The sequence below is a fragment of the Pantherophis guttatus genome, chromosome 5 (genome assembly GCF_059756535.1).
Source record: "Pantherophis guttatus breed Tessera chromosome 5, ASM5975653v1, whole genome shotgun sequence".
In the NCBI taxonomy this organism is placed as follows: domain Eukaryota; kingdom Metazoa; phylum Chordata; class Lepidosauria; order Squamata; family Colubridae; genus Pantherophis; species Pantherophis guttatus.
Genome location: NC_142067.1, coordinates 16,464,093 through 16,608,271, shown reverse-complemented (window position 1 = coordinate 16,608,271; position 144,179 = coordinate 16,464,093). Strand labels below are relative to the sequence as shown.

Below are 144,179 nucleotides of genomic sequence, written 5' to 3'. Positions count from 1 at the left end.
GGTTGTGAAATCAAAATAAAATACTTTCTTTTGGGAACCAAGGATCTCACCAGGTTCTCACACCTGGCCAGAGGAAAGAGGAGTGGTGTCACCAAATCACCAGACAGCGCCTTGATTGGACCATGTGACTGATTGATTGGGGTTGAGGGAAAAACTTACTTTTAATTAGGTGAAAACCACTGGGCCTCTTGGAGTCGGTTTTCATCAGATCTGTGCCAATATGATATTTCCCATAAAGCTATTTTTTGAGGAATCTACCTGCCTTGGAATTTTGCTTGATATGGAACTTGGAACCCTGCCACTTTTCCTGCACTGAGTAATTTCTAATAGTGCATTTATCTTATACATAAGATTTATAACAGAATAACCCCTTTCTCAAGCAGGAAACCCCATACCATGTCAGATAATTGGTTGTCCAATTTCTTCTTAAAAACTTCCAGTGTTGGAGCACCCACAACTTCTGGAGGCAAGTCATTCTATTGATTAATTGTTCTCACTGTCAGGAAATTTCTCCTTATTTCTATGTTGGATCGCTCCTTGATTCGTTTCCATCCATTGCTTCTTGTCCTGCCTTCAAATATTTTGGAAAATAGGTTGACCCCTCTTCTTTGTGGCAGCCCCTTAGATATTGGAACACTGCTGTCAATCTATTTTTTTTTAAAGAAAAACTAATTGATATTTTGCTATGTTACTGTAACTGGGTATCTTCCTGTCATATTTTCAATATTTTTAAGTTATATGTATTAAACATTTTCATATAATAATAACAAACCAAAAGGAAAAAAAGAACCAGAAAAGAAAAAGAAAACCAAAGAAACATGTAAATTAATTCCAACTTGCTTTTCAACAGATAATTACATTCTTATTGTCTCTCCTCCCTTTTCATTTCGTCCTTATCTTTCTTAGTTTTCACATCCATAAATCATCAACTCATTTTTTATTTATTTTTTTTGCAAAAAAAAAAAGTCCTTGTAAGGCTTTCAGTCTTTCAAAAAAGTTTATATTGCTTGTTTGTCAAACATGTCTGCAAAATTTGACATTTTCACAATCCACCCTTCTACTGTGGGAATTTCCTTATTTGTTCCGGCATTGTGCATACAGTAATCTTGTTGCAATTTTCATTGTTTTTGAATTTATCCAATTGAGAAAGCGGCTACATTTTTGGGACCGCTTGGTTTACCTAGAAAAGAATGAGGTAACAAGGAGTTGCTGCCAGAAAATAATGACAGGAGTTTGAACCTGCCTCTCCCAATCCGAAAAAAGATTCAAATGGCCCCCATCCATTCAGGAATTTAGGAAGCCACAAAAATCATGCTGCTATGCAGTGGTGGGTTTCGAATAATTTCACCACCGGTTTGCTGAAAATGCGAGTGCATGCACACGGCTTCTGCGCATGCGTGCGTACATGGCTTCCGCCATGCAGCAAGGCTCAACCTTTTGTGGCCTGCTCCCCATCTCTGCTCTCTGGGGCAGCAGCTGCTTCTCTACGCACCAGGTCTTCAGTGTCTTCTGGAAGAGTGTTAGAGTGGAGGCCATTCTAATCTCTGGGGGATAATGTTCCAGAGGGAGGGAGCTTGAGTGGCGTAGGAGGCTAATGCCTCCTACTAAGGCAGCATTTAACATCCAGCTGCCTGCAATTACTGCGAGTTCAATTCTCACCAGGCTCAAGGTTTACTCAGCCTTCCATCCTTTCTAAGGTGGGTAAAATGAGGACCCGGTTTGTGGGGGCAATAAACTGACTTTGTATAAAATATACAAAAGTATGAAGGCTATTGCTTAATGCATTGTAAGCCACCCTGAGTCTCCGGAGAAAGGCAGCATATAAAAATAAATATAAATAAATATAAATAAATAAATAAATCACGGAGAAGGCCCTTCTTCTGGCTCCCACCAGGTGTATCTCCCTAGGGAAATATGGAATAATACTGAATATTAATTATTGAATAATATGTATAGGGAGAAAAAAACAGTTCTACAAGAAAGAACGTAGTTAAAATCAGTTACAACAGGTTTAAGGTTGAAAGAAGCAGAATTAATGCAGAGGAAAAATTTATGGAGATTTTTTTAAAAAAAATGTTTTTTGAAGTGGTTCTAAAGAGCCAAAGAAGGAGCCTTCAGCAGTGTAAACTGAAGTAAATGAAAGGGATGAAAATATTGAGGATGGAATGAAATGGAGGGAATGAGTGAATTGAACAGAAAGTATAGAATGTGTTAATGCGATAAATTTATTTTTATTTTTTATTTTACTTCAGATTTATATACCGCCCTTCTCCCTAGGGACTCAGGGCGGTGTACAGCCAAGTAAAAACACATAAATACATAATACATAATACATAGATTAAGAACAGATTAAAAGGAAATATCTCAATTTGGCCCAAAATTTAAAAAGACAAACGAATTTAAATATTAGTGTACAAGGAAAAGTAGTTAAAAAGAAGCCCAAAAAAGTCTGTGAGAATATTAAAAAATAATAAGGCCTGCTGTAATGTCTCTTCTTTAGAAGGGACAGATACTGGAGCCGAAGCTCAAATACTTTGGCCGACAAATGAGAAGGGAGGACTCATTGGAAAAGACCCTGATGTTAGGAAAGATGGAAGGCAAAATGAGAAAGGGATGGCAGAGGATAAGATGGTTAGATAGTGTCATCAATGCAATAAGCATGTATTTGGCAAACTCCAGGAGACAGGGGAGGTCAGGGGAGCACGGTGTGCTATTGTCCATGGGGTCACGAAAAGTCGGACACAATTTAGCAACCGAATGACGACAATAATGGCTTGGAAAACAATTCTGCAGAAAACAGTGATTCCAGTTCTGTATAGGTTGTGCCCCTGGAGTTGGAGTTTTGGATCTGAAATATCTGAGGGGCTGCTTCATGTTTTCATCCAGTACATAGATATGTAGTATTAACTCAGGGGAAAACATAAAGCTGTTTCCCTCTAGAACACAATGCGGCGCTTTCAAAGCAGCATTAATGGCAAGGTCATGAGTGGTACTTTTTGCTCCATCGATTCAGACATTGTGTGACCCATGGGAGGTCACTGCTGATGTGTTTAGAGCACAATTAAGTCAAGGTTAGACAAGCAGGCTTCATTTAATACAAGACTGAGGTGCCAAAAATCTTATTCTGGTTCCCTAAAACTATCAAAAGCTTAGAAGCAGTGGTGAAATCCATTTTTTTTTTTACTACTGGTTCTGTGGGCATGGCTTGGTGGGGGTGGTGTGGCTTGGTGGGCGTGGCTTGGTGGGCATGGCAGGGGAAGGGTACTGCAAAATCTTCATTCCCACCCCACTCCAGGGGAAGGATATTGCAAAATCTCCATTCCCACCCCACTCTGGCGCCAGCCAGAGGTGGTGTTTGCCAGTTCTTCGAACTACTCAAAATTTCCACTACTGGTTCTCCAGAACCTGTCAGAACCTGCTGGATTTCACCCCTGCTTAGAAGGTTTTCTAAGACTCCAGTCTGGCTGACCATTCTGGAAGCTGAAAACCAATGTGCCATTAAGCCAGCCTCATAAGCAACGCAGCAATGTGTTCACATATTGACCTCTGCAGCTTAGCATTTAATATAAACCCAGCCAATTGTGCTTTGTTGAATAAGTGATGACTAAACAAATAATGGCCTTGTGCAATATATTAACTTAAGTACTTCATTGCTGGTTAAGTTGCCTTTGTTGTCCCAGAAGGCTAATCAGGCAGTTCTGTTGCAGAACCTGAATTTTCCTGGCTGGGAAGAGAAGATCTGCTCCATCACATGAAAATAAGAATTTGTTTATAGTCCCTGAAAGGTTAGAATAAACAGAATAATAACAGAGTTGGAAGGGACCTTGGAGGTCATCTAGTCCAACCCCTTGCTCAAGCCTATACTATTTGGATTGGATTGATCACATATGGCATGGCACTTTCTCTTTTCTCCTTGCATTGAGGTTCCACTGAAAATATGGAAATATCTACCATTAGCTATTCATCGGACCATTGGCGTATTCAAAATATTTTCCCTCACCTGTAATGACAGTGAATTTTGGTAATTAGCTATGCCCTCAACAAGAGTTAGGACTGCATGTGGAGGGGACCTTGGTGTTCTCTGAGCTTGGTTGTTTTCTTGAAGATGTTTCATTACCCAAACTAGGTAACAACCAAGCTCAGCAAGCACCAAGGACCCCCCATTTCAGCATATTGCTATGATATGAAGACGTAATGATACAGCAAAGATAGCGTTATGCTAGGGATCTCTAATGAGGAACTGTTCCTATTCAAATTAAAAGGTGCAAATTATCAAGTGATTGGCAAATCTGATCTATGATTATAGTGATATAATCCATTCAGTCATGTCTGGCTCTCAGCAGTTCTGTGGGCCTCATCTCTCCACTTCTTCCAATCTTGCACTACTTCTTTGAGTTGTTCTATGCTCTGGTTGGTGTCAGCTTTGATAGTGTCCAGCCACTTATTCTTTGACAGCCTGGTTTCCTTCTACCACTAACTCTTCCAAACATAATTGATTTCTCCAGTGAATTCTCCGATATGACATGGCCAACATAAGTGAGATGCAGTTCTGAATTTTTTTTCTTTTAGTGACATGTTTTGTGTTATCTGCTCCAGTACTTGCTTGTTAATCACCTTTGCTGTTCAAGAATATATGATGTAGTAGTAGTAGTAGTAGTAGTAGTTGTAGTAGTAGTTTACTTTATTGCCATTGCACCTCGTATAATGAAATTAAATGCCATCCTCATTGTACATTATAACTATAAAAATAAAACACAAACACACATCCTTCACATTCTATACAATTGAATTGAAAACCCCTGATATTGCATTAATATTGCACTATACAGTAGAATTCGGTAAGGTTACTGCCCTGGGATAGAAGCTGCTTTTCAGCCTTGTTTTTATTATCCTGTACCAGATGGTAGTAGTTCAGATAAAGGGTGCCCAGGATGAGATGGATCTTTAAGAATGTTTGTTTGTTTGTTTGTTTGTTTGTTTGTTTGTTTGTTTATTTGTTTATTTATTTATTTATTTATTTGATTTATATGCCGCCCTTCTCCGGAGACTCAGGGTGGCTTACAATGCATTAAGCAATAGCCTTCATACTTTTGTATATACCTCCTTAGTAGGGCTTTTGGCCCCCCCATCTAGTGTTCTTTTTTATACAAAGTCAGCTTATTGCCCCCACAATCCGGGTCCTCATTTTACCTACCTCGGAAGGATGGAAGGCTGAGTCAACCTTGAGCCTGGTGAGATTTGAACTCGCAGTAATTGCAGGCAGCTGGTAGCTGTGCTACTTAACAGCAGTTTAGTCCGCTGCACCACCAAGGCTCTTTTGAACTTTCTTAAGGCAGCAAGAGCTATAAAGCTGCTCCAAAGAGGGGAGAGGGCAACCAATGATCCTCTGGGCAATGACGTTGACCCTCTGGAGTGCTGTCCTATCTGCCACTGTGCAATTGGCAAGCCATATATGGGAGCCTTCTCCAGCACCACAGCTCAAACGAGTCAATTTTCTTCCTGTCTTGCTTTTTTAAGGCCAATTTTTTCACAACTGTAGGTAGCTATCGGGAACACGATAGAGAGGAGTAACCTATATTTGGTTGCCCGGCTGAGGTCCTTGCTTTTTCATATTTGGCTCTTGTTCATCATTGCTGTGCAACCCAGTACAATCTGACATTTTTATATGATTTGATTTGATTTTTTAATTTTTTTAAATTTATATCATCCCATTTAGGGTACAAGAGCTCAGGATTATTATACTTAATAATCCTTTCCTGTTGTTTTCCCATAACAACAGCCTTTTGAGATAGCTTGGGTTGAGAGACAAGGAATGGATCTTGACAGACTCTGAACACTAGACCCTAACTAACAAAATGAAGTTCAATGTAGAGAAAAGTAAAGTCTTACACTTAGGCAAGAAAAACCAAAAGTACACATATAGGTTGGGTGAAACCAGGCTTAATAGCAGTACCAGTGAGTGGGATCTTGGATTCTTAGTAGACAACCAATTAAATATGAGCCAAAGAAGCCAATGAAATCCTAAATTGCATTAACAGAGGGATTCAATCAAGAACAAGTGTGGTACCACTCTATAAATCCTTAGTAAGACCACACCTAGAATACTGCATCCAGTTTTGGTCACCACATTATAAAAGAGATGTTGAGACTCTAGAAACAGTGCAGAGAAGAGCAACAAAGATCATTAGGGGACTGGAGGCTAAAACATATGAGAAGAATGGGCACGGCTAATCTAGTGAAGAGAAGGACCAGGGGAGACATGATAGCATTTTTCCAACACTTGAGGGGCTATCACAGAAAGGAGGGGGGGTCAACCTATTTTCCAAAGCATTTTCCAAAGCCAGACAGGGAATAATGGATGGAAACTGATCAAGGAGAGATTCAACCTGGAAATAAAGAGAAATTTTCTGACAGTGAGAACAATTAACCAATGGAACAGAAGTTGCCTTCGGAAGTTGTGGGAGCTTCATCACTTGGAAGCTTTCAAGAAGAGACTGGACTGCCATCTGTCAGAAATGGTGTAGGGTCTCCTGCTTGGGCTGGACTAGCTGACCTACAAGGTCCCTTCCAACTCTGTTATTCTATTATTCTGACTAGCCCTTCATTCCTTTTGTTAAGTATTAGGCTCTTGGATTTTTCTGTGGTTGCTATAGATGGATTAGATAATCCAGATCTTGTGGGCCATCTTTCAAACAAGAAAAGCCAAACTTTGCATTCTGTATGCTTTTTTTTTTTTTTTTTTGCACATGTAGATACTTACGCCAGAGTCAAAATGACATCCCTTCTTCAAAGATTTTACTGGTAGAGAATAATAATAATAAAAATAATGTTGCGATAACGTTAGCAAATGGTTAGCAAATTGGACACAAGTAGACTATTTTTGGCTTCACTGTTCATGACGTAGACAGAAGGCAAGGCCTTATTATCAAGCTGAGAAGCACATACGTCTGGTGACATACGAACATGCAAACATGCAGAATTTTTACACCTGCCAAAAGAAAATCAGAACTGTGCCTTTCAAGCTTTTACAATGTTTTCTGTCTCTGGCAGCCCAAATTAAATAATGTACACTGTTCCTAAAGTCAGGCTGACATTAACCATGTTTTTGTATGCAAAACAAGCTCATAAATGAAACAGGAGCCAGATGGAAAAATCTACTGCTAGTTGGGATATAAATGTGAAATATCCTCCCTTTAAAGAGGAAAATGGGTTACTTTAGATCATGGGAACACACATGTTTTTATTTTTGTTACTTTTGCTCCCCATAACTGATGACACATTTCACTGTACACAACCCGTTTTTAAATACATCCCTGAAAGATTTCCCTCCACTTAACAAATGAAGTTTCCCCCCCAATAAAGATTTTTCAGTTTCCAAGAAAATGAAAGATGCTTCCTAAATTGTAGAAAAGCTAAAGTGTAAGCAAAGATTGTTATTTATTTTCCCTTCTGTGAGAATTTACAATAATAGCAGTTTTGAAGGAGAAGCATCAAGAAACAACATAGAGAAAGAAATGATTTTCAAATAATGAAGTAAAAGCTATTGCTGGTATACCCAAAGGTGCTTTTTCAGGAGGCAACTGGACTTTCTTGTTTTTTTTCCTTTTGAAGACGTCTCTCTTCTCATCCAAGAAGCTTCTTCAGCTCTGACAGGATAGTGGGGAATGGAAGGATTTATATTCCTTGAAAACAGCTGGTAATCTGCATCCTTTTAGCAGGTCATTGAAGTACTTGGAGGTTTATCTGTGTCCTCAGGGTCACCTGAGTGGTGCTCCTGATTTCTGTAGTCTGCAATTTTTCCTCTGGAAATCCATTCCTACTCCCACACCATTCAACAGGTGCTCATCCCAAATTGTATAGCTAAAAGTCTGTAGAGATTCTCAACGTCATGGTTGCCCCAAAGGTGCTTTTTCAGGAGGCAACTGGATTTTGTTTTTTCTTTTGAAGATGTTCCACTTCTCATCCAAGAAGCTTCTTTGGCTCTGATTGGATGATGGGGAATGGGAGGATTTATAAATCTTCCCTGCAGACAGCTGGTAATCTGCATCCTTTTAACGGGTCATTGAAGAATGCAGATTACCAGTTATCGGCAAGGAATATAAATCTTTCCATTACCCACTATCCTGTCAGAGCTGAAGAAGCTTCTTGGATAAGAAGCGAAATGTCTTCAAAAGAAAAAACAAGAAAGTCCAGTTTCCTGAAAAAGCACCTTTGGGACAACCATGACTTGGATGACTGAGAATCTCTGCAGACCTATTGCTGGTGCAATGCAGGAGTAGCAGCCTTTCTTTCCTTTTATTGTAATGTTATAAATCTTAATGTGTTATTTTAATGCAAATTTTGACGCAATAATATTTCTATAATATGATTATAAATTAAAAGTATAGCTTTCCCCTCTCCAGTTGTATCCAACTCTAGAAGGTGATGTCATCTCCATTTTTTAGCTGAGGGAGCCAGCATTGTCCAAAGAATCTTTGGTGGTCAAGGCATATGAAACACTGTTACCTTTCCACCAAAGTGGTACCTATTTATCTACTTGCATTTATGTGCTTTTGAACTGGAAGGTGGGCAGGATGTCAACCCTGGCCTCCTGCGTGACACTGGGGCAAGTAACAGGCGCTCACCCCATAGTTTGGTGCTCGGATCTCGAACCTGGGCTGTCAGTTTTCCAGCTGACGAGCTCAGCAACTTTAACCGCTATGAACATTCTATTATTTAGCTTAAACTATTGAAAATATGAGAGAAGTAAAAATTCTATCAGTATTAATAGTATTCAATGTTAATATTGAAAGCAGAACATTATGACCATGGCATATCATATCAAAGTAGTATTTATGTGATAATAGCTTCAGTTTGAAATGAATTACTTCAGTATTAAGATCCCCACTGTATTATTATGTTGTCCGTGGGTGTACAGTATGTGATAAAAGGGAATAAAAGACAGACAAACCAAATTTCAATAGCAGACTTTCTGAGTCAGTCATCCCATTTAGAAACTTGTGACTCTGTTGTTGATCTTCCAAAAAGGATCCCATGAGCCAATGAATTATCTTGCAAAATAGCTGCCACGGAAGGTGTAACCAAATACAAATATTTGTTCACCAGAAGGCATTCTTACAAAAATGGATATCAAAGGCTGGTGTTTTGCTTTGCAGGATGTCTACTTTCCTTTTAATTATCCTTAATTGTAAATAAAATGCATAAATAGGTTCTATGGTGCAGGTAGGTTGTGATATGCCAAAAGATGTATCTTTAAGAATCATGATATACCGGTATTATTATTATTTGTCTAAGAGAATTTCTTAGGCACTACAACTTTAAAGCAAATCCTATCTTTCCAAGAAAAGTGATCATGTGTCTTTTTTACAGATTGTGGCCTGATTAGTACCTTGGTCAGCGATCACTGGGAAATTCCAAGGTATAGATTAGACTAGAAATGTAAAATAAATATTTGCAAAAAGGAAATGACAACTTCTGTGTGGTTGCAAAAGAAAGAGAGAAAGAGAGACAGAGAGAGAGAGAGAGAGAGAGAGAGAGAGAGGGAGGGAGGGAGGGAGGAAGGAAGGAAGGAAGGAAGGAAGGAAGGAAGGAAGGAAGGAAGGAAGGAAGGAAGAAAGAAAGAAAGAAAGAAAGAAAGAAAGAAAGAAAGAAAGAAAGAAAGAAAGAAAGAAAGGGATGTGTCTATCTAGTAGCCAGAGCTGAGCTAGACACAAGGTGGGCAGGGATTTTTAATTAAAATTACATAATTTAATTAATTAGCACAAGTCAATTTAAATACATACATGTGTATCTTGACTTCTCCCTTTATGAATTCAGTGGGAAGGGTAAATCAAAAAAAGATAGAGTTAAGGATGAAGGGGTTTTGAATTAAAGTGGATTGAAAACAAAAATGAGTGAACTGTGCGATAGGAACGTTTGATGGTGAATCAATCATATAAAAATATTGAATGGATATATGAAGGAAGAGTGAATGAATGGAGAAGTGAAGAAGGTCAAGAAAAGATGACTATTATAATTAAAGAAAAGACTTGTTTCTACTTGGAAACCACTGTTGGACATTTTGCTACAAACAGAAGAAATTAAAATTTAATTTTGGGATTTGACCATTAGCATTGTTTATAAAGCTACTATGCATTATTGCTGATTTTAGAGGAAGATCTATCTATACCTGTACCAAAAAAGGTTGGAAATTATTATTTTTCCTCCTTTCCTTCTTTTTTCTTCTTTTCATTTCACAAAACGCTTCTGACTTGACTTATTTTTCTTTTTTTAAAAAAAAACACCTTCCTTTTCCATATCTTTTTTTTTGTTCTTTTTCTATTTTATCTTTTATTGAACCTTAATGAAAAAATTGAATCTAGGAAGAAGGCAAGAAAATTTATTTGTTTATTTATTTTTAAATTTGTATACCGCCCTTCTCCCTGAGGACTCATCATGATTAAATTTGAGGAGCTCCTCAAAAAGAGACAGATAATTAATGTAAACACATGAAGATGTATATAGACATCCTCAAAGCAAGGTAGAAAATCCTAAGGGAAAGGGAGTGAGGTTTGCTTTCTTTTTATATACTATAAGTCAGGGGTGTCAAATTCAAGGCCCGGGGGCCGGATCTGGCCCAGGGCTGCTTTGCTCTGGCCCATGCAGGTGCCTTAGAAACAGTGAAGGACTGGCCCGTGGTGCCTCTGCCAGCGAAAACAGAGCTCAGGAGGGCTGCACATGGCCCTCCCGAGCTCCATTTTTACTGGCAGAGGGTTGCAGGAGGCCATCATAGCAGAAAATGGAGCTTGGGAGCCCATTTTCTCTGGCAGAGCACTCAGGCACCACAGGTGCCCCAACACGAATGACATCGAGCTGGCCAAGCCCAATCCTTGAAGTCAAACACAACCCTGATGCGGCCCTCAATGAAATCGAGTTTGACACCCCTGCAATAACAGAGTTGGGGGACCTTGAAGGGACCTTGGAGGTCTTCTAGTCCAATCCCCTGCCTAGACAGGAAACTCTACACCGCTTCAGAAATATGGTTATCCAATATCTTAGTCTTCAATTTATAGTATAGGTAGTCTTCAACTTACAACCATAATTGAGCCCAATCTTTTCATTGCTAAGCAAGGTGTTGAGGTTTGCCACATTTTAGTGTGGAGAAGGGAAAAGGACCTTCTCCACACTAGACCCATTTTTGTTCTTGATGGCATTCTCCATCAGTGCCTCCTGAGGAAAGCCAAACACTCAACTGAAGAAATACATGGAATCACAGGTTATGTTTAATTTGGCCCTGAGGTGGAAGCCTTCGGTTGCCAGAGTCCATAGTTCAAGGAACAGATGAGAATCAGCAGAGGATGTTGGGTTTGTGTGTGTTCCAAAATGGGTTGACTTTGATAACATTGTAGTTACATCTAGAATTTATTTCTAGCTCTTGGCCAAAAAAACATCCATCGCGCTGTTGCCATGGTTAATCAATTCATGTTTTTTCCCTGTTTTCTTTCCTGTTTTGTGGCTTTCTGCTGCTTTGCAGAGCATATATTTGCGAGGATAAGCAAAGGTGGTTTTTCTGAGCAAATAAGAGAGGTGAAGACCCTAAAATAAACTAATTAGATCTGCAAATGAAGTGTGACGTACACAGTTGAATCTCCCTTAATCTCGGGACTGATTTGCCAGGTGATTTTTTTTTTCCAAATGAGGACAGATCCAAACAAAAACAAAATAAAAGCAGTTTCTTTTAACCAGGTCATTTTTTCTGAGGTAAAGCTAAATCTCCCATTTGATCATTTTTATAATTGTGATAACAAAGAAGCTAATACTTTAAATAAAAAGAGGCTTAGTTTTGTGGTATAACTAAATCTCCTGTTTGATCATTTTTATAATTGTGATAAAAAAGAAACTAATACTTTAAATAAAAAGAGCCTTACAGTATTTATATGCACCCATCACAATCCTTAAACATATGATTTAATCTAGATGAGAAACATCTGTATTTATATTTCTAGATATAGCTATCTCTATGATTGCATTAGCATTACAGTATCATTTATAACCATAAAATTTCATTAATAAAATAAAGAAAAAAAATCAGTAATGTCAGTGTCCTTTGGTATAATGGCCATTTTGCCATAAAGAAGTTGCCACTGGTATTATGAAAAATTTGATTTATTCTGTGCCTTTAACCCAAGATGTCTCCTTTTGGAGAACTTGAGATGTTCTAGTAATAAACCAAAAACCAAAAAAAAAAGAAAAAAGAAAGAAAGAAAGAAAGAAAGAAAGAAAGAAAGAAAGAAAGAAAGAAAGACATTTAAAGATGATCTGAACTGGAATATAAAAGAAATAATGCTGTAATTTATATTTCAATTTTCTCTCGTTTGTAAGGTAAGAGCATATTCAAAAATGCTTCTGCAAAGGGTGATTTATCATATATCATACACAGTCATAGATAAACCAAGACTATTAGGTGCCAAAATGCACTGAAAAAAATCAGGTTTGGGGTATCTGTGGACGGGCTTATCCACAAGTATATACTATAATACTTTTTAAAAGTCCCCATATTTCCCATATATACTTGCAGATAAGCCCATATCTGGAAAAATTGGCCCCCAAATTTTTAACCAAAACACAACAAAGAATTTTGTGTATCTGTCTGTCAGCTTATCTGTAGGTGGAGTATTTTGATTAAAACTTCAAAAGTCGGCTTTTCCAGAAATGGGCTTATATGCAAGCATATATGATTAAGTGTGATGGAATGTAATACCATGGATTCCCAGGAGGGAGGGGGTGCATTCCAGAGGAATAGGAGACAACTCAGTCCAGATACTTTGTGTGAGAGAAAGAGGGTGAAGACAGCCCCTCCTTAACAGTTGCTTGGTCTGACCAGATTCTGTCTATAGAGGTGGAAGCAATAAAGAACTCATCTTGGAAGAATCTTCATGTGTCATTCTTGGTTTTTATTAGGCCTGACATAATCTGAAATGGTATAGGTTCTCCTGCTTGAGCAGGGAGCTGGACTAGAAGATCTCCAAGGTCTCTTCTCTTCTCTTCTCTTCTCTTCTCTTCTCTTCTCTTCTCTTCTCTTCTCTTCTCTTCTCTTCTCTTCTCTTCTCTTCTCTTCTCTTCTCTTCTCTCCTCTCCTCTCCTCTCCTCTCCTCTCCTCTCCTCTCCTCCTCTCCTCTCCTCTCCTCCCTTCCCTTCCCTTCCCTTCCATTCTATTCTATTCTATTCCCGTACAGTTTGAAGGGAACATTTTGCCTACTGATTTCAACCCTTTCCCTCCAGGAGGAATTCCAAGTAATGCATTCCCCCTAAGTGGCTATCCAGTCTCCACTGGTTCAGTGTATGTGTCCAATGAATGGGGGCAGGCCACATCTTTCAGTGATTGGTTTCACTGTCAAACTGCTTTTACTGTTGGAAGGTTGTTGAATGAACTATTAGAAATAGGCGGTACTTCAGATTGGGAAAAAATGGTTTGGAAAGCACCTGGGTTCACAGGTGCTTTGAACCTGTGTCTGTCAGCAACTCTTTTAAGAAGCTCTCTCTTAAGAAAGCACATACAGGTGTAACATACAGTATACATAATAATAATAATAATAATAATAATAATAATAATAATAATAATAATAATAATAATAATAATAATAATAATAATAATAATAATAATAATAATAATAATAATAATTTTATTTCTATACCGCCCTTCTCCCGAAGGACTCAGGGCGGTGTACAGCCTATTTAAAAACACAAGACAAAACAGCAATTAAAATTTAAAATGATTAAATAAATTTGGCTCAATTAAAACCCCAGAAATTTAAAATACCCCAATTTAAAACTATTATGTTGATAGGCCGGCCTGGCGGAACAACAGGGTCTTCAGTGCGCAGCGAAACACGCGGAGGTCAGAGATCTTACGTATTTCCGGGGGCAGTTCATTCCACAGGGCTGGGGCTACCACAGAGAAGGCCCTCCCCCTAGGTGTCACCAGCCGACATAACTTGGCCGATGGCACCCTGAAGAGACCCTCTCTGTGGGAGCGGACTGGTCGGTGGGAGACTATTGGTGGCAGAAGACTAGTCCCTCCCAATTGCCATTTCAGTTTCAGACCTAAAGTCCTAAATAGCCCTTGTTCTTTCTGTTATGAAATTTCTTTCATTGTAATTCAAACCAATGATTTCTTATCTGTTTTTTTTTTTGGAATAGATGAGTGACACTAAACAATTCTGATCCATCTCCTGCATGACAGCCCTGAAGATTCTTGAAGACAGATACCATGTCCTCCAGCAATTTTCTCTTTTTCAGGCATAACATCCCCAATGTTTCCAATGGTTCCTCTCTTTTTTAGTTCTTCCAAGCTTGTTTTAATTATGACTAGTCTCCTTTGGACATGAATTCTTGAATTTTTCAAGGCTTGAATTCTTCAATGCCCTTCTTAAAATTGGACCTGAATACAATTTTAGGTTTAAGTAGAATAGAGAAGAATGATAATGTCTCTCCTGAGTTTATACTATACTTCAGATGATGCATCTTAAGCTTAAATTTGATTCTCTTATAGCTATAACACAGGTTGGTTCATGTGATCCCAGATTCATCTTGCATGTATAGCTGCTTAGTACAAGCCTCTGCCATCTAATTCATTACGAAAAACTTTGCATTTGCCACTAAATTAATCTCGTTAGATTCTGTCCATTTCCACTTGTGAGTATCCTCCCAAATCCTGATAATGTCCTCTGTGGAGTGTTTGCTATAAATTTAATACTCTTATTTTCTAATGCCTTAATTACTTCCTGTTTGGATTAGTGCAATCTGCTCCACATGGGACTGCCCTTGAAGGACGTCTGGGAGCTGCAACTGGTCCAGAATGCAGTGCCAGACACAGTTTTGAATGGTCTGTAATTAAGTCACGTAACAACACTGTTGCATGAACCGCTCTGGCTTACAATTACTGTCCAGATGCAAGTCAAGGCACTGGTTGTTTATTTTATTCATTAAATTTATATGCTGACTGTTTCACTGTTCCAAGTGACTCTTAGTGACTGACAATAACATAAAAGTATAAATATTAAAGGCATTAAAATTAAGGTTAATCATAATTAAGAAATCATAATTAAGAAAAAATAATTAATAATAATCAACTAAACTAACCAACTAAGAGTATAGAACAAAGGGGTTCCACTCAATCAACCCCCTGTATTCTGTATTGTATCTGTATTGTGTTCTGTAGACACCTCTGCAACAACCGTATCAATCTTATCTATTGCCCCTCTTGTAACCCATCTCTCTCTCCAATATCATCAAATTCATTCCTTTGGCTTGATGGCAATGATACTCATAACTTACTGTGTGATTCTCTTCCCTAGCTATTGCTATTGCTTCTGTTTCTTTTCAAGAAACTGCATCCTTAAAATTGCTATATTCCAGTGAGGGAACTCCCCTCGCTAGATCTTTGTATAATTTTAATTGTATTTTGCTTTCTTGTTCTAAAAAGTTCAAGTTCAACTTCTTTAGTTCCCCATACTCTGAACATTAGGATATAAAACCAAATGCCAGGAGCATTATGAGCCAATGTTTTTCTGATAACCTGATTCAGCTGAGTTACTTCAACTGAAGCAATTTTCCCATCTCCTTTACATTGCACAAACCTTTATCTGAGATGGTTACTTCAGGTTTTCTTCTCAACCCTCAGTTGTTTCAGTTGAAAGTCCTTCTGACCAAAGTCATCCTACTTTGGCTAAATACATTTTTACTGGTCCTTGTGAGTTGCAACAGCACTCTATAATCTAGATAACTGAAACCTACAGTCCCAGAAACCAAATCTCTCTGTTCCACACCATTCACTTGCTGGATTCTTCTTCCCCTTTGAAGACCTCTTCCATAGGTGAGAAAGCTGAAGTTCACCTGAGCCTCCAAGGCAGGGGTGTAAAATGGGTGGCCCGCAGACCGGATGTGTTATACAAAGACCATGCCCACCCCAGCTCTGAGAATGGGGAAAACCTCACGTGACGGCAATGTGATGTGGTAAGTTTGACACCCGTGCTCCAAGGTTTTGAGCTTCCTTCCTAGATTGTTGAAGCCCATGGTGATACAATTGGAGCTGTATTATCATTTGTCCTCATATAAATGAAGAGGAAGGGATCATTCTTGGTGGCCTTGAAAAGCCATGGACATTGTTCTGTCATATACCGTGTTTCCCCGAAAATAAGACCCTGTCTTATATTTTTTTGAACCCCAAAATAAGCGCTTGGCTTATTTTCAGGGAGGTCTTATTATTTTGGGGCACGTGGAGCAAGACAGGAATCCTCTTGCCATCTTACCTGATTTCCAGCTCTGTCTCCCTAACCCTAACCAGAGGAAATGGCGGGGACCAGCTGCGCATGTGTTTAAATATTTTCTGGCTTATTTTCAGGGGAGGTTTATTTTCGGGGAAACACGGTCCTTGATCATGTATCATGACTGATGACACACCTGACAAGTTAAAGAAAAAAAATTGTTTTGCTTCCTTGTAGTATAGATTCAAAAACAGACCTCTTCTTTTTGTTCCTCTGATCTTCAGTTTACATCACACTTCTATTTTACATGTTTTTCCCTCTCTTTTTCTTTCTCTGCTCTTTCCTCAAGATTTTGAAATCTCTTTCTTATTTCTAGTGATGCATACAGCACCTTGCTTAATGAGTGCCTTGTTTAGGAACCATTCAAAGTTATGACAGTGTTGAAAAAAGAACTTTATGACCAGTCCTCACACTTATAACCATCACAGCATCTCCACAATCACTACCAGTGGGCATTTATGATTATTGTACTGCCTCATGGTCATGTGATTGCAGGTCATTGACAACAATGAGTGGTTTTGTCAGAGTGCAGACAGTGTGATGATGTGAGACAACCAGGAGCAAATACAGTAAACAGAGATTTGTATTTAAATAGTGGTTTTATCTACAAAGAATATATACATACCAGCGGTGGGTTGTTCCCGGATGGGTCCAGTTCTATAGAACTGGTAGTATAACTGATGGGAGGCTCTGCCCACCTGCCCCGACATCATCATGGGTGATCTGCGCATGTGCTGAAGCTTCTGCACCAGAGGTGGGTTTTGGCAGGTTCTGACCAGTTCTGGAGAACCGGTAGTAAAAATTTTGACTGGCCCCACCCCCATCTATTCTCTGCCTCCCAAGTCCCAGCTGATCGGGAGGAAATGTGAATTTTGTAGTAACCTTCCCCTGGATTGGGGAGGGAATGAAGATTTTACAGTATCCTTCCCCTGGAGTGCGGTGGGAATGGAGATTATAGAGTATCCTTCCCCTGCCACACCCACCAAGCCATGTCCACCAAGCCATGCTATGCCCACCAAGCCACACCCACAGAACCGGTAATAAAAAATTTTGAAACCCACCACTGTTCTGCGTATGCGCAGAAGCGCATGCGTGCGCTCCCATTGTGAACCGGTAGGTAAAGATAAGTAGAACCCACCCTGATACATACACATTATTTAGTCAGATCTCAAACAAACAGCAATCAGCTATTACAGCACGGAAGCACACACGGAGAGAGAGATACGCCCCAACCTGGTCTCTTCTTTTTACAGGCTCTTAAAGTGATATCAGCCCAATAATCTTGCATCACTTGCAGAGAACCAGTTGTTAAATTACTTGAAGCCCACCACTGGCTCCAGGGATAGACCGTGAGAGCCAAGAACCCACCAAGGTCACTGATGCAGGTGTCCGCCAAAGAAGTGAACTGTTCTCAAAACAAACAGATGATTCACAATTGGACACTGTGAACATCCATGGGCAGGGAGAAGGCAAAGCTACTGTTTCACCATGCAAGCATCGCATGGGAAAAACCAGAGCTGGTTTTGATTCTTCAGTACCAAAATGGTGTATCCAATAAAGTTTTGCTTTTGGGATTACAAAATACATGAGAGTGCCTCCTTTTTTTGGATTTACTAGTCGGACCATTGACAGAAATTAGTAATAGTGTTGCTGGCCCCAATTGTGGTTGTTAAGTAAGGACTACCTACACTACCTTGCTTGCTACCATGTACTCTTGTTCCCTGTCTTGGCTCTTTTTTCTTTGACTTTCTTTGTCATGGATGATTCTTCTATCAGCTTCTTTTTTCATTGTTTGATTTGGAAAACTGTTATCCTCTTGAAAGAGCTGAAGTATACCACTCGGTGTTCTGATACTTTTACTTTTTCTTCAAGGACCACTATAAGGGTGTACTTGCTAGAGTTGCCAAGTTTTTTGGCAGGAACACACACATGTTGTAAGCATTGCAAGTCACAGCTGCAGAATCCTTTCAATTCTTTGTTACTTCAGGCACCGCCAGGAAAAATCTTTCTGTCCCCTGTTCAGTTTCTCGAGTTAGCGAAGTACAAACTCAGAACTTGCAGTGGATATTTATTAGACACCACCATATTTCCCTTACAGGAAAAAAAAATGGCTGCAATAGAAATGAATTAAATTGCAAATTGCTCATTGCAAATTGAGAATAACATTACAAATAGCTAAATACTGCTCATGCGCCATCATCATTCCCATTGCTTTCCCTGGGACAGATGCTGTTAGATTAGATTCACAACTGAAAGAAGAGCGTCGAGAAAATAGTCAAATTTGGGACTTTTTCTTTAAGGACATTAACAAGGTTGAGGATCTCAGTTTAAAAAGAAAGGACTACAAGTCTTTGATACTTCCAGAGAAGAAAAAGATTTTACTCCATGAAGATAAGCTGGAAGGAGTGACTAAAATTTAATAAGTTAACTGGAATCAGGGTGCATTTTTCTCTGCTTGATATGTGCAACTGAAATAAAGCTTTCCAACTCTACTTTTTTGAGATGATGGAGCAGCAGTGAAGGAATTACTTGCAAAGAGTTTGAGTAAGTTTTTTGAGCTAAAGCAGGTCAAGAAACTGATACTACAGAGATTCCAGGAATGTTATGTTTTTGATAGTCCTTAAATTACGACGGGAATTGGGACTAGAATTTCAGTCATAAATTGTAATAGACATAAGTTGAGGAAGATACATGACTGGACCCAATTTTACAACTATCTTTACAGTGGTTGTTCAGTGAATCATGTGGTTGTAAGTCTGAATCACGTGGTTGTTAAGCAAATTATGCTTAATTTTAATTCTTTTACAGAATTGACTAGATTCAAATTATTTTTGGACACTGCCTTGACAATTCTACAATCCTGGAAAAAGTGGAAGGAAAGAGAAGAGGACAACTAGTAAGAAGGTGAATGGACTTGATTTCAGCTGCAGATGACGCACTTTTGGAAAAACTGAACGATTAAATTGGGGATAGATCATCCTGGAGAAGATTTATGTACACAATCACTAAGAGTCAACACTAAGTTGATGGCGCTGTGGTGGCGCAGTGCAGGTTAATTCTGCCAACTGCCAGAAGTTCTATCCTGACCAGCTCAAGGTTGACTCAGCCTTCCATCCTTCTGAGATAAAATGAGGACCCAAAGTTGTTGGGGGCAATAGGCTGACTCTGTAAACTGCTTAGAGAGGGCTGTAAAGCACTGTGAAGTGGTATATAAGTCTAAGTGCTATTGTTATGCTATAGCACATAATCAGTCAATTAATCAATGAAATTTCCAAGACAACACATCGAAAATAAGAAGGTTAATAATAAGGCCATGAGACTTGCAACAAAGAAGAGGAAAAACATTATTGTTAAACCTTATCCAATATCTACTTCTTCTGGTTATTAGTTTGCTTAAAGAAATGAGAGAGAGGAAGTGTATTTGAATATGTTCGCCACCTTGGGTTATTTATATATATAAAAATAAAGACAGGAAATAAATAAATAAATAAATAAATAAATAAATAAATAAATAAATAAATAAATAAATAAATAAATAAATACTGATTTCAATTCCTAAATATATATTTATCTGAGGAATTCATCATACTTGCCTAAAAAGATTTAGCAAACTTCACAGAATGGTTTGAGTGCTAAGGATTTTTTTTTTAAATGAAATACTTATCTCAAATCTTTGTGAAATTTGAACCCATCTTTCCACCAGAAGATCATTATGATGTAAATTTGGGGCCTTTAAGCCTCGTAAAGATTCCAGGAACCTAGTAAGTCTCACCCACTCAGTCAACAAAGAGATATTGTTCGTGCCCATTACAGCTGTGCACAGTGGTGGAATTCAATTTTTTTTACTACCGGTTCTGTGGGCGTGGCTTGGTGGGTGTGGCAGGGGAAGGATACTGTAAAATCTCCATTCCCTCCCCACTCCAGGGGACAGTTACTGCAAAATCCCCATTCCCTCCCCACTCCAGGGGAAGGTTACTGCAAAATCCCCATTTCCTCCTGATCAGCTGGGACTCGGGAGGCAGAGAATAGATGGGGGCAGGGCCAGTCAGAGGTGGCATTTACTGGTTCTCCAAACTACTCAAAATTTCCACTACCGGTTCTCTAGAACTGTTCAGAACCTACAGAATACCACCTCTGGCTGTGCAGGCCAAAATAGGTTGGTGGGAGTAGCATGCAGGATATAGCTCCTAACTTGGTCCTCGTTCCCCACTTGTTTGCGGAGAAGAAGCTCAGCTTCTTGTCCAATGCATACATATCTCTGAGATTTGAGTCTCCAGAACTGTGAGGAGGCCAACTTCCCAACATTCTGCTATGATTATTATCAAACAAAGTCATCTTTTCCCCTGTTTGCTTTTCTGCTGCAAGTTGTTTGACCTGTTTGTCTGTTTCAGGGCAACTCTGCAGTTAAAAATTCTGCGATGCTCTTTTTCTATGCCAGCAAAAAGCCTCTTCTGGGAGATGTCTGGATTTTGCTCCGAAAGAGAAGAGGTCATGATCACCTTTTTGTCAGATAAACCATGCCTCTTTAGGATGCACAAGGAGCACAACCACTGATACACACCGATAGCATTGTTGATTTCATTAAGTGTAAAAATCTATATAAAACTGGGGAGGGGAGGAAGTTCTCTTCAATTCCTTTGTCATCAGGGCCAATCCTACCATTAAGCCAACTCTACTAGATTCATAGAGTATCTTTATGTTATGAATTCATTCTGTGTGCATATAGGGGGGAGAGAGAATAGTTCATTATCTCTTAATAATTAACTTGCTCAGTAAACTTTGTTGGAGAAATAGCCATAGGAGTAATACCTTTTAAGATGGACTAGCAAGCATCTATTACATGGATATACTGTTTGAAAAGCTACCAAGATCACCTCAAGAAGACCCAATATCTTATCGGGAGAGAGGACCCTTTAGGGCAGGGATGTCAAACTGGATTTCTTCAAGGGCTGGATCAGCATTATAGTTCTCCTGTGTGGGTTGGCCGGGGGGGGGGCAGTGTGGGGGAGATGGGATGGACCCTGTCAGCAGAGTGCTGGCAGGTTACTGCAGGAGGCCATTCAGGCCGAAAACGGGGCATGGGGGCCCCAGCAGAGTTCTGCAGGGGCCCATCCCGGCTGAAAATGGGGCATGGGGGGCCATGTGCAGCCCCCCCATGCCCTGTTTTGGCCATGGATTGGTCCTTTGCTATTTCCAGGCCAGCACTGCGGGCCAGATTTAAGCAACGGATCTGGCCTGCGGGCCTTGAGTTTGACACCACTGCTTTAGGGTTTGCTGAAGTGAGAGAAGCTAATACTTCCCTTGTGCCCACTTCTACTCACCACTCCCTGGTAGCAGATTATCATTCAACCCACAAACAGTTACCCAATAATTTTCAGAACAGTATCAGAATACAGAATAATAGAGTTGGAAGGGACCTTGGGGGTTTTCTAGTCCAACCCCTTGCTTGATCAGGAGACCATATATCATTTCAGTCAAATGGTTGTCCAATCTCTTCTTAAAAGCCTCCAATGAGTATGACATCTTCTGAAGGCAAGCTGTTCCACTGGTTAATTGTTCTCACAGTTAGGAAGTTTCTCCTTAGTTCTAGGTTGCTTCTCTCCTTGATTAGTTTCCATCCATTGTTTCTTGTCTTGCCTTCTGGAGCTTTGAAGAATAGGTTGATCCCCTCTTCTTTGTGGAAGCCCTTTAGATGTTAGAACACTGCTATCATGTCACCCCTAGTCCTTCTTTTCTCTTTACTAGCCATACCCAATTCCTGCAACCATTCTTCATATGTTTTAGTCTCAAGGTCCTTCAGCATCTTAGTTGCCCTTCTCTGCAACTATCATGTTGAAACACAGTGTGATATCCACAATGGAGGTGAGGTGGGGTTGAGAGATGAGGAGGGTAAATAAAACCTTGGCCCTGGTTCAGATCTCAGTTTGACTGTCAGCGCTGCAACGCTGGCATAGAGAGAGAGAGATAAGCTCTGAACTTTTGCCTGCTAAATCCCTTTGAAGTCGGGTTGTCATGGAAATGAAGAGGGGGGGGGAGAAGGGAGAGGGGCCGGATGTCAGCGCTGCAATGCTGGCATAGAGAGAGAGAGATAAGTTCTGAACTTTTGCCTGCTAAATCCCTTTGAAATCAGGTTGTCGTGGAAATGAAGAGGGGGGGAACATTCCTGGGAAATGACGAGACAAGAAGTCTGAAGAATGACTTGGAAGATAGCCAATGGGAAGCAGAGATTTGGGGATCAGAAAGGGAGGGATTGGGGGGCAAAAGGTCAGTCTTGTCTGCATCGAGTCATGATCCGGTGGCTGTGCTCAATTAAAGAAAAGATTTCCTTAAAGATTGGCAGGTTGGAAATTCATTTATTTTGAGATAGCATCGAAGTCTGACATTGACACTTAAAGTAGTTACTCCTTTTCATCTGCTAATAGTCTTCCTATCTCTGTTACTTTTGGGAGGAATGCCTAAGGGTAATCCAGAGACATAAAGATATATTTTAGGTGGGAAATTGCAGTCCTGCAGTCAATTCTTATCCAAGGAAAGAGTAAAATAGGCTTGCAATCTACCGTGTTTTTCCAAAAATAAGACCGGGTCTTATATTAATTTTTACTCCAAAAGACGCATTAGGGCTTATTTTCTGGTTAGATCTTATTTTGGGGGGAAATACGGTACTAAATGCATCCATCTGGCTGACAATCTTAACTGGGGCTTATTTTGGGGGTAGGGCTTATATTATGAGCATCCTGAAAGATTATGCTAGGACTTATTTTCTGGTTGGGTCTTATTTTGGGGGAAACAGGGTACAGATGCAAAAATTATATCAAACATTTTTTTCCAGGCATTTAGAAATTGTATTTGAGGCCTTGGACCTCCAGCTGCTGGCTGCACTCTAGCAACAGCGATTATATGCATTATTGACCATCGCATTTGGGATTCATTATTTTAGACCCTTGTTTATACAGTGCATGTTTTCTGTAGCTGGATTGGAACATCAGAGCTGCAAGCAATTCTACATTTGCAAAAGTTTTTACAAGCTCTGCTGCTTGTGTTTTTATAAAGATGGTGCTCTGGATTGAAGTTGAAGTACATATGCAAATGTACATCATATGCTCCATCTTTGAATCTTCCCCCTCCTCCCATACCTGTTAGTGTTTAATTTGCCAGCTTTCTTGCACAGGATTATGGTGATCAAACCATTTTTAATTATTCTTCTTTTTCACTGCCGATATTACCGTATTTTTGGGAGTATAAGAAGCTCCGGACTATAAGATGCACCTACCTTTTTTGGGGAGGAAAACAAGAAAAAAAAATCTGCCTCTGCCTCCCAGCAATTTGTCTCCTTGCAGCAAACAGCAAACAGCCTGCTTTAGTTTCATTTTCATTTTCAGCACAGCCTGATTAGCAGAAGAAAAAAAATCTGCCTCCAAGCAATTTGTCTCCTTGCAGCAAACAGCGGAGGCCCATGCGGCAATAGGCAATGGCAATCCCTGCAGCCTGAAACAGCTGAGGGTCGGGAGGCCGATCCAACTGACAATCAACTCCTTGTGCTAATCAGGCTGTGCTGAAGGTGAAACGGGCTGTTTGCTGTTTGCTGCAAGGAGGTAAATTGCTGGGAGGTAAAGGGTGGGGGCCGGCGGGGCTACATTTGGTGTATAAAACACACCCAAATTTTCACCCTCTCTAAGGGGGGAGGAAGTGCATTTTATACTCCGAAAAATACAGTAACGTGTTTTTCTAATCAGGTTATGCACCACAGGGCTTGAATTTCTTCTGGTAACCCATGTGATGTTTCATTGTTATTTTTAATCGATTTTCAGAATGTGAGGTAGAAATCAATTTCCATTTGCTTTGAACAATTTTCCTTGTTTTTCTCTGTTATTTCTAAAGGAAGAAGTAGTTCAAGAAGACAAACTCATCATTACTGTGGGTACTATTTATTATCTCACCAACAAGGCTAATAGCCAATGGTCTCCATGACATCCATGAATTGGTCCAGCCCTTATTTTGAAGCCAGCCAAGTTGGTAGCAAATACGACCATCACCTGGTCGTAAATTCTAAGGCAAATTCCACAAAGCATGGTTAAAAAAATCCCTTTTGTCTACCCTGATTTTTCCAGAATTCAATTTCATTGTCATGACTGCTACGTGCTATGCCTAATTTGCCTTCAATCAATGAACAGCAAAGTATTTTTAATCCCATTCTTAGTGCCCCCCCCTCTCAAAATGAACCTTGCTCAACTCAGGTGAGTGATTCATGTTTCTGAAAGAAGCGGAATGTCTATGGAGATTCTCAATCATCCAATGGTCATGGTTGTCCCGCCCAAAAGCGCTTTTCCAAAAGGCAACTGGACTTTCTTGATTTTTTCCTTGAATTGAAGATGCTTCTTGGATGAGAAGCGAAACGTTTTCAAGGGGGAAAAAAAAATAAAAAACCAAGAAAACCCAGTTGCCTTTTGGAAAATGTTGTGGCCCGTCAGCGGCCTGTACGGATTGTAGCTGATTCTGACAGCGAGGATTCTGGTGTGGTGCTGCACCAGCAGCCTGTGCAGCTGGCACCCGAGTCGGACAGTGAGGAGGCTGGAGAAGATGTGGTGCCAGAGGCAGGGATTCAGCCAGGGCCTTCAGAACCTCCAGAAGCTCCTTTAAGTGAAGAGGACGAAGAGGAGGAGCCTCTTCTCGATGCACGGGCACGCAGAGCTGCCAAAAGGCAGGAGTGGCTCCTCAGGAGGAGGTCTCCCCGAGAGTAAGGCTTGGGGCTAATTGGCCACTCCCTTAGCCTATTTAAGGAAGAACACCGACTGAAGCAAGTTGTAGGGAACAACTTTAGTTCACTCTACTTCGCGTCTGGATTCTCTGCACATTGCTTCTGGGCTTTCTGCCAACCTTCGTGTAGATTGTGATTACTTTATCTTTGATTTCTTGTAGGCTGTTAAGAAAGCTTATTAACAGCCTTCATTTTGAAAAAGACTGAGTTACTTTAGTAAATTAAGTTTTGTACAAACTTTGTCTGTGCTGTGTTCTTTGGGATCCGTAGCTGGGGCAGAACAGAAAAGCACCTTTGAGATGATAGAAACAGAAATTCCTCTTTTGCTATTCCTTGCTATCCATTAGGCCAGTGTTGGCGAACCTTTTCAGCATCGAGTGCAGAAACAGGAGCGCGTGTGTGTGCCACAGAACCGGAAGAGCAGCCGCCCAGTGCACTGCGCGTGCCAGGAAGATGGTCTTCCTTTTTCTGGCACGTGCATGCGCACCGGGTGGCTGCTCTTCTGGTTTCTGGCACCCATGTGCCCATGAAGACCAACTGGCCAGTGTGCATGCATGCGCCAGAAACCAGAAAGCAACTGCCCAATGCGCATGGAAGATGATCTTCTGGTTTCTGGTGCATGCATGCGCACCGGCCACCTGATGTTCTGGTTTCTGGTGTGCATGCATGCGCAAAGTCCAGCTTTCCGGCATGCATGTGCACACTGGAAACTGGAAGATCATCTGCAAATTGAGCGCCGTGCGGCTGCTCTTCCAGTTTCCAACACTCCCGTGCACATGAAGACCAGCTGGCCAGTGTGCCGGAAGTTGGAAGAGCAACGGGCAACGGCTCATGTTCCCCGAGAGATGGCTCTGTGTGCCACTTCTGGCATGTATGCCATAGGTTCGCCATCACAGCATTAGGCATTGACAACCATTAATTTCCCTTAGATCTAGAAAAATTCTTAATAACCTTTTAGCACAATCTTTTTTTTTGGACCACGTCAGGGGTGAAATGCTCCCAGTTCGGACCGGATCGCCCGATCCAGTAGCTATGGCGGCGGGTGATTCGGAGAACCAGTAGCAAAAATCCCTGTGCGCCCGTTCCCATGCCCAGCTGAGCCGCACGATCATCAGAGGCTGGCATCAGAGAGGGTCTCCTCAGGGTGCCATTGGCCAAACTATGTCGGCTGGCGACACCCAGGGGGAGGGCCTTCTCTTTGGGAGCCTCTGCCCTGTGGAATGAACTCCCCCCAGAAATTCGCAAAATCTCTGATCTCCGTGTATTTCGCTGTGCCCTCAAAACCATATTGTTCCGCCAGGCTGGGCTATCAGTGTAATGATTTTAATTGGTTTTAAATTGGGTTTTTAAATTCGGGGTTTTATAAATTAGGCCTATTATTTAATAATTTTAATTATTTTTAAATACTGTCTGTCTTTGTGTTTTTAATTAGGCTGTACACCGCCCTGAGTCCTTCGGGAGAAGGGCGGTATAGAAATAAAATTAATAAAATAATAAATAATAAATAAATGTTAGTTTACTTTTAAAAGCATTTTTTCTACAACCTCTTCCGACGAAAAAATGCTTTTAAAAGTAAAAAAAAAAAAGCCTATGATGATCGTCCGGCTCAGCTGGGATCGTCAGAGGCTTTTCAAAGCATTTTTTTCTGCAACCTCTTGGCCGAAGAGGTGGTAAAAAAAAATGCTTTGAAAAGTCTCAGCTGAGTTGCCTGATCATCAGAGAGGCATTTTTAAAAAAGCCTCTCTGACGATCCCAGCTGAGTTGCCTGATCGGCAGAGGCTTTTCAAAGCATTAGAAAAAATGCTTTGAAAAGTTAAAAAAAAAAAAAAAGTTGGCCATGCCCACCCAGTCACATTACCCCCCCCCACCAAGCCACGCCCACAGAACCGGTAGTAACAAATTTTACATTTCACCCCTGGACCACGTGTTTTCTGGAACTAAATCCTCTGAACCGGAACCCATTTTGACACAGTGTTCCAGAGGAAATAGGCTGGATTTGTGTCCAGATCATGCACAGCACCCTTTATACTGCTTCTGTTTCAAAGGATTGATTTCTGTGAATTCATTGACGCTGAAATGGCACACTGTGGAGGAAACCAGGGCAGTCTGGAACATTTGTCATCATTAATTATACTTCTGATTTGTCCAAATTTATAATTTTTCATGGTGGATTACACAATCTTTGAAAAGCATCGCAATTGTTAAAAACATTTCTGAAAGCACCACAAAATCAATAGTAAAACAATTAGGACAATAGTAAAATAATTAGGACAAAACATCTCATTGGAATCACGGAATATACGAAATTGTGAAACATCTTTTAAATCATGTAATCCATCCCCTGTTCTGTGCAGGAATCCATTAGACTATCCACTTGTTGGAAGAAATGTCCATCTGGGTTCAGTTCCAAGTGAGGAGAAAGACACTGAAAACATGGAGACTGCTTGAAAAGATGGTTTAATGGTGGACAGGACCACATGGTTTTGAGGTCCTGGGCAAAAAAGGCACATGGGTGAGAAAGAGAGAGAGAGAGAGAGAGAGAGAGAGAGAGAGAGAGAGAGAGAGAGAGAGAGAGAGAGAGAGAGAGAGAGATATTTATACCCTCTGTTGGGCTTTGAATTTGAGCTTGTATTCTGATTGGTTGTCAGACTCCCATAGGGCCATGCAGGGATAACTTTGTAGGTTGTCTTTTGAATCCCAAATTTGGTTGAGCCTTGCTGGGTGATGCAATGTGTCATGTGGTGAGTTCTCTTGATAGATGGGTAGAGGGCTAATCCTTCCTTTATTGGATTTTGGGTGAAGGTATTTGTTTATGAATAGACCTAGCTATCTCTTTATCTCTTTATCTCTTAAGGGCTGACATTTGCTGTGGGGAGGGTGGGGGCTATTAAGAGTGAGTCTGCTTCCTACCTTAAAAAAACATGTTTCTCCATTTCTCATCCATTCTGCCTTTTTAATATTTAAGAATATTATTCTGCCTTTTTAATATTTAAGAATATTTCATTTTTCTAGAAGAGGGGTGGGTGCTAACTTCCTACACACTGAAACAGTGATAATTCTACCTCTTAATCTTGAGAGCCCAGAACTGCTTTAATACATACTTAATTAACACATAGAATATGAGAAAAATCATTTTCATATTATCTTTTCTAAAACATATCTTTGTTATATTTTTTTATTATTATTATTTTAAATGTATGTCTTCTCACTTTATAGAGTGGGCACCTCAAATCAGGCTGACTGCAAAAGAATCAAAATCACTGAGAAAATATTTTAACTTTAACCTGGGCAACCAGTTATGCCTACCCGGAAATCTCCAAGTATTTGGTGAGTTTGCTATCTTTATGTTCCTTTTGGTTTTATTGTGTTCTGTAACTGTTTCTACTATTGCTGGGTTTTTAGGTTGCACCTTGGATGTTTTCATGGCATTATTTATTCTATATGAGTCACTAAGAGTATTTTTTAAATTGTTTGAAATATGTGAAATAAATAAATAGTCATTGCCGTGAAAAAAATAGCCTTCTTTAATATTCCAGCCATGCCATCTTTCAGGATAAAGGGGGAGGGGGAGGAGGGGGAGGGGGAGGGGGAGAGGAGGGGGGAAGAAGAAGAAGAAGAGGAGGAGGAGGAGGAAGAGGAAGAAGAAGAAGAGGAGGGGGAGGAGGAAGAAGAAGAAGACGAGAAGAAGAAAAAAGAAAAGAAGAAGAGGAAGAGGAGGAGGAAGAAGAAAAGAAGAAGAAGAGGAGAAGGAGGAAGAAGAAGAAGAGGAGAAGAAAAGAAGAAGAAGAGGAGGAGGAAGAGGAAGAAGAAGAAAAGAAGAAGAGGAGGAGGAGAAAGAAGAGAAGAAGAAGAGGAGGAGAAGGAGGAGAGGAAGAGGAAGAAGAGGAGGAGGAGGAGGAGGAGGAGGAGGAGGAGGAGGAGGAGGAGGAGGAGGAGGAGGAGGAGAAGAAGAAGAAGAAGAAGAAGAAGAAGAAGAAGAAGAAGAAGAAGAAGAAGAAGAAGAAGAAGAAGAAGAAGAAGAAGAAGAAGAAGAAGAAGAAGAACAGTTTTTCCTGCTTCATCTTGATGGCAACCCCGCTCTAGCCCTTACCACAAATTTCCAGAATTTAAGAAATCTTCAATGCAGCCTTAGCCCAAAGTTGGTTGGGGAGTGGGGGGGTGGAGTGACATGTTTCATGTGATTTTTTTTAATCAGGAGAAATCTGGGGAGGGAAGGATGTCACTAAGAGCAGAACATGACCTGGGATTTTTTGCATGGAAGTGCTAGCATAATTGTTTTCTCATGAAAATGGGTGGAAAATTGATTTTGGATAGTTTGCTGTTAAATATCAGGGACAGGGGAGACATAGGTGAGCTGCAAGCAGAGATGTCCAGAGGTTCAAAAACAAAATCTAGATGGCTGTAATAAGCACATGCTAACAGACAGGGCATTTTTAATGAGCATTAATTACAGGTAGTCCTTGACTTATGACCACAATGGAGCCCAAAATGTATGTTGCTAAGTGAAACATTTGTTAAGTGAATCTTGCCCCATTTTACGACCTTTCTTGCCGCCGTTGTTAAGTGAATCACTGCAGTTGTTAAGTTAGTCACACGGTTGTTAAGTGAATCTGGCTTCCCCATTGACTTTGCTTGTCAGAGGGTCGCAAAAGGGGATCCGATGACCCCGGGACATTGCAACCGTCATAAATATGAACCAGTTGCCAAGGGTCTGAATTATGATCACATGGTCATGGGGATGCTGCAAAAGTCGTAAGTGTGAAAATGATCACAAGTCACTTTTTCCAATGCCGTTTGCAACTTTGAATGGTCACTAAATGAACTGTTGTAAGTCGGGGACGATCTGTAAAAAGGATTAGGGCTTCCACCATGCAGTTCTGGTTGCCATCTTTTACTGTTTTGACCCATTGTCTGCAAAATGCCCTTCCTCTGTTAAATGACATAGAACATGTGCATTTTATGGCCGCTCCTGCAGGCCAATTGCACGGAAATATATTTTTAAAGTGCAATTTGGCTCCACAAGAACCTGACAGAATTTTGCTACCGTGCCAGATGAAACACGATCGCATGCCAGCCCTTCTATCTTACTTGACAGTGGCCTTAAAATCTGCATGCCACCCTGAAATGATCTTTGTAAAGAAATTATGCTTGTTGGAATGCTTCTAAAATTAGATTTTTGATTAAGAAAAGAAAGAGACATTCTCTTCTAAAGTGGAATGGAAAAATGCTGGGAAGTAAGGATTATTGAATATGTTGCCTATGAAAACATGATTCAACAATCTCATCGGGCCTGTTTTAGAAAAACAAAATGTGCCTTGGCAAAATATTGGTGTCATTCAAACACGTTGTGAGTTTAATTGTGGGTTTAATCATTTTATCAGGTAAAATGGGGTTGCACTACACATACTCTAATGTGCATGTATACGTCTTGCAATGCACACGTATTCTATTGAAACGTACACATATTCTAATATGCACGAGCACATATTTATGAGCGCATTTCCACAACGTTTAATTATAATACAAATGCAAGCTTAAGTAGAAACAGAGCAAGCATTCATCTTAATAAATCTTAAGTAAACAAATACGCATGTTGGCAATTATTTAAACAGAATCAGTTCTGCCCGCATTAAAAGCCTAATAAGGGGGATGAGAAGCAGATTTCCTCTGAAATTTAAAAGATGAAACGAAGCAATTTAAAAATGATTAATAGCGCCATTACTATGAAACCGAGAAAACCAAATTTGGGTGGAATTTGAGGTTTTTTGTTAATAGGGCCATTTGCTTTTAAAGTTTTGAAGCAGCCTTTCCTATTTATGCCTCTCGTATGTATTTCAATTCTAAGAATTCATGGGTGTCAGTCAGGTTGGGAAAGGGTGATTTACAATCTCTGCAGCCCCGAAGACTGTAAATCAAGTCTTCTCAAACTTGGCAACTTTTAAGATGGGTGGATTTCAACAACTACCCTATATTTACCAAGTAGAAATGATCCTCTCTTCGAAAAAGGCTATTTCCTAGGCCTGTGATAGCGAGCCTATGGCACGCATGCCACAGGTGGCACGCAGATCCCTCTCTGCGGGCACGCCAGCTGTCGCCCCAGCTCAGTTCCACCACGCATGTGAGTGTGCCTCCCGCCAGCCAGCTGGTCTTCGGGTCTTTAGCACACATGCGTAGCGGGCGGGGCCTTCCCCAATCTCCACAGGTTCGCCCCAGCACGCCCTACCCAGGGGTGGGTTCTAAATTTTTTTACTATCGGTTCTGTGGGCGTGGCTTATTTTGTGGGCGTGGCTTGATGGTCATGTGACAATTCTTTAGGATTTAGCAGAGGTACTGGTCTACCAGGCTTTTAACTGCTTGCAGAGCCGTACAGGTCTACTCATTTGTTTTTGGAGGCACCGGTCTACCCATTTGTTTTTGGAGGCACCGGTCTACCCATTTGTTTTTGCAGGCACCGGTCTACTCATTTGTTTTTGGAGGCACCGGTCTACTCATTTGTTTTTGGAGGCACCGGTCTACCCATTTGTTTTTGGAGGCACCGGTCTACTCATTTGTTTTTGGAGGCACCGGTCTACCCATTTGTTTTTGGAGGCACCGGTCTACTCATTTGTTTTTGGAGGCACCGGTCTACCCATTTGTTTTTGCAGGCACCGGTCTACTCATTTGTTTTTGGAGGCACCGGTCTACCCATTTGTTTTTGGAGGCACCGGTCTACTCATTTGTTTTTGGAGGCACCGATCTACCACCACACTGCCTTTTAACACTGATCAGCTGTAGGGCAGCCCTTTGAAGCCCTGCAGGAAGAGTTTAAACAGTTTTTTTCCTTATAGCCCATCAGCTGGGACTCAGGAGGCAGCAATAGATTGGGGGTGGGGCCAAATGAAAGGTAAGAATAATGCGGGGGGAGGGCGGGGGAAGAACCGGTTCAGTGACGTCATATCGTCACCGCTACCGGTTCAGCAGAACCGGGCCGAACCGGGAGGAACCCACCACTGGCCCTACCTTTCTCCTCCATTTCTGCTGCTTGCACCAACCTGGAAACCAAAACGGGGCGCAGGGGCACCGGAAGAAGTCCCCCCGCACCCCGTTTTAGGCCTGGAAAACCTCCTGCACCAATCTGGAAGCCAAAATAGGGTGCGGAGGGGCAGGGCGCATGCGAGGGGATGTGCACACATGCACAGGGGATGCGCACGCATTCATGGGGATGTGCATGCATGCGCGGGGATGCTCACATTGTATTTTGAGGGTTCGGGCACATGTGTGTGCATGCGTGCATGCGTGCACGTGTTTTGAGCACTCGGCACCAAAAAGGTTAACCATCACTGTCCTAGGCAGATAGTCTGTAAATGACTTACGACAGTTCATTTAGTACAAAATTACTGAAAAAAACTGACTTACGACTGACTTTTTCACACTTACCACCGTTGCAGCCTTCCCACGGTCATGTGATCAAAATTCAGCCGCTTGGCAACTGACTCATATTTATGACGGTTGCCATGCCCCAAGGTCACGTGATCACCTTTTGCAAATTTCTGACCAGCAAAGTCAATCATGAAGCCAGATTCATTTAACAACCGTGGTACTAACTTAACAACTGCAGTGATTCACTGAACACCCGTGTCGGGAAACATCGTAAAATGGGGCAAAATTCACTTAGCAACGGTCTTGCTTAGCAACAGAATTTCTGGGCTCAACTGTGGTCATAAGTTGAGCTACCTGTATTAACTGATTCCCTGCGGAAGGCAGGGACTGAGGCAGTGAATGGTCTCACGTGTAAGAGATGACCAGGCTGAGCCCGAAGGAGAGGTCAAACATGTCATCAGTCTCGAGTCCCTTTGTGCCCACAAGCAATACCTTAGCAATACCGTCCCCGAAGAGAAAAAGACAGGTGTTACTTGGAAAGCTCTTATTTACCTATAAACATACATACACCCTTCTACATGTATCAAATAACATTGTTGAATATCTGAAGAAGAATCTGTGTTAAATAGGCACTACTCAACCAGTTCCTAGCAGACACACCAAAATGTATTGAATTGCATTGTGGTTTTGGAGCGCCAAACCTTTGTAACTAACCTAAATTAGTTACTAAACCTCAGAGACGACAGTTGACTAAAGTCAGATCTGCAGTCTTTCTCCAAAAATGTTACTGAAAACAGAGACCATGCTGGAAAGCAGAGCAGGAGGGCTCAGAAAAACCAGAAGGCAGGAGAGAGAGTTTAAAGCAGGGGTGGGATTCAGCCGGTTCGGACTGGTTTGGGTGAACCAGATATTAATTTTACATCTGGTTTGCTGAACCCGTAGTTGCAAGGACTGGCTGGCCCCGCTGACCTCACCTCACCGCTCCCAGGAGTCTCCATGTGGCCCGTTTTGGATGCCAGGTAAGTGCAGTGCCCATGCAGAGGCTCTGGGAGGTTAAACAACGGGCCTCCCGGAAGTTCTGGAAGTCTAGAAACAGGCCCATTTCCAGCCTCTAGAGGGCCTCCAGAGCCTGGGGGAGGCTGTTTTTGTCCTCCTGGAAGCTCAAGGAAAGCCTCCGGAGCCTGGGGAGGGCAAAAAACGGGCCCCCCGGAAGTTCCAAAAATCTGGAAATGGGCCTGTTACTGGTCTCCGGAGTACCTCTGGAGGCCAAGGGAGGCTGTTTTCACCCTCCCGGAGGCTTGAGGAAACTCTCCGGAGCTTGGGGTGGGCGAAAACACCCCTCCCTCCGACGTGGTGCAGAAGGCCGAGTAGGCCATGCCCATCATGGCCACGCCCACCCAGCAACCGGGCAGAAAACCGGTTGCTAAAATTTTTGAATCCCTCCCCTGGTTTAGAGCAGTCCCCCCACCCCCATAAAAAAAAAGTTTAGCTCTTGGAGATCAATAAAGAAACTTTCAGGACAGCCAATGAAAGAAAAACAGCCTCCTATTTCTTCACCGTGTCATCGACATGCTATGCTCCAGTTTTTTATGCTGGCAGAAAAGTAATATAGGGCAAGTTGCAGAAGTAACTGGTAGGGTCTCCCAATTTTAGATTCCTTACCTTCAACAGCATTGCTGAGAAAGGACAATTGCTTCACTTCCATGAAGTAGGGTGGACTTGGCAAGTCTTGCTTGGTGTCTAGAATGATGCGTTGTTTGAGTGACAGGTCCCAACTGCTCTCTGTGAACTGTCAGGCGAGCTGGCTCTGGAGTCTAGCAATAGTCTGGATCTAAAAATAGCCTGGCTGATGGGACACAGAACAGGAAACAATAATAGAGTTGGAAGGGACCTTGCAGGTTATCTAGTCCAACCCCCTGCTCACGCAGGAGACCTATACTAGGGATTCGAACCAACGAACGGCCAACTTTTCTGATCGACAAGTTCAGTGTCTTAGCCACTGAGCCACCTAGCCAGTGAGACACCATGAGACTTGGTGGGCAGCATTAGAACAGGGACTGAGAAGAATTCTCTTCCACTTCATTATAGAACCCTTTCCTCAGGGGTGAAATCCAGCAGGTTCTGACAGGTTCTAGAGAACTGGTAGCGGAAATTTTGAGTATTTTGGAGAACCGGTAGTGGAAATTTTGAGTAGTTTGGAGAACCGGCAAATACCATCTCTAGCTGGCCCCAGAGTGGGGTGGGAATGGAGATTTTGCAATATCCTTCCCCCAGGAGTGGGAAGGGAATGGGGATTTTGCACTATCCTTTCCCTGGAGTGGGGAGGGAATGGGGATTTTGCACTATCCTTTCCCTGGAGTGGGGTGGGAATGGAGATTTTGCAGTATCCTTCCCCTGCCACACCCACCAAGCCATGCCCACAGAACTGGTAATAAAAAAAATTGAATTCCACACTGCCTTCCCTGCACCTGAAACCTGAGCAGCTGAGCTACAGGTAGTCCCTGATGTACAATCATTCGTTTAATGACCGTTCAAAGGTTCCATTGGCATTGAAAAAAGTGACTTATGACCACCAGGAACTGCGGTGGCGCAGTGGTTACAATGCAGTATTGCAGGCTGACTCTGCCCACTACCAAGAGTTCGATCTTGACCCATTCAAGGTTGACTCAGCCTTCCATCCTTCCGAGGTTGGTAAAATGAGGACTCAGATTTTGGGGAGGGGCAATATGGTGACTCTGTAAACCGTTTAAAGATGGCTGTAAAGCACTATGAAGTGGTATATAAATCGAAGTGCTATTCCTGTCGCTATTTTTCACACATACTGTATGACTGTTGCAGCATCCCCATGTCATGTGATCAAAATTTGGGCACTTGGCAAATGGCAGGTATTGATGAGAGTTGTACTGTGCTGGGTTCATGGGATCACCCTTTGTAACCTTCCTGGCCATCTTCCCACAAGCAAAGTCCGTGGTGAAAGCCAGATTCAATTAACAACTACATGGTACGCATAAGCAGTGCAGTGATTCATTTAACAACTGTGGCAAAAAAAGGTTGCAAAATGGGGCAAAACTCACTTAACCACTGCCGTGCTTAGCAACTGAAATCTGATGCTCAGTTGCGGTCATAAGTAAAGGTCTACCTCTATTTATAGACCCAGGCGTGGGATTCAGCAGGTTCGGACCGATTCGGGTGAACCGGATGCTAATTTTACATCTGGTTTGCCGAACCGGTAGTTTCAAGGACTGGCTGGCCCCTCCCACCCCTCCCCTCCCCTCCAAGGAGTCTCCACGTGGCCCGTTTTGGATGCCAGGTAAGTACAGCGCCTGTGCAGAGGCTCTGGGAGGGCGAAAAATGGGCCTTTCGGAAGTTCCGGAAGTCTAGAAACGGGCAGGTTTCCGGCCTCCAGAGGGCCTCCAGAGCCCATGGGAGGCTCTTTTTGCCCTCCCAGAGGCTCGAGGAAAGCCTCTGGAGACTGAGGTGGGTGAAAAACAAGCCTCCCAGAAGTTATGGACTCTATTTATAGACCCAGGTTTAGAGTGCGAGAGCCACGTTCAGAAAGAACTGGATTGTCCGCCTACAGGTTGCAAGGATCATTGGGTTTCTTCATCTGGAAGAGATTGGATAACAATTTGTCTGAAATGCTATAGGGTTTCCTGCCTAAGCAAGGGGTTAGACTAGAAGACCTCCAATGTCCCTTCCAACTCTGCTGTTCTGTTTTCTGTTCTGTTCTGTTCTGTTCTGTTCTGTTCTGTTCTGTTCTACTCTACTCTACTCTACTCTACCCAACTCTACTCTACTCTACTCTACTCTACTCTACTCTACTCTACTCTACTCTACTCTACTCTATTCTATTCTATTCTATTCTATTCTATTCTATTCTATTCTATTCTATTCTATTCTATTCTATTCTATTCTTCGACCTGCCAGTCAATGCAGAGCAAGAGTGATGTGAAGGAAGGAACAATTGACCCCACTTGGACTTACCACTACCAAAGCATGGCAAGGGGAGCAGCCAGGGGTGAAATCCACTTACCTTCCCTACCGGTTCAGAAGCACGCGTGTCACATGCGGTTTTGGACCCCCTGCACATGCGCAAAGCCTTCTGCACATGCGCAGAGGGTCAAAGACAGGTTACTTCCTGGTTAAAACCAGGAAATAATGACGTCCAGGCGGATGGGCGGAGCTTCGCGCTGCCGCCGCTACCGCTTCACCAAACCACGTGCCACCGCCGCTACCAGTTCTCCCAAACCGGTGTGAACTGATAGCATTTCACCCCTGGGGGCAGTGCCCAGCAGCATCAACCCATGGAGTATGCAAAATGTGGCTTTGGATTAATGATTTGGTAGTTCAGCCTTTAACAGCATCCCTGGTAAGTAAAGGTATCTTCTTTGTTTGAGCTGAAGTACTCTTCACACATATTCCTGTCGGCAGAAAATTACCTCCGAATGAAATTGACAGCTGGGTTCTGGTGGTTACTGTCCTACCTCTATTTGCTCCTCTTCCCATGGTTTTTGTACACAGTGAGGCTGTCCACGGAGAATACCACAATAAGCTCTAGCACCATGATTTCTGAGAGTTGAAGTCCACACCTCTTAAAAGTTGCCAGGGTTGAGAAATGCAGGTGGTCCTCCACTTACAACAGTTTGTTTAGCGATAGTTCACAGTTACAACGGCACTGAAAAAAGTGACTTACGACCATTTTTTACGTTTATGACCTATACAGCATCCCCATGGTCATCTAATCCAAATTCAGGTGCTGGACAACTGACTCATATTTATGATGGTTGCATTGTCCTGGGGTCTCCTTTGCAACCTTCTGACAAGCAAAGGTAATACGGAAGCCAGATTCACTTAACAACTGGGTTACTAACTTATCAACTGCAGTGATTCACTTAACATTTATTGTGTGTGTGTGTGTGTGTGTGTGTGTGTGTGTGTGTGTGTGTGTGTACACCAGAGGTGGGTTTCAGCAGCTTCTGACCAGTTCTGGAGAACCGGTAGTGGAAATTTTGAGTAGTTCGGAGAACTGGTAAATACCACCTCTGACTGGCCCCACCCCCAACTATTCTCTGCCTCCCGAGTCCCAGCTGATCGGGAGGAAATGGGGATTTTGAGGTATCCTTCCCCTGCCACGCCCACCAAGCCACACCCACCAAGCCATGCCATGCCCACCAAGCCACACCCACAGAACCGGTAGTGAAATTTTTTGAAAACCACTGATATACATCCATACCCACACCAGGGGTAGGTTCTACTTACCTTTACTACCGGTTCGCAGTGGGGTCGCACGCACGCTCTTCTGTGCATGCGCAGAAGCGTTTTGATGATGTCGGGGTCGGTGGGTGGGGCCTCCCGCCGGTTTTACTACCAGTTCTATAGAACCGGTGCGAACCGGAGGCAATCCACCACTGACCCACACCCACAATATATACAGGATATATACAGGATATATCTATATCTATATCTATATCTATATCTATATCTATATCTATATCTATATCTATATCTATATCTAATCTCTATCTCTATCTCTATACCTGTACCTATCTCTATCTATCTACCTGCCTGCTTGCCTGCCTATCTATCTATCTATCTATCTATCTATCTATCTATCTATCATCCATCCATCCATCCATCCATCCATCATCTCTTTCTCTCCTATCTATCTATTTATCTATTTATCTATTTATCTATTTATCTATCTATCTATCTATCTATCTATCATCCATCCATCCATCCATCCATCCATCCATCCATCATCTCTTTCTCTCCTATCTATCTATCTATCTATCTATCTATCTATCTATCTATCTATCTATCATCCATCAATCCATCATATCTCTCTCTCTCTCTCTCATGTATCTATCTATCTATCTATCTATCTATCTATCTATCTATCTATCTATCTATCTATCTATCTATCTATCTATCATCCATCTATCATCCATCCATCCATCCATCCATCCATCCATCCATCCATCCATCCATCATCTCTCTCTCTCTCTCTCTCTCTCTCTCTCTCTCTATCTATCTATCTATCATCTATCTATCTGTTCCTGTAAGCCGCCTTTAGTAGCCAGGTGCGAATACGCGGCAATAGAAATTTCCTAAAATGAATAAAATACATTAAAAAAAACGGTGGCAAGAAAGATGGTAAAACGGGGGCAAAACTTACTTAGCAAATGTCTCACTTAACAACAGAAACGTTGGGCTCAGTTGCGGTCATAAGGGCTACCTACTGGTTTAGGCTTAAAGCTGGAGACCACAAGAAGGCTCTGTTATGAGGACACATCTGACAAAAAGGTAGCTGTGGCACGTCAGGTGTGAGTAAGGTTGATGTACTACATTATAGGTTCTCCTGACTTTTCTAAGCCCTGTGCATTGCGGGACGGACAGAAAGAAAGAGCGGGGCAATCTCCAAGGGGATGGACGGATGGACACACACACACACACACACACACACACACACACACACACACACATTTGCCTGATTGCTTCACTTATCTGCTACCAGTGATGGGTCACTCTCTCTCCTCACTTTTCTCACTCCCTTGATCCATCTCAGGACCAGCGAGAGCAGCAGCGACGCCCAGAGGGTTGTGGGTTGTGAGGGTTGCGGAGTCCGAGGGTTGTGAGACTCTCCGCCTCCTGCTCCCTGCAGATGTGCACCTTGGAATTATCCATCCCCTATGCCAGTGTTTCTCAACCTTGGACGCTTGAAGATGGGTGGACTTCAACTCCCAGAATCCCCCAGCCAGCAGCGCTGGCTGGGGGATTCTGGGAGTTGAAGTCCACCCATCTTCAAGCGTCCAAGGTTGAGAAACACTGCCCTATTGCCTTTTTGACTTTGCTAAAGTTGCAGCCTGGGTCCCTCCTCCTCCTCCCAAATCTGAAAAGGGGAAAAAAGAGAGAGAGAGAGAGAAAGAGAGAGAGAGAAAGAGAAGAGATGCAAAGAAGGGGAGACGTGGCTAGCGATTAGAGGCGGTGGAAAGCATCAGAGCAAAGAGGAGGAGCCGAAGGGCGCCCGGCCAGTAGGGCTGGCCCCACCGCCTCGTTTCCTAAATTCCGCCGTGAGCAGGAATTGGCCGCCAGGGGGCAGCGCAGAGCTCGGGTTTCGGATTCAGGCGAGCAGGTTGGTTCGACTTCCCCACTTCTCGCTTTAGCATTACAATCCGGCGCTCATCCTGGACAGGACAGCGAGAAGTCGGGACGGCTTTCTGCAGCCGCCTGGGGGACCGAGAGGTAACCGACCTGAGACCTGGAGGAAGCGCCTCCGCCGTTTCTCGCAAGAAGAGCCGCCGTGGCAGGACGGGACGGGCGGAATCCTTAAAGGAGACAAAAGTTTGCAACCGCCGTCGGGTTCGAGAGCGCTGATCCAGCACCGCCACGCAGGTGCATTATTTTTTTTCCCCCTCCTTTTCCTGGGAAAGCAAAGCAGGTGCGGCCCCCGAAACCTCCTTCCGAGGTGCCTGCGGGGACTCTTCTGCACCCGGGACGGGCTGATTCTTGGGAAACGGACCTCAGCCAGCCTTGGCATGGAGCGGCGGTGGCGAGCCAAGCGCGCGTGAAGCCTTTCGGATCCAGCCACTTTCTTCCACGTGAAACGCGATCCCGAGTGGGAGTTAGCCGAGCAACCAGGCCTGTCCAGCCGGAGCACCCCCTCCCCTCCTCTCCAGCCCCCCCACCCACACCCAGCTCCAGGAGTAAGCAACCCCCCCATCCCCCCACCCCGTTGGTTCCGAGGATGTGACCAACCGAAGGATTTGGATGTCCAGGGTGCAGAGGCTGCGCCCCGCCCGTCCCGTCCAGCTTTAGGTCTACTCAGGTGCGCCTTCCGTGAAATTTTCGGGGTGTGCCAGGGAAGATGAAAGCCAAGGGAGTGACCAGGGAGCCCTCGGCTGCCTCCACCTCTTCCACCCAGGATGGGTCAATCCTCCTGGTACCTCCTCACCCATCGGATCGGGATCCTTTCGTTGGAAGGGAGAGGGTCGAGGCCATCGATCTGACCCTGGACGGCCTCCTGTATGCCAGAAGCAGCGAAGACGAGGAGGACGAGGAAGACGAGGAGGAGGAGGACGACGACGAGGAAGACCAGGGAGAGGAAGAAAACTCATGTCTCAAGGCAGGAGACCAGCCCGCGGCCTCTTCCTTGACCCAGGAAAGTTCGGGCTTGCCGTCGGGCAAAGATGCCCTGGACCGAGTCCTGGATACTTTTCTGACCTCGGCTTCCAGCCACACGGACAGCCCTTCGGCGGCTTGGTCGTCTTTCTTCGGCTCGGAGATCCCCGACTTGTCCTCCGGGCTCCCCACCCGCCGCTCCCTCGACGGCAAAGAAGAGGGCGCGCCCGCCGACGCCGCCGACGCCGCTTCCCTCCTGCCGCCGCCGCCTCCTCCGCCTCTTTCGCCCCCGGCCGCCGCCTCTCCTTCCCTTTGGAAGGCGGCTAAAGATGCGGCGGGAGCTCCTTTTAAGAGCCCGAGGGGCAGGGCTCCAGCCCCCGGAGCCTCCACGCTGCCTAAAGGAGGGCAGCAGCAGCAGCAGCAGCAGCAACAGCAACAGCCTTGCTCGGCGGAGGAAGACCTGGTGCCCGGGCTCGGCCACGCGGTAGTAGAGCCTCCCTCCTCTTCCCCTTCTTGCAAGCTCCTGGCGGCTTCGGGGCGCTCCCCCCTGGCCGCCCCCTCGGCCTGCCCCGAATTTCTCAACGTGCCCATCCTGCCTCTCAACCCGGCTTACTTAGCCGCCCGGACGCGGCAGCTGCTGGACGTGGAAGAGTGCCAGGACTGGAGCCCCTTCTGCGGCCACCCCAACGCCGCTTCCTCGCCCGCCTCCTGCAACCTCCAGGACTTCTCCGGCTTCGTCTACCCGCCCAAAGACGGGCACCAGCCGCCGCCGCCGCCGCCGCTTTACCTCTTGGGCACCGGCGGGGACTTTCAGCCCAGCTTCAAGATCAAAGAGGAGAGCCTCGCGGCGGCCGTGGGCCAAAACAGCAGCGAAGGCGGAGGGCATTTGGGGCCCGGGACTTTAACGGCCGCCCCGGGGCCTTGCCCGGACTACGCTCCGCCGATCGGCGCCCCTTCGCTGCCCAAGAATACTAGCATGAGCAGCCTAGAAGCCGCCGCCACGACCTCCGCCCCGTCCTCCACCCTGGAGTGCGTCCTCTACAAGGCGGAGGTGGCTGCTGCCACGGCCGGCGCCCTCCCGGCCTCATACGGACCAGCGCCTTACAAAGCCTCCGCCGGCTCCATAACGCAGAGGGAGGCTCTTGCTTTGCCCTCTACCTCGGCCGCCCCGCCTCAAGGCCTGTACCAGCCGCTCGGCTTCCACGGCCAGCAGCCCTTTTATTCGCCTTACCTGGGCTATATGAGGTAAGTGGGCTTCTTCGGTCACCTTGGCTCAAAGAGGTTTCCGTGAATTATTATATGATCATACAACTCTCCTCCCCGCCCCCCCCACCCGAAGATGCCCTGTCAGTATGACTGACACCTGTCAAGTTTCTTTCTTTCTTTCTTTCTTTCTTTCTTTCTTTCTTTCTTTCTTTCTTTCTTTCTTTCTTTCTTTCTTTCTTTCTTTCTTTCTGTCTGTCTGTCTGTCTGTCTGTCTGTCTGTCTGTCTTTCTTCTTTCTTTATATATATATTTATTTATTTATTAGTTTATTTATTAGTTTATTTATTTATTTATTGGTTCGATTTATATGCCGCCCTTTTCCGGAGACTCAGGGCGGCTTACAAAGCGTTAAAAGCAATAGCCTTCATACTTTTGTATGTACCTGCTTAGTAGGGCTTGGTAAGTTATGGGAGAACCCTAAACAAAGAATATTTAGCAGGCTCATTCTGCCCAGTGGAAGTTTCATTTAATTCGATGTGTTATCAGTACGTGGGAAAGATACTAATGAGACTCCTCAAAATCTATAATTAGCAGAATAACAGAGTTGGAAGGGGACTTGGAGGTCTTCTAGTCCAGCCCGCTGCTTAGGCAGGAAACCCTACACCACTTCAGACAAATGGTTATACAATCTCTTCTTAAAAACTTCCAGCGTTGGAGCATTCACAACTTCTGAAAGCAAGTTAATCTTAATTAATAGAATAACAGAGTTGGAAGGGACCTTGGAGGTCTTCTAGTCTGACCCCCTGCTTAGGCAGGAAACCCTATACCACTTCAGACAAATGGTTATCCAACATCTTATTAAAAACTTCCAGTGTTGGAGCATTCACAACTTCTGGAGGCAAGTTGTTCCACTGATTAATTGTTCTAACTGTCAGGAAATTTCTCCTTAGTTCTAGGTTGCTTCTCTCCTGGATTAAGTTTAAGTTTAAGTTTATTAGAATTTATATGCCGCCCTTCTCCCGAAGGACTCGGGGTGGCTCACAGCAATAAAATCACAATAAAAACAACAATAATAAATAGATTAGTTTCCACCCATTACTTCTTTTTTTTTTTGAAAAAGTTTTATTTTAGATTAAAAAAAAAAAAACACAACAACAACATAAAAATATCATCCTTACAAACAATTATAGACAGCATCTCAATCGGTTGAAATCATTTCGTGCTTACAATTCTCCAGATTTCCACCCATTACTTCTTGACCTGCCCTCAGGTGCTTTGGAGAATATTGGGATATCTTTGGTCTGGATTCATCCACTCCCCCTTGCCCCTTGTCGCTTTTGAACCCTAGCAGCTACTGGAGGTCAGTTTTTCCTACAGCTAGAAAGAATATGGATCTATCAGGGTAGTCGGTAAGAGTTGAAAATAACTTAAGGCAGAGGTCTTCAAACTTGGCAGCTTTAAGACTTGTGGACTTCAACTCCCAGAATTCTCCAGCCAGCTATGCTGAGAGTTGAAGTCCACAAGTCTTAAAGCTGCCAAGTTTGAGGACCCCTGACTTAAGGGTGCACCATTATCGTTAATCAGAAATAATAGAATTGGTAAATTGTGTGTGTGGAACGCTTTGCGATGTGTGAAGAGGCAGTTTTTTAAAAAAAAAATTGGCAAATCTTTTAACAAAGCCAGAAGAATCCAGCTCTTTCACCACTGCATGTCTGTACACACACACATTGCAACACTCCAATATCAGAATAGTTTAAAAATAGCTTTTTTTTAAAAAAAACAGTGGCTAGCTTTTCATCAGGGTCAGCTTGACTTTTGGTGGGCATTTCCACAGCGTGTCCTTGGCAAAATTTACACTGCCTTCTTTTAGAGGTTTATCAACTTTCCAGTCCAGCTTTCATCTTTTCCTAGTGGTGTCCCACCCTTACGAGATCTAACTGTGCTTAGTTCATTGATTTATTTTATTCATTAGAGTTGCATCCCACCTTCATTACTTTATAAGTAACTCAAGGTGGCAAACATACCTAGTACTCCTTCCTATTTGCCCCGATGACAACAACCCTGTGAGGTGGGTTGGGCTGAGAGAGAGTGAGTGACCCAAAATCTCTCAGGTGGCTTTCATGCCCAAGGCGGGACTAGAACTCACAATCTCCTGGCTTCTAACTCAACCCCTACCAGGACTTTACTTCTCTAGAAAATCAGACAGAATCTGCTCAATACTGCCATCTGCTGTGACTGTACTGCATTCTCCTGTTAGACTGTTGTAATTTTACTAGAATGTCTTATCTCCCAATTAATGTTCCTTGCATGGTTTTCCATTAATGTTGGACTACAAATCCCATCTTCCCTGTTCTGGGAAATTAGAGAAGTTGTCATCTGTCACCCCTTGAAAGATACCAGGTTGGAGAAGGTTGGTAAAATATTAAAGCTGTTCAGTGGAGCAGGACTAGTTGATAGCTATGAAGCATTATTAAAGTATGGATCATAATAAGCCCTTTGGGTTTTCCACTTGAGTATATTCCAAATGGCCTTTTCCCGTTTCGCAGAATTCTCAAACATTTAGTCCCAACTTATCTGGAGAGCTTCAGGTTGAAGAAAGGGGCTGCCACAAAGATGAGGGTGTCAACAGAAGGCAAGACAAGAAACAATGGATGGAAACTAACCATCTGAGAACTAAGGAGAAACTTCCTAACAGGGAGAACAATTAACTAGTGAAATGGCTTGCCTTCAGAAATTGTGGGTGCTGCATCACTGGAGGCTTTCAAGAAGAAACTGGACAGCCACCTGGCTGGAATGGTATAGGATCTCCTGCTTGAGCAGAGGGTTGGACTATATAGAATAGAATAGAATAGAATAGAATAGAATAGAATAGAATAGAATAGAATAGAATAGAATAGAATAGAATTTTTTATTGGCCAAGTGTGATTTGGAAGGAAGGAATTTGTCTTGGGGCATATGTTTTCAGTGTACATAAGGGAAGATACATTCATAATAATAATAATAACTTTATTGTCATTGTACGTATATGCACAGTATACCCATACAATGAAATTCACTTAACACCCAAAGACCAGGTCCAATACACATAACAATTCCCAAACACACCCCCACCCACCACAATTGTCCACCCCTAAACCACCCAAACATCCACACAACAGACCAAGTAATATTGTCCAACAGCTCACTGATGGTGGCCCTTTAGTTCATTGTTGAGTGCAATTATAGCTCATAAAGAATCATAAGGTACAGCACTTAATGATAGTCATAGGGTACAAATAAGCAATCAGGAAACAATATCAATATAAATCGTAAGGATACAAGCAACAAAGTTACAGTCGTGCAGTCATAAGTGGAAGGAGATGGGTGGTGGGAACGATGAGAATAGTAGTGCAGACTTAGTAAATAGTTTGACAGCGTTGAGGGAATTATTTGTTTAGCAGAGTGATGGCGTTTGGGAAAAAACTGTTCTTGTGTCTAGTTTTTTCTGGTGTGCAGTGCTCTATAGCGTCGTTTTGAGGGTAGGAGTTGAAACAGTTTATGTCCAGGATGCGAGGGGTCTGTAAATATTTTTACAGCTCTCTTTTTGACTGTGCAGTATACAGGTCCTCAGTGGAAGGCAGTTTGGTAGCAATTGTTTTTTCTGCAGTTCTACTTATCCTCTGAAGTCTGTGTCTGTCTTGTTGGGTTGCAGAGCCAAACCAGACAGTTATAGAGGTGCAGATGACAGACTCAATAATTCCTCTGTAGAACGGAATCAGCAGCTCCTTGGGCAGTTTGAGCTTCCTGAGTTGGTGCAGAAAGAACATTCTTTGTTGTGCTTTTTTGATGACGTTTTTGATGTTAGCTGTCCATTTTAGATCTTGTGATATGGTAGAACCTAGAAATTTGAAGGTCTCTACTGTTGATACTGTGTTGTCTAGTATTGTGAGAGGTGGAAGTATGGAAGGGTTTCTCCAAAATCTACCACCTCCAAGGTCCCTTCCAACTCTGTTATTCTATGTTAAGAAGTCTGGGATAGGACTCTTATGAATAATAATGGTTATTTGGTTGTTCATTTTAGTTTCTTAAGGCTGTGGCTCCATTGTAGGATTTGTTTTTCAATGAACAAAAGTAGGCTGCGGTTGTTAATGATTAAATGCGCTTTAGCTGATGGCGATAATTCATGATCATGACAACTCATTATTCTGCAAAACCATTTGCATTTTCAGCCTGGGAATGTTAGTTACAGCTGTTCGTTATCTGATTTCCTCTTTAAAAAAAAAAAAACTTTTGGTCTTGCTTGTTGATACTTATTGAAAGTTTTGTTCAACTGCAGATTTTAAAATATTGAGTTGATATCCACTTTTGGATATTGAGTTGATATCCACTTTTTAGCGTTGGGATAAATTAAATTCACAGGGACATTTCCTATTTTTCACACAGTCCTTTGCTGTGTGACCTGAAATTAAAATATAACTGACAAGGTTGTTGTGAGAATAAAATAGACCAGGTAGGAGAAAAACATATGCTCTATGTCAGCCTGGAAAAAGAGCAGTTCTGATATATACTAAAGGATAAATGTGCAAAACCTTTTCTCTCTTCCATTCATCCTTACAATTTGCCATTAACGGATCTCATTATATTCACTGACGTTACTGTAACTGTCAGAATTTGTTTTTGCTTATTATGAGTCAAGCTTCTACAATACAAATGATGCTGAAAAAAATATGAACAGCTGGCAGACAGATAACTGTGTCTTACGAGAAAAATACAGGCTGTTTGTCCTAAACCATATTGGTAGTCCTCGACTTACAACAGTCCACTTAGCGACTGTTCAACGTTACAACGGAACTGGAAAAAGTAATTTGTGACCATTTTTCACACTTATGACCGTTGCAGCATCCCTGCGGTCACATGATCAAAATTGAGATGCTTGGGAACTGACCCGCATTTATGACCGTTGAAGTGTCACGAGAGGTCATGTGATCCGATCAGCAAAGTCAATGGGAAAACCAGATTCACTTAACAACCGTGTTCCTAACTTAACAGCTTCATTGATTCACTTAACAACTGTGGCGAGAAAGGTTATAAAATGGGGCAAAATTCACTTAATGGATTTTTCACTTAGCAACAAAAATTTGGGGCTCAATTGTGGTCGTAAGTCGAGGATGTCCTGTAGTTAAAAACAAATGTAGTCCCCTGACAGTTTGCAGAGTTTGTACGACACTTTCACTGTTTGTGGTGATCATTCTTTACAATATACAGTATATGTAACTGTAACCTCTGTTAAAGAGTAGGTACCAGATTTTTAAGTAGGCCTTTCTACTAGTTCCGTGATGACGAATCTATGGCACGCGTGGCACACGGAACCATATCTGTGGGCACGTGAGCATTGCCCTAGCTCAGCTCGAGTGGGCATGCGCCCTGGCCAGCTGATTTTCGGGCCTTCCGGGCCCACCGGAAGTCAGGAAATGGGCTGTTTCTGGACTTTGGAGGGCCTCCAGGGGGTGGGGAAGGCCATTTTCACTCTCCCCAGGCTCCTAGAAAGCCTTTGAGCCTGTGAAGGCAAAAAACGGGCCTTCTGGTCCCACCAGAAGTCGGGAAATGGGCCATTTCCGGACTCCAGAGGGCCTCCAGGGGGGTGGGGAAGGCCGTTTTTGTCCCTCCAGGCGGTTTTGCCATCCCCATGCCTGGAAACGGTGAAAAATGGGCCTACCAGGCCCACCATGCCATCATGTGCCAAAAGTGGGAGGAAGTGTGTGTGGGGTGGTTGTGCGCGCATGCGTGGGGAGCAGGGCACATTGAATTATAGGTGAGGGGATTGCACCCACGCGACCCCCCTCTGCCACCCCCGCTTTTGGCACGTGACAGCAAAAAGTTAGCCATCACTGTCCTAGTTAAAACCTGGTAGTTATACAGAATTAGCCCTAGTGATGGGAAACTGAAATTTCTGCTTTGTAAGTAAATGACATAGATACTAGATTTATCTGGCGTGACATCAATGCAGAGGTGAAACTCAGTCCAGCTACTGGGCGTGTTGATGGAGACATTTGAGGAGTTGTGAAACCAAGGGGAAGTTTTTGGTTCACATAAAACAAAGCCATCAAGGTGGGGTTTGAGGATTGATGGGGGTTGATAGTTTATACTTTTGTTAGGAAAAAATGTAGTTTCAAGGAAACACCTATTTTTGCACCAATATGTTAGAAAACAGGAATACAATATAGAAATAGCACTTACCGTATTTTTTGGAGTATAAGACGTACTTTCTCCCCCCTAAAAGAGGGTGAAAATTTGGGTGTGTCTTATACACTGAATGTAGCCCTGCCCACCTGCTGGCCCCCACCCTTTGGCCTCTGCCTCTAGCAATTTGCCTCCTTGCAGCAAACAGCCCATTTCAGTTTCAGCTTCAGCACAGCCTGATTAGTACAAGCAGCTGATTGACAGTTGGATCGGCCTCCCGGCCATCAGCTGTTTCAGGCTGCAGGGATTGCCATTGCCTATTGCCACCTCCACGAGCTCCATTTTCAGCCTCTGCTGTTTGCTGTTTGCTGCAAGGAGGCAAATTACTGGGAGGCAGAGGCAGATTTTTTTTTCTTGTCCCCCCCCCCAAAAGGTAGGTGTGTCTTATAGTCCAGAGCATCTTATACTCTGAAAAATATACCATTTTACAGTCCTTTTACAGCCCTCTCTAAACGGTCTACAGTGTCAGCCTATTGCCCCCAACAATTTGGGTCCTCATTTTATTGACTTCGGAGGGATGGAAGGTTGAGTCAACCCTGAGCTTGATGAGATTTGAACTGCCAAACTTCTGGCAGCAGTCAGTCAGTAGAAATAGCCTGCATACTGTATTCTAACCACTGCTCAGAACTAAGTATGGGTTAGGTACTTCCAAATAGACCTCTTCCAATTAAAAAAAATACCTAGTATCTTTTATCAATTAAGAGAGAAGTATGCACCTGTAGCTAGGCTATTAAAGAAGGGACGCACGGACCTACTACTATAACTACTACTACTGCTACTACTACTTGGAGTAATACTTACTGGGAGGCGAAAACAACTGTTAAGTGAGACAGTTAAGTAAAATGGGACATTTTATGACCTTTCTTGCCACAGTTGTTTAATGAATCACTGCAATTGTTAAGTTAATACAGTGTTAACAACACAGTTGTTAAGTCAATCTGGTTTGCTTGTCAGAAGGTTACAAAAGGTGAACACATGACCCCAGGACTCTACAATCATCACAAATATGGGTCAGTTGCCAAGCATCTGAATTTTGATCACATGACCCTGGGGATGCCACAATGGTCCTAAGTCACATTTTTCAGTGTTATTCTAACTTCGAACGGTCACTAAATGAACTGTTGTAAGTTGAGGACTATCCACACTAAGCAAGGCAATGGTGAAGTGAGCCATATCTGATTTTATGAGCAGTTTTGCCACACAAAAGAATTATTAAGCAAATTGCTGCAGTTGTTAAGCGAATCATCTGGTTGTTAAGTGAATCCCCCCCCCCAATTGATTTTGCTTCTTAGAAGGCTGGGAAGGTCACAAGTGGTGATCACGTGACCTCAGGATCCTTCAACCATCGTAAATACAAGCTGGTTGCCAAGCACCCAAATTATGACCGTAGACCATGGGGATTCTGATCGCCTCACAATCAGGACACTGTGAGTTCGATCCTAGGTAGTGGCAGGTATTTCTCTCTCTGGGCACAATGAGTAAATATCAGCTTTGAACTCTGTGTTGGTGACAGGAAGGGCATCTGGCCAGCAAACACTCAGCTCCATTCAGTTGCCCCGACTCCACCCTGATGCAAGGGATTGTTGTTGTTGTTAGTTGCGAAGTCGTGTCCGACACATCGTGAACCCATGGACAACTTTCCTCCAGGCCTTCCTGTCCTCTACCATCACCCGGAGACCATTTAGACTCAGTGACTCCATCTAGCCACCTCATTCTCTATCGTTCCCTCCTTCTTTTGCCCTCAATCGTTCCCAGCATTAGGCTCTTCTCCAGTGAGTCCTTCCTTCTCATTAAGTGGCCAAAATATTTCAGTTTCATCTTCAGGATCTGGCCTTCTAACGAGCAGTCAGGGTTGATCTCTAGGACTGACCGGTTTGATCGCCTTGCAGTCCAAGGGACTCTCAGGAGTCTTCTCCAGCACCATAGCTCAAAGGCCTCAATTCTTTGGCGCTCAGCCTTTCTTATGGTGCAACTTTCAGAGCCATACATTGCAACTGGGAAAACCATAGCCTTGACTATGCACACTTTTGTTAGCAGGGAGATGTCTCTGCCCAGACTCCACCCCGATGCAAGGAATTACAGGGTCATTAAAAGACCCTCCCCCCCCAAAAAAGAACATGGGGATTCTATGAGGTGTGAGAACTGGTCGTAAATCACTTTCTTTTAATAGTGCTGTTGTAACTTTGAACGATTGCTAAATGAATGGCTGCACCTGCGTTCTTATATTTTAATCTTTCTAAACCATTTTTCTCCCAGTAAGCTTCCTCATTCCGCAGTAAGCAGGGTTAGTGGTTTTATTTATTTTTTTCTTTAGATACATCATTCCCATGCACCCAATTTCTTATTTCACGGTGTCATTTGGAGGAGGGATCACCGGGGGTCCTGCTTTCCATGCTGATTCTTTTGCCATTATGTATATGAAAGGGTTAAGGTCAGGGGTGGGTTCTACTTACCTTTACTACTGGTTCGCAACGGGATCGGGAATGCGCCCTGGCTTTGCTCACGCATGCGCCGACCTTCCGCGCATGCGTAGAAGCTTCTGCGCATATGCAGATTGCCTATGACGATATCCGGGATGGTGAGCGGAGCCTCCCGGCGGTTTTACTACTGGTTCTTGCGAATCGGTCCGAACCGGGGGCAACCCACCACTGGTTAAGGTAGAAAACCTACAGCTGCTTCTTTTAGAACTATCCGTGTTATTTACCTGCAATATTGTTTCCAGTGCTACAGGAAAGTTTTATGTCTTTCAATCTAGATCAGTAGATGGATAAATGGATGGAAGGTCTATAGATTCTTTTTTTTTTTTTTTAATTTTGATTTATATGCCGCCCTTCTCCGGAGACTCAGGGCGGCTTACAGTGCGTTAAGCAATAGCCTTCATACTTTTGTATATTTTATACAAAGTCAGTTTATTGCCCCCACAAACTGGGTCCTCATTTCACCTACCTTAGAAAGGATGGAAGGCTGAGTCGACCTTGAGCCTTGGAGAGATTCGAACCAGCAGAAATTGCAGGCAGCTGTGTTAATAACAGGGTGCGTAAACCACTGTACTATCAAGGCTCAACAGATTCTTGTCTGTTGTTCATTTCTTTCTTTCTTTCTCTGCTTCCCCCTGCCTTTCCTACTTCTGCTAGTCCACTGTTTTGATGATCGATAAAGAAACATCAAGTGGCATTTTTATGCCAGCTGAACTGAGTGAGCTGTGGCGCTTATCCTGATCTGGATATTGGGGATTGATTGGAAGTAACTTTGCTGGGTGCAAAGTTAAACTGGAAATGACTAACCTTTTTGGTGCCAATACCCAAAGTGTGTGCGCGTATGAATGCACGCACATGTGCCCAAACCCTCAAAATGCAATGTGAGCGTCCCGCGCATGCATGCGCATCCCCATGCATGCATGCACATCCCCTGTGCATGTGTGTGCATCCCCTGCACATGCGCCCTGCTCCCCCGCACCCCGTTTTGGCTTCAGGTTGGTGCAGGAGGCTTTCCAGGCCCAAAACGGGGCGCAGGGGGACCTCGCACAGCACCCCCGAGTCCCATTTTGGTTTCCAGGTTGATACAGGCAGCAGAAATGGAGGAGAAAGGTAGGATGCGCTGGGGGGAACCTGCAGAGATCGAGGAAGGACCAGCTCCCCCACGCATGCATGGCAGAGACCCGAAGACCAGCTGGCTGGTGGGAGGCACACACGTATGTGTGGTGGAACTGGGCTGGGGCGACGGCTGGCATGCCCGCAGAGAGGGCTTTGTGCGCCACCGGTGGCACGCGTGCCATAGGTTCGCCATCGCAGCTATGACCAATTTAGTTAAAAATTCTGTTGAGATCTTCGTGGGTATGTCCATGCAATTTTTATGGCAATCACGTGGAAGTGGTTTGCATTTCTTCTGAGATGTTTTTTGACCTCGCTTTCAATCTTTTGAATTATCGAATGTCTCCCATCCAAGAACTAACCAGAACTGGCCCTGCTTAGCTTCCCTTAAATAGTTTTTGTTTAGCCTCCGAATGATCCAATTTGATTTCCTGTTGCTAAAGACCAGAGGGAAGCCTCCTTGCTTCCTTTTGTGATTGTTGTTTTTCCAAATAGGGACCTTAGTCTCATCCAATAATTCTCTCTTCCTCTGCTATTGGGTGCCAGCAATGGGAAGAAGTGATTTATGTCCCAGTGCTTAAGAGGTGGCTGAACAGCTGAGTGCTGGGAAATAAATAACACCCCAGGAACTGCTGCAGATTAGCCAGCCATAATTCACTGTGAGCTGAGCTCCACTTCACTCTCATGTTAGATTTCTTCCTCCAGCAGCTGGATCTTAAAGTGTATTTGCACCTTTTTCTGAAAAAGGAATATTGCTTTGAACGATGCCAGCAGGTAGAATACTTGAACGAGGTTTAAAAAAATATTTGCATATTAAAATTGGACGTTGGAGTTGATTTATTCCATTGTTTGTTTGTTTTTTTAAAAAAACCTAGTTTGTAAAGAGATGGTCTGAGGGCCAAAGCTTCTTTTCCAGGCCTGTTTATTGACAACGAGCCCAGGAACTGGGAGAGAAGACTGAGTAAATCTATAGGGATGGAATATTCTGTTGCTGCTACTCAACTGAGAAATTTTGCTGTTGGCTTTGTTGGAAGAAATGTCCATCTGGGTTCAGTTCCAAGTAGGGAGAAAGACACTGGAAACATGGTGGCAGTTTGGAAAGATGGTTTTTAATGATGGACAGGACCACATGGTTTGAGATCCTGGGCAAAAAAGGCACATGAAGTGGAGATAGGGATATATTTATACACTCCCTTGGGCCCTGCCTTACTTTCCTCTTTCTGCACAAGAAATGTATCCCATTGGCTGTCAGACTTCCAGGGGGTGGGGGTCTTAGCTGACTTTGTAGGCTGTCTGTGTCCCAGGCTTGGTTGAGCCTTGCTGGGTGATGTAATCTTCCCAGGTGCCATGTGATAAAATGAGTAGAGGGCTAATCCTATCATGTCCTGAGGGCCTATGTCTTAATCCCATCACCCCAGAGCTGAAGTGGGGGGCAGGGAGCTGCAGGAAGCTGCTTTGTCTTTAAAAACGTGTTTCTCCTTTTCTCATATAATATTCTGCCTCTTTAATATTTCCTAGAATATTTCATTCTTCTAAGAGGGGGGTGGGTACTAACTTCCTACAGCTTCCTCGTTGGAAACCCTGAGCTGGAGACTTCCTTCCATGATATGAGGATGTGCTTCTGTGTTTTGTTGTTGGGACCCCTTCTTAATAAAACTTGATGTTTTCATTCGTTGTTTTTTTTAAAGGAATACGCAGACATGCAAGAGGAGAAATTTTGAACTGAATTCTTGGATATTCAAGCATACCCTTACAAAAAAGTCCAGACAGTTCTAATGCCAGAAGTGTTTATTCTGCCATTTATTTATTTATTTAAAATGTATATCCTTTGGGGCAGGGCTGAAATCCAGCAGGTACTGACAGGTTCTGGAGAACCGGTAGCGGAAATTTTGAGTAGTTCCGAGAACCGGCAAATACCACCTCTGGCTGGCTCCAGAGTGGGGTGGGAATGGAGATTTTGCAGTATCCTTCCCCTGGAGTGAGGAAGGAATGGGGATTTTACAATATCCTTCCCCCAGGAGTGGGGAGGGAATGAGGATTTTGCAGTATACTTCCCCTGGAGATGGGTGGGAATGGGGATTTTGCAGTATCCTTCTCCTGGAGTTGGGTGGGAATGGAGATTTTGCAGTATCCTTCCCCTGGAATGGGGTGGGAATGGAGATTTTGCAGTATCCTTCCCCTGCCATGCCCATCAAGCCACGCCCACCATGGCCACCAAGCCACGCCCACAGAACCAGTAGTAAATAAATTTGGATTTCACCACTGCTTTGGGGGGGCGGGTGAGGCTTTAATTTGCCTATCACCAATTTTTTCACCCCATATGTGCCATAGATGGAAGCAGATGAGTATTTACAAGAAACAGTTTAATAGCTCCCTGCAAGAGCTGTTAAATCTGTCCTACAACCAGAGGGTTGACCTGTATTCATAACTCTTTGGGAAAAGAGCCTTGGTAGTACAGTGGTCTAAGGCACCCTGTTATTAAGCTGGTTATTAAGACCAGCTGCCTGCAATTACTGCAGGTTCGAATCTCGCCAAGGCTCAAGGTTGACTCAGCCTTCCATCCTTTCTAAGGTAGGTTAAATGAGGACCCAGTTTGTGGGGGCAATAAGCTGACTTTATATAAATATACAAAAGTATGAAGGCTATTGCTTAACGCATTGTAAGCCGCCCTGAGTCTCCGGAGAAGGGGCGGCATATAAATCAAATTTAAAAAAAAAAAATCTCCCTTATTGATCAAGTACGTGCTCTGTTTTGATTGTCCTTTGTGAATAAGATTTGCTTCCCTCTTCATTTTCAGTTTCTCTATTTTTGTCTATTTGGTTTAGGTCTGATGCCGAAGCTGGTCAGAGTCCTCAGTATGGGTTTGAACCTCTGCCTCAGAAGATCTGCCTTATCTGTGGTGATGAAGCTTCTGGGTGCCATTACGGTGTCCTCACCTGCGGAAGCTGCAAAGTCTTCTTCAAAAGAGCAATGGAAGGTATTCTTACAGTGGCTTTTCTTCTTCTGGTTGTGTTAATTTAAATTTGATATTTGTTGGTAGACTGGTAGATAATATATGCCAACAGCATTTCAGCAACAGATAGTATGTGTGTCTGGATATATATGTATGGTATGTGTCTTGGTGGGTGTGTATTTCTAAAAAGGGATAAAGGAACTCAGGTTTAGCACCACAGACACAGGTGCTGATTGTAGGACACACTACAAATTGCTGGTGTGGATGAAGAGGGAGAGGGAGAATGAGAGGGAAGAAAGGGGTAGGAGGAGGAGGAGAAGAGATAGGTGGAGGTGGAGGTGGTTGGAGGTTATTTCTATAATATGATCTTGGGCATATACCCATCATGTTGCTAGAGAACCAGAGGAAAATAAACCAAAGAAGTCATTAAGGATGAATGTGGAAACAGATTTCCAACGATGAAAAAATAGAAGAAATAGATGTCAGAACTACCGTATTTTTTGAAGTATAAGACGCACTGGACTATAAGACCACCTACCTTTTCTGGTGAGGAAAACAAGAAAAAGAAGTCTGCCTCTGCCTCCCAGCAATTTTGCCTCATTGCAGCAAACAGCAAACAGCCTGCTTTACTTTCATTTTTGTTTTCAGCATAGCTTGATTAGCACAAGGGGAAAAAAAATCTGTTCCTTGCAGCAAGTAGCAGAGGCCTGCGCAAAACAGCTGAGAGCAAAACAGCTGAGAGTTTGATTTTTGATTTTGATTTTATTGAACTTCTATATCGCCCTTCTCCCAAAGGACTCAGGGCGGTGTACAGCCATATTAAAACACATATAAACTCACAAAAGTTAAAAACAATTTAAAACGAATATATAAAAATTTGGCCCATAAAGTTAAAAGCTAACAAACGCCCAATTTAAAATTCATATTAAGCCAGCCCGGCCTGTTGGAACAAAAGAGTCTTAAGGGCGCGGTGAAAGGTACGCAGGTCGGGGATCATACGAACCTCTAGGGGCAACTCATTCCAGAGGGCTGGTGCCCCCACAGAGAAGGCTCTCCCCCTGGGTGCCACCAGTCGACATTGGCCGACGGCACCCTGAGGAGCCCCTCTCTGTGGGACCGTATTAGCCGGTGGGAGGCTATCGGTGGCAGAAGGCGATCTCGTATATACCCAGGTCTATACCGATCCAATTGGAAGGCCGATCCTATCAACTTGTGCTAATTAGGCTGTGCTGAAAGGAGCTGTTTTTTCTTGCTGCTTGCTGCAAGGAGGTAACTTCTGGGAGGCAGAGGCCAAAGGGTGGGGGCCAGTGGGTGGGCGGGGCTACATTTGGTATATAAGACGCACCTAAATTTTCACCCCCTTTTAGGGGGGAAAAAAGTGCATCTTATACTCCGAAAAAAAAGGTAATCATGGAAATGACCAAGAAGAGAAGTTAAAGCCAAGAAGGCTAAAAGGCCAAAAGGAAATACTTAATGAAGTATTTCGGAGAGTTGTTCGAAGATACAAGTAGAAGTATTATAACAACATTTGTGAAGACTTTGAAGATGAAAACAGATATGGAACAAAAGGAAGGGTTCAAAAAGTTATCTGAAATTAGAAGAAGATTCCAACTTCAACCTAAAGGATGTCAATGGACAAACAGCTGATTCAAAAAAATATCAAAGATGGGAAAAATATACTGAAATACTGTACAAGATATTTTAGAAGATCTTCCCTACTTACAAGAACCTCTAGTATTAAAAAAACGAAGTTAAATCAGCCCTCCAATCTTACTGAGTCAGCTGCAGGAGCTGATGGAATGTTCCCTGAAATATGGCAAGCAATAGAAGAAGAATGAGTAAAGATTCTAGTTTAGCTATTCCTGTAAATTTGGAGAATAACACAATGGCCAAAAGATTGGAGGTCAATCAATATTCTAATATCCAAAAAGGAGAATTAACAGCATGTGTCAACTATCATATAGTATTCTTTATTTCATGCACTAGCAAACTATATTTTGGACATGTGATGCGATACCCAGAAAAATACGGCATCCTTCACTTACCGTATTTTTCGGCGTATAAGACGCTCCGGATTATAAAACACACCTGTCTTTTTTGGGGAGGAAAACAAGATATACGCTAGTGCATGGATATGGGAAATAATATGAAATTTTACCAGTTCGGAATTGTTTTAAGTTTTTTTCTTTGCATAGATTGGTATTGTAATCAGAATCAGTAAGTTATTCAGCACGTAATCTGTTAGATGTAAAGCTTCCGCCACCCCTCTTTATTTTCCTTCAGGTAATGTTTTAAGTTAGTGAAATGCTTTTTAAATTCCAGCTGATTGTTGATTCTAGACAGAAATTTTACAACAAAAGGACACAAAGAAGAAAATAAGACTCATAAAACACTCACAATAACTCTGCCTCTGCCTCCCAGCACAGCAAACAGTCTGCTTTACTTTCGTTTTCAGCACAGCTTGATTAGCACAAGGAAAAAGCAATTTGCCTGCTTGCAGGAGGCCCGCGGGGCAATAGGCAATGGCAATCTGCAGCTTGAAACAGCTGAGGGTTGGGAGGCTGATCCAACAGACAATCAACTGCTTGTGCTTATCAAGCTGTGCTGAAGCTGAAACGGGCTGTTTGCAGTTTGCTGCTTGCTGCTTGCTGCAAGGAGGTAAATTGCTGGGAGGCAGAGGCCAAAGGTTGGGGGCCTGTGGGTGGGCGGGGCTACATTTGGTGTATAAGACGCATCCAAATTTTCACCCTCTTTTAGGGGGGAAAAAGTGCGGCTTATACTCTGAAAGATACGGTAATCCTCCAGGGAAAGATTGAAGGCAAATGAGGTCCAGGCAGAAGAAGAACATCATGGCTTCAAAACCTAAGGGCCTGGTTTGGACAAAACTCAGCAGCACTTTTTCATGCGGCTGTTGACAAAAATAGGATTGCCAACATGATCGCCAACGTCCGATGACAGATATGGCACAAGAAGAAGAAGAAGAAGATGCACTAGCAAACTAAAATTAAGGATCCTCCAACACAAATTCGGACCTGGACAACAGAGATTTAAGCTTGGTTTAGAAAATGCCAAGGAATATGCGACATAATTCTCAACTGCATAATCGAAAAAGCCAAAGAATAATAGAAATAAGTCAATATGGGCTTCATTGATTATAGAAATGCCTTTGATTGTGTTATAATTATGTCAAACTGTGGAATGTACTTAGAATCACATTCTGCTTGGGAATGTGCTTGGAAGATTGTGCTCAAGGCTATTTGAACTCCTTTTAAAAAGTTTATTCCTTCCCCAGTGACATGTTTAACATTTACAAGAAGTGTGAGCCCCTCAAACAAAGATTTGGATTATTTATTATTTTGCATAATTTTGGTTATGGGACATGGGACAGAAGCAAGCATTCCTCCTCCGTGGCTCACTCCGGATTCTTAGAACTTGTACCTAAACAGATCTGTGTGGCCAGGGTTACATTTTACATTCTAGTCATGTCGGTGGGAATCAACGCAACTTACTCTATGAGTGTTGTGAAAAAACCTCCTTGCTTCAGAAGGATTGTGATGAAGCTTCCGAAAAATATATGTGTTGCTGTCTGATGCTAAAGGAAAGCAATAAGAATGAAAGGTAGAAAGTATAAAGCCAGGGACTTGCTTGTGTGGGAAAATGCTTTGTGGAACATTATGAGTCTTTCTGAATAAATATGTTTTTTGTGCTTTTATATATAGCACACAAAAATACTTTCAGTTTTTAGCCCATAAATGTACATGCTTTAGTACTTTTTTAAGATGCCACAAATTTTTCTGTTATACTAATGGAAGTAACCATACTATAATATTAGTAGGTATAGGTAGTCCTCGACTGGTGGAAGAAATATCCTTCTGGGTTCAGTTCCAAGTGGGGAAAAAGACACTGGAAACATGGAGACTGCTTGGAAAGATGGTTTAATGGTGGACAGGATCACATGGTTTGAGTTCCTGAGCAGAAAAAGGGATGAGATGCTGAGCGTGCCTTGGTTTTATGCCCTCTCTGAGCTTTGAACTTCCTGGGGCACAGGAAGAGTATCCTGATTGGTTGTCAGACTTCCAGGAGGTGGGGGTCTTAGCTAGCCTTGCTGGCTGATGTAATCTTCTCAGATGCCATGTGGTGAGTTTCTGTTGCTAGATGGGTCCTATTGTGTTGCAGATGATGGTCCATTGACAAAGGTGGGGGGGGATTGGGTTTCTGCCTTTGGCCCATTGACAAAAGTGGGGGGGCAGGAAGGTGGGAGCTGCTATGTCTTTAAAACATGTTTCTCCATTTCTCAGCCAGGGAAATATATTCTGCCTTTTTAATATTTCCTAAAATATTTCATTCTTCTAGGAGAGGGGTGGGTGCTAACTTCCTACACGACTTGCAACAGTTCATTTAGTGACTGTTCGAAGTTACAGAGGCACTGAAAGTAGTGACATAGGGCCATTTTTCACACTTACGACCGTTGTAGCATCCCCAAGGTCATGTCCTCAAAATTAAGCCGCTTGGCAACTGGCTCATACTTATGACGGTTGCAGAGTCCTGGGGTCACGTGATCACCTTTTTTTGCAACCCTCAGATAAAGTCAATGGGCTTAACAACCATGATTTGCTTAACAACCTGTGTTACTAACTTCACAACCGCAGTGTTTACTTAACAACGGTGGGAAGAAAGGTGTTAAAATGGGGCAAAACTCACTTAACAAATGTCTCACCTAGCAACAGAAATTTCAGGCTCAGCTGTGGTCGTAAGTCAAGGCTGTACTTGTCTTACTAATACGTTTGAAATGAGCATCCAACTTCATTTTCCTCTCCCGCATCAACAATATAACCAAAAGATAAGAATTGGGAGGCTTTGCTCTTGGGCCAGTCATTCTCTCCTAGCCCAACTAACCTCAGTGTCTCTGTTCTATCTAGAGAAAATAGGAAGAGGAAGGTGTAGTAGGTACGTTTGCCGCCTTGAGTTACTTGTTAAAAACAATAAAGGTGGGTTCCAAAGATGCTTTTTGAAGAGGCAATTGGACTTTCTGGTTTGTCTTTGAACACGTTTCGCTTCTCATCCAAGAAGCTTGCCTCTTGAAAAAGCACCTTTGGGATAACAATGACCTGGATGACTGAGAATTCCATAGACAAATAAAGGCAGGAAAACAAACAAACAAACAAACAAACAAACAAACAATAGAAAGAAAGAAAAGAAAAGAAAGAAAGAAAGAAGAAAGAAAAAGAAAGAAAGGAAAGAAAGAAAGAAAGAAGAAAGAAAGAAAGAAAGAAAGAAAGAAAGAAAGAAAGAAAGACTTTAATGCACTGCAAATTTACTGTGGTTTTTTTTTAACCGAAAACTATGCTTACCAGTTTTGAAAGCCACAAAGTTGGTTGTTTTCAATAAAACTTCCTCAAGATAATCAGGGTCGATTGCATTGATTGATACTATAAAAAGATGTTGAGACTCTAGATAAAGTGCAGAGGAGAGCAGCCAGGATGATTAAGGGACTGGAAACATATGAAGAACGGTTACTGGAACTGGGCATGGGTGGTCTAGTGAAGAGAAGGACCAGAGGAGACATGATAGCAGGTTCCAATATTTGAGGGGCTGCCACAGAGAGGAGTGGGTCAAGCTATTTTCCAAAGCACCTGAAGGCCAGACAAGGAATAATGGATGGAAACTGACCAAGGAGAGATTCAACCTGGAAATAAGGAGAAATTTTCTGACAGTGAGAACAATCAACCAATGGAACAGAAGTTGCCTTCGGAAGTTGTGGGGGCTTCATCACTTGAGACTTTCAAGAGGAGATTGAACTGCCATTTGTCAAAAATGGTGCAGGGTCTCCTGTTTGAGCGGGAGGTTGGACTAGATGACCTATAAGGTCCCTTCTGTTAATCTTTTAATATGCTAAAGTACAGTTAATTAAAAGGGCAGGGCTGATGGGTTCATTGTTCTCTCTCTCTCTCATTATTTGTATGAGAGATCAGATATGTTTCCAGGGCTCTGATTTTGTATCTTGTGCACACCATGGTTTCATACACTCTTGGCCAAAGTGAGGCTCTCTAGCAACTCCCAGAATTATATCCGTTGGTCAAGCTGGGTGTGAATTTTTGAAGATGAATTCTAGAAGATCTGGAAGATACCAGCTGGGCAAAATCTGTTTTTAGCATGCCCTGTGATGACTCTCGTTATTTTGATATTGATAGTGTACACATACTGTGGGGTTGTTGTTGGTTTTTTTACATCTTTTGATGGCACAAGATTGAAAATGAAGGTGGATCCTTGCTGACTTTGTTCCTTGTGGCACAATTAACTGCTGGTCTACAGCAGCTTAGGTTGTACATTACTTTTAAACAGTTTTCCTCTAGTGCAATTTTTGTGCCCTATAAATACAAGGCAGGTAGGACTGCCTTAATTGCAAGTGTCCAATTTATTTAACGTCAGTATTTTCTTTTTAATAAATGTCATGCACTAATGGACAAATCGTGCCTTTCCCAAAGAAATGGGCTACATCAATTCTGCTGTTAATTCTCGAGTCAAAACACAATTGTTGGGGTAAGAGAGTGAGATGAAAGTCATAAAGGAGGTTGAAATGGCTATGACTGCCTACTGTCTGAATGAATGAGCAAATAAATGAATTTAACACATTGCTACAGAGGAGCTGGTGACAAGGAGATTATTTGTTTCCTCAAATTGGACGATGGTGAAGCTAAATGTCTATGGTGTCAACTCGCAAAGCATCCCTGGCCTGCTCTTGAATTGTCATAAGCAAGGCGGATGGGAAACCAATGAAACGGCACGGCAGCCAAAGACAGATACACATTCCAGACTTCTCTCTCTCAAGGCTGTATCCCAAGGTTACCCACAGCGGTCGGAGGGGAATGATCTCTACAACCTGCGAAATTGCTCCGTTGGCGAATGTAATTGATGACACACCCTGGGGGGAGGGGGGAAACAGGGTCATAATTGGGGCGTAAATGACATAGGGTGAGAGCTAGCTTCACTTGGGAACGTGCCAACATGAAGCTCCTAATAAATAACTGGATTTCTTTTGAAGCTTGGCTCGAGGCTCATGATGTAATTAGGGCATCCCTTGGAATCCTGACATGGAGATTCTCAGTCATCCAGGTCATGGTTGTTTCAAAGGTGCTTTTTCAAGAGGCAACCGGATTTCCTTGTTTTTCTTTGAAAATGTTTCGTTTCTCATCCAAGAAGCTTCTTCAACTCTGAAAAAAGTTATTGGATGAGAAGTGAAACGTCTTCAAAGAAAAACAAGAAAGTTCAGTTGCCTCTTGAAAAAGCATCTTTGGGATGGTGAAGCTAAATAACATCAGCAGACCATACACTAATCTAACTTTGGTTTCACTGCTTCAATAACTAGTTACTCCTTAGACTAGCATTTTGTCTTTTTAAGGAATTGATAGGCTCGAGGAAATAAATGTAGCATTTTAGTGCAGCATACTTCCTTATCATTAACAGATTCTTAACAGAATACAGGTAGTCCTCAATTTACAACAGTTCATATAGTGAACATTCAAAGTTACAACACCTATGAAAAAAAGTGACTGACGACCATTGCAACATCCCCATGGTCACGTGATCGAAACTGAATGCTTGGCAACTGGTTCATCTTTATGACAGTTGCAATGTCCCAGGGTCATGTGATCCCCTTCTGACATCAAAGTCAACGGGGAAGCCACATTCACTTAACAACTTAACTACTAACTTAAGAACTGCAGTGATTCACTTAGCAACGGTGGCGAAAAAAATCATAAAATTGGGTAAAACTCACTTAACAAATGTTTCACTTAGCAACATAAATTTTGGGCTCAATTGTGATTGTAAGCCGAAGACTACCTGTAACAGAGTTGGAAGGGGCCTGGGAGATCTTCTAGTCTAATCCTCTGCTCAAGCAGGAAACCCTACACCACTTCAGACAAATGGTTATCCAATCTCTTCTTAAAAACTTCCAGTGTTGGAGCATTTACAACTTCTGGAGGCAAGTTGTTTGACTGGTTATTTGTCCTCACTGTTAGGAAGTTTCTCCTTAGTTCTAGGTTGCTTCTCTCCTTGATTAGTTTCCATCCATTGCTTCTTGTCTTGCCTTCTGATGCTTTGGAAAATAGGTTGACCTTCCCTCTTCTTTGTGATTCCCAGCTTCCCATCCTATTTATCCAGCAGAGAGGCCAGTGCTTGGTACAGAACAGCTGCTGATATAGCTGAACCAATCTTGGATCTTGATAATACAGGATCTAGTGGTTGTGGCAGATTCTGTTCTGACTGCTGGGCAAACAAACTTATTATCGGTGTTAACTGGTCCATCTGACTCCTTTCTGACTTCTACTACTGAAGCAAAGCACTGGGGACTTAATAGTATCTCATTCATCTCAATATCAAACTCTACTTAACTGTGTCTCCTATTTTAAGATTACTGTGGTGTGTAAGGTTTATTGGTAACCAAGAATGAAAATTTAAAAATGTCTCTGTATACCAAGTGAAGTCCAGCTTAATAAATTGGTGAAATAATGACATTGCCTCTACAACATTGCTGAAGTAGCTAGCACCCTGTTGATTAATTCTGATTGCATCTTTTTACTTGCCCTTTGAGTTTCTAGCTCTAAGCTTTCCTGGTGATATGCCTCGACTTACAACAGTTCATTTAATGACCATTTAAACTGCACTGAAAAATGTGACTTATGCCCATTCTTCACAGTTACAACTTTTGCAGCATCCCCATGATCACGTACTCAAAAATTCAGATGCTTGGCTACTGGTTCATATTTATGACTGTTGCTCTCCTGCTTGGGCAGGGGGTTGGACTAGATGACCTACAAGGTCCCTTCCAACTCTGTTAATATGTTTTTTTTAAAAGGGTCACATGATCCCATTCTGTGACCTTCTAACAAGCAAACTCAATGGGGAAGCCAGATTCACTTCACAGCCGGGTTACAAATTTATCAACTGCAGTGACTGACTTAACAACTGTGGCAGGAAAAATCAAAAATGGAACAAAGCTCACTTACCAAGTTTCTCAGTTAACAGCATAAATTTTGGGCTCAATTGTGGTCATACAGTTGAAGACTCTCCGTGCTACTAACCAGGTCTGATCCTGTTTAATTTTTTCAGGCTCAGACATTGAAGTCCTCTTCATTTTGGTTTCCAGGAGTGGGACACTGGCAGTGGTGGGTTTCAAATTTTTTTACTACTGGTTCTGCGGGTGTGGCTTGGTAGGCGTGGCATGGCTTGGTGGGCGTGGCTTGGTGGGCGTGGCAGGGGAAGGATACTGTAAAATCTCCATTCCCTCCCCAATCCAGGGGAAGGTTACTGCAAAATCCCCATTTCCTCCGAATCAGCTGGGACTTGGGAGGCAGAGAATAGATGGGGGCGGGGCCAGTCAACATTTTTACTACCGGTTCTCTGAACTACTCAAAATTTCTGCTACCGGTTCTCCAGAACTGATCAGAACCTGCTGAAACCCACCTCTGGACATTGGAGCTTAATACCTCTCATACCAAAATCCTTGAAACTGCTGTTCAAATACAGACAAGCTTTATATATTACTTGCATTGTTTGTGGAGGAAATAACTTTTAATGAAATAACTTAAATAAGGTTATTGCACTTGTTCACAGAAGGTCTGTAATTTTGTTATTCTGAATTAAATTCTCATTCAGGGTTTTGGTGTGTGTGTTTTTGTGGGGGGTTTTTTTTGGCATACTACTCACTGGAAACTTTGAAAACTAGCTGCAGTGCCTCTGGCAAATATCAAGTAGAAAATGCCTATTTAAGCAAGCAAAAAGTATTAGGTATCCTAAATGTGTTTGCAGGCCTTTGGTTGTCACAAATATTTATGCCACAATGAGTTGAAATTAAATAAAAAAATGGAGTGAGTTATTGGACCAGGATAGGGCAAACATACTGCTATATAATCAGATTTATATCATATTAATCCTTGAAATAATTTACTGGGTGTAAGCATTCAACGCAGCTCAAGCTATACTAGCCAGAAGGGCTGTGTTAACGCATGGGCCTGATGGGCATTTGCCTGTGGGCCCCACGAGCATAAAGGGCCCCATACTAATCCGTGTATGTTAACCCTTCAATACACTTTGTATCATATAAATACAGCAACGTATTTATTACATTTTACTGCATTTTTTAAATTAATACTAACATGCAAATATATGTTTAATGTGATCGACCATTTACATTTTTATTCCTGTGAGTAGTTGTTGTAAGGGCCCCAGTACACTGCTTTACCTGGCCGGGGTCCATAATGCTGTTAAGAAGGCCCTGCTAGCCAGTCAATCAAAAGTTATTGTTTCATCCGTACGAGACATGTTGAAGCCAAAAGTATTAACAGAAACTTGAATTATGTCAGTAAATTAAAAATTTTATCACCTGTAGGAAGTTAGCATCCACCCATCTCCCAGAAGAATTAAATATTCTAGGAAATATTAAAAAGGCAGAATATTATACCTCCCTGGATGAGAAAAGGAGAAACATGTTTTAAAGAGCCTTGGTAGTACAGTGGTCTAAGGCACCCTGTTATTAAGCTGGTTATTAAGACCAGCTGCAATTACTGCCGGTTCGAATCTCGCCAAGGCTCAAGGTTGACTCAGCCTTCCATCCTTTCTAAGGTAGGTAAATTGAGGACCCAGTTTGTGGGGGCAATAAGCTGACTTTGTATAAATATACAAAAGGATGAAGGCTATTGCTTAGCACATTGTAAGCCGCCCTGAGTCTCCGGAGAAGGGGCGGCATATAAATCAAATTAAAAAAAAAAAAAAGAAAGAAATAGCAGCTCCCTGCCCCCACCTTCAGCCCCAGGGTGATGGGATTAAGACATGGCCTCCAGCAGTGGTGGGTTTCAATTTTTTTTACTACCGGTTCTGTGGGTGTGGCATGGCTTGGTGGGCATGGCTTGGTGGGCATGGCAGAGGAAGGATATTATAAAATCTCCATTCCCACCCCACTCTAGGGGAAGGATACTGTAAAATCTCCATTCCGTCCCTACTCCAAGGGAAGGTTACTGCAAAATTTCCTCCCAATCAGCTGGGACTCAGGAGGCAGAGAATACATGGGGGTGGGGCCAGTGAGAGGTGATATTTACCTGTTCTCCGAACTACTCAAAATTTCTGCTACCGGTTCTCCAGAACTGGTCAGAACCTGCTGAAACCCACCTCTGGCCTCCAGGACATAATAGGATTAGCCCTCTACCCATTTAGCAACAGAACTCACCACATGGCACAACCAAGCCCCTTCATTGCATCACTCAGCAAGATTCAACCAAGCCTGGGACACAGACAGCCTACAAAGTTAGCTAAGACCTCCGCCTCCTGGGAGACTGACAGCCAATGGAATACATTTTTTGTACAGGAACAGGAAGCTCCAAGGCAGGGCCCAAGAGAGGGTATAAAATATAAATCTCTCTCTCTCTTCTCTCTCTCTCACCCATGTGCTTTTTTGCCCAGGACCTCAAACCATGTGGTCCTGTCCTCCATTAAACCATCTTTCCAAATAGCCTCCATGTTTCCAGTGTCTTTCTCCCCACTTGGAACTGAACCCAGAAGGACATTTTTTTTCCAACACACCCTTAAAGGCTTCTCTTTCACTCCCTAGCACCTACAACAGGAAGGCAGCCAAGACTAGATGACCTCCGAGGTCCCTTCCAACTCTGTTACTATTACCCATGCTGGCTGGGGAATTACGCGGATTGAAATTAACACCTCTTAAAACTGCTCAGGTTAGGAAACGCTGCTTTAGCCAATTTACAATACAAGCTTGTCCATTAAGACTTATTTACACACTCCCTTTAAAAAAAAACAACAACAGCAAAATATAGATCAAGCTTACTCTTGGATCTGTAAAAAAAGGATTGTATTGCAGATTGCCACAGTGGGTTAAACAGAAGAATTGGAATCAAATTTTATTTAATTAGTTAATTGTCTAAGATCAGGACCAGCTACACCGTTGGTCAAAATGAACCAGCTGCCTCAGGGAACAGAATTTTTAGATGTCATGAAAGGAAGCAAGTTGATCTGTTAATGTTTTATATTTATTACCAGGGTTTTCCCCTCCCCCCACCTCATGTCCCAAAATATCGCTTGGCTGACTTGGGATATTATATACTTTGACCTGGGGATGTGCAGGGGGGAGTAGACTGCCTGACTACTACAAACAGCACAATGTCTTGATCTGATCCTGACTGTGACCAAACATTTACTTTCAGCTAATGAAAAATGGAAATGAATTCAGGCTGTGGAGTAACGAATATGCCAACACACACAAGCCAAAAACATTCCAGGCAAGAAAAGAACATAGGCTTAAAGTGAAAGCTTTACAATGTCAAAGAGTACAAATGTCAGCAAGTGTTGGTGGACAACTTCCTTTTCTCCCTGTAATCAGGAATTCCTATGAACCAATGTGGAAGAACAATAGCATCTGGATCAGTGGTGGGATTCAAGTAATTTAACAACCGGTTCTCTGCTCTAATGATTTCTTCCAACAACCAGTTTGCCAAACTGCTCAGAAAGTTAACAACCGGTTCTCCCGAAGAGGTGCGAACTGGCTGAATCCCACTACTGATCTGCATGATCTTATAGCAACGAGGTTGGCCCTCATATCCTCCAAGCTGTAACAGGATCAACCCTGGTAAAAAGGCTTATGTGACAGATCTTATCTCTGAAGTTGGCTGTCATGCTAGAAAAGGTGGAAGGAAAGAGAAGAGGATGACCAAGAGCAAAGAGGGTGGGTTCAGTTATGGTACTAATCAGTGCACCAGGTCAATGAGAAAGTCAGAAGAAAAATCTAAAGAAAGAAAGCAAATTGGGGAGAGAGAATAGGGAGGAGATGATATACCACACTTGGAATATTGTATTCAGTTTTGATCATCACAATACAAAAAAAAAAAGATGTGGAGACTCTAGAAAGAGTGCAGAGAAGAAGAACAAAGATGATTTCAGGGGAGTGAAGAAAAAAACATATGAAGAACGGTTGCTGGAATTGGGTACGTCTAGTTTAATGAAAAAAAGGACTAGGAGTGACATGATAGCAGTGTTCCAATATCTAAGGGGCTGCAACAAAGACGAGGGAGTCAAGCTTGGACAGATGGAATCATTTAAACACACAGTAAATACAAGGATGAAACTTTCTCCTGTAAGTGAACTTAAAACACTCCCTCTTAAACTTGGGCTTTTCTTAAAAGTACAAAGAGGAAAGAAAATTGAACTCACTGTTCTTCACCCTGTCTAGCTAGCCAGACTAAACTGGGTGAAGGCATTTTCTTTCAGTGCTTTTAATTTTTTTCTAACAATTTAAAATTCATATCACTATGGATTAGAGACATTTAACAGTTGCAATTACCTCGAGGACACACAGAGACTGTGACATACACACATATGTGGCTGTGGTTTCCGACGTCCCGATATAGTCAGCTGGTGCCATCGCTGACTGTTGGGGCGAATCATTGGCCCCCACGGAAAGGGCTCGCAACTTGGGCGTCCTCCTGGATTCACGGCTGTCTTTAGAAGAGCACTTGACGGCTGTAACCGGGAGGATTTTTCATCAGGTTCGCCTGATCCGCCAGTTGCGTCCCTTTCTAGATTGGGACTCCCTACGCACAGTCACTCATGCCCTCATCACCTCCCATCTGGACTATTGTAACACTCTCTACATGGGGCTCCCCTTGAGGAGCACTCAGAGGCTCCAACTGGCAGTGCGGCCACGCGGGTGGTTATGAGAGTGACGTGGCGTTCCCATGTAACACCTCTCCTGCGCGAGTTGCACTGGCTCCCGGTGGTCTTCCGGGTATGCTTCAAGGTTTTGGTTATCACCTTTAGAGCGCTCCATGGCTTAGGACCTGGTTATCTACGGGACTGTTGCTACCACCAATAGCCTCCCACCGGCCAGTACGCTCCCATAGAGAGGGGCTCCTCCGGGTGCCGTTGGCCAAATAATGTCGACTGGCGGCCCCCAGGGGGAGAGCCTTCTCTGTGGGGGCACCTATGATCTGGAACAAGCTCCCCCCGGAGATACGGAGGATCCTGGATCTGCGCACCTTCTGTCGCGTGCTCAAGACTTCCTTATTTCATCAAGCTGGCCTGGCCTGAATCTTTTCCCCTTTTAAATGTAAATTTTAATTTGTTTTTAAATTATTGGGTATTTTAAATTTGTCTCAGCCAAATTATTTAATTCATTTTTATTCTATTTTAAATTTTTGTATTTATGTGTTTTATTCTGTGGCTGTTCACCGCCCTGAGTCCTTCGGGAGTAGGATGGTATATAAATCCAATAAAATAAAAAATAAAAATAAATAAAATAAACAAAAACAAGGAGAAAAAGAGAGGTAAACACACACTGGTCATTCCCACCATAAATCCCAGTTAAATTAGGGAAGGCACAAATCTTAACAAACATACCACATGGTTGCATGGAAGTCAGAGAGGAAGAGAGAAATAAACAAACAAAACCCCCGACATTCCTATTTATATATTTGTTTTCTTTTAAGTACCTTTATTTAGCCAAATTGGTTTTCCAGCTTCATCCCTGAGCAAAGCCCACTCTTTACACAATTTGCTCACATCTTCTTACCAGCCAGGACAGGCATCTGCTGTTCATCCCAAACCACAAGCAAATCTCCTAGAAGGGTTTCTGTCACAACCCTCGAGCTACAGCTTCCCATGTTCCCTTTCCAATGTGGGGTTCACTTTGGCCTAGCTGGGTGAAAAAAAATCCGCTTATCAGACGACAAAAAAAGAGAGACTTTTTGGACCAAAAAAAAAATGTCTGGGAGGACTCTGGTTCCCTCACAGAGTACGGGCAGCTCCTTACCAGGGAACTACCATCTATCAGTTTTTGGACCAAAAAGAAAAAGCGATCCGGGCAGTGGTGAAATCTAAAATTTGTTACTACCGGTTCTGTGGGCATGACTTGGTGGCGTGGTAATGTGACTGGGTGGGCGTTGCCTTTTTTTTTTTTTTTACTTTTAAAACCATTTTTTCTACAACCTCTTCAGTGAAGGGGATGTAAAAAAAAAATGCTTTCAAAAGGCTCTGACAATCCCAGGTGAGTTGCCTGATTGGCAGAGGCTTTTTTTCTTTTAAAAGCCTCTGCTGATCAGGCAACTCAGCTTGGATCATCAGAGGCATTTAAAAGAAAAAAAGCCTCTGCCAATCAGGCAACTCAGCTTGGATCGTCAGAGGCATTTAAAAGGAAAAAAGCCTCTGCCAATCAGGCAACTCAGCTTGGATCGTCAGAGGCATTTAAAAGAAAAAAAGCCTCTGCCAATCAGGCAACTCAGCTTGGATCGTCAGAGGCATTTAAAAGGAAAAAAGCCTCTGCCAATCAGGCAACTCAGCTGGGATCATCAGAGGCTTTTAAAAGCATTTGACAATCCCAGCTGAGCTATGCGATCATCAGAGGCTTTTTTTTTTACTTTTGAAAGAATTTTTTCCACTGAAGAGGTTGTAGAAAAAATGCTTTTAAATTTTTTTTAAAAAGAGCCTCTGATGATTGTGCGGCTCAGCTGGCATGGGGGGGGGGCAGGGATTTTTGCTACCAGTTCTCTGAACCACCTGCCTCCATCGCTACCGGATTGGGCAATCAGGTCCGAACCGGGAGCATTTCACCCCTGGATCAGGGAAGACCTGCTGCCCCCTCTGCAGTGAGTACGGGCACCTCCTAAAATTCTGCCTATCAGTTTTCAAACCCTTGGGGGTCTGGGAGGACTTGCTACTTTTCCTAAGCAAACAAGGGTGGGCACCTCCTAACACAGGGCTTTGCTCAGTGACTTCTCAGCTGCTTCCCCAAAGTTCAACTCTCTCATTTACTTTTCCATTCCATTTTCACACACTCTCTCCTTTCCCTAACAGAAGGTCCTGTACTCTGGCAAATCCCCCATGCTCTCCAGACGGTTGGTCTTTCTGCGGTTAGGAAATGCACAGAGGGAGCAAGATCCAGCTGTGATTGGGAGAAGGGCCCTCTCGCTCACACACACACAGGCATACACACATTTCCCACACTTTTCTGGGCTTTAAAAGTTAAAATTTAGAGGTACTCACCTTCTTTCCAAGCAGCCTTTGATCTCAACACTCAAAACCCCTTTAAAACCTTTGTTCCAAATGGCCAAAGTCCAGCAGACTCAATGGGTCTGCTGCCGGCAAGGGAGGCTTACCTGGGCCAAGTCCATTGGTCAGGTTAGCTTGGAGTCCCATCTTTGGGTGCCAAATTGTTGGAAGAAATGTCCATCTGGGTTCAATTCCAAGTGGGGAGAAAGACACTGGAAACATGGAGATTGCTTAGAAAGATGGTTTAATGGTGGACAGGACCGCATGGGTTTTTTGGGTCCTGGGCAAAATGAGCACATGGAATATATATGAACATGGAAGCCTTAGAGCTTCCTGTTCTTGTGTAAGGGCAAGTATCCTAATTGGTTGTCAGATTCCCATGGGGCCATGCAGGGGTAACTTTGTAGGTTGTCTTGAGTCCCAGGCTTGGTTGAATCTTGCTGGGTGATGATGTAATGAAGGGGGTTTTAGGCAATTCCTGATCCTTTCTTTGTTGGATCTTGGGTGGGGGTATTTGCTTATGAATAGAGCTAGCCATATCTTTATCTCTTAAATGCTGACATCTGCTGTGGGCTATTGAGGAGGGTGGGTGCTATGAAGAGCGAGTCTGCTTCCTGCCTTAAAAAAAATATTTCTCCATTTCTCATCCAGGGAAATATAATATTCTGCCTTTTTAATATTTCCTAGAACATTTCATTCTTCTAGGAGAGGGGTAAGTGCTAACTTCCTACTGTACCTAGTCAAGTTTCTAAAGCTTTGCAAAAAGCCAACATGGTTGGGTGCATTCTAACCTCTGAGGGGAGAATCACCTTCTCATTATGAATGAGAATTACTTTCAGAAATTACTTACATTCAGAAACTAAGATGATAGCAACCAATTAGAAGCTCTTGTCAGCTACAGATCTGGAACCTCTTTATCCCTCTAAAGGACTTGAGTCCTGGTGGCGCAGTGGTTAAAGTGCAGTATTGCAGGCAAACTCTGCCCATAACCTAGAGATCGATCCTGATGTGGCTCAGGGTTCACTTAGCCTTCTCTCCTTCCGAGGTCAATAAAATGAGGACACAGATAGTTGGAGGCAGTATGCAAATAATGCTTTCCATTGTAAACCACTCACAGAGTGCTGAAAAATGCTATGAGGTGCAGTGGTGAAATCCAGCAGGTTCTGACAGGTTCTGGAGAACCGGTAGCAGAAATTTTGAGCCATTCAGAGAGCCAGTAGCGGAAATTTTGAGTAGTTCGGAGAACTGGCAAATACCACCTCTGGCTGGCCCCAGAGTGGGGGGGGGGGAATGGAGATTTTGCAATATCCTTCCCCCAGGAGTGGGGAGGAAATAGAGATTTTGCAGTATTCTTCCCCTGGAGTGGGGTGGGCAATATCCTTCCTCCAGGAGTGGGGACAGAATGGGGATTTTGCAGTATCCTTCCCCTGGAGTGGGGAGGGAATGGGGATTTTGCAGTATTCTTCCCCTGGAGTGGAGTGGGAATGGAGATTTTGCAGTATCCTTCCCCTGCCATGCCCACCAAGCCAAGCCATTCCCACCAAGCCACGCCCACAGAACTGGTAGTAAAAAAAAATTGAATTCCACCACTGGTTGGCAGCCCAGAGCGGGGGGAGGGGGGAAGAGGCATGATTTTATGGGAAGGGGAAGCACATGTGTGTGCATGTGCACAAGGGCTCGTGACATTCGTGGTGACACTCTCACGAATGGGGAAGCAAGCGCCTGCAACAACGCTCACACGAGTGGAGCCGTGTGTGCGTGCAGAGGCACGCACTGGCTGGCCAATCACGTGGCCCGATGGCATTTAAATCGGGCCAGATTTAAGCACCCTGTGGGCCAGATCTGGTCTTGAGTTTGACACCCCTGTACTATAGGATCATTTGAGCCACAACTTTTGTGCCGTAAGTGGGAACTCTGGAGAAGGCTCTTATTTGCTTTCCTGCACCCAAATGCCTGCAGCCTATTACGTTGTGTGGACAAATACATAGAGAGTGTTTGTCTGCCTATTATACCAGAGGTGGGTTTCAGCAGGTTCTGACCAGTTCTGGAGAACCGGTAGCGGAAATTTTGAGTAATTTGGAGAACCGGTAAATACCACCTCTGACTGGCCCCACCCCCATCTATTCTCTGCCTCCCGAGTCCCAGCTGATCAGGAGGAAATAGGGATTTTGCAGTATCCTTCCCCTGAAGTGGGGTGGGAATGGAGATTTTACAGTATCCTTCCCCTGGAGTGGGGTGGAAATGGAGATTTTGCAGTATCCTTCCCCTGCCATGCCCACCAAGCCATGCCACGCCCACCAAGCCACACCCACAAAACCGGTAGTAAAAACTTTTGAAACCCAACCCTGGATTATACGCAGGGTTATCAGAATGGATATGCCACACAACTCCATAACCAGCTTTACTATTTCAACTGTGATTTATGATAATACTTGATTTCTTGCCAAAATAAAAACGTCTACCTTTTTTTGGGGGGGGGGGGAGGAATTATATGGTATATTAACTTTGATTGTTACTCTTATGTATCTCATATAATTGATTGGCTGCAATGACCTATAAATTCCTAAAATAAAATAATATAATTTAATATTATATTATAATATAGTGTAATTAACATACTTCTTTAGTCTTTTTTACTTAGCTGGCTCTGTAGAGCATCTTTCTCTTCTATAGAGGAAACCCTGTGGTATTTACTTACTTACTTACTTACTTACTTACTTACTTACTTACTTACTTACTTATTTACTTACCTGTGTTTCCCCAAAAATAAGACCCTGTCTTATATTTTTTTTGCCACCAAAAATGGTACCAGGTGTTATTTTGGGGGGATGTCATCCACATGCTAACCTCACTTGCGCGTGTCAACCCCGGCCTCCTTTTCGCTGTCAGAGGCCGTCAGGAACTTCTTCTGCTGTCGGCAAGGCTTTCCTGAAGGCCTCTGCAGCCGATAACAGAGCTCCGGATCAATCCGGAGCTTTGCTATCAGCTACAGAGGCCTTCAGGAAAGCTTTGCCAGCCTTGCCAGCTGCAGAAGAAATGGGCGGGCGTGGCAGGTGTTGGGGTGTGCGAGGCCTGGCTCTGGAGTGGGCGGGATCTTAATTGGGTCTCATTTTGGGGTGGGGTAGGGCTTATATTGGGCGCATGTGTAAAAATCAAACTAAGACTTACTTTCAGGGTAGGTCGTATTTTTGGAGAAACAGGGTACCTACTTATTTACTTACTTACTTACGTACTTACTTCACTTACTTACTTGCTTACTTCTTAAATTTATATGCCACCAACCTCACTAAGCAAATATGACTCTTCCTTTGTTTTCATTAGCGCAGAGAAACAGGCAGGGCATCTAGAAGCTTGCTTTGACACCAGCTCTGATCCTCATTGGCGAAGCCCAAATGACAATTTAATCACTTGTTACAAGAATACGTAAAGCACGAAAACAGCATCTGAATTGGTGGCTTGTAATGGTGACACATAATTTGGGCAACAGAATCAGATTGTTGGTTTATTTAACCTAATCAGTCTAATCTTCCTCAATTTACACACTGAATAAATTACCTAGTTACAATGCAGAACGTGTTAAGAAATGATCTTGTCCTTCTCTTGATTTCTTTTACAGGCACTTAGACTATTTTCTCGCTATATAGGAAAAAATACTGAAAAGATTGTAAATCAGAAAAAAGTACTAATCAAAGGCACTTAGAATTTGGCCAAAAAAAGTGTTAAATATATAGCTAATATTAAATGGCCTTGTGCCACTTCAATATCATTCTCCAAATTTGGAGTTAGGCAAGCATCTAGCATATTTTTCTCTCTAATAGTCATATATTTTATTCTTCAGAGACGCACAGGAATTTTAATGCAAAGGTCAAACAAATAATAACATTTCCTAACTTCAGCATTCAATAAACACAAATATTTAGCCTGCGATGATGACTATAAATTTGACCAAAATCCATTCAAGTTCCATAAAACATCTGTTCGGACCAAAGTAAACAGTAACAAATGACCGCATGTTTAGAATTAAAGTATGAGTGGGGAAAAAAAAACCCAGAGTCCTAATCAAGTGGGTCAATTTAAGTTTAAGTAAAATCAACCTGAATCTTAAATGAAATGTTTCAGTCAATGGAGTAAAAACCGTGCTGGATTAAATGGCTCCCACAATGGTGAACCAGATGCCAGTGCAAAGATTACAAAAAGAACATTATTAGTATTGTAGTTAGCAATAGATTTATCCTTCGTTGTTGATTCGATGATGGTTCAGCATCTGAAAGGCCCCAATTTTGGGTAGAAGACGTTGAAACAACTAGTGTGTGCTTCATGGAGCTGCATGCTAAACTCTAATGTGTGAATAGTTCTCCCCCTAAAACTGTGCTATATTTACCCAAGGCTTTTAAATCATGGAGGTTGTGATATGGTGGGTAAGGTATAGTTAGCTTAGAGTAGGGGTGTCAAACTGGACTTCTTCAAGGGCCGGATCAGAGGTGGGTTCTACTTACCTTTACTACCGGTTCGCAACGGGATCATGCCCGCATGCCCAGATCGCTTCTGATGACGTCAGGGTCAATAGGCAGAGCCTCCCGCCAGTTTTACTACCAGTTCTAAAGAACCGCTCTGAACCGCGGGCACCCCACCACTGGGCCAGCTGGGGGGAGGGAGACAGGACAGATACCTCCTGCAGCACCCTGCTGGCCAAAACAGGGCCTGGGGGGGGCCCGCGTGCAGCTCCCCCATGCCCCATTTTCAGCCTAGATGGCCTCCTGCAGCACTTTGCTGGCCGAAACAGGGCTCGGGGAGCCGTGTGTGCCCCCATGCCCCATTTTGGCTGCCAGAGGCAGCACGGGCCAGTCCTTCGCTGTTTCCATGGGCCAGATTTAAGCACCCCGCGAGCCGGATCTGGCCCACAGGCCTTGAGTTTTGACACCCCTGGTTTAGAGGGAAAAGAATAGGTTTTCTTTGATTCACTAGATGCTAAATTGAAATGGGATCATCAAATGAATGTCTCATCTCCAAAAGAATAAGCTCCAGGGCAGCTGTAAAATACAGGTTGTTCAGCGGTTAAGATGTGCAGTGTTGAATTCAACCCCACCTCTGCCACCACAATGCTGATCAATAATTGCATTTCCTCAATGACAGCTTGTTTCATAGATTTTATGTGAAATGTGGGTTTTCAATTGTTATGAATTGGCCAAGAAGTCTTTGTTTGGCAACCTTAACAAATTCAACAGTGAAAAATATAGCTGACATGATTATGCAGTATATGAAACAACTGCAATATTTACTGCTGTAACCCCAGCAAACTGGTTTTCTTTTCTAAAAAGCCTTCAGGTGTTTAAAGACCATAAAAAAAAATGCTGTGTATTTTGTATGGAAAAGATTTCTTTATGGGAAAATAACCCATTTTTATACTTGATTGATGTTTGTATGTTGGGAATTTATTTCCTTCCTTCCTTCCTTCCTTCCTTCCTTCCTTCCTTCCTTCCTTCCTTCCTTCCTTCCTTCCTTCCTTCCTTCCTCCCTCCCTCCCTCCCTCCCTCCCTCCCTCCCTCTTTTCTCCTTCTTCCCAGCAAAAGATACTATAAAGATATTATTTCCTTTATACAATTGTTGATGGAGAAAAAAAAATGTGTTGAATAAAGAGATTCTTGATGAAACTGAGGACAAGATTGCAGTTAGTCCTTCATAGATGGGAAGTGGTGATCACACTTTAGGGAGAAATGCCTATTATCAGGACCTAATGTAATTGGAGATACTAAGATACCAGATAATTTGGAGCTCTTTTATGTTCATTTGTTCCTCCATTCAAAATGATTTTGTCTGAGAAAGATGAATTAGAACCCTGCCATTGCAGATTACTGCTATGCTTATGAAAGTCTCTCTTTCTCTTTCTGTGTACAGCATCTGTCTCTGTTTTATCTGTCTCTATCTATCTATCTATCTATCTATCTATCTATCTATCTATCTATCTATCTATCTATCGCTATATATATCATCTATATCTATCATCTATCTATCATTTTCTCTATATCTATCTATCTCTATCTCTCTATCTGTATGTATCTATCATCTATCTATCTATCTATCTATCTATCTATCTATCTATCTATCTATCATCTATCTATCATCTATCTATATATCTATCTATCTCTTATCATCTATCATCTATCTACTTATATCTATCTATTATCTCACATCTCACAATGCAGAGAAACCAGTGGTGTCCATGGGTGTGTGTGTCAAAATGGCAGTAATGTTGTCATAGTCCAAATACACTCCTCTGAGGGGAAACATTTGATACCCCATTTGCAGTCTGAATTGGCAGACTCTAGTAACATCTTAAGATTCAGGAGACTGTCATTTCTAATCCTGTCACAAAACCAGCTGGGTTTGGAATAGTCACTTGGATGAGTCACTCACTCTTAGGTCTGGGAAGAAGAAGGCAATAACAAACAATTTCTGAAAATTCCAGAAAACTGCAGGGACTATCAGTCTCCAGGAGTCAACATTGACTCAAAGACATGTACACAACACATAAAAAACAACATATTGTGGGATAGGCTGTTGCTTGCTTTGGGTGGGTGAAGAAAATGAGATGCAGAATGTTTTTCACTTGCTTTCAGTTTTGATTAAGAAAATTTCAAATGAACATAGATGTAAATAATCTGCTGGAGAAGGATAATTTATAAACAAGCCTAGCTAAATGGTAGTACTAACCCATTTGTTTCTTTGTGTATCATAGGCTGTTGAAACTGGTTGAGTTTAATTCATGGGCTGACAAAAGTCAATGCTATATGAGGTTTCAGTTGTTGACTATAAACAGCCCTTGGAGAATTGAATGGTGGTGCTTTTGAAACATTATAATGGACAGAGGACTCAGGTTTCTTTGAGAAGGAGCCTCATTAATCATAGTATTTCTTATTACTGTCTTTTTTCCAAACTGGTGGTCTACACCTCCAACCAGTTACATTCTGTCTAGAAATATCAATGTTATTATGATTGTTGCATTAGGAAGGGCTTGGTCTCCTGCTTGAGCAAGGGGTTGGACTAGAAGACCTCTAAGGTCCCTTCCAACTCTGTTATTCTGATGCTCAAACCCACTGTTGAAAAGTACTAAATGGGAATTTGGAACCTAGGTTTGAATGGATTTTGAATGGAAATTTGAACCTAGGTTTCCTAATTCCATAGTAAGACTTTAAAATACTGACAACTCAAAGGTGAAAACTGTCTTTTCCTGCCTCTAATAAGGCACTGTATTGAAAGGTACAAAATTTATGCTTGAGCATATTTTTTGGAGCAAAGCATCTGTTATAAAATATATATTTGTAGTTCATGTCTACAACCAAACAGTTCACCAATAACAACTGACTGATCATAATAACTCACTTGTAATGTCATGGTGACCCTCGCATTGTTAAAGTCCATAAGATGCTAGGTCTTCCATCTGTTGAGTCATGTTAAGCAGGAACAGATTGGTTTGTTCCTATTTAATACGACCCAAAGCAAGGAAGAAAAAAAGAACCCAGCAAAATGTGACTGCTAAGTGGCCATGCACTTAGCCTCCAAGTATTCAAGTATTTCTTGCATTAAACTTCCCACTAAAACAGAGAAGTACCACGGTAGATAATGAAGTTATTTCCAAGATATATTTAATTAATGATGAGAAGGAAGGAATAGTCAAAGGGAGATTAAATAACAAATGATCTTAATACTTGTTATCGTGCCAGAATAAATATGCTCTGCGGTTCTTGAAGTCATTACGGCCATTCATTTTGGATGAAGGCCATTTTATAGGCTGTTCATCTTGTCCACCTGCAAAAGGTTCTAAAAGGATGAAAATGAAATTGAGTTACATTGATTTCAGGCTGTATTTTAAAATGGGTGTTATTGCTTTTTCTCTTAATGACAATCTGGTGTGCAGAATAATATTCCAGTAAATATTCTACGGAGGAATTATTGAGTCTGTCATCTGCACCTCTATGACTGTCTGGTTTGGTTCTGCAACCCAACAAGACAGACACAGACTCCAGAGGATAATTAGAACTGCAGAAAAAACAATGGCTACCAACCTGCCTTCCATTGAGGACCTGTATACTGCACGAGTCAAAAAGAAGGCTGTGAAAATATTTACAGACCCCTCACATCCTGGACATAAACTGTTTCAACTCCAACCCTCAAAACAACGCTATAGAGCAATGGTCCCCAACCCCCGGTCCACGGACCAGTGCCGGGCCGTGGAGTACCTGGCACCGGGCCGCACAGCAGCCGGGGGACATGAACGCTGCAGCGCAAAGGCTCCTGGGCCGTGCGCAAAAGCTCCTGGGCCGTGCGCAATGGGCCGTGCGCAAAAGCTCCTGGGCCGTGCCCCCACCCCTGCGCGCGCTCAGCGGGCCGCGGCGATAAAAAGGTTGGGGACCACTGCTATAGAGCACTGCACACCAGAATAACTAGACACAAGAACAGTTGTTTCCCAAACGCCATCACTCTGCTAAACAAATAATTCCCTCAACACTGTCAAACTATTCACTAAGTCTGCTTTACTATTACTATTAATCTTCTCATCGTTCCTATCACCCATCTCTTCCCACTTATGACTGTATGACTGTAACTTGTTGCTGTATCCTTACAATTTATATTGTTTCCTAGTATGATTCAATTGCTTATTTGTACCCTATGACTATCATTAAGTGTTGTACCTTATGATTCTTGACAAATGTATCTTCTCTTTTTATGTACACTGAGAGTATATGCACCAAAGACAAATTCCTTGTGTGTCCCATCACACTTGGCCAATAAAGAATTCTATCTATCTACCTCTATCTATCTATCTATCTATCTATCTATCTATCTATCTATCTATCTATCTATCTATCTATCTATCTATCTATCTATCTATCTATCTATCTATCTATCTATCTATCTCTCTCTCTCTATCTCTCTCTCTCTATCTATCTATCTATCTATCTATCTATCTATCTATCTATCTATCTATCTATCTATCTATCTATCTATCTATCTATCTATCTATCTATCATATAGTGAAGATGTCTCTGCATCTGTTCTGATTAGAGCTGGAGTCCTTATTCTGTCTGAAAGCTTGGCTGAATTAGGGGAGAGCACTTAGACTGAGCCACTGTACTGTACTGATAAGTTGCTTATCTTTTCCCTTTTCTATTTTCATTTCATTTTCATTTCATGCTGGCTTTTTTGATGGTGTAACAGCAGAACTAGTCTCAAATGTCCAGTTCTCCTGGCCTGCCAATACAGAAGCAAACACGCTCTGGAACCGCTGCCATTTGTCTTTTCTTTGCCCAATTGGAGCAATTGTCACTTGGGGCAGCATAAAGTCAGCCCACAAGTAAACAACAGTGTTAAAAACAACCACTAAATTTAATAAGCAGCCAAATATATTTTTTAAAATATATTTTATTTATACATTTTTACATTTTTCTTTAGTAAAAATAAAAACTCAGTATCGACAACTGTGTTGTCTGGGTACAGTTAGTTTTGAAAAATAACAATAGTAATCACAATATTATTCATAGCATTGATAATAGTCACTTAATAATAATAGTATTTGCATCCATACTAATAAACCTTCCATGTATAGTTAATCATTCTCTTAAACTTTTGAGTTCTGACTTCTGTTTCTGTTAACTAACCATTGGTAAAATGAATCCCATGTCAAAAAATATTCTGTTTCTTCCTTCTCCTTTATTCTGAGTGTTAATCTATCCATCTCAGTGCATTCTAATATTTTTTTTTATTACACTTTCATCTGTATGATTTCAAATTTATAGTACATCCATCCAGATGCAACCACATTGGTCCTAATACCCAAGGAAAGAACCACATTTTTAGTGCTTTTCTAAAGGCCAGTAGAGATGGTTCAACAGGATTTACTTCTCTGTATATATATATTACAGCCAAGGGGATGCGGTGGCTCACTGGCTTAATATATGCAGGAGACGTCTAGGCTCTGACAGTTCGAGTCCTATCACGAGCTCCCATCACTTGCCTCAGCTCTTGCCAACCTAGTAGTTCAAAAGCATGTAAAAAGGCAAGTAGATACATAGGTACCACTTTAGTCAGAAGGTAACAGTCTTCCATATTTCACTGTACGCTCTGTGCTGCAGTGTGATGTCATGCTGGCCACATGACCACGGATTTGTCTTTGGACAGTGCTGACTCAATGGCTTACAGATATGGAGATGAGCACCAGCCCCCTAAAATTGGGAATGATTAGCACATTAAAACCTGCAGGGACACCTCTACCTTTATCTGAGGTATTAATACCACTCTAGAAATCCTTAGTTAGAAGACCACACCTAGAATACTGCATCCAGTTTTGGTCACCACGTTATAAAAAAAGATGTTGAGACTCTAGAAAGAGTGAGTGCAGAGAAGAGCAACCAAGATGATTAAGCGACTGGAAGCTAAAGCATATAATGAACGGTTGCAGGAAATGGGCATGGCTAGTCTAGTGAAGAGAAGGACCAGGGGAGACATGACAGCGGTGTTCCAATATTTGAGGGGCTACCAGAGAGAGGAGGGGATCAAGCTATTTCCCAAGACAAGGAATAATGGATCGAAGCTGATCAAAGAGAGATTCAACCTGGAAATAAAGAGAAATTTTCTGACAGTGAGAACAATCAACTAATGGAACAGAAGTTGCCTTCAGAAGTTGTGGGAGCTTCATCACTGGAAGCTTTCAAGAAGAGACTGGACTGAAATGGTGTAGGGTTTCCTGCTTGGGGGGGTGGTAGACTAGATAACCTACAAGTTCCCTTCCCACTCGGTTAATCTGAATCTTTTATATATTACAGCCATTGTGGCATCTTTTCTATGGTACAAGTTGTGTCCTGAATAAGTTTGCATTTAGCTAGCTTTGCGTCTCATTGATTTGGTGGGAGAGCAAAGTATGTGCGTATGGGGCTTGTTTCCTCTTCAAATTGATGGGATTCAGGAGTTGTTCCTCTTGGGTGGATGATTCTGCAGTTCTGAGCATCTCTTAAAGCTGTGCTTCAGATAACTTCATTGCACTGCATTTTTCTTTCTTTCTTTCTTGCAGGTCAACATAATTATCTATGTGCAGGACGGAATGACTGCATAGTGGATAAGATTCGTCGAAAGAACTGCCCTGCATGTCGCTTGAGGAAGTGCTGTCAAGCTGGCATGATCCTTGGAGGTAGGCACTTGGAAACTTTTTTAAATATAAATTTTATTGATTTTCTATTGATTACATTTCTTAGTGCTTAATAAACTTCATGTTGTCTGGGTATTTGATTAGCAATACAATTTCCATTCTTAATCTCCACCCTTTTTCCCCCAATCACTGATAAAATAAGTTCCATGTTTGATAATATTCTCTGTCTTCTTTCTGTTTGATTTTCAGTGTAAGACTATCCATTTCTGTACATTTTAGTATCTTCTTAATTATCTCTTGCAGTATTTCTTCATTTTTCCAATATTGTGCAGAGATAATCCTTGCTGCTGTTAAGACATCTAATATTAAATACATACTTCTTAAATCAAATATTTCCTCACATTATCCCCAATAAAAACAGTTCAGGTTTAAAATCTACTTGTTTCTCTATTATCTTTTCAAGTCATCTGTGTATTTTTGCCCCAATTTTTTTTTGCTTTAACACAGGTCTACCACATACGATAAAATGTGCCCATTTATTTTTATTACATTTCCAACATTTGCTAGACATATTTTTAAACATTTTAGCTAACCTAGCAGGTGGTAAATGCCATCTATAAAACGTTTTATATAAATTTTCTTTATAAGAAATTGCCATTGTTAATCTGTAGTTCCTTTCCCATAAATTTTGCCATTTCTTTAGCTCTATGTTATAGCCAAAGGTTTTTTCCCCCCATTATACCACTGTGTCTTTTATTTGTTCATCCTCCATTTTTAAATTTAGTAAGAAGTTATATACCTTCTCAACAGGACACAAGAACAGTTTTTTCCCAAATGCCATCACTCTGCTAAACAAATAATTCCCTCAACACTATCAAACTATTTACTAAGTCTGCAGTAATATTAATCTTCTCATCATTCCCACCACCCGTCTCCTTCCACTTATGACTGCATGACTGTAACTTTGTTTCTTCTATCCTTGCGATTTATATTGATATTGATCCTGTAGTACAGTGGACTAAAGCACTGTTATTAACATCTGCTGCTTGCAATTACTGCAAGTTCAAATCTCACCAGGCTCAAGGTTGACTCAGCCTTCCATCCTTTCAAAGGTAGGTAAAATGAGGACCCAGATTGTGGGGGCAATAAGCTGACTTTGTATTAATATACAAAAGTATGAAGGCTACTGCTTAACGCATTGTAAGCCACCCTGTGTCTCCGGAAAAGGGCGGCATATAAATTAAAAAAGCAAAAAAAAGCAAAGCAAAAAGCATATTGTTTCCTGATTGCTTATTTGTACCCTATGATTATCATTAAGTGTTGTACCTTATGATTCATGACGAATGTATCTTTTCTTTTAATGTACACTGAGAGCGTATGCATCAAGACAAATTCTTGTGTGTCCAATCACACTTGGCCAATAAAGAATTCTATTCTATTCTATTCTATTCTATTCTATTCTATTCTATTCTATTCTATTCTATTCTATTCTATTCTATTCTATTCTATTCTATTCTATTTTATTCTATTCTATTCTATTCTATTCTTTAGTTTTTCATCAGAGTTCAACAGTATCTTATCAAAAACTGTTTGTCCTTGGCACTTGGAAACTTTTGATTCATGGAGCAAGATCCACAAATATCTCCTGAATTAAAGGCACCACTTAACAAGATCAGAATACTTGGGCTAGATGAACCCTTTAGGTCTTGCTCGATGACCCATTCTGTTGTCTCTAACTCTTAGTTCTTGTGATTCACTTGAATCTTGATAGATTCAATTTACTTGGGCACTTTCAAACAAAATGAAATTCAATGGTGGAAAAAGTAAGGTTCTACATTTAGGCAAGAAAAACCAAATGCACAGGTACAGTATATGTGGTACCTTGCTCAATAGTAGTAATTGTGAGAGGGATCTTGGAGTCTTAGTGGACAACCATTTAAATATGAGCCAGCAGTGTGCAGTAGTTGCCAAAAAAGCCAACACAATTCTAGGCTACCTAAACAGAGGGATAGAATCAAGATCACATGAAGTGTTAATACCACTTTATAATGCCTTGGTAAGGCCACCCTTGGAATACTGCATCCAGTTTTTGTCGCCATGATGTTAAAAAGATATGGAGACTCTAGAAAGAGTGCAGAGAAGAGCAACAAAGATGATTAGGGGACTGAAGGCTAAAGCATATCATGAACGGTTGCAGGAACTGGCTAAATCTAGTTTAATGAAAAGAAGGACTAGGGGAGACATGATAGCAGTGTTCCGATATCTCAGGGGCTGCCACAAAGAAGAGGGAATCAAGCTATTCTCCAAAGCACCTGAGGGCAGGACAGGAAGCAGTGGGTGGAAACTAATCAAGGAGAGAAGCAACTTAGAACAAAGGAGAAATTTCCTGACAGTTAGAACAATTAATCAGTGGAACAACTTGCCTGCAGAAGTTGTAAATGCTCCAACACTGGTAGTTTTTAAGAAGATGTTGGTTAACCATTTGTCTGAAGTGGTGTAGGGTTTCCTGCCCAAGCAGGGGGTTGGACTAGAAGACCTCCAAGGTTCCTTCCAACTCTGATTCTATTCTATTCTATTCTATTCTATTCTATTCTATTCTATTCTATTCTATTCTATTCTATTCTATTCTATTCTATTCTATTCTATTCTATTCTATTCGTCTCTAGTCTAATCTAGTCTAGTCTAGTCTAGTCTACAACAGTTCATTTAATGACCATTCAAAGTTACAACAGCCCTGAAAAAAGTGATTTAGGACCATTTTTCACACTTACGACTGTTGCAGTATCCCCAGACTTCACCTGATCAGAATTCAGACACTTGGCAACTGACTCGTATTTATGATGGTTACAGCATCCTGGAATCATGTGATCCCCTTTTGTGATCTTCTGGCAAGCAGAGTCAATGGGGAAACCAGATTCACTTAGCAACTATGTTACTAACTGAACAGCTGCAGTGTTTCACTTAACAGTTAAGAGCTGCGGTGGCGCAGCAGTTAGAATGCAGAACTGCAGGCTACTCCTGCTGACTGCTAGCTGCCTGCAGTTTGGCAGATCGAATCTCACCAGGCTCAAGGGTGACTCAGCCTTCCATCCTTCCCAGGTGGGTAAAATGAGGACCCAGATTATTGGGGGGGGGCAAGAGGCTGACTCTGTAAACCGCTTAGCGAGGGCTGTGAAGCACTGTGAAGCAATATATAAGTCTAAGTGCTATTGCTAACAACTGTGGCAAGCAAAGTCGTAAAATGGGGTAAAACTCACTTAACAAATGTTTTGCCTAACAACAGAAATTTGGGGCTCGGTTGTGGTTGTAAGTCAGGGTCTACTGTACGTGCTGCAGTACCATTTGCTTTGCACAAAAGTCCCACCCAGTGGCATGTATCATAGATTGGGATGATACCATGCAAAACCTGTAATTATGACTTGCATAATTTTGTTTGTTTATTTATTTGTTTAATTTATTTATTTAATTTATTACATTTATAAGGCCACCCATAACCAACTCTGGGCAGCTCCCAAACCTGGCATGGAATGCAAGTGTGTTTTACATACTACTTGGGTGATTTATTATTAGTTTGATTTATATGCCGCCCTTCTCCGGAGACTCAGGGCGGCTTACAATGCTTTTAAGCAATAGCCTTCATACTTTTGTATATACCTGCTTAGTAGGGCTTTTGGCCCCCCCTAAGCGGTGTTCTATTTTTATAAAAAGTCAGCTTATTGCCCCCACAAACCGGGTCCTCATTTTACCTACCTCGAAAGGATGGAAGGCTGAGTCAACCTTGAGCCTGGTGAGAAGTGAACTCGCAGTAATTGCAGGCAGCTGGCAGCTAAATACTACTTTAACAGCAGCAGTTTAGTCCACTGCACCACCAGGCTCATAACAATGACATGGAGGATGACATCATCCTCCATGTATTATCTTTTCCTCCCACCTGTCCTGCTTCGGATGCCCCTGATCCTGTAACAGGCATTGACCCCATTATATATTACAGTGCATGAAAACTATCACGCAAAACTGAAAGGCGGCATATTGATCTGCCTATTCCATTGGAACTTAACCTGTATTAGCAAACACATAACTGGTGAAAAACTCAAAGGTCTTGAAGATATATTCAGTCGATGTGCTGGCCTGTATCATAAACTCAAGTTTTATGTGGGTGGGTGGGTAGGTTTAGCTGAAGAAAGTGTTTAATCAATTTTAAAAATCAAAATTAATTGCAATTAAATTAGAAGTCATTGCATTTCCAGTTTAAAAGGAGAAGCTTTATACATCGGAATGATAGTCGTTATAAACAAATCGAATCTACAATAAATGCAGGTGTTTATTTGCTGGATTCATACTCTTATTTCCTGCTCTGTTAGAAGGCCTATGTTCAAGTGCTGGCCAGCCATCTTGCAAAAAATAAATAAATAAATAAAATTCATTTTCCTCCATTGGTTCTCATCCCCTCTCCAAACTGATTAAGCCTACTCAGACTATTAAGCATGCTCAGTTTTCATTAGATTTTGGAATATTTTCCCTTCCAAGTTCTTTTTACATATTTAAATAATGCTGCAGGTCTTCTGGGCACATACTGACATGACACTTCCTTGTTCATGGATGATCTTGTTTTGACTGCAGAAGAAATAAATTCTCGGAAAATAAAATCTAGTACAGGTAGTCGTCGAAGTTAGAACGTCACTGACATATGACCATTTTTCAGACTTACAACATTGCAGCATCTCCACAGTCACATAATCAGAATTCAGGTGCTTGGCAACTGACGCTTTTCCAAGTGTCAACTTGGAAAACTTTCTGGTTTTTATTTGAAGACATTTCGCTTCTCATCTAAGAAGCTTTGTTCTCTATAATTCCAGACTTTAGGAGCTCAAATCAAAGACAAAAGGCAGATTCCTGTTGACCGCAAGGAAAGTTCCTAACGGTAAAAGTTGTCTATGAGTGTGATCTATTGAGGAAGAGCCTTGGTGGCGCAGCAGACTAAAGTGCTGTTAAGTAGCACCAGCTGCCTGCAATTACTGCAAGTTCAAATCTCACCAGGCTCAAGGTTGACTCAGTCTTCCATCCTTTCGAGGTAGGTAAAATGAGGACCCAGATTGTGGGGGCAATAAGCTGACTTTGTATAAAAAAGAACACCACTTAGGGAGGGGCGAAAGCCCTACTAAGCAGGTATATACAAAAGTATGAAGGCTATTGCTTAACGCATTGTAAGCCGCCCTGAGTCTCCGGAGAAGGGCGGCATATAAATCGAACCAATAAATAAATACAATAAATAAATATCGAGGAAATATCTCTAAGTAGAAATTGTATTTTGTGTGGTGTTCTAATTTCGATTCTGGCCCTGCACAGCGGGTTGAAATGGAAGGCCTCCGTGGTTCCTTCCCAAACTGTAATTCTGCTCTTGCAAGGTTGATTTGGATATTGGACACAAGAGACTGGATTTTCTTCTAAATGGCTTTTGGGTTATAGATAGTCCTCCTTTCCATTAAAACCTGAAGACTGAGATATTACAAAATCCAGAGCAGATTTTAAACATCGTTACTATAGATTGTCCCTTTAATATGAAGTTGTTGATTGTCTTTTGAAATGGTTTATTATGTATTTATCAAAATTCTGGCTTCTTTTTTAGTACTGTTTGGAATCGCTGGCCTCTGTTTAACATAACAATCGTGCTGCTTTCTTAAAATGTCTGGGTTAGCTTGTTTCTGAAGTATTATATGTTTTACGATTACCCAAACTGTCTTCTGAAGCCTATGCCTCAGACTACAAGTAAGTAAATAAATCAGTCTGATTTGCTAGCTTGAAATCTGAGCAGTCCATTTTGTCGATTATTAATCCTAACTAGCACCTCCAGGAAAGCACGCTTTCTTTTAATGATTTTTAAAGCCGAAAACAGCAACATTTTCTCTGTCTGGTACAATCTGGCTGAGATTCCCCCCCCCCCAAAACTCAAATCGTTTGGGACTAATTGTTCAATTACTGCATGCAGGTAGTCCTTGATTTATGCCCACAATTAAGCCCAAAATTTCTGTTGCTAAGTGAGACATTTGTTTAGTGAATGTTGATGATCTTCCTTGCCATAGTTGTTAATTTTGATTCTGAATTTTGATCACGTGACCATGGGGATGCTGTAACGATCATTAAGTGTGAAAACAGTCATAAGTCAATTTTTTTACTCTCCGTTGTAACTTTGAACGATCACTGAACGAACTGTTTTAAGTCAAGGGCTACCTGTATTGAAATGAGCAATGTCTTGTTTTTCTTCCCTATTTTGGGATAGAAAATTAAACAAGGCCAGGAAGAGTAAGATTTTCTAGACAAATTTAAAGTTGGGAGGTAAGAATTTAATACATGGACAAAGAGCTCAGGATCTCTCTCTCCCTGTCTCTGTCTCTGTCTCTCTGTCTCTCTGTCCCTCCCTCCCTCCCTCCCCCTCTCTCTCAGTGGTGGGATTCATTTTTTTTTATTACCGGTTCTGTGGGCGTGGCTTGGTGGGTGTGGCAGGGGAAGAATACTGTAAAATCTCCATTCCCTCCCCACCCCAGGGGAATGTTACTGCAAAATCCCCATTTCCTCCTGATCAGCTGGGACTCGGGAGGCAGAGAATAGATGGGGGCGGGACCAGTCAGAGGTGGTATTTACCGGTTCTCCGAACTACTCAAAATTTCCGCTACTGGTTCTCCAGAACTGGTCAGAACCTGCTGAATACCACCTCATCTATCTATCTATCTATCTATCTATCTATCTATCTATCTATCTATCTATCTATCTATCTATCTATCTATCTACCTCTACCTCTACCTCTACCTCTACCTCTACCTCTACCTCTACCTCTCCAAACACAAACACATATCACACAAACAAACACACAGATTTTTTTTTTAAAGAATGGCTTGCTTGTAGATAGGTGAAACACTATTCTTATAGTCCATAGTCACCAGTTTCTGGATTGATCAAGTGACCCATATAATTTTGGATAGACACAATAACTTTCCAATAAACTTTTCAAGATTGGAAACAGAGGAGAAAGACTGAAAAATCACACATTCATTTCTTTCTGTGTTGCAAATTGACCACCAGGGAAAGTGAGAAAAAAACAGACTTCACACTGTATCATCTTTACCTGTTCCTCAACAGGCATATTCGTGTGTGTGTACGCACATAAATTGTATATGGCACTTATACAAAAAATTCCTTTTTTCCCCCAACTTCCAGGGCATGGAAGAAAAGCGATTGTTGGATTGTTGTTCGTTGTCTCATCCAAAATTAAAATTATTTTGTCAAAATAATAATAACAATCCTAAAACATTTTCTTGGCTTTTCTCCAGTGATATTATTATTTTTAAAAAATAAGGCAGAGATGATTACAAAAGCACAGTTTAATGGTGTAATGCTTTTAAATTATAACATGGGTTCATTTGTTCTTAATCTTTCACATTTATCCACTTAATCTCAATTAAATGAACTTCCTTATTATTGGTCGTATTTAGCTAGCTTTTGGCTTTAAAAAGAAACAACGAAAACTTCCATATAATACTTATAATCAATATCACCACCATTAGCAACAATCAATTGAACATCATGGAAAAGCCATACAGAAAATGTAATGGGCAAGCCAAAACTCCAATCTCCAAGTTTAACGTTCCTCAACATAAATTTATGTAAGGTGTTCCATATTATCTTTTATTAATTTTAGTAATAAAGCTAAGCACACCCAAATGAAATAACTGCAAATTCTTACTTTGTTTATACTGATCAATCTTCATTTATTCTTCATTTAATTATGGTTTGAATTTTAGATTGTAAGTTCTGGATTGTAAGGTCTGAGGTTATGTTCTTATATCTTCTATTTTGATGCTATGAATAGCAGTAACATTGTCCTTTTTTATTAACAACTAACATAATCGACATGCTGCAAGGATATGAGATTTAAATCATTTGAACATTGAAAGGTAAAGACAAGTTCTAATGAACATTGATATGACTGAATAACAGCACCTGATTTTACTGATTTTATTGTATTTGATTCAGATATTTGTCTGATTTGTTTTAACTAAGATTCGTAAACCTGCCATGTTTTGGGGCTTGTAAATATTTCTTTTAGTAGTTAATATTATTAACATTGATCTCAGTTATGAGTAAAATTCTATTTTAAAATAGCATATAAAAGAGAATCCTACTTTCCCCCCGTATCATTAGTCTCCAGAGGAAAGACAAAGTGCTTTAGAAAATAAATGATTAAATCAGTGAATAATATCCTAGAGAGAAGAGGTAGATCACAGAGGAAAAAATATGACTAGATGTCCTATAGGTGTTATTGACATCCCAAAGCTATTGATTGACTTGCTGTTGGTGGAATTCTCATGGAATATAACTATATCTTCAGGCTGAACAGTATCTGATTTTTAAAGAACTATGAAGGAAAACTGATAAAAGTCATTATCTACTCATATCAAGTAGCCATGGTGGTGCAGTGGTAAGAATGCAACATTGCACGCTAACTCTGCCCACTGCCAGCAATTCGATCATGACTAGCTCAAGGTTGACTCAGCCTTCCATCCTACCGAGGTAGGTAAAATGAGGACCCAGATTGTTGAGGGCAATATGCTGACTCTGTAAACCGCTTAGAGAGGGCTGTAAAGCACTATGAAGCGGTACAGGTAATCTTTGAGTTACAACAGTTCACTCGCTTTGCTTGTGCACGCCGGCATCTGCACATGTGCAAAGCCTTCTGTGCATGCGCAGAGGCTGAAAAACGGTGCAAAAAAGGGATGTCATGATGTCCGCGTGGGTGGGCAGGGCTTCGCGCAGTCAGCCTACCATATCGCGCGATCCGGTAGGAACCGGCTGAATTTCATCCCTGGTGTGGTTGTAAGTGAAGGATGACCTGTAGGCTAGAAACCAGGCCTTGGTCATAAAAGACAGCTGGAATCCCTTGAGTCAATCCTTCTCAGCCCTAGGAAGGAAATTGTCAGCGTTCCGAGTAACATCCGCAAAATTCAGAACTCTGAAGTTAGATTAAATTCCTCAAAAAACATGTTTATTGAATACATCATATCAGCACAGCCAGTAAAAGCCAACTCTGAAAGTTCCCTGGTTTTTCCCTAATTAAAGGAGCAAATATTTCCTTCCCCAGATGTTGCTGGTCACATTGTCCAATGAAAGTAGCTGGTAGGCTGCTTGGTCATTCTTCTCTTCCTTCAACTGCCACCTGTTGGGATGACCTTGGTTTCCACAAGAAAACTTTTTGTTTTGACTATTAGCCAGCCTATCTACTCCCTCTCCCTTCCCCCTCTCAGTGATCATGGCAACTATGAGGCAGCACAAGATGGCTTCAGCCAGGCTCACTTCAAAACTGCAAGGATTTGTCCAGGCTGTTGCCAAGAATCAACATTGATTTGAAAACGCACACACATCCCGATGTTCTTTTAGCACATTTTATCAGCCTTGGGATCCTACTAGGATTTTCAGTCTGGGGACTTCAGGGCACATAGCAGGGGTGAAATCCAGCAGGTTCTGACAGGTTCTAGAGAACCGGTAGCGGAAATTTTGAGCAGTTCGGATAACCAACAGCGGAAATTTTGAGTAGTTCGGAGAACCGGCAAATACCACCTCTGGCTGGCCCCAGAGAGGGGTGGGAATGGAGATTTTGCAATACCTTTCCCCCCGGAGTGGGGAGGGAATGGGGATTTTGCAGTATCCTTCCCCTGGAGTGGGGTAGGAATGGAGATTTTGCAGTATCCTTCCCCTGCCATGCCCACCAAGCCATGTCCACCAAGCCACACCACGCCAACCAAGCCACGCCCACAGAACCGGTAGTAAAAAAAAATTGGATTTCACCACTGCCACATAGTGAGGCTAGAATGTCAGGAACAGGCAGAATGAAATTTTTGGGTCCTTATTTGTATTTCTGTGATTTTTGAGGGATTTCAGAGCAGAGTTCCTAAAGTTTCTGGCTTCTGTGGACTGGTGGTGGTGGTGGATGGTTTGTGTTTGTGCAAACAGCCGGCAAGCGTGCACATGCAGCTCCATTTGTGCAAGCGGCATGCACACACACTTGCTGCTCACGCAACTGGAGCACACATGCACATGCCCACTCATAAGGATGGGCGTGCATGCACGCATGCTTGCCAGCCATTTCCACGGCTCAGTTGCAAATCCCTTACAGCCAGTGGTGGGTTGCTCCCGGTTCGGCCCGGTTTGGGCGATCCGGTAGTGGTGATGATGTGACGTCAGCGAATTGGTTCTCTATGATTGGGAGCTGGGCCCTCCTGCCCGTCCCCGCGTTATACCTACCTTTATTTGTCATTTTTTAGCCCAGCTGATAGGCGCGGCAGAGTGGATTGCTGCGCCTCAGCTGGGCAGAAATCTAACGCGTGTGTGCAAAGAGAACCGTGGTAACACCGGTTGGAACCCACCACTGCTTACGGCCCACTAGTGAGTGGCGGTCCACAGGTTGGGGGGCTCTGTTTTAAAGGACAAAACTGGCATTTTAATTGGAGTAATATTTATGTTTGCAGAGTTTAAGACCGCCCCGCCCCCCATTTCCTGTTTACCCCCTCCCATCCTTCAGGACTTCAAACTGTATTTTTACATATTTATAAATCCACAGAATTTGTGAATTGGTGAGAAAGCCAATTCTCACACAGGCACAGGCTAACAGTGTGATACCTGACAAGCCCGTCACTTGGTTCCTTTCCACTTTCCCTGTTGGATTATATTTGTGGTAGCATCATTTTCAAATGCAGTAAATCTCAATTGGTTGATTTTAAAAATCAGCCTTCTGTCTATAATTTGGTCTGAAGACGCGTTAAAAAAATATAGATAGCTTCTCCAAGAGATAAATGATTTCCAGCTAACCCATGAGACTAATATTTAATTTCAAAAGTTAATTAAGTGTGAATGTAATTACTGAGCTATGGAATGTATAACATTAGAAAAGCAATTTCACTAACCTGATTTAAAACTCTTGATTAATGTTTTTCCCTACATATGTGCATTTACACTGCAATTCAGTTATAACATTCACAAATTGTAGTGTGCGCAAGGAGATATAGATGAGTTGTTAAAAGTCTGTTCAATAGAGTTAAAATATGAGCTAATAATGCAAGAAACTGGCTGTAAGCTTAAATCGTTATTAAAGGAAATTACAGCAATTGTGAACAGAATGGGGGAAAGATTAATGTGTTTAAAACATCAGTAGTTCAAATAAGTTATTTAATACATTTCTCAGCAAGTGGGATGTGAAAGGAATTTATCACTTCTCCATATTCCAGGTTTTAGAAAACAAAAACAGGAAATACATATGAGCCGCGGTGGCACAGTGGTTAGAGTGCGGTACTGCAGGCTACTTCTGCTGATCACTGGCTGCCAGCAGTTTGGCAGGTCGTATCTCACCAGGCTCAAGGTTGACTCAGCCTTCCATCCTTCTGAGGTCAGTAAAATGAGGACCCAGATTGTTGGGGGCAATATACTGTCTCTGTAAACCACTTAGAGAGGGCTGTAAAGCACTATGAAGCGATATATAAATCTAAGTACTATTGCTATTGCTATATTACATGACAAATGAAATTGGTTTCTAATTCTAACCAGTGGTTAGAATTCGGTTCCGCTAAGCCGGTAGCGGTGACAATATGATGTCACCGAAATGGTTCTGCCCCCCACCCCCCACCCCTGTTATTCTTACCTTTTATTTGGCCCCACCCCCAATCTATTGCTGCCTCCTGAGTCCCAGCTGATGGGCTATAAGGAAAAAAACTGTTTAAACTCTTGCCGCGGGGCTTCAAAGGGCCGCCCTACAGCTGATCAGTGGTAAAAGGCAGTTTGGTGATAGACCAGTGCCTCCAAAAACAAATGAGTAGACCGGTGCCTGCAAAAATAAATGGCTAGACCAGTGCCTGCAAAAAATAAATGGGTAGACCGGTACAGCTCTGCAAGCAGTTAAAAGCCTGGTAGACCAGTACCTCTGCTAAATACTAAAGAATTGTCACATGACCATCAAGCCACACCCACAAAATAAGCCACGCCCACAGAACCAGTAGTAAAAAATTTAGAACCCACCCCTGATTCTAACCAAATAAATTATAGTCTATGTATACATTTAAGCTGGTAACATGGATCAATTACCATATTTTTCAGAGTATAAGACGCACCTTTTCCCCCCAAAAAAGAGGGTGAAAATCTGGCTGTGTCTTATACTCTGAATATAGCCCCACCCAGCTTCTCAAATGGAGGTTTCAGAGGCTGAAAAAAGCATCAGAAATGAAGCTTCAGAAAAGAAGCCCCCAAACAGAGCTTCAAAAGAAGCCCCCAAACAGAGCTTCAGAGGCCTTTTTTCTGAAGCTGTTTCGGAGGCTTTCAGAGGCAGAAAAGAAAGTTTTTTTTTCTGAAACAAAGTTTCAGAGGCAGAAAAAAAAGCAAAAAAAAAAAAAAAAGCAAGGCACAGAGCTCACAACCAATGAACCTGTTGCTAAAATTCACCTCTGGGAACAGCTGTTTCAAAGTCCTTAACACCCTTTGCTACACTCAACTAGCATAATTTAAATTTCTGTTTTAAAACATGCTTCAGAAATGACATATCTTCATTCAGCAGGACATCCCAAATCCATTGTTGTTTTTGTTATTTTACAGTAATGTTTATTTTTATCAATATCAATGTTATTAATCATTAGTATTCATTATAAATATTAATTCTTCCTATTACTTTATTTTGTATATATATATTTAGTAATATGTTGTGCATTTTGGAATAACAAGTCTGCAAGGTTTTCATTCCTATGTGCATACATATTCTTTGAATATATACTACAGGTGGCAAACGAGAAGCCTTTTTCTTTGAGTTTCTGGCATTGTGTAATTGGTGAGGATGGAGGCAGTTTATGAAGCCCTGCTATCAGATGTGAACCTCCTGTCTCAACAAGTCTATTGTCTGATGAACAATCTTTATCTCTTAAGAAAATTTATAGGGCCGCCCATTCCCTCATGATGACTGTAGTCAGTTTACAGAAATGAAACCGAATGTGAAACCCAACAGGCCTCTGTCCCCGTGGTGACAACAATCAAACTTACCATTTGATGGCAGGGGTGAAATCTACTTACCTTCCCTACTGGTTCGGAAGTGCATGCGCCATCTTCACGCCCGATTTTGGATCCTCTGCGCATGTGCAAAACCTTCTGCGTATGCGCAGAGGGTAAAAAACAGGTTACTTCCTGGTTGTCCGGGAGGGTTGGCAGAGCCTCGTGCTGCTGCCACTATCGGTTAGTGCCACCGCCGCTAATGGTTCGCCTGAACTGGAACGAACTGGTAGCATTTCACCCCTGCTTGATGGGCTCCATGTCATCTGTGTCCCCCAGGCCTGCTGGCAAAGACACGCCTTCAGAGCCTTTCAAAACAGTATCAAATCGGGGCCAATCTTATTTCTATACGGATGTTTCACAGAGATGGATCTCCTTAAGAGAGGGGACTCATAACATATCCTGCCTCCCCTGAAATTTGCCTCATTCAAAGAAAAGGAACTTGAGGGTAACCCAGCTTCTTTCTTCCTTCCTTCCTTCCTTCCTTCCTTCCTTCCTTCCTTCCTTCCTTCCTTCCTTCCTTCCTTCCTTCCTTTCTTTTTTCTTTCTTTCTTTCTTTTTTCTTTCTCTCTCTCTCTCTCTGTTTCTTTCTCTCCTTCCTTCCTTCCTTCTTTCCCTCCCTCCCTCCCTTCCGTCCTTTTCTTTCCTTCCTTCTTTCTCTCCCTCCCTTCCTTTTCCTTCCTTCTTTCCCTCCCTCCCTCCTTCCCTCCCTTTTCTTTCCTTCCTTTTCCTTCCTTCCTTCTTTCCCTCCCTCCCTCTCTCCTTTCTTTCTTTCCCTCTCACTCACTTTCTTTCCCTCCCTCCCTCCCTTTTCCTTCCTTCCCTCCCTCCCTCCCTCCCTTTTCCTTCCTTCCTCAAAGCAGCAACAAAATGCTGATCTTCATTCCTATTTTATTCCTCAGGTGCTTCTACTGAAGCTTTGTGCCCCTTTTCCCAACCTGACACTTTCCAAATGCGTTCATGTTGTAATTCTCAGAATGTCAAGCTAGCATGGATTAAAGCGTTGGCATGCTTTCTGAGAATGCAGACAATTGTAATCCTAACACATCCTCCAGACAGCAAAAGAGAGCGAGAATGAAGAGAAGTTGCCAGGGGAAATCCTTTTCCATGAAATCATAACAAGGATCAAATTTCAACCGCCTCCTGTTTTTGACCTGCAGCATATCAATCATCCCTAGTTTAGTCATCCTTCTTCTAAATTATATTTGAATCACCTGCAAAAAAAGATAAAGGGGATTAGATAATTGCTTATGTACTAAAAGTTTGTGTAAAAATGTACACATCATATATTTGTTCGTATGTTTAGATGAACAGCCTTTCAATCTTTCTCAAGTCATTTTCAAACACATATAGGATTGATTAAACTTTTTTTTAAAGTACCTTGACATTTATTTGCTTATCAAAACAATATGAAATTGGTTGGTTCTGTGTATTTGGGAGTCTAAAATTCAGAGAAAACCTTCGGTCAGTTCAGTCCAACCTTTCTGCCTGTAACTGAGCAGAGAACTGCCAGCCAATCTGCCATCGTTGCTGTCATTCATGATGGCCAATGAGAATGTGTCTTGGGCTGCTCCTCTGTTTCTATTGGACCTCAGCAGGCTGGTGTTCCCTCTCTTCTCTGACTATGTATTTCTGCATTTGTTTATCCTTGTTTCTCCAAGAATGATTAGAGTTATTTTGAGTGGAAAAAAAGGACCAGGAGATTCGTTGTTAGAACATGTTTGAGAAGGCATCAACACCCTTGCCAATCATTCTCACAGCAATCCCCCATTCCTGCATAGGTAAAGGTAAAAGTTCCCCTCGCACATATGTGCTAGTCATTCCTGACTCTGGGGGGGTGCTTATCTTTATTTCAAAGCCAAAGAGCCAGCGCTGTCCGAAGATGTCTCCGTGGTCATGTGGCTGGCATGACTAAACGCCAAAGGCACACAGAACACTGTTACCTTCCCACCAAAGGCGGTCCCTATTTTTCTACTTGCAATTTTTATGTGCTTTTGAACTGCTAGGTTGGCAGAAGCTGGGACAAGTAACGGAAGCTCATCCCGTTTCGCGGCACTAGGGATTTGAACTGCTGAACTGCCGACTTTTTGATCGACAAGCTCAGCGTCTTAGCCACTGAGCCACCGCATCCCTACTTACCAGGGGTGGGTTCTACTTACCTTTACTACCACCTCACAACAGGATCGTGCAAAGCTTCTGCGCATGCACAGATCGCTGATGACGACATCCGGGATGGTAGGTGGGGCCTCCCATCGGTTTTACTACCGGTTCTTGCGAACCGGTCCGAACTGGGGGCACCCTACCACTGCTACTTACGTCTCTCTTGCATAACCCCAGTGAATTATTATCATAAGGTCATAATGTTATAAATTTAGATGAATTGGGGGGGAGGAACAAATTTATATACCATACTGCAATATGTCCAAATTTCCTGGGCGAAGTTTTTTTCTTCCTCCTGTTTCAGGAAAGACTTTGACCTTTTCTGCCTCTTGCCCAGAGCTTTTTGCTAGTAACTCCCATTTCTGTTGCTTAGGCCAATTCCATCCTTTCCCCCTCACTAAGATTGATAAGGAGAAAATTGGCTGATTTACATGGGTGTGTCCTGTTTGGGGTTTCCTCAGAAGCTGCAGGCATCTTTCTGCAAGTGGCCACTCCCTCTGTCCCTGTCTGAATAGGGGTTGGGGTGAAGCATGTTAAAAGTCTTTGCTTCTTTGCTCCCAGGGAAGCTTCTAGCAATCTCTTTGCCCCTCTTCTCTCATTCAGGAAATGGCCGTTACCTATTCCCACTGTCACAACATTCTACCTTGATGTTGTAGGAAGTTAGCACCCACCCCTCTCTTAGGAAAATGAGATATTGTTGGAAATATTAAAAAGGGCAGAATATTTCCCCTAAAAGGGAGGCAGAAACTCAGCCCCCCCCCCTTGTCAATGGGCCATTAAGGCCTGAGCCGGTCTATTTTACATAACAAAGATCTATTCTCCTTCAGGCAGAGCCATAACAGGAATCCCAAAGCCCCTTCATTACATCATCACCCAGCAAGACACAACCAAACTTGGTTCTCAAAAACACAGCCTACAGAGTTGCCCCTGCATGGCCCCGTGGGAGTCTGACTACCAATCAAAATACAAGCTCAAATTCAAAAGCCCAGAGGGGGTATAAAACCGAGGCACTCTCAGCATCTCTTCCCTTTTTTTCTTCACCCAAGATCTTCAAGGCATGTGATCCTGTCCACCATTAAAACCATCTTTCCAAGCAGCCTCCATGTTTCCAGTGTCTTTCTCCCCACTTGGAACTGAACCCAGAAGGGTATTTCTTCCAACAATGTCTTACATCACCAGCTAGCAATAGCAATAGCAATAGCACTTAGACTTATATACCATTCCTTAGAGCTTTATAGCAGTTGCCCCCAACAATCTGGATCTTTATTTTACCATCCTTGGAAGGATGGAACATTGAATCAACCTCAATGTCAGAATCGAACTCCAGACTGTGAGCAGACTTAGCCTGCAGCAATGCATTCTAACCACTGCGCCACCAGCTCATGTGTCTTTGGGTCTTTCAACTCTTCTCCACCAGAAAAGCCGTTGAGATCCTAGAAAGAGTAGAGAAGAGCAACAAAGATGATTAGATGACTGGAGACCAAAACATACAAAGAACAATTGAAGGAATTGTGTATGTCTCATTTAATGAAAAAAAGGACCAGGAGTGACATGATAGCAGTCTTCCAATATTTGAGGGGCTGTCACAGAGAAAAGGGGGAGTCAGCCTAGTCTCCAAAGCACCTAAGAGCAGGACAAGAAGTGCAAAAGCTTAATGAAGAAAAATCCAGCCTAGAATTCAGAAATTTCCTGATGATGAGAACAATTAACCAGTGGAATGGCTTGTCTCCAGAAGTTGTGGATATTTAAGAAGTGATAGAATCTCTTGCTTGAGAGGTGGACCAGAAGACCTCCAAGGTCCCACCTCTGAAATTCTGTAATTCTTTACAGCTCAAACTACAACTCGGATGAAACCCCAACACTTAGATTTGGCCAAGCTGCACCAAAGCTATCCTGAACTTATTCTTCCTTTTTCATCTTTCTTTTTCTGCTGACTCTTACCACTAAAATGCACATGACACACCTAGCATGCAAAGAATTCCACAATCTGGCACTTTTCCTTAAGCCATCATGGCATTATTGCAGGAATCGGAAGGTGAGAAGTGAAGCGAAGTAAAGCAAAAATCCTCATCAATGGAAATACTATGCTCATATAGTATTTCCATTTCTGAAGTCTTTTTACAAGTCACAATTGCATTGGCCCAATTGTGTGATCAGTGGCAGTGCAGGCAAATATTTCCTCAATCTAAAGAGTGCATCATTGTTTTCAAGAGTCCTAATACTACTCCCAAGTGAACTCAGGTAGTTTCTTCAAATACATAGAGAGATCTTTAGATCGGCATTTATCAACCTTGACAACATAATGTGTGAACTTCGACTCCCAGAATTTCCCAGACAGAAAGATTTTAGATCGCTGAGATTTGATGCAGAATGAATATTTTTCTTTGTTCCTGAATTGTAGAATGAATCGTTCTTCTTTTGTAATATCGCAGTGGGTTGAAAATGGTCCAGAATCTCCATTAGTCCAATGGAAACTGCCAGATTTGTTGACTTGATGTTGCCTTGCCTTGTCTGGGTTTGAAAACTCAACTCGAGAGTGGTGGTTTTAATATTTTATTTTGGCTGCGCAGCATCTGGATTCAAAGAGCTGGAAGAGATTCAGAACATGAATGAGTGGGTATATATAGTTTGACAGGAATATTCTAAAGCAGCTGCATCTCTTCTGGACTCCCAGGATTTCTCAGCCAATAACATATCTCAGAATTGCCAAGTTTGAAAAATACTGATTTAGATATTCTCTGAAGTGAACATCTGAACTAGCGTTTTTCAAACTTGGCAATTTTGAGATGTGGTGCATCCGTTCCCACCATTAAAGCTTCAGGCAGCCAACATGCTCTTCAAATCACAGTTTGCCATTAGTTTTAACTTAATGGTTCCATTCTTTCTACACATATAAACCTTGAGTTGATCCTTTTAGGATTTTTTTCAAATATCCTCATCAAATGAGTTACGTTACATGGCTCTTGAAAATGCTTTTTTCGTGCCTGGTTCCGTATTTATAAAAATCTTCTTGGAAACGTGGACTACTTTGACGTTTTGCCATTCTAGATGAGGACTTTTGATCTTTACAGGGCTTTAAAAGAAATGATTAAATTGAAAATAAATCTGTACAATGGTGGATGTTGCCTGACAGTTTGAAGATATTATTCTTTTCCATTGCAGTTAGTTTATGTTGAATCAAATGTTCTTGTTTACATTAGTTATCATTGATACTTTTATCATTGTAAGCCACATTGTTGGGAAATGTCAGGTTGACTTATGACCACCGTTGCAGGGGTGGGTTCTACTTACCTTTACTACCGGTTTGCAGCGGGGCCGCGCGCACATGTTTGCTTCGCTTGCGCGTGTGTGCTCTTCTGCACAAGCGCATTTTGATGACGTCGGGGTCAGTGGGCGGAGCCTCCCGCCAGTTTTACTACCGGTTCTATAGAACCGGTACGAACCGGGAGCAACCCACCACTGCACTGTTGAGTTCAGAATTTCCATTGCTAAGTAAGGCAATTGTTAAATGAATTGTGCTCAATTTTATGACATTTCTGCCATTATTAAATGAATCACCTTTTATAATCACAACAACAAGCAGTTGTTAAATGAATTATGTGGTCATTAAGGAAATCCAGCTTCTTCCATTGACATTGTTTGTCATAAGCCAGCTGCGAGGGTTGCAAAATGGCAATCTTATGACCCCGGTATGCTGGAACCGTGGTCAACAAATACCAGTTGTCAGGGTCCAAAATTTTGATCACATGACTGTGAGGATGCTGCAACGATCGTAAATGAGAGTTCTGATCAGAAGTCATTTTTCTCAGTGCTGTTGTAACTTCAAACAATTGCTAACCAGGTGGCTGTAAGGGCTACATGCATGCAAATAAAAAAAATGGTGTTAATAGATGGATTTGTTTCCCTTCATACCTTGTTAATTGCATTTTTGTACAACGTTCAGAATGAAAGCAGAGATTTCTTCAGAGAAAGTGACAATAAGAGAGGAAATAATAATTGGGCTAATTGATGGGAAGATTTGAGTTGTAGGAAAGGATGATACATGATTATGTTATTAGAGATGGAATGAGAGATGGGAAAGCTACACAAGCATCTGATCCAGTGGTAAAATCCAAACCGGTTTGCTACTGGTTTGCTAGCCGCACATGCGCACTGCGTGCCAAACACGTGCTGCATGCGCATGTGTAGTGCGCACCAAAAGGAGGCTTGGGAAGGTAAGTAGAAGTGAGGGGGGGGATCAACTGTGGCATGTGATGTAGTTCGCTAGAAAGCAGGATTTCCTGCTTTCTAGCAAAGCTAAACTGCGCTGCACAGCTGATTCCCCTGCTGTTCTACTTACCTTCCCAAGCCTCCTTTTGGCCCGTGCTGTGCACGCGCGCATGTGAAGTACACACCAAAAGGTGGCTTGGGAAGGTAAGTAGAACAGCGAGAGGGGAATCAGTTGTGGTGCGCGATTTAGCTTTGTTAGAAAGCAGGTTTCCTGCTTTCTAGCAAAGCTAAATCCCGCTGCACAGCTGATTGTCAGAAATACTGGTTCGGAGCTTTTTAAACTGCCAGTTCAATCAAACCGGTAGCTAACTACTGGTTCAACTTTTTTTTTACTACCGATTCACCCGAACCAGTAGTTTTTATCACTACTGGTTTGTCCGAACCGGAGCAATCCGGTAGCATTTCACCCCTGATTTGATCCCATCATGACCAAGTCAGCCTATCAACAGAGGCTGTGTTCCTCATTGTACTATTTTTTACCTCTTACCTGATTGCTGATTGGATGCCTCTTTTTGGTTCTAATAATGTCTAGCTTGTACAGCTGTTTCTTCCAAAGGGCATCCTGTTCTTGCAGCAATTTTCATGGAGAAAAGTGTGCTTAAAAGCAGCGGTCCCCAACTTTTCCAGCTTGATGGACTGGCAGGGTGGGGAGAGGGGAGAGGAGATGGTTCCATGTGAGCACGCACAACTCCATTTGCCCAAGTGGTGGGTGTGCGCACATGCCACGCATGCAAATGGAGCTGTGTGCACGGACATGGTCACCCACCACTTCCGTGGCCTGGGTCCAAATGAGCCGTGACCCAGGGATTGGGGACCCCTGCTTAAAAGTATTCTAAATGAGAGTAGAAAGGGAAGGCAAATGAAGTGGAAGATTATAAGCATGAAGACAAAGGCTGATAGGGATTAATCCAGTGGTGGGATTCAGCCAGTTCTCTCCAGATCAGGCAAACCAGTAGTGGCGACTGTGGGAGGCTCCGGCCACCTACCCGGATGTAATGCGCACCTACTGCACGTGCGCAGAAGGCCATATGCATGCGCAGACGAGGCCCGTGCATTCACATTTGCAAACCGATAGTGAAGGTAAATTAATCCCACCTCTGGATTAATCCACCATAGGAAGCCAAAGATCCATGTTTCTACCTGTATCTATAGAGAAAGACAACTATGGTCATTCCATTTTCACCTGCTCTCTTCCAACCCCAATCTTACATTGCACAAGATGGTATTTATCCAGAAACTCAATCTGTTCTATTTATGATGCCAGGGCTAACAAATTGGAGAAAAACTTTGCAGCTGTACTCAGCACATTATCAAAGATGAGCAAACATGCTAGTATTCCAACCTCCCCATTTGTTTTCTTCTGCCACCAGAATATTTAATCAGACCTATCTGTGGCTTACTTAGCGTTATCCGACATTGGGATCCCTGTTCTATTTGTCCCTTGACAAGCTAGAGTCACCACCCAAGAAGCCATAGTTATGGTTCTGACCTGTTTGGAGAGGAACAAGCCAAAGATAAGGTTTAAAGCTACATGAACCATGAACATTATTCCCAGGGCTGTTTTATTACTCTAGCAATCAGGCAGAACCAAGTGATCAAGCAGTGTGTATTACCATGTTTGCTATTCCTTGTTGAGATAAGGTTATAAAGAATTGGAAATAATCATTGTGTAGGAATGCAGCAAAGGGATCACACTTCCCTTATCAAATGTAGAACAATGATTTTTTTTCCCACAGCAGTGTTAAACATGCCTTCGAGGTTATATGAATAATTGGTTTTACTACCATCACTGTTTTTGTGAATGTATATCTCTATAATAATCCATCTCTTGGAATGAAAAAGGATTATTTTAAAAAAGAATAATTATACTGTCTTTCTCCCTTTTATCTCCATAACATCCATGTAGTACGTTTGGTTAAAAGATGATTATCTATGAGTCAGGAATTTGTGCCTGCTTAAACATAGTATGCAGCGGCTACTGCTAAATTTCTAAATCCCACATGCAGATAATGGCTGCAAGTAGCTTTGCAGTCTAAATGACATGGGACACAAAATAAAGAAAACTAGGGAATAGGAAAAGCAGCAAATACAGTGACCAATTCCTAAACCAATGGCATTTACAAAGTTCTTGAAATAAAATTATGAAGTGCCTGAAGAGCTATGGTGGCACAGGGGTTAGAAGTCAGTATTGCAGGCTGAATCTGCTGACTGCCAGGAGTTCAATCCTGAGCCGCTCAAGGTTGACTCAGCCTTCCATCCTTCTGAGGTCAGTATAATGAGGAGCCAAATTGTTGGGGGCAATAGGCTGACTCTGTAAACCGCTTAGAGAGGGCTGTTGAGCATTACAGTATGAAGCGGTATATAATCCCCATTGACCTCTCAAGTAACCAGAAAACCCTCTGTTGTACTTCTTCTCCCACAGCCACATAGACAGCTCTTCCCCACTATTCTACGTAATGATGGTTAGATTAGCTTTTCCAAACAGATCTGACACTCCTGGTGTAATGGTTAAGGTGTTGGATTAGAAACGGGGGACCTGGCCTTTAGTCCATGTACAGCCATGAAACCTCCCTAGCCAGCCATTCTGTCTAATCCAGTCTACCTGAAAGGTTGCTGTTATTGGGAAGAATAGGCAGAGGATGTAGGAGATAACCAAGCTGAGCCCGAGGGAAGAGTCAAATGTGTCATCAGTCTCGAGTCCCTTCGCATCCACAAGAGATCTAAATCCAGCCCACCTTGATTTCCATTGACTCTTATCTACCACCGATTTGCTTTGACCATTAATAATTCAGATTCTTGTAGGGAGCTTAAGCTTGCAATAAATCCTTATATTCATTTGAACTGCCTGGGTTTCCTAATTTCCGTGCTTGACATAGGAAGCACAATATATGCCTCCTTTCTGTGCAAAGGCAAGATATCAATTAAAAATGCACTCTCCAAGAGGTTGAATGTTCTAGGGCAGGGGTATCAAACAGCGTCACTTTGTCGTCACGTGATGTATTGTGACTTTCCCCCCTTTGCTAAACTGGGCATGGGCGTGGCCAGCGCGTGAGGCATTCGTCCTGTGGGCGACCAGTTTGACACCCCTGTTCTGGGGTTAGCCATTATAACACATGTTAATCATATCTTGGGAAAAACGTATCCATTAGCTATTCCCAAGATAAAATGTTTGGGGTGTAATTTGAATCCACTCAGTGGCAGTACCCAGATGAATATCTGTTTTGAATTGTAGTGTCTTTGCTTGCGGGTAGAGTGGAAAAAGTAGATAAAAGAAGCCAGATATACGTGGGAGTGGCTGTTTACATCTGATGTAACTTGCAAGCTACCAGTAAAGTCTATTCATGTATTTGTCTGTCTTTTTTTAAAATTAATTTCTAGCTTTGTTATGCTTACAAACATAACATGGTGTCAGAACATAATTGAGAAACTTGGACAGGGCCCAAAGCGAGCTCTATTGTGGGAAGGGTGGAGCCAATACACAGAATAAGAAAATTACAGGCATCCTTGTTTCTTCACACCAGATAGAAGACAAACGAATGGTTTGATGCATTCCAATTTGAAGAGGAATCTGAATATATATATTTTTTTATTTTTTTTATTTTTTAAATTTGATTTATATGCCGCCCTTCTCCGGAGACTCAGGGCGGCTTACAGTGCGTTAAGCAATAGCCTTCATCCTTTTGTATATTTTATACAAAGTCAGCTTATTGCCCCCACAAACTGGGTCCTCAATTTACCTACCTTAGAAAGGATGGAAGGCTGAGTCAACCTTGAGCCTGGGGAGATTCGAACTTGCAATAATTGCAGACAGCTGAATGTTAATAACAGGCTTTTAGTCTGTTGAGCTATCCAGGCTCCTCTATTGAGAGGAGGAAGACAATGAGCATGGTTTTAAAATTGGAGGGAGAGACACAAATAACCTGTACCGGACTGGTTGAACTAATCTGATAGCTGAAAGTGCAAGGGATCTGCAAGCTTTAGTAGCAGAAGTAAAGGAGCATAATGGAAAAAACTGGGACTAAAACTAAATGTAAAGAAGACGAACTAATGATAACAGATACAACAACCAGCTTTAGAGTTGCCAATAATTGAAAATATTGAAGATATTGGTTGATAGTTTCTGTCCTTTAGTCCCAAAGGTGCTTTTCAAAAGGCAGCTGGACTTTCTTGGTTTTTTCTCTTCAAAACATTTCGGTTCTCATCCAAGAAGCTTCTTCAGTTCATCAGAAGTTCATTCTTCAGAACTGAAGAAGCTTCTTGGATGAGAAGCGAAATGTTTTCAAAGAAAAAACCAAGAAAATCCAGTTGCCTTTTGAAAAGCACCTTTCAGACAATCATGACCTGGATGATTGAGAATCTATATAGATATTCTGCCCTTTAGGATCAACCAACAACAGTAGACAAGCTGTATGCTGCAGACTACCACTAGGTACAGTAGCCATGATGACTATGGAAAAGATATTCAAATGCTGTAATGAGGCCTACCTATAAAAGATCAGAAGTGTGCAAGCCACGGTACCATATTTTTCGGACAATAAGACACACTTTTTTGTCTCCCAAAAGGGGGTGAAAATGTCTGTTCATCTTATAGACCGAATATTGCCGAAGCCCCGCCCACCTGCCAGCCATTTTTTGGCTTCCACACACCCTGATTTTTTTGGCCCATTTTGGAAGCCTTTTTTTGCCCTTTTTTTGGGAAAAAATGGGCTGAAAAAAGCCTCGAAAGCGACCCCCCAAAAGCCTTGAAAACAGCCCCCAAAAGCCTCAAAAATGGGCTGAAAAAAGCCCAAAAAATGGGCCTCAAAATGGGCCTCAAAAAGCCTTGAAAACGGGCCTCAAAAGCCTCGAAAATGGGCTGAAAAAAGCCTCAAGAATGGGCTGAAAAAAGCCCCAAAATGGGCCAAAACAGCCTCGAAAATGGGCTGAAAAAAGCCTCAAGAATGGGCTGAAAAAAGCCCCAAAAATGGGCCAAAAAAAAAGCCGCAGAAACAGGCCGAAAAAAGACTGGAAAAGGGCTGAAAAAAGAGCCAAAAAAAGGTAGGCCAAAAACTTTTTGTTGTTGTTTTCCTCTTCTAAATTTAGGTGTGTCTTATAGTCAGGTGCGTCTTATAGTCGGAAAATTCCGGTATTTCCTATTACACTCCAAGGAACTTTAAGGTCAAAAGTTGAACTTAAAGAAGCAGGCTAGAAAGGTTATGGATGCTTTTGAATTTAGGTGCTAGAGAATATAGCGGACAACAGAGAAATCAATGAATCATTGAGCAAATCAACTTAGAATTCTCATCTGAGGCATCAGTGATCAGACTGAAATTATTCTACTTTGGACACATTATGTGCTGGTCTCTGGAGAAGGCTTTAATGCTAAGAAAAGTGGAAGGGAAGAGGATGTCCAGCAGTAAGATGATGGGCTCCATTACAGTGACAATGGGTGCACCATTACAAGGCCTAAAGAATCAGGTTAAGGGACAAATCATCGTGTTGAAAATAGAGTTAACAGCAACTTGACTTGCATAATCAATCAATTACATGACTTTAATTAATGACTGCGTGAATGGGATCTGGAATAACTGCCCAGTCACATATGTTTGGTTCTGTTTAGCCACTCATTACATTATATTCACAATTAATACATTACAACTCACGACACTATTAAAGAACGAAGGAGACATTTTGGAAAATCTCCTCTCAGATCATTGAGAGAAAAGAAGTTTGAGGAGGAGGGGAAGAGATCATTACTAGAGGACTTTTGGATGAGTTTCAGAAACAATATGAGTTGCTAAGTGAAGTGGCAATGAAGGCCTTGCCTTCATTCTATTCCTTCCAAGACTAAGTATTGAAACGGACTGCATTTTATGCTCATTCAACTGAAATGAGATTTTCTTTAACAAATCTTACTCCACACTTTGATGGAAAAAATATAATTGTAAGTGCATCTTGTTAAAATATACAGTACAAGTGATGTGAACAGTCTAAGGGGACATATATTTTCTTCCAATATTCCCTTTAGTTCTCCTCCAACACTTTTAAAGAAGGTTATCAATGTTCCTCATTAAAAATGCATTCCTTTGATATACTATGATCTTAAAAAGAAACATTGCATAACAGGGTCAATTTCTCTAAAAAGAAAGAGTCCTGCAGGTAGAGGAAGGATAGATGGAGGTACAGCAAACAGCTAAATTCAGTTTTTCTTCAAAAGTAAACAGTGCCTACATTGAGAATTCATCTATTTGATAGCTATTTTCCCCCTCTTTCCTGTGCTGCCCACATTGCAGCTACAGAAAAAAAATTCCTCTATTCTCTCCGTATTCTAGAAGCAAAACTTTCTCTGAAAATCTATTTAGTACTTACTAGCCTCCAGTATTCAAAAGCCAATAAGCAAAATCTTCTAGTCCACAGAATTTGCAGAGAAACACTTTGGTTATTAACTGAATAAAAGTCTATGGAGATTCTCAATCATCCAGGTCATGGATGTTTAATGACCGTTCAAAGAATAGAGTAGAGTAGAGTAGAGTAGAGTAGAGTAGAGTAGAGTAGAATAGAATAGAATAGAATAGAATAGAATAGAATAGAATAGAATAGAAAATAGAATAGAATAGAATAGAATAGAATAGAATAGAAAATAGAATAGAATAGAATAGAATAGAATAGAATAGAATAGAATAGAATAGAATAGAATAGAATAGAATAGAATTCTTTATTGGCCAAGTGTGATTAGACACACAAGGAATTTGTCTTGGTGCATATGCTCTCAGTGTACATAAAAGAAAAGATACATTTGTCAAGAATCATAAGTACAACACTTAATGATAGTCATAGGGAACAAATAAGCAATCAAATCATACTAGGAAACAGTCAATATAAATCGTAAAGATACCAGCAACAAGGTTACAGTCATACAGTTATAAGTGGGAGGAGATGGGTGATAGGAAAGATGAGAAGATTAATAGTAATGCAGACTTAGTGAATAGTTTGACAATGTTGAGGGAATTATTTGTTTAGCAGAGTGATGGTGTTCGGGAAAAAACTGTTCTTGTGTCTAGTTGTTCTGGTGGGCAGTTACAACGGCACTGAAAAAAGTGACGTATTATCAGAATATGAATATTCATAGATTGGAATAGATAACAGGTCAGCCAGTGGGGACTGTTTGGATAGACATGGTAACAGGTCATCCAATGGGGACTGTTTGGAAACTGAAACATAGTATTTGTTTGTATGGGGCCATAAGAGACAGTTGGGAGTCTGGGCGTGGCTTAGGCTTGCTGAACTGTATATAAGAGTTGGTTTGGCCTCTGTAATGGGTGCCTCTGTACAATATATTAGCCTCTGTATCTCTCTACTCTGTAATAACTTGCTTCTATGAATATTGCTTCTGTGTTCCTGATTTGTATCCTGAATTCTGCTGTATGGTATTGTATATAAAGGAGTTTCTTTTATGTAGCTAAATCCTGCAGAATTATTTAATTGTGTGTCTGATTGTGTGTGCTGCAACAAACTCTGACATGTATGACCGTTTTTCACACTTATGACTGTTGCAACATCTCCATGATCATGTGATCAAAATTCAGATGCTTGGCAACTGACTCATATTTATGATCGTTGCAGTGTCTTAGGGTCATGTGATCCCCTTTTGTGAACCTTCTGACCAGCAAGGTCGGTAGGGAAGCCAGATTCCCTTAACGACCGTGTTACTAATTTAACAACTACAGTGATTCACTTAACAATTGTGACAAGAAAGGTCATAAAATGAAGCAAAACTCACTTAACAAATGTCTCACTTAGCAACAAAAATTTGGGGCTCCATTGTGGTCATAGGCCGAGGACTACCTGTGCTTGAACTTGCAATTCAGTATCTAATGAAGTGATCTATAGCAGGTAGGAGTGGGTTCTAAAATTTTTTACTACCGGTTCTGTGGGCGTGGCTTATTTTGTGGGCGTGGCTTGATGGTCATGTGACCATTCTTTAGGATTTAGCAGAGGTACTGGTCTACCAGGCTTTTAACTGCTTGTATTTGTTTTTGGAAGCACCAGTCTACTCATTTATTTTTGGAGGCATCGGTCTACTCATTTGTTTTTGGAGGCACCGGTCTACCACCACACTGCTTTTTAACACTGATCAGCTGTAGGGTGGGCCTTTGAAGCCTCGCGGCAAGAGTGTAAACAGTTTTTTTCCTTCCAGCCAATCAGTTGGGACTCAGGAGGCAGCAATAGATTGGGGGTGGGGCCAAATAAAAGGTAAGAATAACGAGGGGGGCGGGGCAGAACCAGTTCAGTGACATCATATCGTCACTGCTACCGGCTCGGCGGAACCGGGCAGAACTGGGAGGAACCCACCACTGATCTATAGTAACCAAGATGTTTGGCAGAGGTAGGCTGATGGGACTCATTTGGATTGTTGCAAACATATTACAGTATGGACAGTCACACTTCCTCACAAGAGGCAAAGGGATAAGATCTCTATCACATTCTTAATCTCCCAGCAGATTTTTTTAAAATTTCCCTTTGGTTTCTTTTCTGAAAGCATAACTATGCTTTAGTAATTTATTGATCTCTTAAAATTTGCTTTTATAATCTATACAGTTCATTTATAAGTATAAAAGCATACATTGGCACTAGACTACTTCAAAACTACTGTATTTTTTGGAATATAAGACGCACTTACCTTTTTTTGGTGAGGAAAAGAAGAAAAAGAAATCTCCCTCTGCCTCTGAGCAATTTTGCCTCGTTGCAGCAAGCAGCAATCAGCCTGCTTTACTTTCATTTTCTTTTTCAGCATAGCTTGATTAGCACAAGGGAAAAAAAAAATCTGCTCCAGCAATTTACCTCTTTGCAGCAAGCAGCAGAGGCCCACGCAAAACAGCTGAGAGCAAATCAGCTGAGAGTCGGGAGGCCAATCCAATCAACTTGTGCTAATTAGGCTGTGCTGAAGCTGAAAGGAGCTGTTTTTCCTTGCTGTTTGCTTGCAAGGAGGTGACTACTGCGAGGCAGAAGCCAAAGGGTGGGGGCCAGTGGGTGGGCAGGGCTACATTCGGTGTATAAGACGCACCTAAATTTTCATCCCCTTTTAGGAGGGATAAAGGTGTGTCTTACACTCTGAAAAATACAGTAATTGAATTCAGTATTCAAAATTCAAATTCAGAATTCAGTTCTGAAGCAGAAATCTTGCCCCAGCACTTATTTTTCTCCTGGTAGTCGACATGCAACAAAAAAGTTGCTAATGTCACCTACCTCATGACCCTTGGTGGAATTATTTTTTTTTATTACCGGTTCTGTGGGTGTGGCTTGGTGGGTATGGCTTGGTGGACATTACAGGGAAAAGATACTGCAAAATCTCCATTCCCACCCACTCTGGGGCCAACCAGAGGTGGTATTTGCCGGTTCTCCAAACTATTCAAAATTTCCGCCACCGGTTCTCCAGAATCTGTCAGAACCTGCTGAATTTCACCCCTGCTCATGACTCACTAGTTCTTCACGCCGAAATTTCAGGTCACGTGGTCAGTCAGTCACATGGTTTACCCGTTGGTTTTAATGTTTGGCGCATATTATTCCAGAACGAATTACCAATGAGGAGCACTGTATTTAATATTTTATTCTTCTTCTATAAAATGGTATCCAGTTTATGCATAAAATGTGCGTCTTGTAGCAAACTTGCAAATACAGTGCGCAATTGAGCTTTCTTTTCCCTACCTTAAGTTTTATTTTACAGAAATGCCTACAGAGCCAATGTGAGGTCAAGACACATTTTGCTCTGTGGGCAGTTAGCTTCCCATCAGTTTATTTTAATTAAATGATTGAGACAGGGATCCTTCAATAGACCAGGAGTGCTTGTCTGCCTGTTGGTGCCAAGAGACACCATATTGTGTTCTTCTGGCTTGTATCATAATAAAGTTGTTGGCCAGAATATTTTATTGTTGTTTTTTTTCTGCAGCAGGCTAATATAGTCCTTTGGAAGTTATAATAAAACCCGTGCCAGTTAATTACATTCATCCAATTAATGTCATATCTAGTTTTACTCAGAGTAAATGCATGGTTTCTAAGTTTTGCAGGCTACATAAAATTGGATTAGCTGAACTAAATTTACTGCTGGCAGAAGCTGATGGTTGAGCTACGTGAGTTGTTACCTAATGAATGCTATCCATTGTGCTGGCAATAATATCATATTGGTAAGTTGCTACGTGATTACTTTCCCACACCCAGAACATGAATCAGATTTAACGTAGGGGTACCTTATAGCAGTGGTGGGTTCCTCCCGGTTTGGCCTGGTTCTCCCGAGCCGGTAGTGGTGACGATATGACGTTACCGAACCATTTCTGCCCCCCTGCCCCCCGCGCCCCCCCGCATTATTCTTACCTTTTATTTGGCCCCACCCCCAATCTATTGCTGATGGCTAGAGGGAAAAAAACTGTTTAAACTCTTGCCGCGGGGCTTCAAAGGGCCGCCCTACAGCTGATCAGTGTTAAAAAAAAACAAATGAGTAGACAGGTGCCTGCAAAAATACGTGAGTAGATCGGTGCCTGCAAAAATACGTGAGTAGATCGGTGCCTGCAAAAATACATGAGTAGATCGGTGCCTGCAAAAATACATGAGTAGATTGGTGCCTGCAAAAATACATGAGTAGACCAGTGCCTGCAAAAATACATGAGTAGATCAGTGCCTGCAAAAATAAATGGGTAGATCGGTACAGCTCTGCAAGCAGTTAAAAGCCTGGTAGACCAGTACCTCTGCTAAATCCTAAGTAATTGTCACATGACCATCAAGCCACGCCCACAAAATAAGCCACACCCACAGAACCGGTAGTAAAAAAAATTAGAACCCACCCCTGCCTTATAGCATCTCCATGTTTCGGAAAGGTACATGCCATTTTTTCCAATGAATAATAATAACTTCTGCTTAAGGGTGCACAACAAATGCTATTTATTGATTGGTGCAGACAAAGCTAGCCAGATTTCAGGATTAGGAATAGAATAAAATCTATTATTTCCTTCTTTCATTGTTTCAAAGGAGATTTGCTATTTTGCTACTGTTGCTGGGCATATTGTTACTCAAAACCCAGGAAGAGGAGAGCACATGTCACAAATAAGTGCAGATTGCTTTAAAAATTGAGCCAAATTAGAAAATGACTCTTTGTTCAAAGCGGAAGAAAAACCTCTCCTGTTTCGTAAAAGTTAATGTATTTAGTGCGCCCGCACCCTATGCATCGATATGCATTCACTGACCAAGCAAACAAGGAATCAGAATCAGAATAGAATAGAGCTGGAAGGGACCTTGGAGGTCTTCTAGTCCAGCCCCGTGCTCAAGAAGGAGATCCTATACCATTTCAGACAAGTGACTGTCCAATCTCTTCTTAAAATCCTCCAGTGATGAAGCAAACAAGTTTCACAAAGGAAGTGGAGAGAGATGATCCCTAAAAAAAAAATTTTTTTTTTCCCTCTTCTTTTCGCTTTGTCTTTCAATCCAAGCTGATCTTTACTCAGACAAGGAACTCTGGTGAGCTTGCTGCCAAAGCAAGCAGAGAGGGAATATTTGCGTGGATATTTGGTTAAAGAAGAAAGCAAGGAAGTCTCCAAGCAACATGGAGAGTGAAGGAACCATTATTGTGAGCTTTATAGTATGTACAATTTTAGCCTACAGAGGACTAAAACTACACCTTCTGCAAGTGTAAATTTGTTTTTTTTATTAGAGGAGAAAGTGAAAGGACTTCAGGAAAGAGGGAAGATGAGATGCTCCAGAAGAGGACAGCTAAGCTCTTCAGAAGAGGCAGAGAGGTGAAGAGAATACCTAAGAACAGAAACAAAACCCTTTGGCAGAAGCAAACATGTGGATTAATGTGAACCAAAGAAGTAAAAGGATTAGGAAGCACTCGGGTGCTAAGGAACTAAGACATTAATGCCAAGATCTCCCTCTAGAGCAGGTGTGTCAAACTCAAGGCCTGCGGGCCAGATCCAGCCGGTGGGGTGCTTAAATCTGGCCCCTGGGGCCAGCCTGGAAATAGCAAAGGACTGCCCGCAGTGCCTCTGCTAGCAAAAATGCGGTGTGGGGAGTCCGCGTGCACCCCTGTACCCCATTTTCATCATGGACGGCCTCCTGCAGCATCCTGCCACCCAAAACGGGGTGTGGGAAGGCCGTACACGGCCCCCTATACCCTGTTTTTGGCCTGGATGGCCTCCTGCAGCACCCTGCTGGTGAAAATATGCCCCCCCCCCCCGTGCCCAGTTTTGGCCATCAAGGTGCTGAAAGAGGCATCCATCCTGTCTCTCTCCCCACCTCCCAGCCAGCCTGCGAAGGAGAACTACAATGCTGATCCAGCCCTCAAAGAAATTCAGTTTGACACCACTGCTCTAGAGGTCGATGGAAAGCCACCTCAGTGGACGTGTCCAAGAGCGAGAAAATATTGGACAAAATACACACATGGTTGGAAAAAATCATAAAACTACATATAGATCTGAAACCAGAGATATTTTTGCTGGGCATTCTCCTAGAAAAATATGATTAAAAGACTGCATATTTGATTTTGCATATATTAACAGCAGCCAGAATTGCATTTGCGCAACAATGGAAAAGTGATGAGATCCCATCTGAGGAGAATGTAATTAAAAAAATATTAGACTGTGCAGAAATGGATAGATTAACACTCACTATTAAGGATAAAGAGGAAACTGAATATTTTTTGATATGGGACACATTTTATCAATGGTTAGATAATAAAAACAGAAGTTGGAAAGGAAGAGATACAAAGGGAGGAAATGGTATAGAGGAGAGTTATTAAGGAAGAAGATGTTAAATGTCAAGCATTAAGGTTATTATATCATAAGGTTATTATATTATTAATATGATGGTGATGACTAAATATAATGAAGATGTATAAATATGACTATCAAAATATAATTGTACCCAGAATACACACTGTTTGATGAAAATTGAGTGTTATATAAATAAAACAAATAAAAACATGGGGAAAAAAAAAGAAAGAAAGCCACCTCTGGAAACTTTGCCATTGAGTATTGTAGAAGACATTTTGACCTTCGTGGACCAAAACAAACAAGCAGCCACCTTGAAAAAAATGCATGTGTTGTGATGGTGAATGATTCCCTACTGAGGAGAGGCAGCTACTGTATGTGTAGAACTGATATAACATTGTGGGGGATGTGTTGACTTCCAAGGTGTGACAGAGAAAAGATTACTTCCAAAGTTACTAAGAAAATTTCACTCATCAAACACAGTCTTTTGTAACTTTTCTGTCTTCTCCTATTTAAAAAAAGGCTTGGAAGTTAACACTCCTCCCTGAATCCATGAAGGAATGAATGACATAACTGGAAGAGATCTTGAAAAAGTTTCTGGGGATTACAAAGGTCTTGACAAGGAAGGTATTTTTTTCTCCCCATTGTATTTGAGGGTCATGATGCAAGAAGAGAAAGGGACGCGGTGGCTCAGTGGCTAAGACATTGAGCTTGTCGATCAAAAGGTCGGCGGTTCAGCGGTTCAAATCCCTAGTGCCGTGTAACGAGATGAGCTCCCATTACTTGTCCCAACTTCTGCCAACCTAGCAGTTTGAAAGCATGTAAAAAATGCGTAGAAAAATAGGGACCACCTTTGGTGGGAAGGTAACAGCGTTCCGTGTGCCTTTGGCGTTTAGTCATGCCAGCCACATGACCACGGAGACGTCTTCAGACAGTGCTGGCTCTTTGGCTTTAAAACGGAGATGAGCACCGCCCCCTAGAGTCAGGAAGGACTAGTATATATATGCGAGGGGAACCTTTACCTTTACCTTTTATGCAAGGTGACAAAACAGGATTCTGGAAGTGAATTGGCTATGCAAGTAAAGTCACCACAGAAGAGTTGGAATTCTACATCAGTGTCCTATTCTATCTTCATCAAGGAAGAGATGGGTTACATTTTACAAAATCTGAGAAGGAAATATTTGACAGATGCTTCCCTCTGTCTCGTCAGGAGGATGTGCATTCAAGGACAACAGCCAAGAAAGCAGAACACAATGGGGGAAGCAGAAGTGGGGATTTAGGATGAGAAGTCAGTCTCAGAGGAAATTATAGTAAGCGGGAACCGCAGATGTTTCTAACCAATACACAAAATATGGAAATAAACAGGAAGAACTAGAGATCCTAATTGAGAAAGGTGAATATGATCTAATTTAGTGTACTGTGCAGCGGTGGGTTTCAGAAATGCTTACCACTGGTTTGCCCTGCGTGTGCTCGTTTCACACACGCACCTTCTGCGCATGTGCCCGGCCTCAAAAACATGACTAAGTAGGACGTCTTTATGCTGGGGTGGGTGGGCAGGCTGGCGGGCCCGCCCGCATTCACACTACCGGTTCGCTCGATGGAAGGCTGAGTCAACCTTGAGCCTGGTGAGATTTGAACTTGCACTAATTGCAGACTGCTGGCAGCTAAGTGCTAGCACTTAACAGCACTTAGTCCGCTGCACCACTGAGGCTCAATGACCCATTTGTTTGTTTTCTTGGTATTCTCAGTAGTCCTTTTCAGCACCAAAGTTCAAAACCATCAACATTTTTAGCTAATTTAAATAAATACAACTTCTAAGGTCAGAAGAAGACTACTGAAGGAACTAGCAGAGCTGATCACAGAACCAATGTGAGTAACTTTTTGAGAACTCCTGGAGGACTGGTGAGATCCTAGAAGACTGGAAGAAAGCTGATTTCATCCCCATATTCCATAACAGGAAGAAAGAGGACCTATGGCTTGAGGCCTGTACTAGACAAAGTTTTCAAAGATTATCAAGCATCATCTTTGTGAGCACTTGGATAGGCATGGTAGAATTAACAAGATCCAGCATGGATTTGTCACAAATAGTTATAGGCAAACCATATTTCCTTGTTGGATACAATGATTGGATTAATAGATTAAGGAAACCCAATAGCAGTGGTGGCGAACCTTTTACTCACCAAGTGCTGAATAGGTACGTGGTTTGGGCACTTTGCACGTGTGCCATCCGCGCTAATGCGTGGCTCCTCCCCATGCACTGTGCGCACAACCGCACCTTCTGTGCACGTGCACAGCTTTCACGCACACCCCCACCATGCGCTGCACATGCAGCCACACACAGATTTTGTGGGCGCGCCCACCATATACTGCACCCGCAATCGCACCATCTGTGCATGCGCGCAGGTTTCACACAACTCCCCCGTATGCTGTGTGTGCAATCGCACCATCTGCGTATGTGTGTGGTTTTCGTGCGTGCAATGCACATGCGTGAATGCCACCTGCGCATATGTGTGCTGCACACCAGTACTCTCGCACATGCAAACACGTGCGCATGCGCAGGAGAGCTCCGAAGATCAGCTGGGTCCCCTGAATTGCGCAAATGCTCACCAGAGGCCCAAATACCAGCTGGGGCGCACGCGCATGCGCAGGTGCAGATGAATTGGGTGACAGCTCGCGTGCCCAGAAAAATGGCTCTGCATGCCACTTCCAGCATGCGTGCCATAGGTTCACCATCATGGCCCTATAGCCGTGATGGTGAACCTATGGCACACATGCCACAGGTGGCACGTGGAGCCATATCTGTGGGCACACGAGCATTGCCCTAGTTCAGCTCCAGCACGCATGTGCGTGCCAGCCACCTGATTTTTGGGCCTTCCAGGCCCACTGGAAGTCAGGAAAAAGGCTGTTGTTTTGGATATGCTTTTATTAACAAAGTAAAACTAACAAACAACACTTATAAAGCGTCTTCCAAGGCAACACCCAGGAACCGGAAACACCTCATAGAGGCACATAGAGATAAAGCTTAAAAGCAACACAACCCCATAACAGCTGTTTCTGGCCTCCAGAGAGCCTCCAGGATGGGGAGGCTGTTTTTGCCCTCCCCAGGCTCCAAGAAAGCCTCTGGAGCCTGGGGAGAGCGAAAAACACGCCTCCCAGGCCCACTGTGCCATCATGTGCCAAAAGTGGGGGGAGTGTGTGGGGGGGTCACACGTGCATGCACGGTGAGGGCAGGGCACATTGAATTATGGGTGTGGTCATGCACTTGCGCGACCCCCCTACACGCCCCCCTGCTTTTGGCACGCAACAACAAAAAGGTTAGCCATCACTGCCCTATAGGCATAGTATATTTCCTTATATTCTTAATAGAATAGTAACATGTGAACTAGCCTGATTCCACGTTGGTTTTAAAGTTTGATACTGATTTTTAATTGAAATGTTTCAAATTATGGGCCAAATTTCATATAATTATTTTTAAAATTATTTTAACATTTGTGTACAAATGTTTTTATTTTGGCTGTTCACTGCCCTGAGTCCGAAAGGAGAAGGGCAGTATACAAATCTAATTAAAGATAAAGATAAAAGATGATATCACTGTTAGATTGTATCTCAGTTGCCTCAATGACTATATCCAAAGAATGCTTATGAATAGCTTGTCTTCAGTTTGGAAGGAAACATGGAGCAGAATGCCAAAGCTTTCTGTCTTGGGACCTTTGCTGTTCAGCATTTAAATCAAACGACTTGGATGAGGGCGGTGAGCTGACATACACAGAGTCTGCAGATAAGACAAAACTGGGAAAGAAGATCATAAAAATCTAGACAGACTTTGTCAGTATTATAACAACAAAGCTGACACCATGTTAAGAGAGGCAGACTTGACTAAGAATAAACCCCAAGGAGGGAAAAATGTGTAAAATAGCAAACAAGCTATTGTCAGTTGAATTCGGACAATTCTACGTGTCAGTCAACAAAGAGTGAAAGTGACCACCAAGCACCAAGTTCTTCGTAGCCTGGTCATAACAGCATCATGAATGAAGGAAATGATAGCTGACGTGATGTGTGATGGAAGACTGCTGTGATGAGATAAAATGAAGGACTGTACAAGGACTATCCATGCGTGCCACCATCCTACCAAGCACTCTGTCTTCACTGTCCCTTCCATTAGTTGGCCAGTATAGTAGTGGGACTTGGGGAACATGAATGTGAAGGTGTAAAAAAGATGTGGAGACTCTGGAAAGAGTGCAGAGAAGAGCAACAAAAATGATTAGGGGACTGGAGGCTAAAACATGAAGAATGGTTGCAGGAACTAGGTATGTCCAGTTTAATGAAAAGAAGGACTTGGGACGACATGATAGCAATGTTCCAATATCTCAGGGGCTGCCACAAAGAAGAAGGAGTCAAGCTATTCTCCAAAGCACCTGAAGGCAGGACAGGAAACAATGGGTGGAAACTAATCAAGGAGAGAAGCAACTTAGAACTAAGGAGACATTTCCTGACAGTTAGAACAATTAATCAGTGGAACAACTTGCCTCCAGAAGTTGTGAATGCTCCAACACTGGAAGTTTTTAAGAGATTGTATTACCATTTGTCTGAAGTGGTGTAGGGTTTCCTGCCTATGCAGTGGGTTGGACTAGATGACCTCCAAGGTCCCTTCCAACTCTTCTCTTCCCTTCCCTTCCCTTCCCTTCCCTTCCCTTCCCTTCCCTTCCCTTCCCTTCCCTTCCCTTCCCTTCCCTTCCCTTCCCTTCCCTTCCCTTCTCTTCCCTTCTCTGAAGTTTAAGTAATTGGGGACTGGAGGCATATGAAATAAAGTTTCAGGAATTTGGTATGACTAGTTCAATGAAAAGAAGGATTAGGGGAGAAATGATAGCAGTGTTCCAATATCTGAGGGACAGCCACAAGGAAGAGGGAGTCAACCTATTCTTCAAAGCACCTGAGGGTAGAACAAGAAATAATGGATGGAAACTAATCAAGGAGAGAAGCAACCTAGAACTAAAGAGAAATTTCCTAATCGTGAGAACAATTAACTGGTGGAACGGCTTGCCTTCAGCAGTTGTGGGTGCTCCAACACTGGACATTTTTAAGAAGAGATTGGACTACCATCTGTCTGAAATGGTACAGGGTTTCCATCCTGAGCCGGGGGTTGGACTAGAAGACCTCCAAGGTCCCTTCCAACTCTATTATTATTCTGTTATTCAGTCAATAAAGATACTTTCTTTACATGTTTCCTCGTGTGGGATCCCAAATTTTAAATGTATAACAGCAATGAACTGAAATGAATAAGGAACATAAAGTTCTGTGTCTGATAAAAAAAAGAAAAAAAAGGAAGGCTGTGAGTTTAGGATGTGGAAGGCTAGGGTTAGCAGTCGTATATGTAAAAGAGAGCTAGATGTCTTCATGTTGATCATATATCCGTTCTTTCTTGATTTGATCAAATTTTCCAACGTTCATCTCCCTCACAGAGTGCCTCATCAATGTAGAATCATAAAAAAAAAAAAAAGAAAGAAAGAAACCAGCACACTTCCTAAAGTGGAGAACAAACCCTTGAGCTTCCATCCAACATATCCGGCTCTGAGCTGGGTCAGTCTGCATCTAATGTTGAGTGTCCAGCATTTGCTTCCTTTGCGGAGCCAGCTAAGCATGTGGCTGTTCAGCTACTACCAGTCAGATACATAGACTTGGTTATTCCTGCCAGGGATTCTGAATACCAAAAGCCTGGTAGATATGAATGCAAAGGAAGCTGGGATGCTCCAGGTCTAATCAGTCTGGAAAAAAAGGAGGCTGTGGTTGGGTTTTCTGAGCACATTGAACAGAAAGAGCCACAGTGACGCAGTGGTTAGAATGCAGTACTGCAGGCTACTTCTGCTGATTGCCGACTGCCTGCAATTTGGCGCTTCGAATCTCACCAGGCTCAAGGTTGGCTCAGCCTTCCATCCTTCTGAGGTCGGTAAAATGAGGACCCAGATTGTTGGGGGGAATAGGCTGACTCTGTAAACTGCTTAGAGAGGATTGTAAAGCACTGTGAAGTGTTTGTTGTTGTTAGTTGCGAAGTCGTGTCCGACCCATTGTGACCCCATGGACAACGTTCCTCCAGGCCTTCCTCTCCTCTACCATCCTCTGGAGTCCATTTAAGCTCACACCTACTGCTTCAGTGACTCCATGCAGCCACCTCATTCTCTGTCGTCCCGTTCTTCTTTTGCCCTCAATCTTTCCCAGCATTAGGCTCTTCTCCAATGAGTCCTTCCTTCCTTCTCATTAGGTGGCCAAAGTATTTTAGTTTCATCTTCAGGATCTGGCCTTCAAAAGAGCAGTCAGGGTTGATCTCCTCTAGGACGGACTGGTTTGATTGCCTTGCAGTCCAAGGGACTCGCAGGAGTCTCCTCCAGCACCATAGTTCAAAGGATTGAACTTTGAACTCTATTGAATCTATTGAGGTGTCCTGGGGGACCCTGGTCACCTCAATTCTTTGATGCTCAGCCTTCCTTATGGTCCAACTTTCATAACCATGCATGTGAAGTGGTATATAATATAAATGCTATTGCTATTGCTAAAGCAACTCTCTGATTATTTTCTGGTTTGGAACAGAGACTTATTTGGTGTTGAAAGGAATCTCTCCATCCCTGGAAGGGAAAGATCATGTAGCATTTCAAGAGGGCAGTGTAAGTTCAGAAACAAAACCCTTCCATATAAAAAAAAATTCTGGCAAATGCAAAGTTTTGATTGGCTTACACGGCCACACCCTATATCTCAGTGCAGGGTCAACAGTTTGAGTAAACATTGACCTGTCTGTCATCAACCAAAACTAGAAATGAAAAATAATTCTGAACTGCCCCTGCAATTCTTAATTAAGGAGAAACTTCTTAACAGTGAGGACAGTTAACCATTGGAACAGCTTGCCTTCAGATGTTGTGGGTGCTTCATCACTGGAGGTTTTCAAGAAGATATTGGACAGTCACTTGTGTGAAATGGTATAGGGCAGGGGTGTCAAATTCCAAGGCCTGCGGGTCGAATTTGACCCACGGGGTGCTTAAATCCAGCCCACTGGGCTGACCTGGAAATATCAAAGGAACGGCCTGTGGTGTCTCTGGTGGCTAAAATGGGCCGTGTGCGCAGTGGTGAAATCCATTTTTTTTTACTACCTGTTCTGTGGGTGTGGCTTGGTGGGTGTGGCAGGGAAAGGATACTGCAAAATTTCCATTCCCATCCGACTCCGTGGGAAGGATACTGCAAAATCCCCATTCCCTCCCCACTCCTGGGGGAAGGATATTGCAAAATCTCCATTCCCACCCCACTCGGGGGCCAGCCAGAGGTGGTATTTCCTGGTTCTCCGAACTGCTCAAAATTTCCGCTACTGGTTCTCCAGAACCTGTCAGAACCTGCTGGATTTCACCCCTGCGTGTGCGTTCCCCCTCGTGCCTTGTTTTCACCCTCCGTGGCCTCCTGTAGCACTCTGCTGACCAAAAAATAGTCCAAAAAGCAGGCCAAAAACGGGCTGAAAAATGGGCCGAAAATGACGGTTTTTGGCTGGCAGTTTTTGACTGGCAGTTTTTGGTTGCAGGAGGCCATGGAGGGTAAAAACGACGCACGGGGGTAGCATATGGACTGTGCCCCATTTTGGCCAGCAGGGTGCTGCAGGAGGCATCCATACCCTCCCTGCCCCCCACTCCCGCCAGCCTGCGGAGGAGAACTACAATGCTGATCCGGCCCTTGAAGAAATCCAGTTTGACACCCCTGGTATAGTGTCTCCTACTTGAGCACGGGCCTGGATTAGAAGATCTCCAAGGTCCCTTTCAGCCTATTCTGATTGATTGATTGATTGATTGGTTGGTTGGTTGATTGATTGATTGATTTCTTGCAGTAACACCCTTCAGAATAATTCAACGGGGCATTTGTGTTCCAATTTAATTTGTAGCATCGAGCATTTTTCTTTGTTAACTGTAAGCATTGCATTCCTGCACTTCTCCAAGAGTTGGCACCTGGTTAACTCTGTCACTATTTTCCTTACAGTATGGCTCCCTATTGTTCCACCTCTGCTTGGAGACAATAGCTTTCCCCATGAGGTCACTGTAATTTAATTAGCGATCAAAGGGACAAATGAAAGGAGCGTTCTTCTCCCTTGCAAAGCTGATCAGATCATAATTACACATGATTTTTTTTAGCTTACTTAGTTATATTAATTATGTTATGGCTATGACGCTTTAGGCAGAGTCAAGAGTTAGCAAAACACAAATAAGGACCGTCATAAACTCTTTAAAAAGTCTCTTGTATGGCCAGTTACTCTGATGAAGTATGAAACTTCCAGCATATGTAGTTTCCTGCTGCAAGAATATGTTTATTTCTTGCAGTGAACAACCAATTCTGTGTACTCTCTAAAATCTAGGTGAAGGGTGACTTCCTTACTTACAAATAAAAGGAAAGAATCCAAGTATAGAATCTATGTATGAGTAATGCAGCAAGTATTAGACTCAGAATGTTATTTTTGAAAATCTTTCCTGTGGAATGAACTGTAACTCAGCTGTACAGATACTGTGACACTTGGAAAATTCCCTCAAGATCAAATGAACTTCGGTTCGCTCAAAGGAGATTCTAGACTCTAGAAAGAGTGCAGAGAAGAGCAACAAAGATGATTAGGGAACTGGAGCAGTGGTGGGTTTCAAAATATTTTACTCCCGGTTCTGTGGGTGTGGCTTGGTGGGCGTGGCATAGATTGGTGGGTGTGGCTTGGTGGGCGTGGCAGGGGAAGGATACTGTAAAATCTCCATTCCCACCCCACTCCAGGAGCAGGTTACTGCAAAATCCCCATTTCCTCCCGATCAGCTGAGACTTGGGAGGCAGAGGGGGGAGGGGCCAGTCAGAATTTTTACTACTGGTTCTCCGAACTACTCAAAATTTCCTCTACCGGTTCTCCAGAACTGGTCAGAACCTGCTGAAACCCACCTCTGGACTGGAGGGTAAAACATACAAAGAATGTTTGCTAGAATTGGGTTAGAATAGAATAGAATAACAAAGTTGGAAGGGACCTTGGAGGTCATCTAATCCAACCCCCCGCTTAAACAGGAAACCCTACACCACTTCAGACAAATGGTTATCTAACATCTTCTTTAAAACTTCCAGTGTTGGAGCATTCACAACTTCTGGAGGCAAGTTGTTCCACTGATTAATTGTTCTGTCAGGAAATGTCTCCTTAGTTCTAAATTGCTTCTCTCCTTGATTAGTTTCCACCCACTGCTTCTTGTCCTGCCCTCAGGTGCTTTGGAGAATAGCTTGACTCCCTCTTCTTTGTGGCAGCCCCTGAGATATTGGAAGACTGCTATCATGTCTCCCCTAGTCCTTCTCTTCATTAAACTAGACATACCCAGTTCCTGCAACCGTTCTTCATATGTTTTAGCCACCAGTCCCCTAATCATCTTTGTTGCTCTCCTCTGCACTCTTTCTAAAGTTTCAACATCTTTTTTACATCGTGGCGACCAAACCTGTTTAATGAAAAGAAGGACTAGGGGAGACATGATAGCAGTGTTCCAATATCTAAGAGGTTGCCATAAAGAAGAGGGAGTCAGCCTATTCTCCAAAGCACCTGAAGGCAGCACAAGAAGCAATGAGTGGAAATCAACCAAGGAGAGAACCAACCTGGAACTAAGGAGATAATTCCCAACAGAACAATCAGTGGAACGACTTGCCTCCAGAAGTTGTGGGTGCCCGAACTGGAGGTTTTTAAGAAGAGTGAACAACCATTTGTCGGAAATGGTATAGGGTTTCCTGCCTGAGCAGGAAGATCTCCAAGGTCCCTTCCAACTGTGTTATTCTGTTAGATGATTGGAACTCTCCAAGGTTGGAGATAGGACTTCTTAAGAGCCGAGAATAATGGTGCAAGATTAGCTTGCCATACCCAATAACCTCTTACTTGTTTTCTGCTCCTTTTGATCTCTGCCTCCACAGCATTCCAGAATTGCTTACATCAATGAATAATGTAACCAGCCGATTGTGTAGTTTTCCATGATGGTTGTAGTTATCAGTAGGTACTGTAATTGTGATCCCCAAATTGTAAGTCTATTTTTGCACCCATTTTTTTCCTCCCTTCCTTAGCTTGGAGTTGAATAACAGCAGTTGAAGACATGCTGTTCATGTGATAGGTGTCCAGTTCAGTACTGACCTAAATTTATGGCCACAATTGGGAACTAGAATTTCTGTTGCTAAGTAGGGCAGTTGTTAAGCAATGCAGGTACTGCAGTTGTTAAGTGAATCAAACAAATTTGGCTCCCCTCCTCATCCAGAGGTGGGATTCACTTACCGTCCCTACCGGTTCGCTAAATCGCATGCGCACAACCTTCTGTGCATGCGCAGTAGTGGTGCATTACGTACGGGCAGGTGAGCGGAACCTCCCACAATCACCGCTACCAGTTTGTGCGATCCGGAGAGAACCAGCTGAATCCCACCACTGCCCTCATCCATTGCTTGTTGAAAGGCAATTAGGAAAAGTTGCAAATGTTGCATGATCCCAGGGCCCTGCAACCATTGTATATATATGCTGGTTGCTGAGCACCCAAATGTTGATCATGTGACCATGGGGATGATGAGTGAAAGTCTGACTCAAGGGCAGGGGTGAAATGCTCCTGGTTCGGACCGGATCACCCGATCCGGTAGCGATGGAGGTGGGTGGTTCGGAGAACCGGTAGCAAAAATCCCTGCGCCCGCCCCCATGCCCAGCTGAGCTGCACAATCATCAGAGGCTTTTTAAAAACTTTTAAAAGCATTTTTTCTACAACCTCTTCCGCCGAAAAAATGCTTTTAAAAGTAAAAAATAAAGTCTCTGATGATCGCGCAGCTCAGCTGGGATCGTCAAAGGCTTTTAAAAGAAAAAAAAACCCTTTTTTTCTTTTAAATGCCTCTGACGATCCCAGCTGAGTTGCCGGATTGGCAGAGGCTTTTTAAAAAACTCAGCTTGGATCGTCAGAGGCATTTAAAAGAAAAAAACCCTTCGCCAAAGAGGTTGTAGAAAAAATGGTTTTAAAAGTAAAAAAAAAAACAAATTGGCCACACCCACCCAGTCACATTACCCACCACCACCAAGCCACGCCCACAGAACTGGTAGTAACAAATTTTAGATTTCACCACTGCTCAAGGGCTCCCTATAGAACAGAGGTGGGGAACTATGGCCCTTTTAATGACTTGTGGACTTCAACTCCCAGAATTCCTGAGCCGTGGCTCAGGAATTCTGGGAGTTGAAGTCCACAAGTCATAAAAAGGCCATTGTTTCCCACCCCTGCTGTATAAGGTAGTTTTCCAACTGGAGATTGGGACATCACACTGATGAGCAAAAAAAATAAATATCCATCTAAAGCATTGCTATCAACCTGCCTTCCATTGAGGACCTGTATATTGCACAAGTCTGAAAGAGGGCTGTGAACATATTTACAGATCCCTCACATCCTGGACATAAACTGTTTCAACTCCTACCCTCAAAACGACGCTATAGAGCACTGCACACCAGAACAACTAGTTAGAAGAACAGTTTTTCCCCGCACGCCATCACTCTGCTAAACAAATAATTCCCTCAACACTGTCAAACTATTCACTAAGTCTGCATTACTATTACTATTAATCTTCTCATCATTCCTATCACCCATCTCCTCCCACTTATGACTGTATGACTGTAACTTTGTTGCTGGTATCTTTACGATTTATATTTACTGTTTCCTAATATGATTTGGTTGCTTATTTGTTCCCTATGGCTATCATTATGATTCTTGACAAATGTATCTTGTGTTGTTGCTGGTATCCTTACGATTTATATTGATATTGTTTCCTGATTGCTTATTTGTACCCTATGACTATCATTAAGTGTTGTACCCTATGATTCTTGATGAACGTATCTTTTCTTTTATGTACACTGAGAGCATATGCACCAAGACAAATTCCCTTGTGTCCAATCACACTTGGCCAATAAAAAATTCTATTCTATCCTTTAAGTAGATAAATATGTCTGCTGGAAAAATGCAATTATAAGAGGAATTTCTAGTTGAGAGCTGACTTAGTTTCCCAAATCAGATTTTTAACAAGATGTTACTTCAGATTCTACATTGAAATCTTAATATATCACTCTGCTTTGTTCTCTCAGCCTGGGTACACTCCTTCTGGAATGAACACAAAGCACTCTGCTTTAGAAAACTACAGGGGCAGAGTGACCTTGCAGGCAGAATCATGGTCTTCTGTCAGGAAATAACAAATTGCTAAACATTTTTTTTTCACCTGCTGGAAAGATTATGCACATTTAGTAGTGCAAGTTTGCTTAGGATGAATTGCCTGATGCCGTTTATTTTCACTTCCCTTTCTTCTTGATGGAAATGGGTGGAGGGCTGAAGGAGGGAGGGGATAAATCCAGAATGAATTCTTTTGGACGACTGTTATAAATCTCTTTCCTCCCTTTTTCCCTCCCCCATCACTGTTAAAGAAGCCAACATATCCCAAATTCAGAATTTTCTGAAAGTGAGAACAATTAACCAATGCTATTGCTTAACGCATTGTAAGCTGCCCTGAGTCTCCGGAGAAGGGCGGCATATAAATCAAATTTAAAAAAAAATGCAATGGCTTGCCTCCAGAATTTGTGGGTGTTCCATCACCAGAGTTTTTAAAGAAGAGATTGGACAGCCATTTGTCTGAAATAGTCTTCTGCCTTAGCAGGGGGTTGGACTAGAAGACCTCCAAGGTCCCTTCCAAATCGATTATTCTGTTCTATGTTTCTTCCCACTCATGTCAGAGGATATTTCTACCTTGCATCAGAAGAAAGTTTGAGAGAGAAACTCTAAAATGTGTTAAAAGACTAATATTTCTTTTTAACCATTCTTGTTGTGGGTGTTAGTTTGACTTCTGCCCCTGCAATTTTTCTACCTACAGCCATCAAAAATGGCGGCTGAACTTGCCATATTTCTTCCAGCTTAGCTGCAGAGAGCTCTCATCAGCTTTTTCCATCCAATAATAAAATTAGCTTTGGTGGGGCGGCATTTTTTCTCCAGCAGAACCCACTGGAACATTAATGCACACCTTAAAGCAGGAGTCTCCAATCGTGGCAACTTTAAGCCTGGAGGACTTCAACTCCCAGAATTCTGGGAGTATTATTTCAGTAATAATAAAGCTATGAGTATTCATAATGTTGGTTTCCTAATCTGGTCTCTTTCGAAAGGCCGACAGCTAGCCAAAAATCAAGATGTCTCTTTGGTGACAGAATGAAAGGCCAAAGGGTATCTGGGTTAGCAGATTTGCATCCCTTCCTTCTGATAAGGTTAAAGATATTTATGGGTACATATCCATACATCTTTATTCTATTTTTCTCCCCACATTATTTCATGTGCCACTTGACTCTAACATCATTGTGGAGTTTTTTGTTTTTTTACTTTAGACTAGTCCAGCACAATTTCCCCAGAAATAGATGCCGCTCTTTGCTTTGGAGTTTATTCTTTGGAAGATTTGTTACGAAAGCAGTCTTTAAAGATTCAGAGTCCTAGATTAACTGCACATTGTTGCTAACTAAGAAGCGTGGTGACCAACCAGCCATCTAAACTAAGTCTCATCACAACTATCTGGTTATTTGTTCAATTCTGTTCCATTCCATTTCATTGAATTCATTTCCTATTGGCCACCAATCTCACCATGGTGACTCTGGGTGGCTAACGGTCATTAAAAAGCACAACCAACATCACAGATGAAGTATATAAGTGACCACCAAAGTAAACTTAAAGTACAAGCCAACAGTTATTTTGCACCCAACAGTTTAACTAGTGCTCATTATGTTCCCTATTCAGTGGAAGTTTTGATACTGCCTGTGGGATCTTCTATTCTAACTGCTTAATATTTTAATGTTTTTCCCTAATTGCTTTCTCATGCCAGTGAGCAAACTCATCCATTCCCTAAAACATCTTCCTTCGTTCCCTCCTCCTTCATTGCTTCAGAGTTGTGAGACCTGTTCCAAATATAAATTTGTTGCTGTGTTCGGGAACCTGTATGTAATTTTGTTTCCAGAAAAGAAAATTATAGTCACGTGTGATGGGAGTGCACAAACTTTCTTTAGTCCTCAAATGATGCTAAACTTTAGATTCTATCATCTGACAAGGTTACTCATGTTGACTATGGCTGTTGGCCTTGTATTCTGAACCAAGATTATTGGTTGCTGTTCTATTATTTTCAGTCTGTGAACAGAATGTGTCTAGATTAGCTACTGCAATTGGGGAAGCTTGCCAGGTATTTGGTCTTTAATTTCCAAAAAATCTCAGCAATATCCAGGTTGGGGAACTCCTGATAGCATCAAAAAAATAAATAAATAGATTAAAAAAAATGTCCTTGGGAATGGCCAATGATAGATGTAGCCTCTTCAACCTTCCTAGTTCCATTGACAATAATAGAATATTAAATGCTCAAGAGATAAGCAACCATTATTAGTCAAGTTCATCCACAAAGCTGTTCCTGCAGAGTCTCATGAAGATCATAGCACCATCCGTTTCTCATCATAGCTATTTGCACCAGGTAAGTTTCAAACAGAGAGAAGGAGATGGCTGTGGTTTCACAGATAGGTTGAGACAAGGGGCAAGCTATTAATGAGATAAACCCAGGAGATATCCTGGCTTGGTTTATGATTAATCCAGAATTTAGGGCAATTTGGTCCACATTTAAAGTGCATTGTGATGATGTAAATACCTTGCTTATTGAACTAAGTGGCATAGTCTATAGATCGCGACATTTTATTTGCTTTGTGCTTATGTTTCTTCTAACATCCCTGTATCCTTGGCTTGCAGGTCGAAAGTTTAAGAAGTTCAATAAGGTCAAAATGCTAAGAGCCTTAGATGTTGTCGCACTCCAACAGCCAGCAGCCCTTCCAAATGAAAGCCAGACATTGGTGCAGAGGCTTTCTTTTTCACCAAGTCAAGACATTCAATTTATCCCTCCACTGATCACTGTCTTACAAAGCATTGAGCCCGAAGTCGTCTACGCAGGTTATGATAACACAAAACCAGAAACTCCAAGTGCTTTGTTGACCAGCCTCAATCACCTGTGTGAGAGGCAGCTCCTCTGTGTAGTCAAGTGGTCCAAGTCATTACCAGGTAAGAAGGATCTTTTGATGTTGGAAATTGTGTCACCCGGTCCTATTGTTTTCAGGGCACTGGGTGCAGTTCTGAGCAACGTTGTTTATGAAGAATGCTGAGAAATCATTGGATGCCATAATAAATTGTTTTATTTTACAAAAAATAAAATGTATGAAATACACACACACACACACACACACACACACACACACACACACACTTATATTATTTATATTTATATTTACATAAAAATTACATTTTGGGCTCTACATAAGGGTGATAAGCCAAGAGACGAAGAAAGGAGGAAAGAGTTAGGTATATATGAGCTACGGTGGCGCAGTGGTTAGAGTGCAGTACTGCAGGCTACTTCGGCTGACTGCTGGCTGCCTGCAATTTGCCAATTCAAATCTCACCAGGCTCAAAGTTGACTCAGCCTTCCATCCTTCTGAGGTCAGTAAAATGAGGACCCAGATTGTTGGGGGCAATATACTGACTCTGTAAAACCACTTAGAGAGGGCTGTTAAACACTATGAAGTAGTATATAAAGTATATAAGTCTAAGTGCTATTGCTATATTTAGCTATAGTATCAAGAATTAATTGAAATCTATAATACAATCTGAGAACACCTACTATCTTACTACCTTAGTGAGACCACATCTGAAATATTGCATCCAGTTTTGATCACCACACTACAAAAAATGTGTCGAGACTTTGGAAAAAGTGCAGAGAAGAGCAACTAAAACAATTAAAGGCCCGGACATATGAAGGTTGCAGGAATTGGGTATGGCTAGTCTAGAGAAAAGAAGGACTAAGGGGGACATGATGGCAATATTCCAGTATTTGAGGGGCTGCCACAAATTTTATTTTCCAAAACACCAGAGGGCAGGACAAGAAACAATGGATGGAAACTAATCAAGGAGAGAACCAATCTGGAATCAAGGAGAAACTTCCATAAGTGAGAACTATTAACCCGTGGAACAGTTTGCCTTCAGAAGTTGTAGGTGCTCCAACTGGAGGTTTTAAAGAAGAGACTGGACAGCCACTTACCTGAAATGGTATAGGGTCTCCTGCTTGAGCAAGGGGTTGGACTAGAAGACCTCCAAGGTGCCTTCCAGCTCTATTCAAAGTATCCTAAGGAAGCACAGCTCTTGATCTTGTAGTTGAGATGTTGGTCCAGGAATGAGAAAACTCAAGTCTAGTCCACTCTCAGTCCCAGAGGTTCAATGAGTGATTTGGGACCATTCACTCTTTTGCAGCCCAGCTTATCACACAGCATTACTGTATAGGAAAATTTTATATACCATCTTGAGCTCCTGAATGAAATGGGAAATATAAATCTGATACACAATGTTAAAATAGTAGTATGACACAGCTGAAGAATATCAGTTCAGGAAAGATTGGTTCAGAATGGATACCACTAGGGTTTAGGTTATAAGAAAAGGTTTTTCTGAATTTTTAGTGGCATAAGCTGTCCAGTTTATGGGGCAGCATGATAGCTCAGCAGTAAGACACTGGGCTTGTCAACTGGAAAGCTGGCAGACCAAGTTTGAGGTTTGAGCATCACACAATGGTATGAGCTCCTGTCCTCACCCCAGCTCCTGCCAATCTAGCAATTCGAAAGCATGCAAATGCGAGTAGATAAATAGGCACCACTTTGATGGGAAGGTAATAGTGCTCTATGATGTCATGTGGGTTTACAGGGGGCTGTTACGAGTGAATTGGGTTGACAAAATCAAAGCCAAGGGAAATAATCAAAACCATAAAAAAGCAAGTTAGAATATTTTGGACATGTGATGCGACACCCAGAAAAATTTGGCATACTTAATCCTCCAGGGAAAGACTGAAGGCAAACGAGGTCCAGGGAGAAGAAGAACATCATGGCTTCAAAAACTAAGGGACTGGTTTGGACAAAACTCAACAGCACTTTTTCGTGCTGCTGTTGATGGAAATAGGATCACCATGATCACCAATGTTTGATGACGGATATGGCAGAAGAAGAAGATGTCATTCTGGCCACATGACCATGGAAATGTCTTCAGACAGAGCATGGCCTTGAAATGGAGATGAGCATCTCCCACTATAGTCGGCAACAACTAGTGGAGTAAACTCCACAGGGACTCCTTTTACCTAAACTATCCAGCAGCAGACCAATGTAAGGAGATGGATTGGGGTGAAATGCTACCAGTTTGGTCCAGTTCGCCTGAACTGGTAGTAAAAAATGCTACCGATTTGGGTGAACTGGTATTTCTGATGATCAGCTGTGCCACGTGATTTATATTTGCTAGAAATCCTGCTTTCTAGCGAATCTAAATTGTGTGTCACAGCTGTTCCCCCTCTCTTGCTGTTCTACTTACCTTTGCAGACTCAGAAAAGGCTTCTTAATCCTCCTTTTTCAGTGCTGCACGGTAGCACCTGCGATGCGCCTGCGTGCGAAGTGCATGTTTGGCATGCACTGCGCATATGCGTGTGAAGCAAACTGGTAGCAAAGCGAATCAGTAGCAGACTTCAGAGCATTTCACCCCTGAGATGGATGTTTCAAAATTTTGAGCAGGAATGGGGATGTTGCAGCTGTTGGTTGGAGTTGCTGATCTTGGGGTTCCATCTGATCGCTTTTCTCATATTGAGTCTTTCCATACCTTGTCTGGTCTTTTATCTGTGTGTTCTGCATTTTTCCATTTTCAGTATTAAGACTAAAGCAGGAAGACTGGCAGATTCTAGTGATTGTTAAATATTATCTTTTGATAACAAGTTTTAAAAGTAGCATTTAATAGAATCCCACAAAACAGGGCTGATGACGGTAAATACCTTCTCTGGATAACATCACTCAGCTTTTGATAAAGGCCAGCTTTCTAAACTACGTAAATTGGATAAGAATCCCCATTGCCAGCACCCACTGTGGCTAGCTGACATGATGGATAAGGATGACAGGAGTTATAGCCTGGGTGATATAAATGTTAAAATGCAGGACCAGTAAACAGAATCTTGATGGGTTGAATTCAACCATTCTAGTCCACATTCTGGCTTACACAAGACTCTTAGTGATTGGAGCCAAAACAATGTTGTTTTTAAAAACTTCAATGATTTAAAAGTTAAGCTAGTAAGAGATATCCTTATAAAGTATTGTTATGTTTCAGATGTTTTATTAATACAACAGTAGGTGTATATATAGAGTACTGTTAAGTGGGGTGGGTTAGATTTTTGGAAATCTATATATGACTGACTGTTTGACTTTGATTATATAGTTTACTTTAGAACAATGATGGGAAAATATCATATCTTAACCCTATTTGCCTTCACCTTGGTTTCTTTTCTTGATTGCTGCTGTGAATAAGTAAAGAATTGAAGGATTAAATTTGTCTTGACAAATGATTCTGCTACCTGCTTAAAATTTTGCCAAAATAGTTAAGTCACATATTGAATATCAGAAATGTCATTGCTAACTGTAGTAGAAACTTGTTTGCCATTTCATCTTTGCAAGCATTAAATATGAATCTGAATGACTAGAGGAGACATCTTATGTAAGAGTTGGGGCGATTAAAAGATACCATTTTTATTTATACAATATAACTTGATTGTTTCCTGTTGATTCCTGGATTTTCCTGGATTTAATGCAGTGGTGAAATGTAAAATTTGTTACTACCGGTTCTGTGGGCATGGCTTGGTGGTGGGGTAATGTGACTGGGTGGGCGTAGCCAACTTTTTTTTTTTTTTACTTTAAAAAGCATTTTTTTCTACAATCTCTTCGGCCGAAGAGGTTGTAAAAAAAAAAATGCTTTTAAAAGGTTCTGACAATCCCAGCTGAGTTGTCTGATTGTCAGAGGCTTTTGTTTTCTTTTAAAAGAGCCTTGGTAGTACAGTGGTCTAAGGCACCCTGTTATTAAGCTGGTTATTAAGACCAGCTGCCTGCAATTACTGCAGGTTCGAATCTCGCCAAGGCTCAAGGTTGACTCAGCCTTCCATCCTTTCTAAGGTAGGTAAATTGAGGACCCAGTTGTGGGGGCAATAAGATGACTTTGTATAAATATACAATAGGATGAAGGCTATTGCTGAGCACATTGTAAGCCGCCCTGAGTCTCCGGACAAGGGCAGCATATAAATCAAATTTTTTAAAAAAGCATTTTTTCTACCGATAAGGCTCTGACGATCAGGCAACTCAGCTGGGATCATCAGAGCCTTTTAAAAGCATTTTTTTACAACCTCTTCAGCCGAGAAAAAATGCTTTTAAAAGGCTCTGACGATCCCAGCTGAGCCGCACGATCATCAGAGACTTTTTTTTACTTTTAAAAGCATTTTTTCGGCTGAAGAAAAATGCTTTTAAAGGTTAAAAAAAAAAGCCTCTGATGATCATGCGGCTCAGCTGGGCATGGGGGGCGGCAGGGATTTTTGCTACCGGTTCTCCAAATCACCCGCCGCCATCGTTACCAGATTGGGCGATCTGGTCTGAACCGGGAGCATTTCATCCCTGATTTAATGTCACTCTCAGCTACACCTAATTGCTGTTTCTGTATGAAGTCTCATCCAGGAGAAAAAGGAGATTATAGTTTGGTCCTCTTATTTCCCTAAGTATGTGTAACTTCTTCTGTGGTAACAATACAGCTTTGGCCATTTTAAGGTATGTAGACTTCAACAATCAGAAGACTTCAACTCCCCCAGCATCCTGGCTAGGGAATTCTGGGAGTTGAAGTCCACACATCTTAAAGTTGCCAATACTGAAACACCAGCCTAGTCTAAGCTAAGTGAGGGGAGCCTTCTCGTCATACATGACAGTAAACCAAAAATGCGACAAAATCTAATTACATATTTAGCATCCCTCTTCCTTTTTTTTTCCTTTCTAGGATTCCGGAACTTACATATTGATGACCAGATAACTCTTATCCAGTATTCATGGATGAGTCTAATGGTCTTTGCAATGGGATGGAGATCATATAAGCATGTCAGTGGTCAAATGTTGTACTTTGCTCCTGATCTAATATTAAATGAGTAAGTATGATTCATGGTGTTGTATGTGATCATTTTTTTTTCAATTAATAGCTTGTTTTTGTATTTATAAAGCTTTAAATGGGGTCAACAGTTTAAAATAAAAGATAAATGATGGTATTCCAATAAAAACAACCCAAATCATTATTAATGTTAAAAAAAATTTCTTGCTTTCTTTATTTATATATTCTTTCTCCCAAGTTGTAGCTCTAAGTATCTGAAATGATTTCGCAGCACAGCATTGTCATTAAAGTAATTCAGTCTCCAGGGTAATATTAAGAGTATGTTAGGAATTAGGGAACTATTATCAAGACAAGGAATTATTGAGACAAATAAAGCAGAGTTTTCATTTGTTGAGGTGGTAATTTGATCAATGTTTTAGCTGTTTCATTAGCAAAAAGCAGTTTTAAATTGGTGGACTGGGATGTAAGCGCATGGCTATGAAGGTTTTGGAAGTGACTTTGATTTTGATGCGTTATCATATTAATTGTGTAATGGCCCTATTAGCAGCTTATGTGTAGTGCATTGATCATTGACTATCTCAGACCAGTAGAGATTCTGGTGAGGAAACCTGCTTGAGTTTAACCGGAAGCCCCCCATTCAATTCTGGAGCTGACTGGAAGTCCAGTTCCCCCACCATAGAGTCTTCTCCTAGCATCCTTTTTTCTCTGTTGACTGGAAGTCCGGTTCCCCCACCATAGAGTCTCCTCCTAGCACGGCGTCCTTTTTCCTCTATCTGTCCTAACCGAAAGCTCTATCAATTGTGGAGCCAACTGGCGACAAGGAGCCACAGCAGAGGGATGAATGAGCCACATACGGCTCCAGAGCCATGGGTTGCTGACCCCTGGTTTAAGACAATCTTCCCAGTTCAGCCTTCTTGTCACTGAATCTTGATTCTGGCTTGCTATAAGAATTGTATTCCAAGTTGAGCTATATTGCAAAGTGAGGACCTTCAAGATCCCCACAGACTTAATTTTTTAGCTTTGGCTTTTCTTTTCTGGGTGGTGCGTAAGACAGAGGATGAAAGAATCATCGTTCTATTCCCTGTGCCTGTCCATGTGGCAAATTCCGCAAGAGTTCGTCAAGCTACAAGTAAGCTGTGAAGAGTTCCTTTGCATGAAAGCCCTTCTCCTCCTGAATACAAGTAAGCCACATCTGCCTTTGCCCCCTCCCCACCTTCTTCTTTGTGCAAATTGTTGTTAAATTGTACTCAGTTACACTGAACCAGGTGCCTGGATGAAAAGAAGGAAGGGTTTTCAATAACATTACAGCATCCTGTTGTGGAGTTGGCCTGCTGCGTGCAAAAGCATCTGTTGATCAGCTCATCTCTCTCTAGGATTATCCTGTCTTTATTAGGACTTGAGCAAATGTGAAGAAAGGAAAGTAGTCTGCCAGAGTTAACCCAGCAAAACAAAGTCAAGGCAAGCGTCCCAGGGCAGCAGAAATATGGACCTTGGCTGAGCTTTCTGTCTGAAAAATATCTCGGCCAAAAGCTGAGGGTCGGCAGATGAATTGGAAGGATGGATGGATCCATGCATGCATCTGCAGTCTTATGATCTACCCAAAGCAAAGGGTTTCAAGAAGATTTTTTTAAAAAGTGTAAATCTATCAAAAAATACAAAGAGGTGCTGTGTGGTCTATTTCCCCCTAACCCTCTATTGCTGGGATGGGCTTTTTGAGATTTCCACATGGATTAAACCAGGGGTGAAATGCTCCCGGATCAGACCGGATCACCCGGTCCGGTAGCGATCTTGGCCGTTGGTTCGGCAATCTGGTAGCGATGGCAGAGCAAAGCTCTGCCCACCCGCCTAGGTGTCATTACTTCCTGGTTTCAGGGTTCCGACCAATGCCCTAATAAAATCAGGAGCCACAAGCCATTTTGCAAGAAAAATCCATTTGTTTATAAGAAGCGCCATGTTGGCACAACCTGAGTGAAGCCAGCTCTGACTTCACCCAGTTCGTGCCTTGCCTCTGACCCTGTTTTCCCTCCCCCCAAGGTGTGTCACCAGTCACATTCCCCAATGAAGCAATTTCGCGGGTCATAGAAGTCACTCCCTCTGGCTGTTGCGGATCTCCGTGGAGATGGCCTTAACTTCAGCCGACTAGGATGTGTTTTGTTTTGACTGAGGTGTGAATTCCTTGGTGCAGCTGTGAGGAGCAATTTCCCACCCCCCTGCCTATGGCAACTCGGGAGCAGATCAGGAAAGCTTTGCGAGTTTACACTGTCGTTCATTCATCTTCTCATTCGCACACCTTAATTGTGACCTTAACTGTGGTAAAAATATAATAGCAATAAAAGGATTGTCTCTGTTTTGTGACTACTAGGAATCAGTACAGGAGATTGATTCGAGCATTACAGTCTCAAAACTTGGCTTATGAAGAATACAGGTTTCAAAATGGTTGAATCTGAATATACTGAACAGTATATTTCTGTTGTTTGAAATTTGAGCCTCAGAGATAAAATATTCTTTTCTCCCCCCCCAAAATACAGTTCCTTTGGAAGGACTCAGAAGCCAAAATCAGTTTGATGATATGAGATCCAGTTATATCAGAGAGTTGGTCAAAGCAATTGGGCTGCGACAGAAAGGGGTTGTAGCCAGTTCTCAACGTTTCTACCAGCTCACAAAGCTTATGGATTCCATGCATGATGTAAGTTTTCTTTTAAAATTATGTATATTATAATGATGTAATATAATTTTGTACTAACTTGGGAGTTGTGATATTACTCTTGTTTTGTGCCAGATGATCTGATACTCTAGAGCAGGGGTGTCAAACTCAATTTCATTGAGGGCCGCATCAGGGCTGTGGTTGACCGTGGGGCAGCTGGGGGATGTGGCCGACTGTGTGGGCGTGGCCAGCTTGACGCCACTCCCCAAACTGCTGGCATGTTTCCTCTTCGTGTTGGGTAGACCGGGCCGAAGCTACGCTGTCCTGATCTTTCCTCTTCGCACCAGGATAGCCCCACGGGCTGGATCTGACCACATTGAATTTGATACCCCTGCTCTAAAGAGAGGAGATGCAAGTGAATCTCTTCCCTCTATTTAATTTTTGTCTTGTTTTTATCAATTGGGGAAAAACAACAACAACAAAAAGTAAAAAGAGGAAACAATGCTTGGCGTTACAAAGTAAATAAAAATAAGAATACAGAAAATACTAGAATAAGAAACAAAACCATGCAGGGCATACATTCACAAAGGTGTACACATATAAAAAAATTCCACATCAGCACAATAATAATATTTCATTGTAATCATCCACAGTTAAATTTCAGCATCCCTTTTCTAAATTATTCTCTTGGCCTGTCAATTGTAAATCTATTTTCAATCCTATTTCCATTGTGTCAGATAAAATTTGTTCTACATCTGCCATTTCTTTAAGAGCATCTTTTGAACATAGTCTATCCATAGAAGCAGACTTCACTACCAACATTGCTGGTATCGTGACTATTTTCTGATCCCCTTCTTTGAAATTTTTCTTCAGTATTTTTACTGTTATATTTTGCAACATTTTACAGGCTTATAAATGGTTTCTTTGCTGTAAATTTTAGTCCCCTCTAGTGTCCATTTTTCAAAAGTAATGCATTTGCTTATTTCTGTTACCTTTTGTAAAAATCGAAACAGGATCTATTTCCCACAAGAAAGTGGTTGTTCTTTATAACTAATTCCAAAATCTCATTGTAAAAGTTTCGATGTTCCAATTTTAACCAGACCCTTTATTCATTTATAACTTTCTAAGATCAAAATCTTATTTAGCTTTTTGCTCTTTATTTCAAATGCTTTAAATACTTAAGTTTAAAAATTTCTTTCGTTCAGCAGATTCTGAAAGCAGATTCACCCAGCATTTTCAAAATTTCAAACCAAAGGTCTTTAGTAGCTTTGAATTAGCTAATAAGCAATTTCCAAAAGTGATTAGAAAGTGAGATTTGGGAACTTAGTGTCCTTTAAAAGTCTCTGCCACAGTTGCAAGCAAGATTGTTGCTTCTATAATCTCCTAGTGCTCGAACCCACAGAAAACCACTGTCCTGTAGTCTCCTGCAAGGAGCAGCTGTCTGGAGTACATGTGAGCAATATCACATCCTCTTTTTATCCAGAGAGATTTCAAGGAACCTCTTTATTCACTGGTTCCTTGGTCTAAGCCCGTGATGGTGAACCTATGGCACATGTGCCACAGGTGGCATGCAGAGCATATCAGTGGGCACGTGAGCCAGCTGATTTTCGGGCCTTCCGGGCCCACTGGAAGTCAGGAAACAGGCTGTTTCCAGCCTCCGGAGGGCCTCTGGGGGTGGATGGGTAAGGCCCGTTTTTTGCTCTCCCCAGGCTCCAGAGACTTTCTAGGATTCTGGGGTGGGCAAAAACAGCCTTCCCCACCCCCTTGGAGGCCCTCCGGAGGCCAGAAATGGCCCATTTGCTGACTTCCAGTGGGACCGGAAGGCCCATTTTTTGCTCTCCTCAGGCTCCAGAGGTTTTCTAGGAGCCTGGAGATGCCAAAAACAGCCTTACTCCCCCCCCGCCCACGGAGGCCTTCCAGAGGCTGGAAACAGTCTTCCCCACTCTACTGGAAGTTGGCAAACAGGCTGTTTCCAGCCTCCGGAGGGCCTCTGGGGGGGGTGAGGAAGGCCATTTTTGCCCTCCCTAGGCGCCAAGAAAGCCTCTGGAGCCTGGGGAGGGTAAAAAATGGGCCTACCAGGCAATCACGTGCCAAAAATGGTGGGAGCGTGTGTGTGTGTGTGTGTGTGTGTGTGTCGAGCGTGCATGCATGGGGGGATGGGGCGCATTGAATTATGGGTGTGGGCATGCGTGCTCATGACCCCTGTGCTCCCCCCATTTTTGGCATGCAACAGCAAAAAGATTAGCCATCATTGGGCTAAGCAGTCATCAGTTCTCCTTTCACAGAGCCATCATACCTCCCCTAGAAGCCTCAAGCAATTGAAGCTTTTGGATACTCTTCAAGGGCAGCCCCGTGTAGTGCACATTGCAATAATGCTATCTGGAGATAGGTAAGGTGCGAGTAACTATGAACAGGACACCCTGGTCTTGGAATAGATGCAATTGGTGCACAAAATGAATTTTTGCCAAGGACCTCACAATCGCAGCTGTTCTTCTAAGAGAAGCTGCAAGACGGTATATTTTTGCTATAGTGCACCATTTCTCGGCCTTAGCAACTATAAAATGGGTGGACTTCAACTTGCAGAAGTTCCCAGCCAGCATGTTGCAATTCCGGAAGTTGAAAACTCTTGTTATGGAGAAGATCATACAACCCGAGACCAGACTGGAGAGCTACACAAAACCACAAATGCCTTGGATGTGGCTCATTCCCACGATTATCTTCAGATTGCAGCATTTAATGTGACCGAATTAGGGAATTCTTCAACATATGCAAAGTAACCAAACTAACTGTAGTTCCTTTTTTTTAAAACTGGTTTTTTTTTTTAAAGGTAAAGAATCCCTTGAGTTAAACTCAACACCTGGTAATTACCTGGATACCTCATGCCAATTTTCCTAGCAGCAATGCAAAAGTGATTCACAATGGCATTCTTTTGAGAGTGTACATTCAACTTCTCAATTTAGCCCACAGCTCTGAGAATTCCTGGTAGACTGTCATCCAAGGATTAATTAGACTTTTTTTTCCCCCTGATCACTCAAGCTAGGCAGCTTGTAATCATTTTAGCTGGATTTAATTGCATGGCATTAATTAATGTTAAATGGAATTAACAAAGAAGAATATTTAGCTTTTGTTCTGGCCTCCTTCCATTTCTGGAGCGAGCATGCCCTTTGGCATGTAAGTCACAGACCAGCATGGCCTTTGACTTCCCCTGATCTCCCCTTTGCCAAAAAATAAGTGTTAGGATGAATAATATTGTATTCATACATTGTTCTTGCTCCAAATGGAGTTGTATACTATGATATTTTACTAGGAGAGTACTCAAAACGTCTGCTCAAAATAAAATTCCCTATCCCACCAGGCTTGAAATTTTAGATCTGGATAGCCTCGAACTACGCTGTCTACATTCTGACCTATGCTTAGTTCATAAGATTATTTACCAAAACGTTCTACCTGTAAATGAGTACTTTAATTTCAACCGTAATAACACAAGGACTATCAATAGATTCAAACTCAACGTAAATCGCTCTAATCTTGATTGTAGGAAATATGACTTCTGCAGTAGAGTAGTAAATGTCTGGAACACTCTACCTGATCCTGTTGTTAGTCTCTCTAACCCCCATACCTTTTACCTTAAACTGTCTACCATGGACCTTTCATGTTTCCCTAAGGGGGCGTGCATAAGCGCACCAGCGTGCCTTCCGTCCCTGTCCTACTGTCCCCATTTATATGTAATCATTCTATGTGTTTATGGCTATGTTTTGCCTAGTTATATCCTTTTATTTGTGCCAAAAATTTTTGTCATATGTCCATGTCTGTGTCTATACTGTTACTTGTTTCTTTATAGTTGTTGACAAACAAATGAGCAAACAAATAAATAAATAAGATTTCAGTAAACCAAAGTGGTGGGTTCTGCTTGCATTCCCATGTAATTCAACTATAACTTTTGGGAGGTTTTCTGGATTCATATGGCACACTGAATCAGAAAATGACCATATGGGTTTAGTTCACACAAATCCCTAAGTCAGTATTTTCTCAACCTTGGCAACTTTAAGATGTGTGGACTTCAAATCCCTGAATTCTCCAGCCACCTGGGAATTGAAGTCCATGCAAAGCTACCAAGTTTAAGAAATGCTTCCCTAAAATATGCTGTGGTGGGTTGATTCCAGGGGTGAAATGCTCCCGGTTCGGACCGGATCGCCTGATCCAGTAGCGATGGCGGTGGGTGGTTCAGAGAACCGGTAGCAAAAATCCCTGTGTTCCCCCACCCCGCATGCCCAGCTGAGCCGCGCGATCATCAGAGGCTTTTTTTTTTAACTTTTAAAAGCATTTTTTTCTACAACTTTTCGGCTGAAAAAATGCTTTTAAAAGTAAAAAAAAGCCTCTGATGATCGCGCGGCTCAGCTGGGATCGTCAGAGGCTTTTAAAAGCATTTTTTTCTACAACCTCTTCGGCCAAAGAGGTTATAGAAAAAAATGCTTTTAAAAGCCTCTGACGATCCCAGCTGAGTTGCCTGATTGTCAGAGGCTTTTAACGATCAGGCAACTCAGCTGGGATCGTCAGAGGCTTTTAAAAGCATTTTTTCTACAACCTCTTCAGCTGAAGAGGTGTAGAAAAAATGCTTTTAAAAGTAAAAAAAAAAAAGTTGGCCACGCCCACCCAGTCACATTACCACCCACCAAGCCACGTCCACAGAACCGGTAGTAACAAATTTTACATTTCACCACTGGTTAATTCAGTATTATAAGCTTCCATTTTCATCAGCCTTGCGTCCATGGGTAGGTTCTACTTACTTTTACTACCGGTTCACAACAGGGCTGCGTGCATGCGCAGAAGCTTCCTGATGATGTTGGGGTCGGTGGGCGGAGCCTCCTGCCGTTTTTACTACCGGTTCTTGCAAACTGGTCCGAACCGGGGGCAACCCACCACTACTTTGGTTAGATAGCAGATAACTGAGATTTAAAGCTGAATAGCTAGGATAAATGACTGTAGGGTTTGTAAGAAGCCATTACAACTTCAGATTGATAAAACACATATTGAACAAATGATTTTATTATATAATTACCCAGTGGTCAGTTTGGACTGGTAGAGTCAGATCTAACACATTTTTGTTACGAAACTGCCACTCGCCAATCAAGGATTAACAATATGGGAAAGTGCCATGCAGTTCTTTCAGATCACACCCAGCTATCTTCACACAACCCCACTAAGTCATCCTTTGCTAAAAAAATAAATAAAAATAAACCATGGTTTACAGATCATAAGCATGGCATTCAGTGGTGGGTTTCAAAATTTTTTTACTACTGGTTCTGTGGGTGTGGCTTGGTGGGCGTGGCATGGCTTGATGGGCATGGCAGGGGAAGGATACTGTAAAATCTCCATTCCCACCCCACTCTAGGGGAAGGTTACTGCAAAATCCCCATTTACTATCGATCAGCTGGGACTTGGGAGGTAGAGAATAGATGGGGGCGGGGCCAGTCAGAATTTTTACTACCGGTTCTCCAAACTACTCAAAATTTCCGCTATCGGTTCTCCAGAACTGGTCAGAACCTGCTGAAACCCACCTCTGATGGCATTAATCTGCAGCAAGCAATCCCATTTTGGCTCGGAATCATGTTTACCCGGTGTATACGCCAAAAAAATAATGTAGGGTTAAAGGACTATTTGACCATTTGACTCAGGGACCATTTGACCCGATGTGATGCAATTTCCATCTCTTCCCTCTGCCCTCCTCTCCCTCTTATTTTAATATAGCTTGTGAAGCAACTTCACTTATACTGTCTCAACACATTTCTTCAGTCCCGGACGCTGAGTGTTGAATTCCCGGAGATGATGTCAGAAGTGATAGCTGCCCAGCTTCCAAAGATACTGGCCGGAATGGTGAAACCGCTTCTCTTTCACAAAAAGTGACCTGCCTCTCCATCTGTCTATCCACAAACCCTCGCCCCCCCACCCCCTATCTTTGGTCTCTCTCTCTCTCTCTCTCTTTTTCATCATTTGTAGAGATAACATACAGAAATTGTGTATTTTTAAAAAATTGTTGGAAAATATTTTGGGTGGATGAGATTTAGCAATGTTGGCATATCCCCAGTGTCATTTTGTATGCCTACATTTTATGGATTAGACCTGGATTAAGTCATACTTAGAGGAGACACATTGAAGCAGAGAGATGTCAAACATGGAACAGTAATTGACACTGATTTCATGGACCTCTGGTGTCTGGCCAAATCTAAAGCCAGTGTACTTCGTTTGCAAACCTTTACTCGCTGAGCCTGTTTCACATATCATGAACTTTTTAAATTCCTTTGCAAGTATTTTTGGCCTAAGGAATGACCAATACTTGTCATGAGAAGTGTTTTATAATAGGCCTGATTAAATTTCTGCTCAGATATTCATTTGAGATAAGTTTTTTTTTTTTAAAAAAAAGAACAGAAAGTCACCTTGTACATTTTCCCTTCATATTATTCCTTTTTAAATTGCTATAATGGAGTAAAACTTCAGCTTTTATTACGTTTCTGTCTCTCTGTGTGTGGTTATATGTGTATATGTATATAAATATGCCAGAACATGGTAAAATTAAAATAGAAATCATCTTCTAAGCTCGGAATATATTCCCTTTACTTTTCCATTTGTCTTACTTTTCAACACCCAAGAAAAGGACATTTGCAAAATGGGATTCTTGTTTCTATTGTATTTGTAATGTGCGCACATTACATTTATTGCCTGGAATCAATGATCACACCACAGGTCAACATGGGCAAAGTGAATTTCTGACTTTGTTCTTCATTTCAAATCTCCAAAACAAAGATCACAATGTCGGAATTATCCTGCCTTAAAAGCTTTTTCTCTGAAAGCGCATTGATTTTGGTGGAGCCAATTTTACTAACTTCACACATTGCACTAAGCCATATTGTGAGTTGTTCAGATTTATTTTAACCATTTAGTACAGGAGTGTCAAACTCGCGGCACCACGTTGTCGTCACGTGACGTATCACAACTTTTTTCCCATTTGCTAAGCTGGGGGTGGGCGTGGCCAGCACGTGACGCATCTGGCCCGTGGGCAGCGAGTTTGACACCCCTGATTTAGAACATTGTTGAACTTAGCCATAGTTCCTAGCTTAACATGTTTTGTGAAGCCAGCCAATAATGGCTAATTCAACAAGCAATTCATAGATTACTGTAACATAGGAATTCTGTGATTGATCCTCCTTATTGATTTCTTTCATACTCTGCCTTTCCTTAAGGAATTGAAGATGGCTTACACAGGGATCATCAATGTTTTATTTCCGCAACACCACCCTGTAGGGTATAGGCTGAGACAGTTACCCAATGATGATTCAGCTGGACCTGAATTTGGGTCTCTTCATCTTAATCCTACACTTTAACAAGCTTTGGGCCACCAACCAATGATGGCAATGTCAATCACATGATCTCAATGGCCATCTTGACTTTGTTGATACCTTCATGAATGCAGCTGCATATGAAACTATTTCAGCACTAAAATCTCCTATAGAGGCAGTAAATTATGCATGTTTAAGATGGCAGTTTTTAATTTCCAATATGAAGTGAAACGTGAACATTGTCTCAACAATCACCAGACACCAG

The 144,179-nt window shown here is 42.2% G+C and overlaps 1 protein-coding gene across 1 annotated transcript; it reads left to right on the top strand.

The window, feature by feature from the left end:
* Positions 1-39,567: 39,567 nt before the first annotated feature.
* On the top strand, positions 39,568-143,170 carry PGR (progesterone receptor). Its single transcript, XM_034408924.3, has 8 exons — positions 39,568-41,781; positions 54,376-54,527; positions 81,619-81,735; positions 128,708-129,013; positions 133,832-133,976; positions 134,987-135,117; positions 136,465-136,622; positions 142,329-143,170. The coding sequence occupies exons 1-8, from the start codon at positions 40,283-40,285 to the stop codon at positions 142,482-142,484; spliced, it is 2,664 nt and encodes an 887-aa protein (XP_034264815.2). The 5' UTR covers positions 39,568-40,282; the 3' UTR covers positions 142,485-143,170.
* The last annotated feature ends 1,009 nt before the right edge of the window (positions 143,171-144,179 follow it).

What these genes read in the sequence shown, in the direction of transcription:
- PGR (XM_034408924.3), top strand. Translation starts at nt 40,283, where the DNA reads ATGAAAGCCAAGGGAGTGACCAGGGAGCCCTCGGCTGCCTCCACCTCT. An exon ending in CCTTACCTGGGCTATATGAG is followed by an intron (nt 41,782 to 54,375) that starts GTAAGTGGGCTT and finishes TATTTGGTTTAG; the next exon opens with GTCTGATGCCGAAGCTGGTC. An exon ending in CCTGATCTAATATTAAATGA is followed by an intron (nt 133,977 to 134,986) that starts GTAAGTATGATT and finishes GTGGTGCGTAAG; the next exon opens with ACAGAGGATGAAAGAATCAT.